Below are 139,493 nucleotides of genomic sequence, written 5' to 3'. Positions count from 1 at the left end.
AAAAATTTTGGTCGCAAACTCCAAGTTGGAGGGTTTGAGCTTCACTCACTTTCTCCAACACAGAGAGACAAGGACGTCTTTGTAAGTAACCCCTTCACTCTGTGCTGGATTATGCAAGCTAATCACACACCCCAAATCCTTGAGAGAGGAACATCACACTTTTAGAGAGAGAGAGAGAGAGAGATAGTGAGAGAAACAGGGTGTTGAGTGAAAGGGAGAGGGGGTTTTGCAATGGTTGCTGGGAAGGTGAGGGTGGCAATGGGGCTACAGAAATCGCCGGCGAATCCCAAACCGGAAACTCCTTCAAAGTCCCCGTCGCCGTCGTTGAGCTCTGGGAAGACACCCCAAAAGGGGGCGGTGTTCTCGCGCTCCTTTGGTGTATACTTCCCACGCTCCTCCGCGCAGGTGCAGCCTAAGCCGCCGGACGTGACGGAGCTGCTCCGACTGGTGGAGGAGCTCCGGGAGCGAGAGTCGAGGCTGAAGACGGAGCTTCTGGAGCACAAGCTCCTGAGAGAGTCGGTCGCCATCATCCCCGTCTTGGAGAACGAGATTATTAGCAAGAATGAAGAGATTGATAGAGCGTCGAAGCGGGTGGAGGTGCTGGCGGCGGAGAACGAGCGGCTGAGGAATCGGGTGGCGGAAGTAACGTCAGCGTTGGAGGAAGAGAGGAGGGGGAAAGAAGAGAAATTGAAGCGATTGGAGGCTGAAATTTCGGAGCTGAAGAAAACGACGTCGGATCGTATGATTAATTCCGAAAGCGACGAGCTTTCGTCGTCACAGAGATTTCAGGGACTGATGGAGATCGCCGGAAGGTCGAATCTGATCAGAAATTTGAAGAGGGGAGTGAAATGCGCGGACATTCCGACGAATCCGGAGAATCAGAAGCTCGACGGCTCCGAGTCGAAGAGGGAAGAGCCGGAATCGGAGAGGCCGAGGCTCTCGCGATGTAACTCGGAGGAGTTCGTCGAGTCGACTCTGGCTACCATCAGATCTCGCATCCCGAGGGTTCCTAAACCGCCGCCGAGACCGTCGACATCCAACGGTCAAAAGACTCAAAACAAGGCCTCAACAGAACAAGGTATTGCATTTCCACCACCGCCTCCGCCGCCACCAAGTCAGACAAAACCCGCACTCTCACCGCCACCTCCGCCTTCTAAGGCGGCTCCACCTCCACCTCCTCCACCACCGAGAGGCATAAGGCCGGCGACGGCGAAGGTGAAGCGAGTGCCGGAGGTTGTCGAATTTTACCACTCTCTGATGCGAAGAGACTCTCGGAAGGAGTCGGGCAGCGGAGTCTCCGACGCAACGGGAACCGCCAATGCCCGCGACATGATCGGCGAGATCGAGAACCGGTCGGCTCACTTGCTCGCTGTAAGTCCCGGTTACTGGTTTTTTTAATCTAAATTACGATTTTGCCACTGGCGTTTTGGTTGTGTCAGTGGCAGGTGGCCCTCGTATTTGTCTTATTATCTAGCTCTACGCTTTTTCCGTTGGATTTTATTGTTTGCTTGACAGAAAAGACAGTTCGCAGATTCCAACTGCTTTTGTTTGGATGCCAAAAAGGTGTAATTTTTGTAAAGTTTAGGGGCAAATCTTCATCTCCTGTGAAATTGTTGTGATTTATGTATTTGCAGATAAAAACGGACGTAGAAATGCAGGGAGATTTCATTAGGTTTTTGATAAAGGAAGTTGAAAACGCAGCGTTTTCTGACATCAACGATGTGGTGCCTTTTGTGAAATGGCTGGATGATGAGCTCTCATACTTGGTAACATTTCATTTTTTCCATTTAAAAAATCTGTTAATAGTTCCTCTTAATCAAAAATCGGGGTTGCGGACGTGGATTAGAGTAGTTAAGAATATTGTTTCGTTAAAAATAAAAATAAACTTTCGAGCTGGGGTCTTGACATTGATTTTGTTTGTTTAGGTGGATGAAAGAGCTGTGCTGAAGCATTTTGAGTGGCCGGAGCAGAAAGCCGATGCCCTGCGCGAAGCGGCATTTGGGTATTGTGACCTCAAGAAGCTTGAATCCGAGGCCTCGTCGTTCCCTGATCATTCCCGCCAGCCCTGCGGTCCAACCCTCAAAAAGATGCAGGCTTTGCTGGAAAAGTGAGTAGATTTCTTCATTTCTTGGTCTTGTCCTTCCAAATTGTAGCCCTTTTTAGCGTGGAGTTCTTATATGGTTGGTGTAATTTGAACAGATTGGAGCATGGTGTTTACAATCTCTCGCGGATGAGAGATTCTGCCACTAAAAGATACAAAGTTTTCCAAATTCCTACAAATTGGATGCTCGATTCTGAATTTGTAAGCCAGGTAATTCATTGTTCCAATCCCTCATGCTTGCAATGTATGCCAATTTTATGAGAACTTACATGCAACGAGGGAGCTAATTACAGAGAAAATTAAAATACATAACGATGCATGATTGACTTGAGATACCGTCACAATAGTAACATCTGACTTCGTGCAAATTTCTCTCTAGTCTCATCTACACTCAATCACCCACTAGGTCATATTTTACTATTGGCTGTGGAGTTTTTTGGTGGTGCTCTTTAATGACTCACATACTTGTAGAACTTGGCGATAATTGACTAATTGAGAAATCTTTTGACACAGTCTACAATGCAATCTGAGCTTAGGACTTAGGGCTTAGGGGTCACAAGATTTAGAAATTTTTCAGTGTGTTGATAACACGGTCTGGTGTACCATGTATAATAATACAAATGATTAGAAACTTTAAAAAAAATAAAAAATCTCAACCAATTGTTTTATTACACTTGATGTACTTAGTCGTGTTCTAGTCACACTGAAAAATTTCTTCACAAGATGAAAGACATTAAAGTATGACCTATATTTTTCCACATTTTCTAGTCCCACGCCTGCCTGCATGGGCACATGTGAACTCCCATAATATGTTTGTCTTCTTCACTTTTTATTTCGGAGTGGTTGGTAGGAGGAAAGAAGCAAGCAAGTAATAAGATTCTCCTCTTTTGACTTTATAGGAGTAAACAAGCAAATTAATTAATTAGGCTCTCTGATTTGTACATTATATTATGTTTTTGTCTCGAGACTGCCCCTCAATGTGATTGAATCCTCACCGTTGAATGGAATTGGATTGGATTTTCTACGTCTTGAAGGAAAATTGATTTCCACACTTTTTGTCTTTTTCTGTGTATTTCGTGGTAATTTCTGTCGTATGATTTTTTTATTTATTCAACTTAAAGAGCCAAAAATAGAGAGAGGTGCGTAGAAAGAGAACAAGCTCCTTCTTCCAATCCCGTAGAGAGGCCCGGAAGAATTGATTGAGTGGTGCGAAAATCATTTTCCCTGCAGAATACGCCACTTAAATGTTAATGTTAGGCAGAAAAATTGAATGTTTCCAGAAGCAGATATAGGAACCCGAAATATGAATGTGATTTATAGTACACCAGCAAATGTTGGTTAGCTTGTTATTGTAGTGACAATGTTGGTACATGTTCACAGATCAAGTTGGCATCGGTAAAATTGGCAATGAAGTACATGAAGAGAGTCTCTGCTGAGCTTGAAATTGTAGGTGGTGTTCCCGAAGAAGAAGAGCTGATAGTTCAAGGCGTTCGATTTGCCTTCCGCGTACATCAGGTGACTAAAAAAACACTCGCTTCAACAGCATCGATCATTTTACTGTGTCCTATGTTTCGCGTTCTTACGATGTGGTTGTGATTTTTCGCTGCAGTTCGCTGGAGGATTCGATGCAGAAACAATGAGAGCGTTCCAGGTGTTGAGAGATAAAGTGAGATCGTGCCATGTACAATGCCAGAACCAACAGCAGCAGAAAATCGTATGCCGATCTACGCCGTGCTAAATCTGTAGCAAGCTCAGCTACAGAAATTGCTCTGAGAGTTTTCTGTTGTAAAGGTAGAACTTATATATGGTATTATTGCTCATCACCTACTCGGCTAGATTGGGTATCGGTTTAATATGTTCCATCCCATTCCGTTATGTGCCATTCTGTCTCGTCTACGTACCAAACAATACCTAAGTTCACTAACATGTATAATAGCTCGTAATACAATGTAGTAATGCTACAACTTCGTCATCCTCTCATTCAATCATAACATCAACTTTATTCTTTTCATTTCAATACTTAGCAGTATATTAATGATTAAGATGCAATTCGGTTCAGTTCGATTTGGGAAGTTTCAATCCAAATGAAACTTAACTCGGCTTGACCTACATGTGTGTGTTGTGTTGGACCGATTTTAAACGGATTTTACTCGTGTTGGATTGAATATGATACGACCCGTTTGTACATGTGTAGTTACAATTTGGTGAACAATGCAACTTTTGGTTTAGATAAGTTGACCAAAGTAGTGTATTTCTCTATACCGAAGTTCGAACCCTGAAAACCTCCCAAAGATAAATTTAATGTTGAGAGAGATTATATTCACACATCTCAAATTACTTCTTCCACATTCTTTTAATTTTTTAATATTTTCTACACACCACTAACACTTGATAGAAAAATATTAAAAAATTAAAAGGACGTAGCAAAAGTAATTTGGGGTGTGTGAATCCTAGGTATAAAAATGAAAAAAAAAATGTGCTCATGTTCCTTCCACCTTTACATTGTTGGATAACCAGTCTTTATTATAGAAAAACAAAAATATAATTGTGATGTTATGGACACTGCAAAAAACTTATTGTGCACGCAATTACGCTTTGTCGCACTGGCGGAAAGCAATGATGCTTATGCACGCTGATGCGATATCCATCCCCATTGATCCCCCTCCCTCTTAACAATTAACAATTTAATTCACTAACGCTATGGTTTATCAAAATAAAAAACTTATAGCACACTCTAAATTTTCTATATTTAAAAAGAAAAATACAGCTGCTCGAGCTTGGGATAAAGACTGATGAATATTCCTCTTTCCTCCAATTCCCCACCATAGTGGCTTTAAGGTTTGGTCCTTTTTTATCTTGTACTGACACCGAACCCTTCGAGGAGGATCATTGCTGGTGCATCAGTGTCTTCATCCATGAGAGGAAGAGCAGGATCCATCTACATATCTTTGATTTTTCTGTACCAAGGGCTGTCTTCCTGTCATTTTTGTGGCTGATGATTATTTGGCGAATCCCCGAATGCTTGGTATTTCATGCTTATTTATATTTGGAATTGAAGATATATGATGCTACCGACGATTGCTTCTAACAAAATCCTAAATTTGTGTTCATATTTGCTTGTCATCTGGTTTTTTTTTTTTATCTCTGATCTCCATTTGGAACACACTGAAGTTTCTTGAAATCGCTTTAGCTTTCGCTTTCGGCTTGATTGCAGATCGAAATACTGTGTTTCTGTTGCTCTTGTACCAGTATAGTATCTTCATACATTCAAGAGCTTAAAGGAAATTATATTGATCACAATGCTGGAAATTTCCACATGTACATTTCTTCAATTAGATCACAGAGCAAATGAACAAGAAAGTTCAAACTAGTCAATAACTCTAAGACTTGAATATTTTTTGCTTTCTGTAAGCACACTTACACCCTCATTTGGATTTCAATCTGTTCTTTGTCTATCTACGAACTCGAAACCATTCTTCTAGTTCAGTAAAACAATAGTTACAACTGATTTTGCCACCTTATTGTCGTTTACCAATCGATGTGAATATGAAAGAAAGGAAAACTAGAGGAAAATGATTTCCGCGCTGTCCTTTTCTCCCTCTTCAGTCCTCTTATTTCTAGCTGTTGGATTAATTAAATTCAAGGAGAATAAATGGGCAACAACAAAGAGAGGATTGCGGAAGGAGAAAATGTGAGCGCGCGAATCATTTCCCAAACTAAAAATGGTTGCTAACTGTTGATCAGTGTTGACCTTCACAATTCACATGATGAGAGCTGCATATAGGAGTTGGTTCCAGGTATCAGGCAACCCGGGCAGGCACCAGTGGCTGCAGTCATTGCCCGAATGATCGCCACTATAAGTTGAGGGATGAGCATCCTTTCTCAACTGCGAGAGCGTTGTAATGTCGAGCAAGTAAACCGGGTTCTTAATCGTGCTTAGCACCTTATACACAACAGCAGCAGATGGAGGTGCCCCTGCTGGGTAGGTTGATCCCGACAACGGACCAAGTTCTCCTGAGCAAGTCTTCTTTGGCGAATTCCATTCTTTTCCCCTGGTAATTCAATACAATAACAACGTTGTTAATTATGATTAAAGTTACATAATCACTGTTAATTATATCTGCTAGTGTGAGTTTTTACTTACTGATAATGTGTTGGAGAAATGCCCTGGAAGAAGACTTTGGTTCTTGAAGTATCAACATTTGAGTCAACCCATCTAGCCCATGTGGAAAGCCCCTTATAATATGCTGTCAAACGATCCATGTCTTTGTACAGTTTTGTCCCATCACGAAAATAATCAAATCTGCACAACACAAGCCATCCAAGACATAAAACATCAGATCAAATACAACATATGGTAAAAACAAAAGTTATGTTAATCTTAGTCGCCCATCCGCAATGGGCTATGAGCCATTGGTGCATCCTTGATCATTCACTTTCATTTTGGGACTTATAGTGCATAAGTGGCTCACATCCATCCACAATCCATAGCTCATTAATTTCAGCAGATATTGTGAGCCGTTCATGCATTGTACGACTCATAGTCATCCCTATATTGCCCACTTGCTCAAGTGTAGTGAGGTGTTGTTGAACTGTGGGAAACCAATGACTAATAATCACTTAAAATTCATGAATGACTAGCAGCCACTCATAATTCACTCATAATTCACTCATCAATTCCCACCATGCATAAACAACTTAATAGTCACTTAGGTTCATCAACGATCAATAGTCACTCGCATTGGCGACTGAAAAAAAGGTAATGGGTTGAAACGTACGGCTGAGACTTGCCGGTGTGGGTCCACCAATGCCAAGAGTTGAAGATCAGGACGTCCATCCCCTTCCATGCATTTCCGGCGTTGATGGAGTTTAGGTTTAGCACACGGCCAACCTTTTCTCTGACAATATCTACAAGGTATGGTGTCCGGAACATAAACAAAGTCACTCCATAGTCCTGCACATAATAACACAATTATAATTGGGATTAAAATTAAAATCTGTATGCCTGGGACTTTGTAATAATTAAACCATTAATTAAATTAATTAAATCATAAAGGTGGTTATAATACTACAAGAAGCTACCCACATGCATGCTTTAATTAAATTTAAATAGTTTTCACGATCATATTATTTCAACAAGGACAAATTATAAATTAAATTTTTGAAACCCCATTGCAGAAAGATTATTGAACAAAGCGGTCCATCACAGGTTGGCTGGTTGTTCATCACAGCCTGTAAACCTTCATGGCTTTTAAAGATCTACGTGGAAATTAAACAATAATGTAGAAGAACATGAACAAAAAAAATACAAGAACATGATGAAAATTGAAGTCCTCATATAATTTTTTTTGTGGTGGGAGGGAGATCCCTCCTCTTTCTGACTTTCAGTTCTTTGCCTAGTTAATTCGAGGGTATGAAATTATGTCCAATGTCTAGCGAGTTATCCAACTCAAACAAAATGTGTCTGGAATTTCATCTGATTGCATTTTCTAGTTCACTTCTATGGTTTTCTATTTGCTTTTTCTCTTTAGATAGTGATTTTCAAACTTTCGTTTTTCCCTTTCCACTCTTTCCTTTGATTCTCTTTTGAGTTGCTTAATTTAAATGTTGGAGAAAAAAACGGAAGGAGTATGTGAAGAGAAATTGTCTGTACGAAAACCGTTTCCCTTTCTTTTTCTTTACCTAGTCATAAACCAAAGGGGAAAAATATAAATTTTATAACTTAGAGGACAATGAAGGGGGGGAAACAAAGGAGGACAAAGTCTGTCTTTTAACTTTTCTTTGTCTTCCCCACCCAACCCCACAACAATCTTTTATTGGTATCACCTATAGTTTGTTACAACAAGAACAACATCTACTAACCCATGTCTTTTCACTCCTTGCACACACTAAACCAACAAAACTTACGACAAATCGTCACTGTAAAAGTAATTTAAATCAATCATGAACCGTCAAAATTTAAAAAAATTACAATAATTCAAATCAATCAATTAAAGTTTTAAATTTTTAACACGGTAGTACGTAATTGGCTTACAAATGTCCAAGTTTCATACTGAGTGCTATACAATTAAACAGATATATATATATATATATATATATATATATATATATATATATATATATGACGGAAAAATAATGAATACAACAGTGGAGAACAGCAGGGTACGGAAAACTAACCTTCCAAAAATATTATAAAATCGTAAAAAAGAGCACAACATATTGGAAAAAGAGACAAAGGGTCCAAGAGAAAAATATAATAATAATAAGGGAAGACAAATAATTACAAAGAGACAAACATGCACAGAGAGAGAGAGAGAGAGAGAGAGAGAGAGAGAGAGAAGTGTGAAAAATCTCTCACCTCAAAGCTCACAGAATAGGCTTTTTTGAAGGTGGTCTTGGCATTTGGCACCGACGCATGTATCATACAAGACAATGATTCCCACATGTTTAGACTCAGTGAGTCGCCCACGAACATTATCTTTTTTCCCCTCCACCTCCTCAGAAAATCCACCCCATCAAACCTGTTTCAACAATAATAATAATTACACAACTAATATTATTGTTTAAGCAAGGCTTGGGTATTGGTTAGGAGGGCTAAAATAACCATCCGTGATTTGGTGGTGGTATTGAAGCGTTAATAACAGATTCCGGTTGTATTAGAGCGATAATTTTACGAAAATGATATCAAAAGGTCGTCATGCATAGAGAATTTCTGATACCCACCAAACGTAGCATCAATGTGTACCTGGGCAAGTTACAGGAGTCAGGCTTCCAGGCATACTTGAGGAACTGCTTGTCAGGTCTGCCATACTTGATGCAATCAAACTCAGGATCTATGAAGGGACAGCTGGCGGAATCATAGAGCGGGTAAGAAGCATCAAAAACCCAATTGCCTTGGAACAAATTGCAGCCGCTCACTTGCTTCCTGTGGACTCTCAAGCTGATGCCATGGCTGTGTTCTGCTGCTTCTGCTTCCTCTGAGAAGAAGACCAGAACTTGAAGAGCTACAAGGCACAGCAGAGCTTGGAGCTTGAAACCCATATGGGATTTTGAGAGAGAATGAAATGTGGGATGTGGGGTTTTATAGTAAAATTTCAGACTTTAGGAAGGAGGGGTTTGGCTTCGGCTGTTCACATGGCTAGAGTTAGAGCCAGAGGATGTCAAATATTGAAGTTGATTGATATTCTTTTATGCAAAAGTATTTTACTTGACTGGCATAGCAGATTCACACAATGTGTCGGTTATAACTTATAATCATATATCAAACTCAATTACTAATATTTTAAGTTATTGTACAATATTGCAAATATTATACATCAATACCATCTATCTATGTAAGTTAACTTGAGACCATAAATAGAAAAATATATCACTAGAGTGTAGGTTGGTAATTTTTGCACGACCCAATGACCCGACATGAGATTTACAAAACTAACAGATTTTGAGTCAATCTCATTAAATGACTCGAGTCGTTATTAGGTCATACGTTAACAATCTGTTAACGAGTGAGGTCGTTATCAAATCACCCATTTAAAACTCCGTTAAGATATCGTTTGTAGATTTAGATATTAAGCATTATAATTTTTTGCATGACTCATCAACCAGACATGACTATTAAAGATCAAGTCGTTATCGAATCACCTGATAATAACATGTTAAGATAACGAATTTGATACGACATCATTAAAATAGGACACGACAAATACGAGTCTATTGCCAAACCTACTAAAATCCAAAAATCTCATTATACACTCCTCAAAAGTGTATTTTTGTTTCAAAATATAAAAAGTTTGAAATGTAGAATAAGATTTTTAAAATGCCAATAACAATTCTTAATTTTTTTATGTTATTTATTTTTATTTCTGAGATGAGTTGGGAAAAAGTTTGGAAGGATTCGAAAATAGTGGGTTTGGAGGGTGGAATGGGTAGAGTATTTTAATAGGGGAATTGTTGGAATAAGAAAAGTATCTTGAACATCCGATCGGTGATTGGTCTGCATGGTCACGGACTCACGGGCATGAAAACCCGTGTAATGTCACTGTGTGCTGTGCGTACTCTGAACATTGCAAAATTGACCATCACATGGTTAAAAATCATTGTAGCTCTATTAAATATGTAATATATTTTTGTCAATTTGCGTGCGTGTTAAGGAGATCCTCGTACATTGAACTGTATAGTTTCAAATGGCTACGGGAGTGTATTTAATTGAGATTTTAAAAGATTTTAATTATTTTAATGAATATAGAGATATTCAATCAGAATTTTAAGTGATTATCTGAAATTTAATGTGTATTCAATCAAGATTTTAAGATAGTTTATTAAAATCCTTATAAATTTTGATGTATTCAATTAGAATTTTAAAGAAGTTTATAACATTTCAGATGTATTCAGTTAGAATTTGATTTTAAAGAATTTCAAAAAGTTGAGGAAATGGAGAGATTTTGTAGTGTATTTTAAACATCCACAAATCTTACATCTTATCATGAGATTTCAAGAGAATTGAATCAAAATTTTACATGGAATCTCTCCAAATCAGTTAAATTTCATAAAAATCAATGGATTTATAAATCTATTAAAATCTCTCGAATTCCTAATTGAATACACCCCCTACGTCTCTCATTACGTGATTAATATTATATTAATTAGTATATTTTCGATTACATTCTATAACTTTTTGCTCTTAAGAGTATTCTTTCTTATACTCTCAATTATACAAGAGAAATGATTTACACATATCTATTTACCCCTTTTGAACATTCTTATTAATTCTTGTTTATTAAAGTAAAAATTACTTAAATCTAAATTAAGATTATAGTTTGCTAAGTATTCGCCACAATTTTTTTTCCCGATATCATGTCAAAGATCATATTGCCAAGATCTTAAAAGCAGCTGTCGACATGCTAAAACAAGGAGGCCAAAATAATGATTATTGCCAGCAGGAAGAGAATTTGATCAAAAGTTAAATTTTAGAATGTGGAATTGATTAGAAGTAATAGGGTGTTTATTTATGATGGTAAAATCAAATGATATAAATTTCAAGTATGGGAGGAAATAAGGGGATTAATCAAATTAACCATACAATAGCATAAACGGCATGATGAAATAATTGAGGATACCTGACAAATAACATGTTGAGGGAGAGAAATGTGGAAATATTTTTTATATTAATTAATTTTATTTTTTTATCAAATATAAGTAAGGGCACAATTGAAAGATTGTTGAAATAGGTTATGTTGGGTCGTTGGTAGCAAACAGAATCCCATTTAATTGAAATAAAACAAATTTATGGCAAGTTAAAATAAATTTATTTCTAATGCAGCTTGATATGGATTTATCTAAGCTTGAGATAATAGTGTGTTTGCTTATACAACGTATTTTTTCTATTAATTTCTCAGTCCTTCTAGTTGGGTGGGCACCGTCAGTCTTTCGACCAGATATCCCCCTAAAAACCGTACATGCAAATCTTCCCGCATGTGGCTCTCAATATTCGAGGGGGCCTAGCCCAGCAATCGTTCACAAATCTCGTAGTGAAATTGATACTGCTCGACCACAAAAGCTAACTCGCGTGTAGACAACGATGTCTGTCGTATCGTTGACTCTATTTATTCATAAAATTTATTTTTTTTACATTTTTTATATAAGCTTACTCCCTCTCTTTCTAAGAATTTGTTAATGCAAAAAGAAAAACCAAATCTAAAAGGAGCCAACTTCTTTACTTGATATTTTAGATTTGGTTTTTCTTTTTGCATGAAAGAATATGTTATATAAGCACTCGACACTATTATCTCACTAAAATATGAACCACAAAGGTTACAATCTTAAGCTTAGATAAATCCAAATTCTACAGCATCAGAAATAAATTTTTTCTAGTCCCTAGTTAGAGAATTTTGTATAAATTCAAAGGTCGATAACTCTTTGCTGGAGAACCTTAAATTCTTCGATGAATTTAAGCACAAGAGGAATATTGGAAAATTGAAACAACCAAAGGGAGTGAAACAAAAGGGTGGGCTCCACTTGCTGGTCTAGTCATATTGCCCTTAGCATTAGGTAATCCATTTCACTACTGGGTTTGATTTAACTGTTTTGGACTTTTCACCAAAAGTTAAGAAAAATATCAGGTAGCTCTTGGTAGCCAGGCCCACCACTACACTTTGGTTCTGAGTTTGTGGCCCAGATTTCAAAACATTCTGTTCTAAAAAAGGTGTTTTAGCCCCATTTCCCAAGTTTGGGCCCACCTTAGGTTGGTCCCATGACCCCACAACTCAATTTCTCATGCCATGACACGCAGTAGGTAAATAGTCCATTGTGGAATCTCTTAGAAGGTGCTTGCAAAAGCTCTCTCTAAAATCCTCCATTAATAAGAGTGCTTCAAAACTAAATTCTTCATCCATGGAATCTCATTACTTAAATAATCAACCTCTAAATTCTTTATTCAGAGGGAATTTTTCCGTGTCTATCTATTTCGTTTTTCCGATTTTATATCATTTTGCGTCTTATTCTGTGGCTCCAGAGATTTCTTTTTGTTATGGATGACAATCTTGTCGTGTTTCAAGTTTATTGGAATCTTCATTTTGAAATGATGTGATGATGATAGACTTGGTCATGGTGATGTCTTGGTCCTTCCAACAATCATTAACGTTATCCTGAGTAGGTGATGAAGAGCAGCACTAACCAATAACAAATGGGAGAAAAGAAATGGCACTCTCACACGATTAGTGGATTAGAATTGGTTGCCATTGGAAGTTGAAAGAGCTCTCTGTGGTGGGTTCCTAGCTTGAGAAAGTTGAAGATGAAATGCAATAAAAGGTCTTGGTATGATTAGAAAATGGATTTTCAGAACCTTCATGGTCATTGCTGGACTAGTACCTTCAATCTCACTCAACAAAAACATGTCTCCAATCACATATTTAATGATGAAAACGGGTATAGGTGGGGGCTTTGTGTCTCTCATCTTTGATTTGTTCTGTGTCTTAAGAATTTAAACCAAGAAATTTCAAATGTTCATCTCAAAATGGTTAACCCCTCAACCGACTTGGCAAGTAGCAATCTTTGCATAATTACATGCCACTTATGATGCAATACCTATGTTTGGTCGTGTATTTTGTGTCTGACATCTGATCGGATACGATACTTTCATGATACTTTCAGGTACTCTTCGGATACGTATGATAGTCAGTGGACACGACTTTGTCTTGATGGATACTTGTGTCGCACGTTTATGATACACGTATCCAGCTTTAAGGATACATTCACTTTCAAAATAAGATAATGAGGAATTGAAAATGAATAGGAGACAAGTATAATTGAAAATTGATGACTACAAAGAGCTTCTCTCTAATTAAAACCATAAATGTGACTCTCACACTTCTTCTATTGAATATAAAGAGGATTAGATTTTCAACTTTGCTTCTCTAACAACTCAAATGAATTTAGAATTATAATTTGAATGATGAATCATTGTTTCAAATAGTATATTTAATTGCTATATATATTTTTATTTGCCGTATCTATGATGTATCGTATCTTAATTTTTAGAGTTTTTTCATATTATCGTGCCGTGTCGTGTCGTGTCGTATTCATATTTGTATCCATACTTCGTAGATACCACTTAAAAAAGAAGATTAATGTTATCATACTCTCTTATAAGAAAGCTCAAGTAAGAGTTGTAGACACCTGAATTTCACTTGAAAATTCTAGAAGTTATCTTCGCACTCTCTATTCTCGTATCGCACTCTTCTTATTGTTTATTTTTTTAAAATTGAATGAATCAAATAGAAAGGAAGGGACGCAAATAAGGAGAGAAATGCATAAGGAGAAATTAGAAGTGTGAAAATCATTACCCTAAAAAAATTTATGTTGTAGCTTGAGTCTGTTTTAAAACAATAAAAAAGAAAGGTTACAGATACTAGGAAGTCTCACTCGATTGAATTTGCTTTTGAGATAATGTAAATAACATTTCTCAAATAGAAGAGTGCAAGACACCCTTTTGAACGGATGTTGTAAAATTGAGAGAGAGAGCTCATGGATTTGTATAGTTGGCTTGCACAACTTGTGCTAGGGGACCCCTACTACCAGCAGCCTTTCATGACCAAGGTATTGCTTGCAAACTCCCACTTTACATTGATTAACAATTTAACACATTCTTTTTGTGCGTTAATTGTGGATAAGAATCATTAATTAGACAAATTGATCCAAGATCCTAAACCCCATAACTGAATCGAAAAAATTGAACCGAAATTGGACTGAACTGAGAAAAATCGAAGAAAACTGAACCAAACAGTAATTTCGGTTTTGACAAAAAATCAAACCGAATGAACCAAATCCACCCTACTATATGCTATTTTGCATAGCTTCATTATCCAAAGATATACGAAGACACATACATAAAACCAACCATTCTTTTTTGTTTGAATAAAACCAACCATTTTTCAAACCATCACATACACTATATTATAATATAAGTGATTAGATAGAACATTGTATGACGATGTTACGGTCACACTTACTTTCACGGCCCGACATAGAAGGTGGTATATGGTGGGTGAGAACCAATGAGCTAGTACAGAAAGGATCAAACTGTGGCCAACGTAGAAGGTGGTTTAGGGTTGGCAACAAGTTAGGCAAACGAACAAATGGAGTCCCACTTGATTTCCTTTTCATATAATTTTGTTTTGCCCGTCCCACATGCGGAACTTGGAGCCTGCATTTGCTTGCCTTCCACTTCAAGTAGTGGAAGACATTGGGAGACCTCTGTGGCAGCTAGAGGGTTTACGTCTCAGTTGGAAGGAATAGTGGATGCCCATATTGCAAAACCACACCCACCATTTTTGTATCAGAATATATGGAATTTTGACATTGACCTCTCTCTCTGAGTCTCTTAAACTAAAGCAAATAATTGAGTATCAAATATCGCATTATGCACCTTAATCTAGTGATTAGGTAAATATATAGCTCATCTAAGTTTTCCTCAAGCAAGAAAGGTCTCCTATCCTTAATTTAGTAGTTTGCCTTATCCACATTTGTTAATTTAGTGGTTAGTACCTACTGATCCTGTTTGTCATATCCCACTCTTTTTGGAAATTTTGTGATGTGATTCATTATTCCACTTTTTCTTTTTGCACTCTTTCTCTTGTTTCTGTCTGGTAATTAGTAAGTTGATTTATTGCAAACTTGTAACTTTACTGCATCCTTCAACCAAATAATTTATAGGGAATAAATTGTGGTTCATATATTGTTTAGTGTCCCCAAGTTTTTATATATATATTTCTCCAGTCTAATGCGCAACATAAAAGTGCCCACCGGTTTGACGTGGCATAAAGCAACATTTATTAGAACATTGTATGTCACAAACAGAATTCACCTTCACTTTTACTTAAGAAATTTTAGGTTTGAATCTCATAACTGACGAATTCAATACTAATTTATTTCTCACTCATTGATGTAAAAATATTATTTGTATAAAAAAGAATCCCCTAACACCTGCTTTAATACATTTTGTAGGCCTAACCCATAAACTTGTGATTTATCCAAAACTTTAAACTTTGAAGCCACAAATACAAATAGGCAGAAAAGAAAAAAAGAAAACCATGGAGATGCAGGGGATCGAACCCTGTACCTCCCGCATGCAAAGCGGGCGCTCTACCATTTGAGCTACATCCCCATTTGATTATTTGAACACAAATAGACTAATAAGTAGATTATGAAATTAGGTAGGCCAGATACAGAAGGGTAATGGGCCGGTCCAGCCCAGTGCATTTGAAGTATGGATAATCCGGTCTGACTCGAAGGGTCCAAACCAAAATCTGCAGACGATGGATTGGATAAGGCGGGGGCACAGAAACCTCATCTTCTTCTTCTTCTTCTTCTTCCTCTTTGGCGATAACAAAACACAGAAAGAAAGAAGAAAGCAGAACTACAACAACTGCAGAAGAAGGCAAAAGGAATAATGGCTTCAGTTTCAGCAATGGCGTGGTCGCCGTACCTTTCCACTCGAGCCTCCACACCCTGTGCTTCTCTCACATTCCTCACCGGCTCCACAACTAGGAAGAGCTCCGTGTCTCTCAGCGGTGGCGCCGCCGCCGCGCGTTCCCCGTTGCTTCACTGCTCGTTCATCTCCTCCTCCTCTATCGCTTCCACTTCCGCCTTCTCAGGTAATTTACCTTCAATTGTTTTACTGTTACTCTGGATAAAAAATGGATGGTCGAAGTATTATTACTGTTTTTTTGGGTGATTTTGGTAAATGGGTTTTTGTTCCTTTTTCCTAAGATGGTGAATTTATGCTTTTTCATTGAAATTTGTCTCTAAGTTGAAATGTAGGGTTTTTTGTGGCTTAAATTTTGGTGGGTTTTATTTTTGTTGATTCATTTGGGTTGAATTTGATAAGCTAATAGGTTGTACATTCACATTCCACTGTTTACTTGAATTCTGTTCAGTATTTTGTTTGGTTAGGTACCCTAGCTTCATGAAAGTAAATTTCTTGCTTACGATTTCCCTAGTTTTAGCAACGTAAGTACTTCGATTGCCAATCACCAGATGCTTTACAGTTTACAGCGTAGTGAATAGGAGATTGAATTGGTTAGCTAGCTACTTGATATGTGTTGTTTAGAGCAATGCGAGTTCTTTGTCGGTCGCAGGATGCCGATACTTCCATGGTAATGAAACAAGTTGGCGTCTTTATTTGGTTTCTGAGAATTAAGCTGAAGGGCTCGTTAAAGGATGTTGATTCAGGCCTTGAATTGATTAGAACTTGGTTTTTTGATTTGAAGGTTTATCTTTGGGTTTGGATTCGAGCTCTAGTGTTGGGGTTGGAAGAAGAAGAGGCTCTGGCTTAGTGGTGAGGGCCGGGAAGGCTGCCCTGTGTCTAACCAAGAGAAGTAGGTCCAGGAAATCCTTGGCTCGAACTCATGGATTCCGTAGGCGCATGAGAACAACCGGCGGGAGAGCAATGATGAAGCGCCGACGTGCTAAGGGGCGGAAGGTCCTCTGCACGAAGAGCAATCCCAGCGGTGGAAAACGTGCCTGATTGTGCCTTTTTCGTATTCAGTTTATTAGGTAAGTGCAGTGGTATGTAATGTAATGTAATGATATCTAACAGCCTATTCTTGTGAACAATGGCAGAATTTCATACTTAATTTCTCATGATACCTTCTGTGTTGTTCAAGAACTCATTGTCGGTTATCCATCTTAGGGGTGGTTTGGGAGTGAGGTGCTTAAAAAAAAAGCACCCATGAAAAAAAGCTGTCAAGGTTTTAGGTGTTTGGTAAACTAAAAAAAAAGGACTTATTTTAGAAGCTGCTGTGAGAATAAGCTGAAATCAAAGGAAAAAGCTGAAGCTGCTATTTGCAGCTTTGGAAAACTGGCTTTTTTTCAAAGCACACGGAGCTACAGTGCTCCTTTAATGAAAATACCCACTATCAGACTACTTTTTTTTTCGAAAATCACTTTTACAAAAAAATTTACCAAACACTCTGCTGATTTATTTCACAGCCGCTTATTCTCACAGCACAGCCGCTTATTCTCACCGCAGCTTTTTTTCAAAGCGCAGCAATACCAAACCAGCCCTTAATAAAACTGGAAGGTTCGTCAGGGAGACACAGCCTTCAAGAGGTCGTTTTCACTGTGGAAGGCACGTTCCATAACCTGTTATCTGGGAAGCATGCTCGTTTTCGATGTTAGAATTGCTACTTGCTCCTCTGTTTCGCTTTTTATATTCAAAGGCATAATTCATCAAATCGCCGTTGCAGCTGGGGTTATGAATTTAGTCAAAAGTAAGTAAGCGGGGTATGAAAATTCGTTCTTTGGATTTGAAATTCCAAGTTAACAATGGTAAGTCAATGCAGTTGCCCTCCAACTAGCAGTCATAGTGGTCTTGGGGTAATTAAGTGTCCTTTTTAAAACTAGTTCTCTTGAGGTTTGCCGATCTTCTAAATTAATTTTATGCTCGACTGCTTGATAAAAAGTGCTCTAATGCATTTCAAGTTTCAACTTCATCAAGTGCAAGAGCTACATGAAATTTCAATTGAAGTCCAGAGAATTGAGGTATTTTGAGATAAAATTCGACATCAAAATTAGTAGAAAATTAGATCTACGCACATAATTATGCTCTATTCGAAAAAATGAACTTAAATCCGTCTTTGGTTATGCCAATTAGATACAAAGTACAAGCACTTTTGGATCGGCACGCTTCATTATACCCTGTATAGGTGTAGCCGAGAAGACCAATCTATACTTGGGTAGGAAGCCATTGTAGCAAGGCCACAAAGACCTCCAGGAGGACCAGCAACTCCTGAGAATTCTCATGTAGCCAACGATGATGACACCGTGGTTTGGGATTGTTAGTATCACATCTTCCCTCTGTAGCCTGGTACAGGATTTCTGCTTCGCTTGCGATTCCTCGGCATCCTAGTATGTGTGTAAAGTCAGACTCCATATAACCACTACGGCAGCCCTTGTTTCCATAAAATCTGCTACAGCCCCCATGTTGCTGTTCGGACAATGAGATCAACTGACCTGTTCTGATTTGGGCAATTCCTTCCAAATCTGCCGCTGCAGAGCATGCCCAGCAAGAGCCTACAGTATATAACACAACATTGATTTCTATACATACTACAAAATTGATAAATCGTGATGCGTTCAAGAAAAAATAATGTAAGTCTATAGTACTTGATACATTGTCAATATTTGATATGATCAAATATCGATTAAATATGGACCAAAAATCGACCGTATGCTAGTTTAGGAATGAATAAAAATATTAAAATAAAGAGGTATTCATCAATTTCCCCCCTGAACTTGTAACTATTGGCCAATTTCCCCCCTCAACTTTAATTTTGGCCAATTTCCCCCCTCAACTCTCATAATTAGTCAATTTGCACCCTACTGTTAATTTTTTAATTTGATCATAATTAAACAAGTGTGTGTAAGAAACTAAATAAGATGTATGTTAATCATTTTCCTATGTCTTTATCCTATTACAAATAGATTAAAATTTAGAATTTTACAATTTATCATAGATAGTATTATTAGTCATAATAAATCAGTATAAAGTAATTTTATTTGATTTTTTACTATACAAAATTGATAACGAAAAGGATTGATGTGTACATTTTTGTATGTGAATACAATTTTCTTTATAAAAGTGAAAGCTAAGTTCAAGTAAATTGTGGAGAATCGAGCTTTAATGCAAAAATGGCTAGTCAATTCATAATTTTCGACTCCTTATTAAGAATAACATATTTTATTGAAATAAGTCTGATCCATGAGTTTAGGATTATTATTTCTTCTTCTACATGCTTTAAACCCGATTCATAACTTTTTCTTATAATCAACCCATATCACATACTAATTGTATTATGTTTTTGTACATTTTACCCTATATTATGCAGGTGATTTTATGTTAAATTTAGTACTTTGTTGGAAGTTATTAGAAATATTGAAAGAAAAAAAAATGAATAGATGGAAAATTAAAAAAAAAATTAACAGTAGAATGCAAATTGACTAATTATGAGAGTTGAGGGGGGAAATTGACCAAAATTAAAGTTGAGGGGGGAAATTGGCCAATGATCACAAGTTCAGGGGGAGAATTGATGAATACCTCTAAAATAAAAGCATTTAATGTTGATCTGTTACCACAGGGTCCTTGATTCTTTACAGGGGTGACAGCTCCATGCATCCTCCAGTCGACGCTACGGGGAACATCGGAACGACTTAGGCTTTCATACTTAAAATATACATCCACGGATGAGGCCGGTTCAGTGGGATTTATGTATCCAGTACATAGTTGGACAAATTCTTCATGGCTCAAATCAACAAATTCATTGAGTCCTAACTTGCAAGTCTTGTTCCTCTATTGAAAGACCTCTGGTTACTTAGGGTTCCTCATGATTAGGGTTTTGTCGGTATTATCTGGGTAATAGGGTTTGTGTCAACCTTATTAGCGTTTTACCTAGTTAATAGCCGTTTATTTTCTTCTTGCTCTTATCAATTTGTACAAGGGTCTTATCTTGTTGTCAACTCCTTAATCCAAGGAGCTTAGTTATGTTCCCTATGTCGGCTGTTTAGCGTGATTCAAGGAAATTTGGGATAGGTAACTTGAGTGTTGAGTGTAGTTTGCAACTCACTCAAACTCTCCTATATATTTGTAACCTGTGTTTGCTCTCATTATGATTTCCATAATTCAAAATCAGAAACTTCAAAAGTCAACATGGTATCAGAGCAGACATCATTTTGAACCTGTCTCTGTATATCTCACTTGTTGTGATTTTCCTTCGGCAAAAATATGGCTGATGAGAATTCAGAGGATGAAAGCACCATTGCTTCTCCTTCTGCTCGCATCTCTGAAATGGATATCAATCCAAATCAACAACTCAGTTCAGTGTTTCTGAATGAATTTAATTATTTGTCGTGGGTAAGAGCTGTTAGTCTTGCGCTTGGTGGAAGATCCAAACTTGGTTTCATCGATGGCAGTCATCCTGCTCCTAAAGTTACTTCTCCAGAATATGGAGGGTGGCTTTGTAAAGATCAATTGGTCATGTCATGGTTGCTTAATTCCAAGGAAAGGAAGATTGCTAAAATCTTCAGCTATTCCGAGTCACCTCTCACTTTTTGGACAACTGTGAAGGAGATGAATGGTAATCAAAACAACTCTGTACGCATCTTTTAACTTAAGAAGGATATCTCCAACATTCAACAAGAAGGTAAAACTTTTGCTCAACATCTTGGTTCTATGAGAAGCATGTGGAATGAGCTGGATGTCTACATACCTCACACAATTGATCCCATGGTGCTTCTTAAAAGAACTGAAGAAGATAAAAAATTTCAATTGCTGTCTAGCTTGAGCTCAGAATATGAGGATTTGAGAAGTCATGCACTCATCAACAAGCAAGAGGCCTCAAAAGTTCAAACCTAGCTTCGAAAAAACAAGCACAGTAAAAAAACGAGGCAGATAAAAAGTAAAAACCCATGAATTTGATCACTTACAAGCCCCAAGGATGGACAAAAGCTAAAACAACGAGAAACCGAATATTCCGTCCACGCCCAGTTGAAATTTAGGCTCAGCAAAGTGCAACAAGGAGGTCCGTTGCCTGCATAATAGAGTTAAAAACTAAGGGGGATGTATTCAATTATGATTTTGGGAGAGTTTCAGGGAATTAATAATTCTAGGGGTATTTAATTGGGAATTTCCCTAAAAGACTTTGTAAAAGTCTTGGTGTATTCAATTAAGATTCTTAAAGACTTCTTACAATTCCCTATAAATTTAGGTGTATTTAATCATAACTTTTTGAAAGTCTTTACAAGTTTAGGTGTATTGACAAAGGAATTGGATTTGAATGGATTTGTGATTTGGTGGATTTTGAAGGATTTCAAGGTGATATGTATAAATACCAAAGAGCTTGGCAAATCTCACCTCAACCCTAGAAACTTTGAGAGATTTTGAACGTGTTGCTTTCTCCTCCAGAGAATGTCTTCTCCTCTCTATAAACATCGGGCTCCAAGGTAAAAAATTTCTCACCTCATGTTATCTTTTTTTTCTCTCCTTCAAGCTTCATGATTTTTCTTGTTTTGATAGTGTTGTTCTAGGGTTAGGGTTTTTCTGGTTACTTTGGAGTTAAGGTTTTTCTTGTTAGGATTAGGGTTTTTCTTGTTAGAGTTAAGGTTTTTCTTGTTAGGGTTAAGATTTTTCTTGACGACGTTTTGTTAATTTCATACCACGAAACTTTAGTTAAGCACATGATTATGTTTATGGCTTGTTGATATTGCAGTTGATGACTTATGTTCAGGGGCCCTGATGTATTGTTCCAGTATGATCTTTAGAGATATAAATTCACATAGATGTGTTTCTGTAAAGCATACTACTAAATGGTAGCTTTGCAATTTGGTTGCTATTGATTCGACCTTTGTATCGAAACCAGTGGACTTTCCCCTCCAAAAGATGTTGAGTTTCTGCTTTCTTCATTCTTTTAAAATGTTTCTTGCTCACTTATATGAATTAGCTGTGAATAAAGAATCCATGTGATCATATACATAGACTAATTAATCATTTTTTATCTTATAGGGAGTTCATTTGGAGTTGCAAGGCATCGATTTCAGAGGTGAGGCATTTTAATTGTATGTTGTATTCTTAATTCCATTGATGTCCAATATTCTTCTAAACTATTGTCCTAATATTCAGAACTTATCTTATTGGAACGATTTATGAGCTTATTTAGTGTCACATCCCGGCCCGGGCCCTCACTACATCCCAGACTCGATTCCGTCGTAGCACGATATTGTCCGTTTTGAGCCCCGACCATGCCCTCACGGTTTTGTTTCTGGGAACTCACACGAGAACTTCCTAGTGGGTCACCCATCATGGGATTGCTCTCGCGCGAACTCGCTTAACTTCGGAGTTCCGATGGAACCCGAAGCCAGTGAGCTCCCAAGATGCCTCGTGCTAGGTAGAGATGAGAATATACATATAAGGCTTACAAGATCCACTCCCCTGGACGATGTGGGATGTTACAATCCAACCCCCTTAGGGGCCCGACATCCTCATCGGCACACTTCCGGCCAGAGATTGGCTCTGATACTAAATTGTCACACTTCCGGCCAGAGATTGGCTTTGATACCAAATTGTCACATCCCGGGCTCGACTCTACCATAGCATGATATTGTTCGCTTTAGGCCCCGACCATGCCCTCACGGTTTTGTTTCTGGGAACTTACACGAGAACTTCACAGTGGGTCACCCATCATGGGATTGCTCTTGCGCGAACTCGCTTAACTTCGGAGTTCTGATGGAACCCAAAGCCAGTGAGCTCCCAAAAGGCCTCATGTTAGGTAGAGATGAGAATATACATATAAGGCTTACATGATCCACTTTCCTGGGCGATATGAGATGTTACATTTAAACTTGTAATCCCTATTATCATGTTATGCTTTTATTGTCATGTCTCATTGTTTTATGATAATGCATCATCTAGTAAGATTATAAATAGGAGATTCACAACAAGAAAAGGCAAAAGGAAACTATAATCAGTGGTCCGTGAGAACAACATGTTGTTACAACTACTTGTTGAGGCTGTAAATAATGGATGGCATGATGCTAATGGTATAATAAGCAAGCAGACCATAGAAGCCAAAATTGTTCATGTGCTCAATGAAAAACTTGGGTGTAAAAAAACTGAAGATCATGTTAAGAATCGTATGAAAACATTGAAGGGTCGATTTCAATCAATTTGCCAGCTTTTTAGACACAGTTCTGGATTTGGATGGGACCCTGTCACAAAGAAGTTCACAGCTAGTGATGAAGTATCAGAAGGTTTCCTTAGGGTGAGTTTTGTTTTGTTTTTTATTTTATTTTATTTTATTTTTTAAGAATATACTATTTACACATGATGATCTTTCATGTTTATACATTTTGTATTTAACAATTTTATTATGTTTTTGTTTTTTTGCTAGTCTCACCCAAAGGGTCAAGATGTTCGCAAAGAGGCATTTGCAGACTATGAAGATTTGCTAAAGGAAATGACTCAATTGGATTGGGCTATGATACTGATGCCACAACATCTAGAGTTGAAGAAAGTAGGCTAGTCAGTGTTAGCTTGTGCAGGGTTGCACAACTTTCTTCGCAAGGAGTGCCGTTCTAATGAACTTCCAATCGAACCAGAAGACGATGAATCTAAAGATGAAGAAAATGATGATGAACTAAGTAATCAAACTCAAGAGCAACAACGACAAATTGCTAATGCATGAAGAGCTGACATAGCTACAAATATGTGGACAAATGTTGTGAGTGATAGCATTCAAAGATGAGAAATAGATAATTAATTATTTTTACGGATTGGAGTGTGCAATTGTGTTTGAAAAAAACTTTGATAGCTAGTTTATTTTGTAAGCCTTAACTTTCAAGATTTTGGATGCCAATGTTAATTTCACTTTGATAGCAACTTGAAAACATTGCGATTTGGGTCCTAAGGCCAATTGTTGAGATTAATAGAATAAAACTGATTTTGACTTATACATATATAAGTGATTATTTCACATGACAATATCCCAGAAAGTCCACAAAAAAAAATAACTCTGCTACAATGTTTATATCAGTGGCAGGCAGACAACCCAACATATTAACAAAAGAACCACTATGTCAACGACTCAACGACTATGAAGTTTGGTGGGATGCTATTTTTGCATTAGCCAAAAACTCTACTTAAATGGGCACATTTGAAATAATTTTGTTTGCATCAATCTGTACTATTAATTTAGAAATAATAAATAGCTTTTTGACAAAAAACATGCAAAGCATCTTTCTTGTATTCTAATTAATGATTGATTTTGTCAAAGAAAACAAATAAACTGAAAATATGGGCTCATTTGAAGGTATTTTTGCACATTTTTAATAACAAATAATCAAAGAACAAGCACAAAAATGCCAAATCATTGCCAATTGTAAGATATCACATCGTTCAGGGGTGTGGATCCTTTAAGCCTTATATGTATATTCACATCTCCATCTAGCACAAGGCTTTTTGGGAGCTCACTGGCTTCGGGTTCCATTGAAACCCCGAAGTTAAGCGAGTTCGCATGAGAGTAATCCCATGATGGGTGACTCACTGGGAAGTTGCTTGTGAGTTCCTAAAAACAAAACCGCGAGAGCGTGGTTGGGGCCCAAAGCGATCAATATCGTGCTACGGTGAAGTCGAGCTCGAGATGTGATGGAGCTCGGGCCGGGATGTGACAATTTGGTATCAGAGCCAATCCCTGGCCGGAAGTGTGCCGACGATGACGTTGGGCCCCTAAGGGGGGTGGATTGTAAGATCTCACATCGTCCAGGGGTGTGGATCTTGTAAGTCTTATATGTATATTTCCATCTCTACCGGGATGTGACAATTTGGTATCAAAGCCAATCCCTGGCCAGAAGTGTGTCGACGAGGACGTCAGACCCCTAAAAGGGGTGGATTGTAAGATCCCACATTGTTCAGGGGTGTGGATCCTGTAAGCCTTATATGTATATTCTCATCTCTACCTAGCACGAGGCATTTTGGAAGCTCATTGGCTTCGGATTCCATCAAAACTCTGAAGTTAAGCGAGTTCGCGCGAGAGCAATCCCATGATGGGTGACCCACTGGGAAGTTGCTCGTGAGTTCTCAGAAACAAAACCGTGAGGGCGTGGTCGGGGCCCAAAGTGAACAATATCGTACTATGACGGAGTCGAGCCCGGGATGTGGTGGGGGCCCGGGTCAGAATGTGACACCAAACCCATAACAACCCAACTAGAAAAACAATAATATGATTCATCACTTGTATGCCAACCTCAAAACAAACAAGGAGAAAACTCATTAATAAAAAAAAAAAAAAAATGAGGAAGTTATCTCCACATAATTTATCATTTCTCAATATTTTAAATATTCATCCAAAATTAATTTAAATATTACAAGTTGTATCTAATTTAGAAGTATCTTAGATAAGTTGAATTTGGGCCAAGAACCAAACAATATATTAAGAGGGGGGGTGATATTCACTCATCCCTTTTTACTTCTCACACATCTCTTATAAATTTTTTGTCCATTTATCTTTTTCAATTCATTTGATCCGACGGCTGAAAATTAAGAAAGGGTATGTGAAGTAAAAAAGGTTATGTAGATAGCACAACCTTATATGAAATAATTTATTTTGTGGCTGTTCCTTGTAATTTTTTTGTCTCTCAAAAATATGAAATGAATGTTTTTATGCCACATATTAAATAATTAATTACTAAAGATGACAAACACTTTTGTGTGACAAAATTCTGATGTGGAAAGTGAGGACCACTTTGGTTGGCAAAATGTGACAAAGCAAGACTTCGATATGCTCTTAAAGAATGAAGTCTTTCCAATAAATTATTGGCATTTTCTCAAGCAAAGTTTTGTTTTTTCTTTTCTGGCGGGAATCTCATGTATGTCGAAGGGAAGGTTGTAGAAGGCAAATCATTTCTATATATTATTGTCTTTAAAGTTTCGATCGACCTTCAAAATTGTACTAATCCCAAACTAAATGCCAAATGAGTTCATCAAAGGGTGGAGCTGGGAATATATTAATGGTGGACTAAGTTATTTTTCTTGTAGTATGGAGTGAATTTAGGTGTTGGGATAGGCTAAATTTTCATTATGTGCAATATTAGACTTAATTTTCCGAAACATACTTATTCTAACACATAAAGTATTCATCTCCTAAACCTTGGGGTGTGCTTGAACCCAAGGCTGCCACTAGCTGGCTCCGTCATTGTACACCTACTTATTGGAAAAAGACTAATGATCAATGAGTTTACTTATTACTTATACTATCTTTTCCTCTCGCTTTAACACTCATACAAATACACTTTTCTTAGCGCGTAAATTGCATTAAGATTAAACCTTATTGAACTACTATTGTTGGAGTGAGAGTTTAATCTAATTAGGGTTGAGAATTACATGAGACAGTATGACTATATATATGAGATAAGGAAAAGATAAGTAATTTTCATTTCATTTTGTTGAATTGACTAACTTCGAATATTTTAAACTTTTCAAAAACAATAATGAGAAACAAAATTCAGATGCGATGTTGTATTTTATGTCTTAACAAAGCATAACCTATTTGACTAAAAAAAGAAACACAAGCAAATATAACTTTTAGAATAATTAAAATTTGCATTTATTTTTTCATTTGCAAACTATTAATTCTCAATTATTTGTTTAAAATATGCATAATTTTTACGTGTGTTTTTCTTTGATGAAGATAAATAGCCCCACGTGTATCAAATCTCTAAACGGCTAGATAGTGTGGTTGTCATGATATTTGCTAGGGCTGGATTTGGTTTGCCAATTTTGCTACCAGCCAGTCACATATACATTGTTATCAAAAATTAGTTATCGATGGCCAACGCGGTTGCCAAAAATCAGTTTAGCCCAAATTATTGGCTAGTTCGGTTGGTTAATGGCACAAACACCAACTGTGAAGATCAATAAACCAGAAAATAAAAATAGAAGCTGTTACAATATTCATTCTAATCATAACTTAAAAGTTAAAATGGGAATCAAATCATAACTTAATAAGCCAACAACAATGTCATCAAACATAATCCAAATAGTTAATAGTTCACAAACTCAAAAGTCTAAATTATATCATTGTCTAAATCCAATGCAGTAACCAATGCAAAAGCAAAAAGAAAGTCAAAAGTTTGGTTCTGATTATAGGATCCTTGATCATGAATTAATTATTCGAAGTACCATTTATATGTATATATGTTGGTACCGTATATTATATGTATACAAAATTCAATACCAAAACCATATCATTAATAGTCGATACATTATAGTGCTAACTGATTATGAAAATATGACAAAACTCTCCCTTACCAATACGAGCCGAAGGGTATGGTTGGGTTGGTACGTCAGTTTATAGCAAAATTTCCCCAGCCCTAATGTTTGCCACATGAAAAAGGTATTTAGCATGCACTCTCGACCAGAATATAAGAAGTATTTGTCCTGGAAATTGCTACAATTTCACCCCAACCAGATTAAGCAAATTTGACAAATGTTCAAAGTATTATCAATTTCATTTAATTATTTTTATCATTTTACACTGAATCTAAAAAAATGTCCCTTTTAAGATACAGTGTATCAACACATAAAGCAATAAAACATATATTGTTAGTAGTTTGAATACTAACATTTAGTCTAACATAATTTAATTCTCAATGTTAGAAGAAGAGATGCTCCAATTTCAATCCTCTTTCTCACGTTGATAAAAAAAAATATTAGTAGTTTTTCTCACATGAAAACTACTAAAAAACGATTCAGATTTTGGCCACTTCACTCCTACGTGTTCAACAAATATATTTATTCGAAAATTGTCTTAATTTACAGCATGTGATTTGCAGGTAGAACTTGGAAGTAGGTATATATTTTGTCATATACATATATTACAACAAATCATATTTCTATACAAAATGACAACAAAATTATTTTATTAAACCAAATTTGGCATTTTTTCATACTATATGCTAAAACTGTTGCTATCAGTGTGATAATATTTTCCTTATGGATTCGTTATTATATATAGGGGTGGGACTTTTGCGACCTTACCATCTCAAACTCCACAAACCATTTGTTCCCATCCTTTCATCTCCTTCCAAAAACACCTTCTTCCAAAGCTCTCCGTGAACCAGTAACCCTTTGACTCTCTGTCTGCCCTTTTCCTTCTCCATCTTCATCGAAAACCTAACAAAAAAGCTTTCACCTTTCACGTTTCTATATCAACCCCACTTCCCAATACTCTCTATATTTTCACTCTGTATATTCGAAATCCTCGACTTTGATGACCATGCGGAGGAAAATGTGGATGTTTTCTCATTGATCGCCGCCTCCAACCCCCCAAAGCTTGTCTTTTGCGTGATGGAAGGTATGAAAAAACCTGCAAGAACTGCCACTGCCACCGCCACAGCCACCATTATCAACGCCTTGCTCATCAACAAAGCCTGTTCACAAAGTTTCCCTCTCTCCAAGCTCTCCTTCTGGTTCGCCCCAACAACTCGCCCTCCCGGTCTGCTCTTCTCCACCTTCGGTTCATAGATTTTTGCAAATACAAAGGGCGTAGAAAAATTAAACAAACAAACTAGAACCAGATGGACTTTTACGGTTTTAACTCCAAATCTTCATTTAATCCGAGCTTATTCGACCCTTTTAAGCATGGCGCAAGTGGGTTCGGCTGGGCTTTGCAGGGCGGTGCTGCGGCGGCTCTGCCTCACTCACTGGTTTTGGACAGTGAGAAAGGCGAGCTCGTTAAGGCTCCTGCGAGAGTGGGGAAAAAAGGGGTGTCTGAGGCTAAGGCTTTGGCGGCTTTGAAGAATCACAGTGAGGCCGAAAGGAGGAGGAGAGAGAGAATCAATGCACATCTGTCTACGCTTCGCGGTCTCGTGCCCTGCACTGAAAAGGTAAAGTAATTTTTATGGAGTTTGTTGATAGTTGTGAGGTACAATATTTGCTATGTGCTTATATGATTTTGGGCTACTCTTTATATTGCCAATTGGTTTTATGGTGGAACCTCAATTTCGTCAGAGTTTGCTGTCAAATTATATATTAGTTAGTCCTAATCAGTTTCATTTATGTTAGTTAATTTTAATTAGTAATACATGGATTTGTTGGATTGTGTTCATAGCTTGTTAATTTTTTTACTGGTTGTTAGTTAGTTGATATTTGTATCTTACTGAGTTTTCGATTCTTTATCCAATAGTTACACAACGTTTTCTTGTTGATTGGGAAGTGGTAATTTATGATCTGAAGTTTAGGTTCCTTTGAACTTTTAGGATGATAAATAGGTAGTAAACAAAAATAGAATTGAACATCTCAATTTATGATTACCTTCGAAAAGACTTGAGCAAAGATTTTGATTTTGTTTGCGCAAAATTGAAGAAACTGTTACGTTGAGTTTTCTTTACGTAGCTTGGCAGAAAGGGGTTTATCAGAATATGTAGCAAATTAAATGGAACAGGCTTACCGGGAAGAGCTGATAGTTTTTAGCTTTTTATAGTCTAATTTTATGCCAAACATCAAACATTTTTAAGCAAAATTTTCGAATGTTAAGAGTTTCCGTTGAAGATTTATCAAATACATTGATTCTGAACTTGAATAAAATTTTCTGTATACTAATATACTTTTATGTATCATGGATACAATGTATTTTTGGTTCATAAGAAGCAAAAGGCGATCGGTATGAAATAGTCCTTCTGATGTCATACATGATTATTATCAAGTTATGAGATCATGTAAAGAGAAGTTCATTTGCTCGTTCGTGCACATCATTCAAATTAACAAAGCTTTTTGTTACATTATTTGCGCCCTTGTAGAGTCAACTTTGTATGTAGAATTTACAAAGTCAACTCAAAGATACGTTATAAAATTTGAAAAGTAAAATCCATAACGTCTTCCATGCTAAGAACTTCAAGAACTATCTGTAAATTGGATCTGCAGTCGCTATCTAGGTTACGTTTTGCATTTTAAATTAAATTAAGAATCTAAGCATAACAGCAGCCATGGTTACTATTTTCATATGCAATGAATCTTCCACCTGTTAGGTACAGCACACTATGCATTATGATGGAAGAAAAATTAGAAATTCTTGTTGTCGGCAGAGAACCTTTAGACTTTATATATTTTATAATCTACGAAGTCAAAGGCGTCTATAATAAAATTATAATTAAATAGGCTGGATATTGTTTCATGCGAACCTCATCTTGCTTAATAATTTTCTAATCCTGTGGTTGTTTAACACTAAGTATATATATGGGATGCTTTGCTGTCAACTGTTACAGTCGATAGCAGACGATTCTATGTGTTTCGGGAAATAATGATGATTCTGATTGGATGATTGGGGTAGAGTGGCTGCTGTGTAGTAGATTGCATCACAAGGTCTGCATCTGGATTTATATTTTATGGCCTTAGATGTATCTTGCTCAACTGTTTAATTATGCAAATTAATTAATCTTAGTTATATCAAATTAGGGGCGCGCGGTAAGCAAGAAACAAATGTCTGGGGCGGTAACCACTAACTTTTTTTTAATTTGAAGCTGAAGAGAGTATACGTATTAATTAAATAAATATTTTTAATTGCTTTTGTCGTCGACCACGCCTTCTTGGCTGAAACAGTCGGAAGACTAGCTCTGTAGTTTCTGGACATAGTCTATGCTATGATAACTTATAAACATGGTTTTGCTGATGCTACTATAATTAGTAATTAATTATATATTGAGTCTACCTAAGCGAGCTTGGAAGTAAGTGGAAAGTTGTATTCGAATCGCTAGCTAGGTGTCTGTTCATGTCTTTGTCAAGATTAAGTAGTTAAGTGGGTTTCTCCAGTTGACAAAGAAGGCGTCTTACTTGCATAAAATGACCGCCAATGGTTACGAATGGACCCTTATATTTGTATTGTACTATTATATATGCATGGATACATCTGCGTATCTAATTTCTTGTGTATGTATGTGTCCATGTATTTTGATCACTGCTTATATTTTCTTTCGGATAGTTATGCAGTTTATGCTGTTGACCAGTACTGCAACATAGCTCTAGTTGCTTGTATGAAAAGTAACAATAAATTTCGGTGTTTAAAAACATGAAAAAAGATTCGATGGCAACAAATTTGTCTTAACCTTGACCTAATTGTTCGTTACAGATGGACAAAGCCGCGTTACTTGCTGCAGTTATCAGCCAAGTGAAGGAACTGAAGAAGGATGCTCTAGAATCCAGTAAGGGGTTTCTCATCCCAGTTGATGACGATGAAGTGAAAGTTGAACCCTATGTCATTGGGGCAGGGGATGGAACCATATCTGTGAAGGCATCCGTCTGCTGTGAATACCGGTCTGAGCATCTCTCTGACCTAAGAGAAGCCCTCGACTCCCTGCACTTAAAAATGGTGAAGGCGGAAATAGCGACTTTGGGAAACCGAGTGAAAAATGTATTCGTTCTCACCAGCTTCAAAAAGGACAGCAACGATGCCAATACTGAAGCATACGAACTTCTTGCAAGTTCGGTTCACCAGGTCCTGAGTTCCGTCCTCGATAAGGCTTCGCCCTCACCAGAATACTCCCCGAGAACAACGCTGCCGAGCAAAAGGCGAAGGCTCTCTTACTTCGATAAAATCGATACCTCGAGCTCATCCTCGTGAGAGCAATATTTGTGTGCGTTGCCACTTGCCGGCGATAATGAAGATGAAGATGTGCGCATATTGTAATTTCAAATATGGAGTTTGTTAAAAAAAAAATTAAAAAACAAAAATCTCTATTTATATTTTCAGACATGGATGCGTGGATATATCAATTATTTGTGATATCGAGGGAAGACAAAGCTGCTTGGATTGTAATTTAAATTGTAATGGCTAGTTTGATATTTTTATGTGTGTAAGGTACTTAAGTATTTGGTAAACTTTAGTTGTAAAAGTGTTTTTAGCCTTTTAAGAATAAAATCAGTGTATGAATGTTTAGTAAAGTTTTATGTGAAAGTGTTATGATTGTGTCAAAATGACTAAAATGGGTAGGTTGATGAATGTGATATTATAATATTTATCTTAATATTTTTTTCATAATCTTGTAACTTCTCAATCTTCACTTAACAATCAAAGAGTTTTCCAAAAAACAAAAACAATCAAATAATCTAATAGAAGATAAACAAAAATTTGATTTATTGAAGAGAAGAAATGAAGAATATTATTGAGAAAAATCGTGATGTAAACAATTGAGATGGAAAAGATAAAAGTTTTGGGTTGCTTGAGTTACCAAACACAAATTAGACTCAACATATATATTTTTTTACCCTTGATTATTAATTAAGGGAGAAATTAGGTTCTCATTCTTATTTAATCCTATTCCATTGATTAAAATGAAAACTAATGAAAATGACTTGAAAACTTTGAGTTTTAATGATAAGGACAAAATAAAGGGTAAAGTGAATAGTACCAGGATTGATTTTTTAATGTAAAAATGTGGTTTTTCGTTAAAGTGAATGGTACTGGAGCTTTTCGTTAAAGTTTCCTTGATTAAAACCTTATTCAATTTCAGCTTTTGATCAAGGTCCTTAGGTTTTAATGAATGTCATTATTTCAATAATAAATTATTTACATGTCAAGATAATTAAATTATAGGGTAAAAGATTGTTTACTACCCTCATGTTTCGTGGTTTTCAACATTTAGTACATCAAGTTTTTTTCGTCTCAGATTCATACCTAAAGTGTAAATTTTGGGACAGTCTCATACATCCGTTAGTCAAACTGTTAAGTCTCCCGTTAACTGTGACGTGACGCCCATGTGGACACTGACTAGGTACCACGTGTCATCCACGTTTTTTTCCCTTCTTCTTTCTTCTTCTTCTTCCGACTGCAACTTTTTTTTTTCTTCCTCCTTCTCCTTCTTCCTTCCTCCTTCTTCCTTCCCCTTTTTCCTTCTTCTTCCTTCTCCTTCTCCTTCTTCTTTTTCTTCCTCCGAATCTAGGGAAGGTTTTTTTTTTTCTTCTTCTTTCTTCTTCTTCCTCCTTCTTTCTCCTTCTTCTTCCTTCTTCTTCCTTCTTCGTCTTCTTCCTTCGACTGCAACTTTTTTTTTTCTTCCCCATTCTCCTTCTTCCTTCCCCTTCTTCCTTCTTCTTCTTCTTCTTCTTCTTCCTTCGAATCTGGGGAAGATGAAGGTATTTTTTTTTTTGAGGAAGGTGAAGAAGAAGGAAGAAGGAAGAAGGGAAAGAAGGGGAATGAAGAAGGAGGAAGGAAGAAGGAGAAGAAGGAGGAAGGAAAAAAAAAGTTGCAGTCGGAGGAAGAAGAATGAGGAAGAAGGAGGAAGAAGGAGGAAGAAGAAAAAAGAAGAAAAAAGAAAAAAAAAAAAAAACTGAATCTGGGCAGATTCGGAGGAAGAAGAAGAAGAGGAAGGAAGAAGGAGGAAGGAGAAGGAAGAAGGAGGAAGAAGAAAAAAAAACTTCCCCAGATTCGAAGGAAGAAGAAGAAGAAGGAGAAGGTGAAGGAAGAAGAAGGAAGGAGGGGAAGAAGAGGAAGGAAGAAGGAGGAAGGAAGAAGGAGAAGGAGGAAGAAAAAAAGAAAGAAAAGTTGCAGTCGGAGGAAGAAGAAGAAAGAAGAAGGAAAAAAAGAAAAAAAAACGTGGATGACACATGAAGCCCAGTCAGTGTCCACATGGCGCCACGTCATAGTTAACGGGAGATTTAACAGTTTGATTAACGGATGTATGAAACTGTCCCAAAATTTACACTTTTAAGTATGAATCTGAGATGAAAAAAACTTGATGTACTAAATGTTGAAAACCACGAAACATGAGGGTAGTAAGCAGTCTTTTACCCTAAAATTTATTACTAAATATATTAATGTAGTAATATATTCATTTAGTGTTAGAAACGTTACATTTGTTATATTTATATTTATGGCTAAACTTTGTATTATATATTTCTATTTTTAGTTTGTACCCATTTTTAATTTGCGACCCTTTTTTTAATTTGTACCAATTTTCTTTACAGTTTTAATTTGTACCCATGTATTAATTTTTTTGTTCCCATATTTTTAAATTTTTTATTAGTACTCATAATTTTTTCCCATTTTATTTGTACCCATAATTTATTTATAATGTACCCATGTATCTTTAAAAATGTACCACTTGTTATATGTGAAATTTCCCATTTTAATATAAATCTATTTATTTATTTTAATCTAAAATCTATCCATTGTTGTTTATATAAAATGTACACATTGTTTTCTATATAAAATGTACTCATTTTTTTAATATAAAACTTTCCCATTTTTTGTATAAAATGAAGGGGTGTGATATCCACTTTCCCATTTTTTGTATAAAATGAAGGGGTGTGATATCCACGTACCCCATTTTACTTCTCACACACCCTTCTAATTTTCGACCGTCGGATCGGATGAATTGAAGAAGATCAACGGATATAAATTAACAAGGGTGTGTGAGAAGTAATTTGGGGTATGTGGATAACACACCCCAAAATGAACCCACATTTTTAAATTTATAATTACGTGCACCATTGTACTTTTGTTGTTAAAATTGAAGGAGAGGGGAAAAGGGTGAGAGAGAGAACGTGGAGAGAGGAGAGAGGGAGATATATATATATTTTTTAAAATTAGAGATGATAAAATCACATGTAGTTGGGGTTTAAAAAATAGTAAAATTTTGTCCTGTAAAATTACGTTGTTGTTCTTAACATTTTTATTGTGATAGAAGACAAAAAAATATTTTTATTCTCCTTTGATAAATGTAATTTTAGATAATTTTGCAAAACTAAAAGTAACAAAATAAAATACTTATTGCCTTGTCCGTCAGAGGGTCCACCATTTGCTGATTTGGCGATTTTTCATTGGCCAGTATGAGAAAAGGAGGGAAATCAAACCGTAGAGAAAACAATCGGCCTGTCACACTCCAGCCGCAACGAGGTATCTTCTTCTTCTTGTTATCTTCGAACTTGAACTCTTCACTCTCTCTGACAAACATTTTTTAATACTTTTACCCTTTTTTACGCTTCAATTTACGAAATCTTACCCCCCCTAAACGGAACAAGTTAAAAAATAAAGAACAATAAGAAGAAGAGGGCAAGCTTGCAAGTTGCAGCTAATCGCAGCAGAAAAATCATGGAGGGAGGCAGTGGTAAATCCATACTCCAATTCGCACCGTTTCAGAGCTCCGTCGACGAGGGTTTCTGGCACAGACTTTGTTCCTTGAAGCTCAACAAGTTCGGCGTCGACGACTCGCCTGTTCCCATCACCGGTTCGTTCTTTTTTTTTCCTTTTTTTTTTTTTGTTTAATTTCAGTAATTAATTGTGCAATTTCTGGGAAATAAAAAAATAGAGAATTTCTGGTTTTTGGATTGTGGGTTTTGGAAATTCTTGTGCTTTTGTTGAAGAATTGTTTTAGTTGTGGATTATGAGGAAAAAAAGTTGAATTGTTGACTTTGTTTTGGATGTGGAATTGTTATTTTTCGTATTTTGCTGAGAAAATTTGGAGGAGGAAAAAGCAGCCAGAGTTGTAAATTGGGTTTCGAATTTTGATTAATTAGGACAACAAAGGTTTGATTTTTGTGAATTGTGATGAATGCTAGCGTTATACGATGTTGTTAAATTCTATGATTAGAATGTGAATTTATGTGTGATTTAAATACAGCGCTTTCGTGTAATCTGAGATATGGACTGACACTGTTGCAGGTTTCTACGCACCGTGCTCACATTCTCAAGTGTCTAATCATTTAACTCTAATGGCCGAGTCTTTGCCTTCGGATTCAAGTGAGGAATCATCGGTACAGGCAGTAAGTCGAGGCAATAGGAACAGATGCTCCGTTCCTGGAATCATTTACAACACCAATACGGTTGAAGGGTTTCATGCACTTGATAAACAGGGCTTGCTTAAGGCAGAAGCACAAAAGGTATTGAACGTATCTAGAATGTTGTACTTTTGTGAGTGACAGTAAAATATATTGTTTTCGGTTGAAATATCATGTAGGCGGATTGATAGGGTTGGATGACAATGAATTTAAATGTTGCTTAACACGTCTGCTTCTTGTTCGTAATCAGATTTGGGAGGATGTTCGTAGTGGAAAAGCATTGGAGGATAGTTCAGTGCTTTCGAGATTCCTCCTCATCTCTTTTGCAGACCTGAAAAAATGGAGCTTTCATTACTGGTTTGCATTCCCTGCTTTGGTGCTTGAACCTCCAGCAACCTTGGTTAATTTGAGGCCAGCTTCCCAATGTTTTAGCTCGGAGGAGGTATGTCGGTTGTGTTTTTTATTCGATGCACAGTAGAAAGGTATTTAGATGTTACTTTTATCAACTCTAACACCATTGTTATATCTTTAGGCAGAATCTGTTTCAGCAGCGTTTAACGAGTGGCGTAACTCATACCTAACAGCAGGTATATATATATATGTCTCATTTGCTATTTTGTCGATTGTCTGCTAAATCTTCTTCCTATGTGTACATATGCTCGGATGTAAAGCTTGAATGTTCCTTCTAACCTATTTTGTCTGATTCAGATGTGCCATTCTTCCTGGTTCATATTGATTCAAATTCACACGCTACTATTAAGCATCTAAAGGATTGGGAAACTTCCCAAAGTGCTGATGATGGTCACAAGGTCTGTTCGCATAACTTTTGATTTTGAACCATTTAGGTGTCAGAAAACGGGAATAATTTTTTAGATTGTAGTATTTCTGGTTCAACTTTCTCATAGTTACTTTGTGTGCCATTGCAGTTACTATTTGGTTTTTATGATCCATGTCATCTTCCAAACCATCCCGGTTGGCCTCTTCGCAACCTCCTTGCACTTGTTGGCTCGAGATGGGATCTAAAGTCTGTTCACTTTTTATGCTATAGAGAGAGTCGTGGTTTTGCAGATCTGGGATTGTCCCTTGTTGGGGAAGCCATGATTACAATTCCGCCAGGTAGTGCTGCAGAAATTGGGTAACAGTTGGGTTTTGCTTTAGTTTCTCTTCTACAATTTGAATATGCTTGCATCTGTAGGTACTCTAACTCGGATTTTTATATGTTTTTAGGATGGAGAAATCATGGTCATGTACTAAATGCAGTCGGGTGGGAACTTAACAAAGGGAGAAAAGTACCCAGGATAATAAGCCTTGCTAAATCTATGGATCCAACTAGGTATGTTGTCTCTATTGGCACTCTATAGTCGATAACATTACTAGTCCATTGTTATCTTAGTGTCTTTTGATAATTTTTACAGGTTGGCCATATCTGCTGCAGATTTGAACTTGAAACTAATGAGGTGGCGTGCTTTGCCTTCTCTGAACTTAAATAGCTTGTCTTCTCTCAAGTGTCTCCTCCTTGGAGCTGGTACACTTGGATGCCAGGTTGCTCGCATGCTTATGGTGAGTGCTCCAAACTCCAAAGTCCAAATAAATTCTGGTTCTTTCTAAGCATCTATTTGGTGACTGAAGGGTACATGTTTTACAGGCTTGGGGTGTCCGGAACATTACGTTGGTTGACAATGGCAGGGTCGCTATGTCTAATCCTCTGAGGCAATCCTTGTATACGTTAGATGACTGCCTAAATGGCGGTGAATATAAAGCAACAGCAGCAGTTAATAGTCTCAAGAGAATCTTTCCAGCTGTGGTAATTAATTTCATCTCTGTCCTCTAAAATACATGGATTAAACCGATAATTTGTTGATTTTCTTATACTGCCTGTCCATCTCTTTGTTCTTTTACCAGGAAGCAGAGGGTGTCATCATGGCTATACCAATGCCTGGACATCCTGTTCCGAGTCAAGAAGAGCAGAGTGTGCTTGATGATTGTAGACGACTAGATGATTTAATTGATTCTCACAATGTAGTTTTCCTGCTGACTGATACAAGAGAAAGTCGGTGGTTACCATCTCTCCTTTGTGCAAATACTAACAAGGTGTGTTGACTTAGTCTTTTAACATCTTGCACTGCGGTGTGGTGTAATGTGGCTATTTGTCAGATATAATTGTAATTCTGAGTCACGAGTCACGTCTAAATTAAGATGATCTGGTTACCTGATTCAAAAATATTGGATATTTGAATTAGCTATCTTACCAAAATGACATTCATATTATCTAATGATAAATCTTTATTATTTACTTGTTTGCAGATTACTATAACTGCAGCTTTAGGGTTTGATAGCTTCTTGGTTATGCGCCATGGAGCAGGTCCTTGTAGCTCTAGCCATGACTCAAAAACTGAAGCTGAAAATTCTTTATCTGCGGATATGAGCAACCTTGGCCTTACCAATGGAAACGGAGGGAAAAGATTGGGCTGTTACTTCTGCAATGATGTCGTTGCGCCTATTGATGTAAGTTTTTAGATTGCAATAGCTATGATATTGAGGTGTTCTTCCATGTATGTCGAGTACATAAATAAGCCTTTTGTTCCCTGCGCAGTCAACTTCAAACCGCACGTTGGACCAGCAATGCACTGTTACACGTCCAGGCCTTGCTCCGATTGCCTCAGCTCTTGCAGTTGAGCTCTTAGTGGGGATCCTGCATCACCCTCATGGGTAAATCCTTGGAAATTTTTGAAATTTGTCACTGTTTATTAGCTTTATAAGTTTTTCATATTTTGACTTGTCACGGTTAAGAGCTAAATAGAAGGTCCACATTGGGTTTTCCAACTGTTGACTTGAAATTTTGATGATAACTGCTTGTTCAGGATATTCGCGGAAGGTGAGGTGGTGAACTCCAGCAATAGTGGAAGCAGTGAGCAGCCTCTTGGTATTTTACCCCATCAAATTCGAGGTTCCCTCGCACAGTTTTCACAGATGACACTTGCGGGCCACTCCTCGGACAGTTGCACAGCTTGTTGCGGCACTGTAAGCTTTCCGGTGCTTGGTGTCTTTTTTGTGGTGGTCATGATATTTTGCTAGATGCCTTGTTACGCACTCCTTTCACCAATGTGCATGGCTAATTTCGAATTATTGACCGCAAATGACTGGTTTCAGGTGGTGTCTGAATATCGGAAAAGAGGAATGGAATTTATACTGCAAGCAATCAACCATCCTACATATCTGGAGGACCTAACTGGACTGACAGAGCTCATGAAATCAGCTAGTAAATTCGAGTTGGACTGGGACGATGGGACAGATGAAGACGATGATGATTTGGTTGAAGTTTGATGGAAGGGGTTCTAAATTATCTATGCTGCAATTCATTCTCAATTGTACATATATGCTCAGGAAAGTAATATTCAATCATGTCATATTCGTAGATGGCCCTTTACCGTAGTGGCGGAAAACAATCATGCCTATGCACTCTGGTGCAGATTCAATCCCCTCCCTCCAAACAACTTACTATTTAACCCACTAACGCTAGCGTTTGTAAAACAAATCATGTAATATTCAATTTGTTTGTTCTTGACGTGATCAATTCTAAATTGTAAGCTGTACTGCTCTGTGAAAGAATATATTTGAAGTTCAACCCAAGTTGTGGTTGTTTGTAACGATTTTTAACCTACCAAGTTGGGAGATTTTGTTCCCCGTAAACACGACATTGTTCGTGCTATCATAAAATAACAGCATCAAGTGTGTGTCTGAGCATTTTGAAACAAGTACGGTAAAAGTATTGCTTATTGAAACCGACGACTAGAGTACGTAGCGTGACCTGAAAATTTTGGTCACACCACAATGCGTGTTGCGTGTTTGAGCATGTAGCACAAGTTTAAACAGCCTAGGATTTGGCTCAGCTGGTCCTAGTCGTTGCAAGGACTTCTGAAAGTTTGAATGGTGCGGCAACAGTAAACCTGATCTGGCTTTTTCTTGTCCTTGAAGCGCGTTGTGCCGGCGCTGCCTCGGATCACAAACATTAAAAATGCAGACCACATTTGAAACAAGAAGTTCAAAGGAGCTTCAAAAGGCAGAAAAAGGCAACAGTTTTTTCTCTCGAAAGAGTAGAGGATGAGGAGAAGTTTCAAAATCAAACTCAAAGTCTACCACTTCAAAGTCTACCTAGACTTTGCCATAAGGTTGAAACTTAGTGGGGTTTGCACTTTTCTTCTTAAAAGCCACTATCAGTTATTTCAATAGCGAATAGGTCGAGAAGAACTTGCTTAAACCTTGATGTAACTGTGGCGATATCTCAAGTAAATCACGTTGTGTTATGTGCAAAAGTTACATATAGCAACGCTTAATTGATTTACGATACTATCACATGGTACGACTAGGGTAAGTTTAACTACAATACGCACTTATTGTGCAGCTGATGTTGGTTATGCATATTGACGTTGTATGACTAATCTTCCACCCGATCTCGTAAGTTAGTGGACTCTCCATTTGGGTTGTTGGCGTGTGTGTATCACGTTTTGAGTTGCTGGCGTTCCACGGGGCAAAAACGAGACGAACTTCGTTGCAACGAGAGAGAATTACATCATCTGGAGACTTCAAACCGTATGGAGTGTCTGCATTTTTGTTATCCTTTCTTTTTTCTGGAACAAGGATATATTATTGTGGTGGTCTCCAAAAATATTGTCACGCATAAAAGCAAAACGCGCAATAGGTTGTGGTTAGCGTGGAATACTGCTATAGTAACATCTTAGTGTAGAGAATTTTTTTTTTTTTTTTTGGATGAAAAGACATTGAAATTATGCCCCTTAACACCTTTCCATTAATGTTTTTGGAAGCAAAGCAACGTTAATCTCGACAAGTTAGGGCATGCATCCAACTCAAAACACGTATAAATTGACGAATATGAAAAGGATTTTAAATATTTAACAAACCCTCTTAAAAGGACTGCACTGAAATGATAGCTGAACAGGAGTGTTAACACATCAAAATGTTTACATGATATAATTAATACAAAGTTTGTTATTGTGAGTCGCTAAACTTTGGCTGTTAACGCATTGTGATTTATGCATGTTGGATGAAGGTAGATCTGTAGTGTATATACTTCAAAATTTGCTCACTGTCTCATAAGATGTAGCACAGGGCCGGCCATGAGAATTTGAAGGCCCTAGGCGAGCCTTCAAAGTAGGGCCCTAAAATTCTCTAATCTCCGGTTATTTGTATATTGATTTGTATAAAAAAGAATTTGCTAAATACATAAAAAATTCTATTTTCACATCAAATATCATTAAAAATTAATATCAAAAGAAGATAAATATACAAACATTATTTAAACATTACACGATTTACGTTTTTAGACACAAATGTATTAAATAATTGCAGTCAAGAGTCTAAGATTGAGAGTGAAGAACAATAAAACTAGATGATCAAAAGAGTAAATAACAATAAAACTTGATTGACGAGTATAATAAATTCAACGCCAATTGTTTTTCTTGTGTTTTTTTTTTCTTGTAAAATCAACATCACACTAACGAATTGAATATTAAAATAATCCATTGAATAAAAAGTTATTGAAAAGAAAAATATAAATTCAAAGTTTTGATTACCTTAAAGTACAATCTTCAAGACCATATGATAGTTGGTTTAAACATTCAATAGAAATGGAGATAATGGGAAGTTGGTTTAAACATTTGATAGAAATGGAGAGAATGAGAAGTTGAAAGAAAAAGGATTGTAAAGAGACTTGAGTTTAATAATTTTATATGTATTTGGACAGATGGATTGGGAGTTGGACAGATGAATTGGCAGTAAATTTGAAAAACAAGAAAAATCTAGTGACTGAAAGGCAGCTTCGTGTTTTGAACTCAACGCCCCAAAAGAAAAATGAAGCCAACATTTCCACTGCACTAACAAATGAATTATGATATTTCTTACTTTTTTTTGTATTTATATGTTAACTACAAGATATAAAATTTTTTTTGAAAGCCCTTCCAAAATGGAGACCATAAGCGGATGCTACTTGGGCTATCCTTAGGACCGGCCCTGATGTAGCAGCAGCTATATAATTCATAAAGGAAGAACTTTGGATGGTGGTGGGTGGTACACATCAGAAAAGCACTAGTTTCTTGTCATATTTTTAGCTAAACACGAACACAAACACCTCATGATACAATAATCGAACTAAAAAACCGTATTGCGCTTGATGTGACTACTGTTTCACACGTTGGAAAATTCAAAGAATTTGTGGTGGAACTTCCACGCCATCATATATATCATATCTGATGTCTATCTGCGTGCTATTGGGGCCGCAATGCAACTCCACCAAAACGAGGATACTTTGAATGAAATGATCAAATGGTCAATACTGGTGATCGATGCGTGTGTCCAAGTGGTGCGCCAAACTCTTAGATATATGCAGATTGTCCCGAATAGTTCTTGACCAAAGGCTAGGGTTTTAAAGGAAAGAAAAACAAAATAGATTGTTTGGCAGAAGTTTTGGTGGCTGTAAAAGGCCACATATCAGAATAAGAGATAAGGAAGAAAATCTGCGTAGTTTTTATACCAAACTCTTTTCTTCTAATTCGGTAAAAGATGCGTTTTTACTTTCTCACATAACAATGCATGATTGATTTAAGATGCTGTCATAAGAGTATGTGTAGTTTTTAATGCCGAACTCTTTTCCTCTAATCCGGTAGAAAATGCATTTTTACTTTCTCATATAACAATGCATGATTGATGTACGGATACAATCACAAGAGTATCTCTTTCTGTAAAAATTGTCAAAGTGGAGACAACTACCATTAAAATATTTGGCGTGAGTCCGAGAAGAAATATCATTTAACCAATACTTGACTGCCATTATAGACGTGCAAATATCTTAAACAAAGAGTTCACCACCTTTGTTCCCGAATTTGGACGCCAATTGGTCTTTCTCTCAATTCATGGTGGTATGGGATAAAACCTAACTAATTATGGAGTTTAGATCATTTGCACTCTGCAGGAAAATGTAGAAAGCCAACGGTGCAAGATGGCCAAATATTTTGGACTAGACCAACCAAATCTGGACCTAATTATTCAAGCATAGAATCCAACTGGAAGAAAAAGGACACAATTTTGAGTAAATTTACATATCAGCATATCATAATTTAATTTTTCTTTTTAAAATAAGTGTCACAATTTTAAGTCCACTACTAAATTTTTATGTAAGCTTATCGTGTAGCGTACTCTTTCCTACTATTTTAGTATAAATATATCCTTAAATGTAGTAGTCTATAAGCAAGTGGGTGAGCAGAATCCCAAGCCAAAATCAACTTCTTTTAACGTAACAAGCTATAGCTTAGCTAGCAAAAGATCAAACATCATTAATTTATGTAACATTGTTATCAAGATTAGATATGAAGATATATTTTTCTTGCTGCAACATACAAATGGGGAGATCAGATCCTTCAAGCAACAGATCCACCAAAACGAAACCATGCATGTGAGAAAATCTCAAACACTGAGATTAAAGAAAAAACAAATGCTAGATCTGATAGGATTAATAGTGCAGCAACCCATTAATTCTCTGCATGAATGGAGGACACCTGTATGAGATCAAAACTTTCTGACCTTGCAGGAAAATCAGTGCAGGTGCCCTCTTTCCCTGATTCCCACATGCCTCAAAGTGTAGCTCTAGCTCACATCTCAGAACAACGATAATTATTAATTAGGATTAGTCTAAAGTTTTAAAGTGCCAACGTGAGTTGAATCAATTTGTTATAATAGTGTATAGTGTATTTGTAATTTTGTATTCGACTTTAAATCTCTTTCTCAGTAAATTAGTGTAACTTAAACCATCATTTTTTCTAAAACTAAAATACGAAGTTATTGATAATAAAAGAAACTTTAGGTCAAAAATAGTCTAAGCCGTCTGAATTTGATCACCTCCAAGTAACTTCCCCACAGTGGAGTAGGTGATGTGTAGGGGACCCTCCTCCCCTCTACACAAGTAACACAACCCCATATAATAAACCCTAATCTAGAAAACAGGTTGGTCCACACATGCAAAAATAATTCATTAGATTAACAAAAAAAAGTTTATATATGCATGTATGTTGAATTATAATTTGTCTATAAATAGAAATAACGTATTCTAAATGAAGAGTCAAATTTTCATTAAAACACTCATAACGCCGCCGTCCAAAATAACATTCTTGTAATTCGAGATATTAGTCAAGGGCCATACGGGAATACGATTGAAATATAATAATACCAATGTTGAAGATCATATATTATACACAAATATTTCATTTAAATATCTGTCACGGTTTGGGAGCCCCAATAGTCAGCTTATACTGTTTCCTGTGCATGTGCTTTGTGCTCCCTTCAGTTTCTTTCATCTTTCTAAAGTCGTCCTTCTTCGTCCCTTCTGATCCCATAAAGCCACCAACACCTCTCTCTCTCGTAAAAGTCTGACTCCCATAGAAATTTGCATAAACAAACCAAAACCCCGCACAGTTTCTCAACCTCTCTCTCTCTCTCACGTAAACATGTCCGATTCTAATTCTACACCTGCTTCTTCTTCTTCTCCTTCTCCTCTATGGGTATATTCTTACATAAAGCTTAGGTTTTTCAACCGAGTCCGACGGTTCCTACGCTCCAAAAGCGCCCGCAAGCGCCCTACGCCGTCCGATCACTTCGACACATCATCAAGACCATCCGAAGTTGTAAGCAATAGTAATGAAGTAACGGTACGACAAGTCGTTATGGAGAAGGAGAGTGGTGGTGATCATGAGGATTCTGTGATGGGATTGCAAAGGGCAGTGAAGAAGCTTCACTTTGGAATTAGTTGGGAAGAGAAGGAGTTGGCGGCTATGGAGATTGGTACGTTGGCTAAAGAAGATGTCAAGGTGAGGAAGCTGGTGGGCGGGCTAGGTATTATACCGGTTTTGGTGTCCATGGCGGCGTCAGAGGTGGTTGCTCGCCGGCGAGTTGCAGTTTGCGCCTTGATTGAGCTTGCTAATGGAACTTACACGTAAGCTTCCATTTTCTTGTCTTATATTTTGTTTAGGAGCATTTAAATTTTCGTCCTTGGATAAGAGTTTATTTTTAATATTCTTCAAAAAAAAAAAGAAAAAAAAGACAGTTTATTTTTAATAATCGAAGTTGAGTTTTATGAATTCATAACTTGAAAAATAATATTAATATATGTGTATTCATCGCATACGAATATAATGCCAATTTTTTTTGCTCATATCTATAAAAGTATAATATTAAGGGAGCGAAGCATCGAATATAGGACTTTAGGCATAGAGGGAATTATTTTAATTTTTTTTAACTATTAGTTTATCACTAAATAAAATTTTGTTTATTAAGTTCCAGTGGCCACATTTGACTTCAATATAAAGTTGAGTGATTGTCTTTAGGGCAATCAAGAATGAATTAATTATAGAAGGAAGAATGACTCCATTTTCCAAAAGTAGGATTAAGTATGTTAATTTTTCATTTGACTCTTGCCCAACTCAAGTGATACTGATCGTGACATAAAAAAGATATCTTGCTAAAAGGCAATGGCATTTTAATGGAACAACAAATTTGAATTGTTGCTATTTCTCAATCAACCCAATCGAGAAGAACTTATGTTATGAGTAAGTCATGATGTTATCGTAGTGTCATGTGCTAGTAATTATATAATATTGTATTATTAATACGAAATGCTACGATACATTGTGTTTGTCATTTACAAGTTTGAGATCCACCGTGTATAGTTCGTAGATATGTCATCTCAGTGACTGCAGTTATTGTCCAATCGACTTGCCCAATAACTTGGCACATTTTTGCATACTGCAACTTAATTAATTAGTTGTTAAAAGGGGTTTATGGGATTGATGCATTATTTGAAAAATATGAAACATAATTAGACAACCTGCCACTGAATCAGAGGAGGCCGGCCGCAGGCTGCGGTGGCTGTCGACCATAAAATACATAGTGGTTGGAAGAGTTGGAAGAGTTGGAGGGGGACACAATAAAATGGAAGCTAACATGACCCTGTTTTTCAAACGAGATGACTTTGTTTAGGGTTTGTAGGATTTTATTGTTAGTTGTTCAGATTCCATTTGATTTTTGGACAATAAAAAGCCCCCATTTTGTTGACCTTCACAACATAAAACTGATCTAAACTTTGGAATCTCATGGACTTGAGATGAGATCACTCTTCTAAAATTCTTTATTTTTTTTATTTTTAATTATGTGGGTCATCTTTGTAGAGGAGAAGTTATTCTGTACAGCCGGTCTCATGGGACTTTTCTCTCAAGCACCAAACAATAGAATATGTTCTTGTGCATAAGCACTTCTAATTTTCTCTGTATCAGTAACGAATGTTTAATTTAATTTATCAACTGGTCAAATTTCAAAACCATTATTTGACTTGAACTATATAGTTATTCTTCTTGTCATCATTAGGCAAGACAGAATAAGTTTGAGATATTTTGAGCTTCTATGTTCTAATTCGCTGCACGTTCTTAATTTTTTCAGGAACAAGGCTCTCATGGTGGATGCAGGAATATTCTCAAAGCTGCAAAACGACATCAACATTCTTGATGGGCCAACAAGGCACCAATTTGCAGAGTTGCTCTTGTTGCTGTCCTCACTTGCAAATACCCAATTCCCTCTGTCCTCATCAGAAATTGTCCCGTTTCTTGTTGGCATTATTGAGTCAAGCACTTCGACCATCGAAACCAAAGAGCCATGTTTGGGAGCTTTGTTCAACCTCTCCACAATGTTGGACAGTGCAGCCAGTTTGGTCTCTAACGGGGTGGTCGAGGATCTCCTGAAGCTATCCACGACCAAAGCGCTTTCTGAAAATGCACTTGCGACGCTTGGGAACTTGGTGGTTACCCTAATGGGGAAAAAGGCCATGGAAAATAGCGCGGCGGTGCCGGGGAGCTTGATAGAGATTTTGACATGGGATGAGAAGCCCAAATGCCAGGAGCTCTCTTGCTACATCCTAATGATTTTAGCTCACCAAAGCTCAGACCAAAGGGAAAAAATGGCCAAGTCAGGAATTGTGCCCATACTTCTAGAGGTGGCATTGCTGGGAAGCTCTCTAGCTCAAAAGAGGGCACTAAAACTATTGCAGTGGTTTAAGGATGAGAGGCAAGCAAAGATGGGCCCACACTCAGGGCCCCAGACAGCTAGGGTTCCAATCGGTTCACCTTTAAATCAAAGGGACGCACAACAAGGGAAGAAAATGATGAACAATTTGGTGAAACAAAGTTTGTACAAGAATATGGAAATGATCACAATGAGGGCTAGTGCTACTGGGGACTCATCGAAGCTCAAGGCTTTGATCATTAGCACAAGCTCTAAGAGCTTGCCTTACTAAACGGAGATATACACACTATTCTTAGCATACTTCCTCCTCGGTTGTTGCCGTCAGAGGCAGAATCTCGTATTTCTTCGAGAAAATTTCTCATTTACTCACTGCTCAGGAACAACTGGGAGATTCTCTCGAGGAGGAATAAGCGAAATCCTTGAAACAAAAACAAAAAAATATTGCATTTGTTGTGCACATAGCTTTTTACAATTGTAGATTTGAACAAATCTTATCCAGATGGGTAAATCCTAAACCCTAAACGCTAATCCGGGTAAAGTTGAACCCTTGCATGGGATCCAAAGGAATGTAGTGACTAGTTTTTTATTCCTTTGTTTCAATGTGCTAAGCTGTGCCATTCTTTGTGTGAAAAAAAATAATAATAATACAATTTTCTCATTTGAATAATAGAATATTTTTCATCCAATATATTATTTTCTTGAAATTTCCACTCTGCCATGAAGCCATTGGCTATAATATATAAGGAAAATTAATGAAAAATGATTGAAAACTTTGAGTTTTAACAATAAGGACAAAATAAAGGGTAAAGTGAATAGTGCCAGAATTGAATTTTTAGTGTAAAACTGTGGTTTTTCGTTAAAGTGAATAATACTGAGAGCTTTTAGTTAAAGTTCCCTAATATATATTGGTCTGAAATTTCCAATTTTTTTTGGGTTAAAAAAGGTTTAGGGGGAGGAGAAGCTACCCAACCCGAGGTCCGAGCATACCTAATTTTCTAACATTTTAAAAAGAAATCAATCTCTTTTTTCAGTAAACTAGAAAAAAAAATCCTAATAATCATAATTAAAGTGTAATGTCATCTAGTGTTTAAAATATCTACGAAATTTTCTAAAAATCAAGGATCGATATGAGGGGGTGAAATGAAAATTTCACCCTATATCAGCGAGATATAGAAAAATCAATTAATATAGATGATATTTACCGATCACTTACATAAATTTTACTGAAACCAATTGTAGATTGCAAACTTTTGATTTTTTTTTTTTTTTTTTTTGAGAAAAATTTTCTCCAATTCTAAATAAATCTGAAAGAGTTGACATAATTTCTATCAAAGTCAAGCGTATCGATATTTCTACCTATATTAATATTTTAAACATTGATGTTATCAAGAATTTACATGTAAAAAGTCGTTTCAATGTTGGATCCAGTTCACCGATTTAATGGTTAAATTACCCATAGGCATACTGGACACCCATAAAGATTATTGGGCCAACTAGATAGCATTCAGTAAGAGGCCCATCATAATTAGGCCGCCAAACGTACTGGGTCAGAATTGGACGACATCATTTATAAAGTCGTACTATTTACCCTACAAATTAGGGATGACAACGATTCGATTTGGAGACGGAAATGCTATATCCATCCTCATAACCACAAAAATTAACAGTATTCATAACTGCAAATTAACCATCGAGAATTATCCATTACCATACCCACCGGATAACGAATTTTCAATCGGTTAATGGTTATATCCATCTTAGTCAAAAACAAAAAATTATATTCATCAAATTGGTGCACAATAATTTAGTAGATACTAATTTCGTCATTAAACAACTACATCTAATAATAAAAAACATAACAATGAATGAATTTTGTATAGTATAAAAATAAGAGTAATAAATAAAACATTGATGATGTGAACTGTTGATTTCTTCCGTAAGCATTATGTTTGTTACATAATAAATATAATATAAGCTTTGATGCATAAGGAATATAGTATAGGGAAATAACGAATATGGTAATAATGGCATAACTTCACTCTGATATATATATATTATTCGGTTTAGATTCGAAGACGGATTCGGATTGGGAACCCCTATAATCATATCCAAAACCATAACCGATTAAATTTCACGGTCTTTCCTCATATCTATTATATATCCAAATTTTTATACCCAAATCCAATTCATTCGGATAATTCTCCACCTTGTACTTGTTCTTGATTGTATCGATTTGGTTCTTGCACTGGTCGTCCGTCCGGTGGGTCTTCTTGGTATGGCAGTGGAAGGCGTTGACTATGTCAGCGACCTCCTGCCAGTCCTTATGGCGGAGGTTCCCGCGGTTGAACTCGAGGTAGTAGCGGCCCCTGTTATGAACTTAGGATTGTGATTATCTTAATCACAAAGTAACAGTCAAGTTAGTTGTGATTGAGGATTTTACTTGTTATTAGAAGTGCGAGCTAGCAGTAGTCACTATTTGTGTATAAGAGCGATGCTCTTTAGTTTGTAATCAAATCAGAATTTTACAAAAGAAGTACAAACAGCAAAAAAATATATTGTAGCTCAGCTCATTTTCTTCTTCCCTCTTTTTCCAGTTTCTTGCGTTTTGGAAAATGTCTGGTTTTGTAGAAATCGCAGTTATGGTACTGCAATCGCCAGCTTCATCAATGACGGTTGGTGGAGTAGTGTAATAAGTTTGAAATTGTTAACGGGCTGGGTTTTGTCTCCGTTAGGGGCAATTTTGGGAACTTAATTTTGAGAGGTTTCGGATTTGTAATCCAGCCCATGTAGAAAAATGCTAGAGGCTTCTGTAAATTCTCGATCAATCAATCAAGATATCCATTCTTGCTCCAAATAGAATTCCTAACATGATGCAAACCCACATTTCAACGTCCTCGCATGCCTTCCGCACAGAAAACGTCGTCATATCCGACACCCCAACCCCCTCGCCACCGGCTGGTGCGACGACAGCATCTCGTGCGATTACGACGATGACTCTACCTTTTCTCTGTGTCTTTATTTCTCGATGCCTCCATCAATTTGTTTGAATAACTTAAGATCACAGGGCTTCTTCTAACATATTTGCTAAATATTAAATAATTTAAATGTTGTTTGAACGGAAAAGTGTTCGTGGTGAGAACAAAATTTACAGACTTTTCATGTGCTAGTGTTCACTAGTGATAGTACTAGTGTTCAATTTTGAGAAATAGTATAGTGCCCATGTTCAGTTTTAGAAATAAAATAGTCAATGTTCAATTTAAGAAGTAGTGATAGTACCAGTGTTTGGTTTAAAAAATAATGATAGTATTCATGTTCAGCTCTAGAAATAGTATAGTACCAACGGTTAGTTTTAAAAAACAATACCTATGTTTAGTTCCAGTAGTGATAACACTCGTGCTTAGTTCTAAAAATAGTGGTAGCAACTTTTTAAACGCACAACAATCTCAAACTGACTCTTTATAAATAGCTTATATGAAATTTATATTAATCTTACTTTGATAAGTTTGATTATATAAATATTTCAATGAGCATTTTCAACACGAGTTTGATTTTGAATCTTCCTCAGTCTAAATCATTGTCAATTCAATTCTTTGCATTTGTAGCGTGTGACACCATGGCGCATGCATGAAAACGTTCTTATAAGTGTACATGGTTGAAATTTGAAAATCCAATCTATTTATAACTTGTAAAGTCTACTCCATGTAGTTTCCAACAATCAATTAATCAATCAAGGGTGCCTCGCAGCCTGCAGACCATGATGATTTGTAGCTACATATAATTTGATACTCAATGGCTTGAAAAATGAAGAAACTCATAGCCTCACAGCCCCACCCCCATCTAATTTTTGCGACCTCCTCTCTTCCTCCTCTCACTTTCAACTCTCAACTCTCAAAGGGTTTTACGTGTTATTAGAAGTGCCAGGTAGTAGTCACTCATTGTGTATAAGAGCGCTTGCTCTTTGGTTCGTAATCAGATCAGAATTTTACAAAAGAAATACAAACACCAAAAAACATATATTGGAGCTCAGTTCCTTTTCTCCTTGCTCTTTGGTTTCATCAATGACAGTTGGTGGAGTACTGTAATTAGTTTGAAATTGTTAACGGGCTGTGTTTTGTCTCCGTTAGGGGCAATTTTGGAAACTTAAATTTGAGAGGTTTTGGCTTCATAATCCAGCCCGTGTAGAATTTTAGGGCATGTACTTATGGTTAATTTTAAGGTATCTTTAGTTAAATAAAATTATAAGGTGGTTTTTGCTTAAAATAGTTTTAGCCCAAGCTCTTTTCTCTGTCCCTCTATTTCTCGGTGCCTCCATCAATTTGTTTGAACAACTTAAGATCACAGGGCTTCTTCTAACATATTTGCTAAATATTAAATAATTTAAATGTTGTTTGAACGGAAGAGTGTATGTGGTGAGAACAAAATTCACTTTTCATGTACTAGTCTTCATTGGTGATAGTATTAGTGTTCAATTTTGAGAAATAGTGTAATATCCATGTTCAGTTTTAGAAATAAAATAGTCAGTATTCAATTTAAGAAGTAGTGATAGTACCAGTTTTTAGTTTATGAAATAGTGATAGTATAGTACCAGTGGTTAGTTTTAAAAAACAGTACCCTTGTTTAGTTCCAGTAGTGATAGCACATGTGCTTAGTTCTAATAATAGTGGTAGCAACTTTTTTAGACGCACATTGACTCTTTATAAATAGCTTATATGATATTTATATTTCAATCTTACTTTGATAAGTTTGATTATAGAAACATTTCAATAAGCATTTTCAACATGAGTTTGATTTTGAATCTTCCTCCGTCTAAATCCTTGTCAATTCAATTCCTTGCATTTGTAGTGCGTGACACCATTGCGCATGCATGGAAACGTTCCTATAAGTGTACATGGTTGAAATTTGAAAATCCAACATATTCATCTTGTAAAGTCTACTCCTTGTAGTTTCAAACAATCAATGAATCAATCAAGGGCGCCTCGCAGCCCGCAGACCATGATGATCTGTAGCTACATATAATTTGATACTCGATTGAAAATTTGGATTGCGAAATCAATGTTTGCTGTCCAATTTTGATAACATGACTCGCTAGGCATGTATGACACTAGACCTCAGAGTAATTACTGGCATCAGTCCCACAGACTCCCACTGATAAAATTCATCCTCGTCTTCTCCGAAGAACCCAAAATGTCGTACTCAGTGCACAAGGCTCCCGCTTTACGCAGGGTCTGAGAGAGGTATATGTCGGCTAGCCTTACCCCCATTTTATGGAGAGGCTGCTCCTAAGTCTCAAACCCAAGTGCGACCTCTTCTCCGAAGAACCCAGAAGCAAAATATTTGGCTTCGTTAATCGTTTGTCTCCCCAAATCTCCAGTGGCCGGCCTCAAACAACAAATTAATCACCATACAACAACAACAACAACAACAAAGCCTTTTCCCACTAAGTGGGGTCGGCTATATGAATCCTAGAACGCCATTGCGCTTGGTTTTGTGTCATGTCCTCCGTTAGATCCAAGTACTCTAAGTCTTTTCTTAGGGTATTTTCCAAAATTTTCCTAGGTTTTCCTCTACCCCTTCGACCCTGAACCTCTGTCCCGTAGTCACATCTTCGAACCGGAGCGTCAGTAGGCCTTCTTTGCACATGTCCAAACCACCGTAACCGATTTTCTCTCATCTTTCCTTCAATTTCGGCTACTCCTACTTTACCTCGGATATCCTCATTCCCAATCTTATCCTTTCTCGTGTGCCCACACATCCCACGAAGCATCCTCATCTCCGCTACACCCATTTTGTGTACGTGTTGATGCTTTACTGCCCAACATTCTGTGCCATACAACATCGCTGGTCTTATTGCCGTCCTATAAAATTTTCCCTTGAGCTTCAGTGGCCTACGACGGTCACACAACACGCCGGATGCACTCTTACACTTCATCCATCCAGCTTGTATTCTATGGTTGAGATCTCCATCTAATTCTCCGTTCTCTTGCAAGATAGATCCTAGGTAGCAAAAACGATCGCTTTTTGTGATCTTCGCTAGATTGCTCCGGTCATTAGTGTGGATAAGTATATAAATGGATAGAGATAGGAAAGCAAACACAAGATGTACGTAGTTCATCCAGATTGGCTACGTCCACGGAATAGAGGAGTTCTCATTAATTGTGAAGGGTTTACACAAGTACATAGGTTCAAACTCTCCTTTAGTGAGTACAAGTGAATGATTTAGTACAAATGACATTAGGAAATATTGTGGGAGAATGATCTCGTAGTCACGAAACTTCTAAGTACCAGAGTGTGGTATCGTCTTGACTTGCCTTATCTGTCTCATAGGTAGATGTGACATCTTCTCTGAAAGTACTCTTCCTCCATCCAGGGGTGGTATCTTTAATTGGTGGAAATGCACAAGGTAATGTATCAATTTCACTTGAAGCTTACTTGTAGTTTCAGGCTTGGTCAAGTGCGATACAAATCATGTAGTAGGAGTCCACCAAGTCGCCGAGCTAGGGGATCTGCTGAAAGAGGTGACATACAAGGTAAGTAATCAGAGCTCCAAGCAATCAGTCCTAGATCAGAACTTTGATTTCGAGTTCCGGCTGATTGTTCATATTCTCCCTATCTTGCAGGCATCATGAAGGATAAAGAGAAGAAAAATGAGAAGATATGATATGGGATACTTTTGCTTTTGAAGAAGTAACTTTCCACAGGCTTATTCTTGAACTGGGCTGGAGGGTTTTCTGGTTTCCTCCAGAGTATAAAGCCGACTGAATAATTTGAGGGTCAAAACAAGTCCATCAAATCTAAAGTACGTTCGACCCTGCTGATATGGGATACTTTTGCTTTTGACAGAGTAGTGGATGTATCGGCTTGTGTGCTGTTACGCTTGTCTCCCCATGCTTCCTTGTATCCTTCTCACTTACCCTATCTGTTTCTCAGGCGGATGCGGTATCTTCCCTGGAAGCATAAGATGTTGAAGATGAGTACTCGAGAGCAATGCCAGGTAAGTAATCAGGTAAGGGGTTCCAGGCAGTCAGTTCCTGACTGGAAGCTTGATTTCAAGTGCTAACTGATTGCTCTCTTTCTCCTTGTCTTACAGGTAAGAACAAGGCCAAAGGAAAATACAGGGAAAAAGCATGATATGGGATACTCTTGCTTTTAACCCTGATGATATGGGATATTCTTGCTCTAGTATAGCTTGTTTGCAGAGGTATTATCGGGGGGAAAGAAAGCTGAATATTTCGAAAGGCTTCGTTGCGAGTGCCCTCTCAGATATGAGGAAGGGTTGAGCATTTTTGCAGGTTTGCCTGTCCGTTGGGGATGGAAGTCGACATATATAGGAGTCTCCCTAACAACAAGTAGTAATGTTATTCCTCTACCATGCTTGGTCATAGCACGGTAGTGGGAGCTGCCAGTTTCACATGTTTTAACTCTGTCAGAGCACTTTGAAAAAGTGGTCTGTGGTATCTGGAAAGCTGATGTTGCGTGTGAAGATTACAGACAAGCTTTATCCAAGGAGATCCGGCTTTTGAAGTTGGGAAAGTGGTGCCTCTTGGGTTTCGAACAAGCAATCCTGTCGATGATCTGGCTCTCGAGATTCGGAGGACGATGCCTCTTCGATTTTTGAGAAAGCAATCTTGCTGGGGGTCTGGCTCTCGAGATTCGGAGAGCGGTGTCTCTTCGATTTTTGAGAAAGTAATCATGTTAGGAGTCTGGCTCTCAAGATTCGGAGGGCGGTGCCTCTTCAATTTTGGAGCAAGCAATCTTGTTGGGAGTTTTCTCGAATGTGAGTAAAGGTTGGGCATGTTTACTAGTCTACCTTGCCACGAAGCACATAGGTTGACACACAGGGACTTTCCAATTATCCAGCAGTGGTACTGTTCCTTTACTCTTGTGGGTAATAATATGGTAGCTAGACCTTCAAAATTTATGTGTCTAAACTTTGTTAGTGCTGTTTCTTTGCTATTCTTTTACCCTTCTTGGTCAGAGCGATGTAGTGGGAGCTGCAAGCTTCACGTGTCTCAACTTTGTCAGAGAACTTTGGCAAAGTTATCTGTAGTACCCATGAGCTAATGTTGCGTGTGGGAAGTGGGTGATTGAACAGTAAGATTCATGTGCTTTCTACTTCACCAGAAATCTTCGACAGGATGCCCATAATTTCCGCAAAGCTGAGTGTGCGTGTGACAGGTGCTGACAAGGCTGGAAAAGTAGGTGCCTCTTCGATTTCTGAGATCGGCCCCAGCTTTTGAGAAAGTAAGCGCCTCTTTGATTTCTGAGATCGGCCTTCGTGGTCTTTGAGCAGCCCAGCTTTTGAGAAAGCAAACGCTTCTTCGATTTCTGAGATCAACCCTCGTGGTCTCTGAGCAGCCCAGCTTTTGAGAAAGCAAACGCCTCTTCGATTTCTGAGCAGGCGCCTCTTCGATTTCTGAAGCTCCGTCGAGTGCAGATTTTTATAGAGGCTGGCATTAAGTTCCAAAGCACACTTGAATCTCCACCAGTAGAAGCTCCATTCTTGCACTTCTAAAATCTTGATTTGTCCGACCTCATCTCTCTTCAACACCTTTGAAAATGTCTGGCCCCTCCGACCGTCGTTTTGACTTGAACCTTGTTGAAGAGGCAGCCACGCCTTCTCCAGACAATATATGGCGCCCATCCTTCGTCTCCCCTACTGGTCCTCTTACCGTCGGGGATTCCGTGATGAAGAATGATATGACCGTTGCGGTGGTGGCCAAGAACCTTCTCACTCCCAAAGATAACAGACTACTTTCCAAACGGTCTGATGAGTTGGCTGTTAAGGATTCTCTGGCTCTCAGTGTTCAGTATGCAGGTTCTGTGTCTAATATGGCCCAACACCTATTTGCTCGAACCCGCCAAGTTGAATCATTGGCGGCTAAAGTGATGAGTCTCAAATAGGAGATTAGAGGGCTCAAGCATGAGAATAAACAGTTGCATTGGCTCGCACATGACTATGCTACAAACATGAAGAGGAAGCTTGACCAGATGAAGGAATCTGATGGTCAGTTTTTACTTGATCATCAGAGATTTGTGGGTTTGTTCCAAAGGCATTTATTGCCTTCGTCTTCTGGGGCTGTACCGCGTAATGAAGCTCCAAATGATCAACCTCTGATGCCTCCTCCTTCTAGGGTTCTGTCCAGTACTGAGGCTCCGAATGATCCCCCTTCGGTGCCTTCTCTTTCTGGGGCTCTACCGACTGCTGAGACTTCTCCTAAGCAACCTTTGTGAAGGCTCCCTAATGTTTGTTTATTTTGACTCATGTATATGTACATATTTGTAACTTATCGGGGATATCAATAAATAAGATTTCCTTCATTTCAACGTATTGTGTTAAATACACCAAAGCCTTCTTCGCTAAGTTCTTTGAATTTTCTTTTGTTAAAGCTTGTATGTTGAAGCTTTGTGAGTGGAGCATGTAGGTTGAGGTAGTGTTCCCTTAATTTCCCGAGGGAGGAAAACTTCTCGGTTGGAGACTTGGAAAATCCAAGTCACTGAGTGGGATCGGCTATATGAATCTTAGAACGCCATTGTGCTCGGTCCTGTGTCATTTCCTCCGTTAGATCCAAGTACTCTAAGTCTTTTCTTAGAGTCTCTTCTAAAGTTTTCCTAGGTCTTCCTCTACCCCTTCGGCCCTGAACCTCAAATAGGTGGGGGGGGATGCAACACGAGGACTTCCCAGGAGGTCACCCATCCTAGTACTACTCTCTCGCCCAAACTCACTTAACTTCGGAGTTTTGATGGGATCCGGTGCATGTGAGTTGGTATGATCGCCCAAACTCGCTTATCAAATTCAATTCCTTGCATTTGTAGCGCATGACACCATTGCGCATGCATGGAAACGTTCCTATAAGTGTACATTAATCACCATGGCCTAAAAAAATCCATATTTGAATATGTCAACGAAAGAATTATCAAAGAATAACAAGGTTGGGAGGGAGGGAGGTGTAAATTCGACATGAGTAGCAAATTAAGTCTATTCTGTTGTTTGGTTGGCCATATGAGGCCTGAAAAAAATGAAACAAAAACAGCAATTCAACAATCCGAAGATCCGCAATAACGGGAGGCAAATGGCAGGCAATGCAACTGAATCAAGAAACCTCCCCCCCCATCAATAAGTAGCTTAGATTTATCCGAGCCCGAACTAGCCTGTGTCAAAACAATGAACAGCCGCGTGTTACTTTGCATTGCAATGGAGTAGGTCAAGCATGACAGTCGGGAAGAAATCTCAAACTCGAGCATTAAAGCTTTTAACAAAACTCACAAGGATGTTTTAAGTTTAACAATAACAACCTCACTAAATTCTGCAACAGAAGAAAATTTCTTACCAAAAACTTGTCAATCTCTTTAATTAGAGGTGTAAAGATAGAGCAAAATTTCTTTATATCACCCATCACATCACCATTGCCTTCGATTGCCTCCATGAACTTTTCTCTGTCCGTAGAAAGCGCCGAGTAGACCTGTCATTATAGTGATTAATAGTTAGATTTCATCACCATAAAAAGTTCCTTTTTGCCATTTCTTTCAGCGAGGAAAAATGTGAGAATAGTAAAACAATCAAGTACTATAATCAAATCATAGAGAACAACCAATGATTAAACCAGTGGATAAGCTAAGCAGACTTTTGCTGCAAGTTTTGACAATTTTCCTCTATCATTCAAAACAGTAACCATATATTAAGGAGGACTTTTCTCTAACATGGGAAAAACACAAATGCTTTCAGATTTAATGAGTGTAATAGCTTCAAGCTTGATCAGATGAGTTCTGTACTTTCTACAGTGCTTAAATTCTTGAACAAGAGAGAAACTTGCATAGAAGAAGTGCTTTCAGTGGATGGAGACATTAAAAATGAGCTCAGCCCCAGTAGTTAAAAAACATATATGCAACTAGGCAGCAGAGGCAACTTGCAGAATATAATTGCCATAGTTGTATTTAACTCGATCGGGCATAGAAATTTGATTCCAGCATAGACATTCAAACGACCAGTTAAGTACGAACAATGTTTGAGCACCAAATATTTTAAGGGTATCAAAGACATTACTTTACTCAATGTATTATTTGGTTCAAACCATTCCTGTCGTTCAAACCATATTTTCAGGGTCTTGCCATAGGCATCTTTACAAGCCTCAATCGTAAACCACTCCGGATGCTCCAGCAAGTTCCGAAACAGTTCTACCACAAAATCCATGTTTCTGATAATGCATCAAGAAATAGTATCATGCATATATCACATTTCAACCAAGTGCAAAGGCATACAACAAAAACAAAACAAAAAAAAACATACGAGTTTATGATTATATTGAGTACCTTGTCAGAATATTAAGAGAAAATGTTTCAATCTCAAATTGCATGAAACCGTACAAGTAGTTGAACTTGGAAGGATCTGATGAGTATCTAGACTGCAATCTCTATGCAAAGCCAAAATTGGATAGAGTGAGAACACTAGCACGCATTCAAACTTAATAAACAAAACATACGACCTGAATTCACATGCATATTAACCATAAGATGTTCTGAGCGTACGGATGCAAAGAGTTTAGATTAGCATTGCCATGTCCAAGTTGAACAATGCAAAGCGTTCTAATTAAGGCAGAATTACAAAAGCAGAAAGTATGAGACTCAAAGCAGAAAATGAAAGGGAAACGGGAAAATACATGAAAATAACATCTTACCGCTACATGAAGACGGATGGTATAATTAACAGAATACACGGCATTTCCAAATTTAGCTGCATCAAGCCCAGAACCAAATCATAAAGCTCATATTGTACAAATAAATAACAAATGGTCATGTAGCTTTATGCTTAACAATCGTTATAAACGCCAAGTGTCAGGTGTGTGCCTTTTTGAAAGCTTAAAAATGGTTCAAAGCTTGGAATCAAACGAATTAAAGCCACTATTCACGGGATGAAATAAATGAGGGAAATGAATGAACCTATAACAGGCAAAATCTTATTGCACGATTCCAAGAAATGCTTCGTCAGAATCTCTTTTGATTTAGACTTCACGCTCTCCAATTCTTCCAAAGCAGGAGCAAACATAGTCTTCCCCATCTTTTCTTTTTTTGGGTATGTACTTGGTACCTTTGCTACAAGGCTAGCACCAGATAACTTCAAATCATCCATTCCAAGACTAGCCTGTCTCAAAAGTGTAAAGTTCATGAGCAAATATTTTAACATTTTACAATAACAAATGATTTAATAATTCATTGCCTCCTTTTTCTATTTTAAACTTCCCTTTTCTTCAGAGAACCTCGACACGGAAGGGAGGATTTATTGGCTCCTACCAGCTGAGAAAGGATTATTAAGAGTAAGGAGCCTAGTAAATTTTGCAACTGAAAAAAAAAAAACTTACCAAAAACTCGTGATTCTGTTTAAGTAGAGGAGTAAAGGAAGTGCAAAATTTCTCCATGTCTCCCATGACATCACCATTGCCTCCGATCACCTTCAACAACAAGTCTTTTTCAGGAGCAAACTTGCGTCCAAGCTATCATTCCAGTGAACAATTAAGTTAAATTTTCTAACCAATAAAATTTCACTTAATCAGTGTAGGAAAACAATAAATCATAGAGTACAGCCAATGATAAGTTGCTGGGAGTTTTCCGAAATTTCCTCTATTGAAGCAGTAAGACTATAATAAGAAGAAGGGCGTCTCTCGAACATGGGAAAACGCAAAAATGCTTTCGTGTTTAATAAATGTAATAGCTTCATGCTTTCATATGAGTTCTGTACAATATACTGAAAAGAGAGAAAACTAGTTTGAGTATATGGAGAACATGGAAATACATTAAAGTGCTGCCAGGCCAAGTAATTAAAAAGCAACTAGGCAAAGCCGGCAACTTGCAGAATATAATTGTCACTAGTGAAGCATAGAAATAGGACATTCAAAGGGAAAGATTAGTACGAATAATCCTAGGTCACCAAATAAATGAAGGGGAATCAAAGTCAGTACAATTTTTTCATCATGCCATTTTATCAGGGTCTTCGCATAGGCGTTATAAACAGCCCGAATTGTAACCCAATCTGGAGGATGCTCCCGTAAGTTCCGAAACAGCTCTACCAAAAAATCCATGTATCTGAAAATAAATCAAGAGTAGTATGAAAAATGTGATGTATCACATTTTGACACAGTGCAAAGGTGATTCTAAAGCCAAAAGAAGATAATGCGAGTTTATGATTCTATCGTGTACCTTGTGAGCCAAACAAGAGAAACGGTACTCGAGCATTGTTCATCAGAATTATTTGTTTCGACATCAAAGTTCACCAAACTGTACAAGTGTTCGAACTTGGAAGGATTGGATTGATATATTCTTTCCATTTTCTACACACAGGAAAAAGTGCAGAGAGTGAGTATAATAATAACATGCATTTAAACTCAAGAAACTATATATATATATATATATATATATATATCATATATATGTAGATTACCCACAAGACAAAGACAAAGACAAAGCATGGAGAGTCAATTTGCATTGCCATGTCCATTCTCTATAATGACAAAAGCAGAAGGTAGCAAAAACTTGCAGCGAAAATTAGGGGTGGGCATGGTTTAGTTCGGTGCGATTTTGAGTGAAACTGCAATCGAAACCAAAACATTTTGCAGTGCGGTATTGAAGCCAAAACCGAAATGAAACCAAACCGATTGGTTCGGTTCGGTGCGGTTTCAAACGATTTCAGTTTGGTTTTTGAGAAAAAATATACAATTTAAAATTTACACCTACGTACGTATAAGACGGTCTCATTTTCCACACAATACATTAATTAATAAACTTGTAGATTGTGTTCGAGCAATTGTCATTATCAAACAATTCCAAACACAGCAAGGGTGAAGGATCTAATCTTACCGAAAACTACGTGCTTATTTCATCCGATCACAAAGTAATTTTCAATGTATACATATTTTAATTCTTTAAATGTTTAGTATAACTTGCAAATATTTCTTGTTCCATGTCATACAAAAGGCTGAGTACATCATTCATTTACATGGTATTTCTTTTTCCATCTTTCAAAATCTGGAGATCAAAATAACAGTGACTATTACATGGATTTTTGTTTTTTTGTTTTTAATCTAGCGAAGATCACAAAAAGCGACCGTTTTCGCTACCTAGGATCTATCTTGCAAGAGAACGGAGAATTAGATGGAGATCTCAACCATAGAATACGAGCTGGATGGATGAAGTGTAAGAGTGCATCCGGCGTGTTGTGTGACCGTCGTAGGCCACTGAAGCTCAAGGGAAAATTTTATAGGACGGCAATAAGGCCAGCGATGTTGTATGGCACAGAATGTTGGACGGTGAAGCATCAACACTTACATAAAATGGGTGTAGCGGAGATGAGGATGCTTCGTGGGATGTGTGGGCACACGAGAAAGGATAAGATTGGGCATGAGGATATCTGAGGTAAAGTAGGAGTAGCCGAAATTGAAGGAAAGATGAGAGAAAATCGGTTCCGGTGATTTGGACATGTGCAAAGAAGGCCGACTGATGCTCCGGTTCGAAGATGTGACTACGGGACAGAGGTTCAGGGCCGAAGGGGTAGAGGAAGACCTAGGAAAACTTTGGAAGAGACACTAAGAAAAGACTTAGAGTACTTGGATCTAACGGAGGACATGACACAAAACCGAGCGCAATGGCGTTCTAGGATTCATATAGCCGACCCCACTTAGTGGGAAAAGGCTTTGTTGTTGTTGTTGTTGTATCTAATGTTGGAGAACGATGGTTTATTCGGAACGAAAGAAGCACCAAAGTTAAAAATTAGGAAACGGATAATATTCTAGTGTGGTTGAGTCCATACTAAATGTATGGACTCTAACAATAACCAATTAAAACATGACATCTAATTGAGGTGCGGCGGTTCGGTTTCAAAATCGCAACCATATCAAAACCGCAAAACCAAACCTTCGGTACGGTCCGATTTGGTTCGTGTTTTGGTTTCGGTTTTTGGTTTCAAGTGGCCACCGCTAGCGAAAATAAAAGGCGAAAATAAATGAAAATAACATCTCACCACTGCACAAGAGAAGATGGACGTCCTAACATGATTCAAAGGGTCTTGAAATTGAACTGGATCAAGGCGAGAACCAAAATCAGGAAGTCGATCGATGTTATACATATAAAAAATCGCATGAATAAAAGCAATGAATAATGAATGTACTTGTAATTGGTGCAGTATGCCTGCACACTACCAAGAAAGGGACGGTCCGAATCTCTCCACTTGGGGACCTGACAAACTCCAACATTTCCAAAACAGGAGCGAAAAGGCACTCCCGATCCGGAGCAGGACCGCCCAACGGCCAGAGAATAGCATAATTTGCCACAATGGATTCCTGTTTCCTTTTCCATGCCGTAAGGGCGTCTGTTTCTTTTACTTTGGTTGTCTGCGAACTCTCTTTTATTGGCCCTGCCGCTTTTCTCTTTGACATTTGGTTGTCTGTAAACCCAAGTGTCGATCTGTGAAGGCGGTCTCTCTATGATGATGATGAGATCTGGCTTTTTTTTCAAGGGAAAATCAAGGAGAAGCAAATTGTGGCTAGGGTTTCAACGAATATGAAGAACCGTGAGACTACGAGAGAGAGAGAGAGCGCGCATCCAATACTATTTTAGGGTATGTATTGAATTGAGATTTTGAGAGATTTTAATTATTTTAATGAATTTATGGATATTCAATTAGAATTTTAAGTGATTATCTGAAATTCAAGGTGTATTCAATTAGAATTTTAAGATAGTTTATTAAAATCCTTAGAAATCCGGGTGTATTCAATTAGAATTTTAAATAAATTTATAACATTACAAGTGTATTCAATTATAAATTGATTTTAAAAATTTTGAGAAAGTTGAGGAATTTGAAGGAATTAGAGAGATTTCCTAGTGTATTTTAAGCATCAACAAATCTCACATCGCCCTATGAGATTTCAAGGGAATTGAATCAAAATTTTATACCGATGTGTATAAAATATTTGTATCAAAATTTAAAAAATCCACAAATCTCACATCTCCCCATTAAATTATGAGCTCATCCACCCTGAAGCCACCAAATGGAAAAATATTTGTACCGATGTGTATTTACTTGAGATTTTTGAAAATTTTGTTAAATTTTCGAAATTTATGGATTTTGATCGAGTTTAATTATTTTGTAGAAACTCCATCTAAAATTTTGATTCAATTTTCTCCAATTCTTCAACTTTTAAAAATTGATAAATTACAGTTTACAGCCCCAATTTTCGGTGCAATTGCAACCTTATACAACATCTTTAAAACATTTCAATCTCATACACAAAATTATGTTTAGTTCAATATCATACATCTGTTAGTCAAATCTGTTAAAATGACCATTAAGTGACGACATTGCAAATATAGGCTCCACATGTTTGCTGACCTATATGCCACATATGTGCCACGTGGAAACAAAATAAATATAAATTTTAAATTCTTTAAAATTCTAAAATAATTTTCGAAATGCTATCTTCTTAATATTAAAAAAAACAAAAAAAAAATCTCTAAAATATCTTCTTTTAAAACATTTCAATCTCATGCACAAAATTATGTTTAGTTGCAATATCATACATCTGTTAGTCAAATCCGTTAAAATGATCGTTAAGTGACGACATTGCAAATATAGGCTCCACATGTTTGCTGACCTATATGCCACATATGTGCTGCGTGGAAACAAAATAAATATAAAATTTAAATTCTTTAAAATTCTAAAATAATTTTCGAAATGCTATCTTCTTAAAATTAAAAAAACAAAACAAAAGAAAAATATCTTCTTCTAAAACAAATTAGATTACCCCAAAAAAATGAAGAAACTCATTGCCTCACAGCCCCACTCCCATCTAATTTTTGCGACCTCCACCATCTCTTTCTCTTCCTCCTCTCACTTTCAACTCTTAAATCTCAAAGGGTTTTACTTGTTATTAGAAGTACCAGGTAGTAGTCACTTTTCGTGTATAAGTGCGCTTGCTCTTTGGTTCGTAATCAGATCAGAATTTTACAAAAGAAATACAAACACCAAAAAACATATATTGGAGCTCAACGCCTTTTCTCCTTGCTCTTTGATTTCATCAATGACGGTTGGTGTAGTGTAATTAGTTTGAAATTGTTAACAGGCTGGGTTTTGTCCCTGTTAGGGGCAATTTTGGAAACTTAATTTTGAGCGGTTTCGACTTCATAATCCAGCCCATTTAGAATTTTGGGACTTGTACTTATGGTTAATTTTGAGGTGTCTTTACTTAAATAAAACTATAGGGTGATTTTTGGTTAAAATAGTATTAGCCCAAGCCTTTTTTATTAAAACTTCCAGAAAAACGTTGGAGGCTTCTGTAAATTCTCGATCAATCAATCAAGATGCCAATTCTTGCTCCAAATAGCACTCCTAACATGATGCAACTTTACACTTCAATCAATCAAGAACGTCTTCCTATCCGACACCTCCGACCCCCTCGCACGACTGCATCTCGTGCATCTACTACGATGACTCTACCTTTTCTCGGTGCCTCCATCAATTTGTTTGAACAACTTAAGGTCACAGGGCTTCTTCCAACATATTTGCAAAATATTAAATAATTTAAATCTTGTTTGAACGGAAGAGTGTTTTCGGTTTCAGTGGCCCATGTCTCTTTGCATCCAACCCAATGTCCAATGCCGGTCCACATTTTAACACCAGGTGCATTCTTTTCTTTTCTTTCTTTATTTATTTATTTGTTTTGTTTTCTTTCCTTTTGTTTTTGATGTTTTATTTTTCTCTTGTGTTTTTTTTTATTTGATATGCTTCAATTAGGTTTCGTTTTAGTATTTCCTTTTATTTTTGTTATCTTTTATATTTTATTTACTTTCCACCCCTTGAGGACAAAGTGTGACATAAGTTTGGGGATGGGAGAGTAAAATTTTAGGATTTTAATTTTTGGGTTAGTTTAAAAAAAATTCATTCTTTTTAAGTTAATATCCATAGTTTATTTTAAACTTAGAACAAATGGACATGTTGAAGATTAATCTCACAATAAAGTCTTTTATATTTATCATTTCTTAGACGCTACTTCATGAGTTATACTTTGAAGATTTGCACATTCACATCAACATGGTTTGTGGGGAGTGAAATTGAAACACTTACTTTTAGTCTGAGTTAATTTTTAATTTTTGTTATAAAGTAAAGTTTAGTTCTTGTTACAAATAAAGTAATAATTGTTCCACTCAAGGCTTTGCTTAGTAACCGAATCAGTCCTGCCTAATTAGTAATGATTATCGCGTCACACGGGGCCTGAAGGGATATTTTCCTCTGATTGTTCGCTCAGTGGCGGGGAGCTGGCATAGGGCCTGGAGGAGGGATATTGGACATTCACTAGTGATTATTATATATAAGTTATGATTTGAGACATTGCACGACATGCTAGGTTTCAGAAAACCTATGTTTATCATTATATATGTGTTTTCATAAAACATGGGGTTAGTATGTTGATAATTGTTTTACTATATATATCAACTTAGTCCACTCCCTCTTCAGGATTTAGAATCGAGACATACAATTTCAGCGTCAAGGCACTTCTGCATCGGCATCTTCGAGTCCTCCCAGTGTAGGACCCATTCTTTTATTCATTCAATTTTATATTAATTCTTTTAGTGTTCTAGATTAGATGTGTGCTCTGAACACATTCCTTAAATACATATTCATTATCTTTACATTTAAGTCTTATTTATCCCTTATTTCTAACATTTGCACTCAATAAATGGATTTCGTTATCCTCGGGTGTCGGCCAGCACGTGTTTATCTTGGTATTTGGGAAATATCGGGATCGAGGTGTGTCACAACTTATTGACTTTGACTTTGACCGATCAACGGTCAACGTTGACTTTTTGACCCTTTTTTTTTTTGTTTTCATCCGGGATCCCTCCTAGGCTAATTTCGACGTCATGAACCCATTTATGACGTTCGTTTTTTAAAATTCAATCATTTGAGTATAGCTCTGTTAATTGTACTCTTTATGTGCTTGGATGCAATTAATAACGGCGTTTCCGTTATTCCTATTTTGTACGGCTTTGGACCAACAATGTAAGGTGAATAGACTCATTCTAAAATGCATGTTTTAATAGTATAAATGTATACATGAAAAGTATGATTGAATACTTACGTTTTATGAGATAACATGCTTACTGAGGCTAGTTTGAATTATACTATTTTTCTATATAACCCATGTTCTTTATAGGATATCTGATGAATGACGATATAATATTTAGTACATGTTTTTTAACACTTCTTTATAGTATAGATGATAGATGACTGTATACTATGAAATTGATTTTGAGATATATATTCAATAGTTTTGTACTTAACTAATGGTCCCTATTCCGCCTGTTGGCGAGGTTATGTTGTTGGCATAAAGCCGAGAGAATTAATCTCTAGTTGCGGTGTAAGATCTCACATCGCCTGGGGGGAGGAGGTGATGTGCCTTATATGTACATGTCCACTTTCTATAGTAAGACGCGTTTTGGGTGGAAGCCCAAGAACAAATCTGTGAAGGCGTTGCCCAAAGCAAACAATATCTTACTTTGCAGATTGGGTTTGGGATGTGACAATTTGGTATCAGAGCCACTCCCTGGCCATAAGTGTGCCGACGAGGGGGGTGGATTGTAAGATTCCACATCGCTCGGGGGAGAGGAGGTGATGTTCTTTATATGTACATGCCCACCTCCCTATAGTAAAACGCATTTTGGGTGGAAGCCCAAGAACAAATTCGTGAGGGCGTAGCCCAAAGCGGACAATATCTTACTTTGCGGACTGGGTCTGGGATGTGATATACGAGCTGATAGACACATAATGGCATATGGCCTGAAGAGATTTCCTCTGGCTACATCGCATGGATGGGAAGCTAGCGTAAGGCCTGGAGTGAGACTGGACACTCACTAGTGATTACGATATATACGAGATATGTTTTGAGATGTTGCATGGCACGTTAGGGTTTTCGAAAAACCTACCACATATTATGCTATTAGTTTTCATAAAATTTTGGGGGTTAGTATGTTGATAACTGTTTTATTATATATATAGGGTCGAGGTAAAATGGAGAGGAATGGTCGAGGTGTTGAATGGTGGTGGTGAGTGGTCGTAATTCGCCGGAAAAATGGGCCAAAATCGCATCGGAAAACGAAGAGGAAACCAGACTGAAGTCGGGTCAATAATGGGGTCAGGGTTGGGTGGATTTCTCTCCCTCATTTTCCCTTCTTTCTTCCTTTCCTTATTGGCCTAATCCTTCCTCTCTCCTTCCCTTAATGGTTCCCTCTCTTTTTCCCCCCTCTTCTCTAGTTCGTCCCCCTTCCACCTCCTAGCCACTCACGTGGCTTCCTTTCACCAAAACAAGGCTCCCACAAATCTGGATCCTTCTAGATTTATAGCAAAATGACCATTTTACCCCTAACTTCGTTCGTTTTTATTTCATTCCTTATAACTCCGTTTGGCGAACGATTTTCACCTACACGCTCGTGGAATTGTCTTCTATCTAATTATGTCAAGAAAATATGATAAAATATATGAGGAGAAAATACGTCCTTGTATAATCACGTTGAGCCACCTAGGGGCATTTTCGTTTTTTCCACTTATCGATAAATTTTACGACATAAATATAATAAATTTCGGTAATCAAATCTTAAAATGTCTCTATTAAATTTTCATATCCATAAATCGATGTATTTTCGATTTCCTCCATATAATCATAATTAGGAATATCAAATTCATATAATTAAATTTCCGGGATATTACATAAACATTGATGTGCAATAATAGGTAAGTAGCTAGCCATGCATGAACATTTTTCTTAGATCCAATTGATCGATGTTGAGAGAGTACCATATCAGGAGGATGTAATTCATAGTATTAGAGCAAACCTATATTTTGGTATGGAGGCTCTACATGTACATATATATCTTATTTAATTTTTTGCTGAACGTATTAACACAGTTTTATGTCAATGAGAAAGTAAACGTAATAGACCAAAAAAATTAGGGGCAAATTATACATTTCTTGTCACAGTGTCAGTCATGCGCGCGAGAAAAGAGATAGAAAGGAGGATACTCACCATGATAAAAAAAGTTATTCTCCTAAATCACGTGAGGATTGAGTTATTGGAAGAAAAGACTATGATCCGTGACATGAAAGTTTTTCACCAAAAATATGATGAAATCAGCCAACAATAACGGTCCTCCCTTGTTTATTTTGGGATATTATGATTAGAAGTCTTAATATATTCTCATAGAGTTTAATCGTTCTTCATAGGTACTCTTGTACATTTTAATTCAGTTCATTATATATCCTGATAGGTACTCTTGATGGATGTATGTTAACTTCACATTTCACAATGACAATGGTTTCAAGAAACTTGTACATGCATTAAGATGTGAAATTTCTGTGATTAAATTTGATGTCATTGATCATGTTTATCTACTTACTAATTCGTTTTGAAATTTAACGATTTTTTAACATAATTTTAGAAATGCTTTCTTCTTAATATTTAAAAAAAAAAAAAAAACAAGAGAAAAATATCTTCTTCTAAAACAAATCAGATTACCCAGAAAAAAAGAAGAAGAAACCCATTGCCTCACAGCCCCAAATCTAATTTCTGCGACCTCCTCCATCTCTTTCTCTTCCTCCTTCTCTCACTTTCAACTCTCAACTCTCAAAGTGATGTTGATCAAAATCCGGTGGCGCAACCAGCAACGAAATCAAAGGTTAGTGATCTCAAATCCGGTTTTGACTGGTCACTTATTACAATCATAGAGAAATAGAGAGACAGAGAAAAGGTAGAGTCATCGTGAGATGTTGTCGCCACACGAGCTGTGGCGAGGGGGCCAGGGTTATATGTGTATTAAAAAGTTTATAACTTAAATATTAAAGTTTTCTACCATTTATATAAAAACACATGGTAAACCACTTATGTTTCGGTCACAATGAAAAATTTCTCTTTGAACAGGACGACATCAGTGCGGAAGGCATGAGAGGACGCTTAAATTTAGGGTTTGCATCATGTTAGGAATGGTATTTGGAGCAAGAATGGGTATCTTGATTGAGTGATCGATAATTTACAAAAGCCTTCAGCGTTTTTCTAGGAGTTTTAATAAAAAAAACTTGAGCTAAGATTATTTTAACAAAAAATCATCCTATAATTTTATTTAACTAAAGACATCTCAAAATTAACCATAATTGGTTAGGTGCGTACAATTTGAAAGTATATATTAAACCATCATCTTAAGGTCATATATATATATATATATAAAACTCATGTTAATATATGTATTTACATACATACCTAACCATCAAAATGATAATTGTAATCATCGTCTGACCATCAAAAACATTAAAACATAATTGGTTGACCTAATTTTTGTCATTTAATTTTACTCATTCCTCAGGGAAAACAAACATTCTTATACAAATTCTCAAAACATTTTATTAGGGTTTTAGACTCTAAAATTCCGGGAAGAAAAAGAAAAATAAAAAGAAAAATAAAAACTCTCTCGGTATAAATTGGCTGACGAAACACTGAGAGCCTCCACCACCGCCTCAATCGCCGACCCCAAAACATGCCCGTCTGCAGCAATTGCCGCGGCAAAACCTTCGTCCGCGATGACGTCACCGAAAACCTCTCCTGCTCCACCTGCGGCAAGCTCCAAGAGTACGACAACTACGTCCACCAATACGGCGGCGTCTCCGGCCCCACCGGCACCTTCGTCTCCGTCGGCACCACCGGCTCGGGCAACGTTTACAGCTACAAAGAGACGAAAGTTTACGAAGCCCTAAAATTTATCGAATCCATGTCGCTCCGCCTCGGCCTCTCCACCGCCGAGGCCGACGCCGTCAAAGCCATGGCTAGGGAAGTCACGGTAGGTGAGTACGGCCAAGGTAATTGGTTCAATATTTTCGTTGGTGCTTGCGCGTATGTTGCCATGAGAAGGGACAATAAGTCCTTGCCGATCGCCGAGGTCGTTTCGGTGATCGGCGGCACGGATGTTTATGAATTGGGTAGGATGATAATGCGTATAGTTAATTTTTTGGATTTGAAAAAACCCGAGTTTCCGGAATTCGATATTGTCAATTTGTTCGAGCGGACGCTGAGGAATTCGTATAGTTTCGAGGGAATTGAAGGAGATAAGAGGGAGAGAATGAGAAAACAGGGGATATTTCTGCTAAATTGTGCAAAGAAGTGGTTTTTGACAACCGGGCGTAGGCCGCTTCCGATGGTGGCGGCGGTGTTGGCTCTTGTGGCGGAGTTGAATGGTGTTGGGGTTAGGATTGAGGACTTGGCTAAGGAGATTCATGCTGTTGTCCATACTTGTAAATTGCGGTACAGGGAGCTTTTAGAGGCGCTTGTGAAGGTTGCACAGGCCTTGCCTTGGGGGAAGGATGTTACGGTTAAGAATGTAATTAAGAATGCGCCGTTTGTCATTCAGTATATGGAGAGGAAGTTGATGTCGGAGCCGAGTGGGAAAAAGGATTTGGTGGGCGGCATTTGTTTGGATTTGGGAGATGTTAGAGAATATTTGAGGAATGATAGTGGATACGCAAGTGATTTCTGTTTTGAAGATGATTTTGATACAGAAATGGATAAGTTAAAGCTTTCACATGAGTCTCGGTACTTTGAGGTGGAAGATGGTGGGTGCAAATTGGGGGTTGAGGAAATGGATGCGCTGAAGCTTTCACATGAATGCTTATCAATGATTTACTCAAAGTTTTCGGATGAGGTTGACAATGTTAAGTCCTCTAAGGGGTTTGAAGAAGTTCGTGGAACAAAAAAGAGGCGAGGTTTTGCGCTCCATGCTTGTGCTGAGTGGTGGAATGGACAGTCGGAAATGAGCAAGAGGCTTCTGCTTAAGGAGATATTGGAGAAAGATGTAGGATTGGATGCTATACCTCCGTCTTTTGTTAATGGTTGTGTAGCAGTTAAGAGGAGGAAAGAAAAGATAAATGCTGCCAAGCAGCGAATTGATAGAATTATGTGTCCATCAAATGCTCGTTCAGGTGACAGCAGCGACATTTGCATTTCTGAAGAGGTACATACTAGGAAGAAGAGAAAGAGAGGACGAGGCATTGATTGGGAAGATTTAATTATTGAAACCCTCCTCCTTCATAAAGTAAAAGAGGAGGAAATCGAGAAGGGGTGGTACAGTGTACTACTGGAATTATATGTATTTAACTCTGGGGTTGTGTGAGAGCTTCTGCACTTTGGAACTGAAATGTGAGGAATGTGCCTGCATGCCCTTGCAACTCCATGATCGAAGTGACTTTTTTTTAACTGAATTTGCTAGATTTTGTAGATCTTACAACTGATACAATCATACGAGTTACGAAAGTTTTGTTTCCTCTTTTTGAACAGAAGATTGGCAATTATATTGATATACATTTGGCCTAATTCTTTGTCTCAATTATTACTTAGTAAGTAAGGAAATTGTCTCAAAAGGTTTATCTTTTCTATACATGTAGTGGTTTTTATGTTGCCTGGCTCATAGACTAGCGTTTTTCAGTCGTAAAGGATAGAATCGATACCTCATGGGCCATTCTTTAGAGAATGAAAGTAGTGTATACCATCTGGAGTGATAGATATAAAACTGTTTCCTTTTTTCTGGACAATTTAACGCTGCTTGCTTTATCCTTGTATTTTGTTTTTGGCTGCAGTGAAGTGTATTAGTTTCTGCATTTCCGGTATGAGTAGGCTAAACAGCTGAGAAAACTAAAGATGGTTGAATGAAACCATTGAAGCAACAGCTGAGAAAACTAAAGATGGTTGAATGAAACCATGGAAGTAGTGGAATGCAGGTTCCTCTGTACGAGTAAGGCTGATCGTTTAAGTAATTCATTATGCTTTAACTCTTAAATAAACACGGTAAAATCTGTATTTCTTCCAGTCCCCTATTTGTTACTTTTTCTGCTTTAAACTGTTTTTTATGACTTGTTTGATGATTGAAGCTCATTTTATTGCTTACATATCTTGCTTACCAGAGAACAGGAAAAGAAATTGTCTGTTTCGAAATTTAGTATTTTGAAAATTCTGTACTGCCATCTTCATTTTTTATGGTGTGAAACTGGCATTAAGATAAAGCATGAAATTCTTAATCCACTTCGTATAGTATTGACTATCATTGTCTAAATTTTTATTTTTGTAGCAGGATACCACAATCTGAAACGTTATCAAAATAAAGCCATTCTTGGACAGCAATGGAGAGAAAATAAAGAAAGATCGGCTTCCCCAAATAGGAACCGAAGTTGTAAGCTGATGAAATCTAGGCACCTACTGGATCTTGTCCTGCTTGGTGGTCAACATGAGCTTACTGCCCAGCAGCAAATGCCTCAACGGGGAAAGTCTTGGTGATACCAGCAAGACTCTTGAAGTTGATTTTTCCGGCAGGCTGATCAACGATTATTTCACTAACCGGAGGCCAGAGCATAAGCTCCTTAGCCTTCACTCCCTTGAGCTTCTTAATCTTTTGCTTCTCAACATAGCCTTTGATTTCAGTGTCATAACTCACAAGCTTACTGATCAACTTGAAGCTGTGTTCGACCTTCTTCTTCTGGACGATCCACATGTAGCCGGTGGCTCTCACAAAGCCAACTTCGATCACATCAGCAAGAGGCAAAAGCCCTAGCGGAAGTTCAAACTCTTGGAGCAAGGCGGTAGCCAATCTCAGTCCCTCCTCGTGGCCTTTCTTCACGATTCCTCCTTCCTTCTCCGCCATGGTAAACTATTATATATCTTTATTAAAGTTCCAAAGTAGTTTTGTGAAGTTGTAGGCACTTTGGGGTAAATGGGTTTAATTTATATCAAGTTACTACATGCATAGGACAAACAGAATGGAGAAACCAAGGTGTTTTTCTTTGTAGTAATCACCAAAATTTCTCTCTAATCCGGCGTAAAATTTATCCTTATTCTACGAACAACTGTCAAAACCGCCGAAGCTACTATGTGTGTTGTGGTCATCACCCATTTTGCTGCTCTTGTTGTGTCCTATTCTTCTTGTTCGTTGAAGACAGTTGCAACTTACCATTGAGTATTATGTGCAGCTTGGAAAGTACAATTCCACCTGTTTATGTTAGTGAGCTTTGTACTTAAACCAAAACAACGATTACGATATTGTATATCGATTAAAACTAGGAGTCTAATGGCCTTCTTACTTGGATAAATCAACCCTCTTTACCCCAAAGTACTTATAACTTCACTGCTTCATTCGAAAACTTTTAAGGAAATAATTTTTTTTATCATGGCAGAGAAGGAAGGAGGAATCGTGAAGAAGGGCCATGAAGAGGGGCTGGCATTGGCGACCGCCTTGCTCCAAGAGTTCGGACTTCCGCTAGGGCTTTTGCCTCTTGCTGATGTGATCGAAGTTGGCTTTGTGAGAGCCACCGGCTACATGTGGATCGTCCAGAAGAAGAAGGTCGAACACAACTTCAAGTTGATTAGTAAGCTTGTGAGTTATGACACCGAAATCAAGGGCTATATTGAGAAGCAGAAGATTAAGAAGCTCAAGGGAGTGAAGGCTAAGGAGCTCATGCTGTGGCCTCCGGTTAGTGAAATAAACGTTGATCAGCCTGCGGGAAAAATCAACTTCAAGAGCCTTGCCGGTATCACTAAGACTTTCCCGGTCGAGGCATTTTCTGCCGGGCAGTAATGCATGGACTACTAAGGTTCAGTAGGTGCCTCCATTTCATCATTTCACTATTTTGATATGGCTTCTGATTGTGGTCTCCTACTAGAGAAATAAAAATTCACTTCATGATATTTAAAATTTAGAGACTTTCAGAAAAGTTATGTAATATTATTGAAACGAAAAGAATTATTATGCTCAAGCAATACAACTTAGAAAAGCAAGAGGTTTTGGACCAAAAAAAGAAAAGCGAAAGGTTCTCCAACCCAATCGTTAGAGAAATTGCAGTGAAGAGCAAACATGGCGTAAGGGTACATATTCTCTAGTGATCAATTAGAACATAATCTTTGAGATGAATCCTAATGCAAAGCTAACATGATTTGAAAAGAATCGCGCAGAACAAGTGAAGGTATATATTTTTATTTAGCCAATAAAATTATACATGCCACCAATACGGCATAACATTTAGAGACTTCGACATCATTTGATGTTTATGCTAGACTTGACTTGGATAACTCGTAGATTTAATTAATGTTGCATGAAGAGATGAATGTTGTTTGGTTGCATTAAAATGAAGGTAGAAGATCGATTAGCTACAGATAAGGGTTGGACTGGGAAGGGATAAGTTTTATTTAGACTAATTCATCTAATATGTTCAATTAGACAATATACAACTTTTTTATTTAATTTTTATTATTATTAAAGGGAGAGAGAAAGTTCAAAACTATTAAAATAATTTAGGGGTGTGATATTCATACATCCATTTTTACGTCTTCCACACCTTTTTAGTTTTCAGCCATCGGATCGGATGAATTGAAAAATATCAACGGACATAAATTAACAAGGGGTGTGTGAGAAGTAAAAAGAGGTGTGTGGATAGCACACCCCATAATTTAAAGAATGTGGGAGTTTCGAACTCATAACGCATACATGAATAAAAACTCAACATCCTATTCAATAGTACAAGTTGACGTATATTTCTCCAATCGTCATTCATCAAATGTAGTGAGTTATATATGCAAACCAATACTAAACTCCAAACAAGACCTTAAATAATCTCTCTTTCTTGTTCAAAACTTGCTTGCAACCTATGTATCATTGTGTAACTTTCACATGTAGGACGTTATTATCTTCACCAATTAAATACAAAAGTCGTCTACTTGAAAGTCCCCGAATCATATAGAGATCACGGTGCACATGAATTTGGAATCACCTATGGTCCTGCAGGAAGCAACTAGGCCAACTATATTAATATCTCCCTGCATCTTTTCTGGGAGAAGAAACCTTGATGTATGAATCGGGAGACCAAATCAATTCCATCCCCCTTTTTCCTTTTCGAATCCGAGTACGCCAATTGTGATATGATATGATATGATTTCAGTTCTTTTCTTTTGGTAGTTAGAAAGTGATGTTTACACTTTCTGCATTGGAGAATCATTTACATGACGCGAATATATTGTTTTAATGACTTTATGTGCTAATGTATTGTCGTAAAGTACCGTGGAAAAACAAAAATGGAATATCTGATAGATGTAATCAACAGTTGTCAGAATTATGCTAGCATAATACTCCAATGTGTGACATTGGTGATTGTTATATTTTGTGAAATGCATATGCATCGATGGCTGACAGTCACACATATTTATATTCCATGTAGCTTGGGTGTTCATTCGCATATACCTCCGATACAGTTGGATGAACCTTAACTAGTAGACCAACTTGCACATAAGTTATACAGAAGGTGATCTATTATGGTATATCCATGCATACAACGACTATATATACGGATGATGACGATAGTTCAAGAACATTTCAGTGCTGATGACGACGGTAAATGTCGTTGACAACTATTCAGACGACCAAAAGGCTCAATAATTGCAATGAAAATTTAATAAAACTGTTGTTACTTCGTTTCCACACTTAACTACACGTTTGAGTCCTTGATAAATAATAGATAATTAAGAGATTAATATAGAAATTACAAAGATCAGCAGACGAGCCAGGCTGCAATTCAACTTCTGTGCATTTGCTGTGCACTATCAATCAAAGCAACAAGATTAAGAAAACGAAGGATAAAAAAGAAAAGATGGTTGTGGGGACTACTCACTTTTTAAAAATATTCTCACTTATCTTGCCATGGCAGCGTTGAAGAACTCATCAAATATCTATATGACTTCTCTGCAATCTTTTGCTATATATATTGAGTGCAATTGCAGTTTAGTTTCTCATTCCAAAAGAGTTCGAGAGAGAGAGAGAGGTTCACAGATCTATATATCTCAATATTCTAACATGACGGTGAGAAAACCACATAGCTTAGCCTTACCCTCACTCTTTCATTTCTGTTTGCACGTCTAAGTTATTATCATGCATGGTGACATATGTAGCTATAGCCTTTTTTTTTCTTTAGTAAAATAGAAGCCTAGGTGATCTTAGCTCCTTGGAGTTTAACGATGCAGAACGCAAAACGTTCACTCTCATCCCTCTGTTGCCCTATTAGAATGTGTGTGTGTGTGTGCATGTGCCTGTTTTTGAAGTTTCACATATAGTTAACAGCATCCACATATTATAGGGAATGCTAATATGCATGCCATGTATTTTTTTTCAAGTGAATGCTTCAACATATGCAATCTTCTCCACCGATCGATCGCGCATTTTAATTAGCCAAAGCAACATATATGTGTTTCACTCTGGTCTTGTGTCCGTGCATGAACTGTAATTTTTAAAGTTATCTATTGATTTTGTGCAGATAGTAGAGATGATAGTGACCATGGATTGTGCTGGCTGCGAGAATAAGATTAGGAGTTCTCTAAAAAAGCTGAAGGGTATGGTGCAAGTTATTGATCCTTTTACTTTTTTTTTGCGTTCTAAATATCCCTTTTGATTGAAACTTTTTCTAATAAATATCTAGATTGTAAGGATGTGATGAAATGTTTCACATCGGAAGTTTAATTATCTAACTGTAGCTCGATTATAAACCGAGTACTGCAGTTGTTGTTTAAAATTAACTAAAACTAATTACAAAAGACCAAGACCAGGGCTTTTTTCCCATAGTTAAGGTCCCAGATAGCCAGACTGCCAGTATGGTTAATTATAAATAAAATAATTAACAATATTAATTTTGATTACTATTGTGATTCTGACATTATTTTATATATGTACCAGGAGTAGATGCTGTAGATGTGGACTTCAACATGCAAAAGGTAACTGTAACGGGATGGGCTGATCAAGAGAAAGTTCTGAGGGCAGTGAGGAAGACTGGAAAGAGAGCTGAGCTTTGGCCTTACCCTTACAACCCTGAGTACCACAACTTTGGCCTTGACTACTATCAACAACATCAGCCGCTTGATCTGAATCATCATCATAAGCATCATCATAACCGTCAGATTACCACCCACCATCTGCCCATCACTACCTACATTTCAGTACCTAAATCCTCCTCCTCATCATATTCCTACAACTACTATGAACATGGCTCCACTAATCAGGACACTGGCTACTATCAACCCCCTCCTTATTCCACCATGTTTAATGAGCAGGACACTGCTGTGTTCAGTGATGACAATCCTCATGCTTGTTCCATAATGTGAATCAATGTGACGGTGTACCTTAAAATATGTACAATTCTGGTTGTCCCGTGACCCTTTTTTGCGGCACATTTAGTTTGAAGAATATATATGTATGCGCTAATGTTAGTAGCTTATGCACTCGTTCACTTTACAGAGTCATCATTGCGTAGGTTTCGTATGTGTGATGCAACCATGGTATAAAATATCGATGATATCGGAAATATCGGTAGTTCAAAAACATGGAAATTTCGATGAAAATATCGGGATATTATCGATATCGATAAAAATTGAATAAAAACCACGGAAATTGTAAGAAAAACTTGGAAATTTTTATTGAAACTTTGGATAATGTTTATTTAATCAATTATCTATTTGTTTATAAAAAAAAATTAGAAAGAAATGCATTACACGATGGATTTAACTGATTTAAGTTGATTATACAGCGAGCTGACAAACACTGTGAGTGTAGAAAATATGTAGTAATTAATGAAAAAAAGATTAAACACACCATAATCATTTATATATAATGATTTACTATAATATTTTACACTTTATACATTACATGTTAAGATACATGAGTGATTTAGTACCACATAAAGTTCATATGAGGTTCAAAATTTTCACTATCTTCATCATCTCTATATGTAGAGTAAGTTTATTGTGAAGAGTATTCATCAAATGATAAATTCCCAAAATAGTTTTGCATGTAATTGTTAACATGTCACTCATATAAATATAAATATTTTAGCATATTATCACTAAAACATAAGTGATCTATGGTGTTACGGTGTTGGAGGAGTAAAATGGGAGGGGTTCAAATCCTCTTTGTTCCGATATTTTGACAAAATATTGCTGAAGTGTGAGCGAAATTATCGACATCGATATTTTCCGATATTATCGTCGATATTGTCGATATTTGTACGATATGTTCCGAAATATCCGTGATTCGAAAAAATCGAAATATCTTCGATATTTTGTCGATATTATCGATGTTTCAGACTATGGATGCAACCCATCTTATTCTACCGTTCATGACGTGGGCAATGATGTTTGGATTTAATGGATTTAATTTGAAAGTTTTCTTCACTGCCTTTGTAAATAGTATAGAATCATGTATATCATATTAGCGTTGTGTATTATTCGGTTCCTGGCTTTCTTATATGATTTACATGTTATAATATAAAAAGGCTAGTGGTTCTAACTAACACCACTCTTTTAGCCTCATGTGCTGTATTTGTGAGCGCAGAAAATACCTTTAACATAGTCAGTTTACAGTGCTAAATTAAATGGTTATTATAAGACAAGTGTCAAATTCATTGTGCTATATTATATATAATAAAAATTTAGGTATACCAAGCGTATAATCGGTCTCCGATTTGTAAACATAGGGCTTATTTGGCATGCCGGACTACCGGATAGAACCACTTAATATATGAATTCTCTAAATAAAAGAGAAATTGTTGAAGCATAAATTGGTTGGCTCAGAACAAGTAAAACACTTTTCCTCATAAAATTTATTCTTTAAAACAATATCTAACCACGTTTATTAGAAGCACTACAAAATTCTTATCAAAACTAATTTATAAGAAGAAAAAAAACTTGAAATAAAAACAAAAAATTAACATGATCGACTATGAAAGCATCAGGGTAAACCCTAACCCTATCTTTACCTTCTCCTTGAAGGAAAAGATATCTGGGAAAAAGTCTCATATTAGGAAAAAGTTGTTAACATTTTTTCTCATTTATTTATTGTCTCTCAAATGATCATACACACTCCTTTCATCTATTTTTGTTTATTTTGGACGTTGAGTTCAACTAATTAAAGAAGAAATAAGAGACAAAAATAAATAAAGCGGTGCACATGGAAAAAAAAGTGAGAAAATCTTATTCTAAAAACAAATAAAACTTCTATTTTTCAAAGTAAATTGTAGCAATGGTTCTTTAACTTTAACTCAATTGGAAGAATGATCTCTCAACTAAAAATTCATTATTATTGATCCATCAACTCATCAAAATGTGCAGCTTTGGTCCCTCAACTAAAAATTTATTACCATTGGTCCCTCAACTTTAATCCAACTAGAGAAATGATCCCTCAACTTTATTCTAATTGGAGCAAGGATCCCTCAACTTTAACTCAATTGTAGCAATGGTCATTCCAACATAACTCATTTTGACAAAATTATGACGAAGTTGACGAATAGGACCATGGCTACATGTTTTGATGAGTTAAGGGACCCTAATTGTAATAATGGTCCTTTCAACATAACTTATTTTGACAAAATTCTAACGAAGTTGACGAAAAGTACTATAGCTACACATTTTGATGAGTTGATGGACCAATGGTAATGGATTTTTAGTTGAAGGACTATTTTTCAATTTGATTAAAGATGAGGGACTATTGCTACAATTTACTCTATTTTTCAAGTCATTCTTTAAAAACCATATCCCTAAAGTTGTAGTTTTGCAAAAATAATGACTTGAAAAATTGGTGAGATAATTCTATCTTGAAAAAAGACTCAGCCTGATCTTGGAGTTCTCGGAGCCAAAGGTTCTTCGACTTAAACTCTAGTTTAATTTTACAGTGCAACATTGCAGTATCGAAAGAAAAACCAAAAAGAAAGAACTGAGAAGGTTTAAATGATAACTTTGCTAATGACTACAAGTCTACAATCCTCAAAATAGGCATATTGTTAGTGGAGAAACCAAGGAGCAAAATGGTTAGCCATCATCGAGAGATTTTTCAGTGTGACCGGTATACGAGGTGGTACATAACGTGTCACTATACAAATGATGAGATATGTGTACTAAAAAGTTAATTCTTAAAAAATAAAAAATTTCACCGTTTACATAAAAACACGTGATGTACCATATGTATTCCCATTACAATCAAATATTTCTCGCAATCATCAAGGATGGGCATTGCATGTGAGTATCCACGTAGCAGTTGGCCACTACCACGCTCAGTCGCTCACCTCCCAAATAATTGCCTCCGTTTGGCGCCATTCGACATTGAGCAGCTCACCAGATTTGACATCATCTCCCAATTCCTGCCGTTTAATACATGTCTTCATCTCGTCCGTTAGCATATTATTGTGTGTGTTTATTTATCATGTTTATTTATCATTACAGACGGGAGGATAAGATTTGAACACAGAACAGTAACCTTACGCATTTCAGACACAAAATTATACAACTATTGTAATTAAAGTATTTTACATCCCTTTTTATCTTTTTTTTTTCTCGGATAACAAAAGGTTTAGGAAGAGATTGATTACTCTAACTATCAGAGACAAGATCTATCTACAACCTTGAGTTAGAATAATTTACGCATGATATCTAACTGCTAACTATAGCCAGTATGAACTTACATAAGAATTTACAAATTACATACAAATGAGACTTGCTGATAGCGAAACTCAAACTTTGATGGGACGACATACAAAGTAAAGAACTTGCCAACCGAACCAATGTTGAACCTTGCACATTTCAAATACAAAGTTATACACTCATTGCAATCGTCTACTCGGCAGGACCACTAGCTGCTCGGGTCAATGAATCTCCCAAAATCACTGACCAAGAAAAGCTATTTGTAATAAAATAACACGATTTTCTCAGATTATGTTTAGCAATAATACCAATATTTTGTTTAGACCAGATTATTCTACTTCTTTACCACTTATTTTCTTTTCGTTAAGAAACAACACAAAGTGTCAATTACAGTTTTCTATATTTTACGTAAAAAAGAAATGTGATTTTCCTATTAATAGGCCACATTGCAAATAATAATCTTGTATTTTCATTTTTCTTTCCTTTGGTGTTTTTACTTGCATTTAATCAATATGCTTTCAATTTGTTTTTGCGTTCATTTATTTTGTCAATTGAGTTGATTTTCCCGTTTATGTTTTTGCGCACATCTTCCCATTAAAAAAAAAACGTATATTGACAGAAATTTTGCGTCACATAATTTTATTTTAACGGACTAACTAACAGAATGAAAATACAAAGACGAAAATGCAAGGGTTAAAAATACTACAAGGTCAAATGATAAACTGTAAATTACTGGAACAATTAGCGTAAAGTGTTAAAGTGGGTATTAATCCTTAAACAAAAGTATGTTTAGTTTAGTAGTTAATTAATTAATTAATTAAAGTTGGTAATTATTACCTATAAAATAAAGATCGAAGTTAGTATTTATCAAATATAGCCAAATATTAGCCTCTAGTCTAGTTTCAAAAATGTCAGTTTTTATAAAACCTTTAAATATATTCAAAATATCACTTAAATAGACACAAATACCCTTAACTTATACAAATAACTAGTTGTTAATTAAAAAATTCTTGCGATAATCAAGTGTCCCTTTCACTAATTTTTCTAATATGCACCCGAATAATTTCTATTCCGTAAACCTTAAAATTATGTTTTTTGCACTTTCTAAGAACACAACAAATCTCTCGATTCACTACCACAATCAATGATAACCTTCAAAACAGAATCCTGACACGACAACACCCTTAATAATGCAAAGGTTTGAAAAATTAAATACGAAGCACATATAATCCAAAGGAAATTTCAGATAAATAACGTTACAAAAATTGACAGTTCATTATTCGATAAATATTCAATCGAAGGAATAAACTATAAAAGCAAAGAGAAAACGTAGATGAGGAAAAATGTAAAAAATTAACCATCTACACTCATCTTTGTTTAGGGGTGCACAATTCTCCACCCAGAGTCAATGCCTTCAATTGCTCTCCATCCATTTGTAAGTTTAGCCGTGAGAACTCTTCATCTAATAGGGTTTTGGTTTTTAATTTATTAGGTTTAGTTTAAGAATATTTACGTCTAGTTAAGTGATATTTTGGATATATTTGAAAGTTTCATACAAACTGACATTTTTGAAATTAGATGCTAATATTTGGCTATATTTGATAAATACTCGATGGAAGCGCCGGAGAGAGGAAGAAAGAGACATGGGTGCATCGTATTTGGCAGAACAACGCTCAGAAGGATAACAAGAAACATCACTGCATTATTGCGTCGATGCCGATTCCATCCCTTTGATTCAACCGAGAAATTAGGATCCCTCTCTCTCTCTCTCTCTCTATATATATATACACATACATGGCGTCCGCTTCTCTGATTCACGCGCGCTTTGGGTACTTACCGAGTTTCAGCGGCAATCGGCGGAACGACTCCCAGGGACCTCTCGGCTCTTCGTCCTCCTCCTCTTCGTCTTTCAGCTTCGGTTCTGGTAATCAATTCTCTCTCCGTCTCATCCAATTTTCCCGGGAAAATTTTGAGATTTTTGGCTCAAAGGTGTAATATTTGCTTAATTTTCGTCAAATTAACGGCATTCGATGATATTTGAATTACTTTCTAGTCGACATTTTTTGTTGCAGGCATATATAGTAGTTGGAGAAATCAAGGTCTTAGAGCTCAAGCTATGACTAGTCAGGGAAATTTCGGATCCTCCAGGGGTATTGCAAATGCAGAGGAGAAACCCGATCATCTTCTCGTCCTTGTTCATGGCATCATGGCAAGGTATATCTTGTTCCTAGTCTCATGGAGCTCTGCCTGTGATTGTAATTTGCTCTTGTTTCTATAAAGTTTACGCCTTTACAGAAATTTTTTACTTTTGAAGCAAATGTAAATGGTAAAGGAAAATCAGGTAGAGGGTTATGTAATGTGCTTGATTTTGTTTATTTGGCGCAAAACTGAGCGTTCTAGGATTCATACAGCCGACCCTGGACCCCACTTGGTGGAGTAAGGCTTGGGTGGTGTTGTTGGATATCTTTGAGTCTTTTTAGTGGTACTTACTACAATTTTCAGGTTCCACATGTTTGACGCTTGTACTAGCGCTTTCTGTGGTTCATTGCCTTCGAACTTTTGTCTCTGTGGTGCATATCTTTGGCTACGTTTTTCCCCAAATTGATATCAAGTTGACTGATTCTTAGTAATGCAGCCCAAGTGACTGGACATACGTGGAAGCGGAGTTAAAAAGGCGTCTAGGAAGAAATTTCTTAATCTATGGTAAATTTATCTTATTTACTTTCAGGCTTTCAGCTTACTTTGTTGACGGCTTTTAGACTAGGAAGGACAATCAGAAACCTCAACTGAAATGACCTAAATCTTATGCATCTACTGGGAAGAACAGATATTACGGTCATTAAGATGTGACAGATGGTGACTCAACATCAAATTTCTTTTTGCAGTTTCCATGTCTTTGAAATGCATGAATTTGATATTAGGCTGTTGGTCTGTGAGTGTTAACATTGTGGTTAATGAATTTGCAGCAAGTTCATGTAACACGTACACCAAAACGTTTTCTGGTATTGATGGAGCCGGGAAACGATTAGCAGATGAAGTGAGTTCTGACGTTTATGAGCCACTGTTTAAAAGTTTTATGCTTTAAGTTTTGTTCCGAAATAGCAGATTGTAGTTGCATAACCTTGGCATTCATGATAAACAGGTTATGCAACTTGTACAAAAGACAGAGAGCCTGAAGAAGATCTCATTTTTAGCCCATTCTCTTGGGGGCTTATTTGCAAGATATGCAATTTCTGTCCTTTACACACCCAATGATAGTGCCAGTTCAACTACTGCAAATTCACAAACGGCGCACTCTTTGAGAGGAGGAAAGATTGCTGGTTTAGAGCCTATCAATTTTGTAACATTGGCAACTCCACATCTTGGGGTGCGAGGGAAAAATCAGGTCTGTATATCAACTTGATTTCATTGTATCTGTGATTTGATGCCATTTTGGACTCTTACTTCTTTACAAAGTCAAGGTTTACTGTAAAGATAGTCCTAATACTGATACTTTGAATGCGAGAATGGTAAATTGTAACAATGACCGAAGTGAATTGTTGACCATGTGTCTTTGACTCATTGTTGTTGTATGATGAATTAAGATGGCTGTAACAGACTGATATCCAGTATATGGATGTACTTGAACTTTACCTTGAATTAGAAAATTTGAATTCCTTTAATTTTCTTTTTCTCCAGCTTCCATTTTTATTGGGAGTACCTTTTTTAGAAAAGCTGGCTGCGCCAATTGCTCCTATTATTGTTGGTCGAACTGGTAGTCAGCTGTTTCTCACTGATGGTAAGCCCGAAAGACCACCACTTCTTTTGAGAATGGCATCTGATTGCGAAGATGGAAAATTTATGTACGTGGAGCCTTTATATTACTTTGGGCAATTTATTTTTTTTGGCAAGTTGTTTGGTGGTTCTAACATGTTTTATTCTGCAGATCTTCTTTGGGCTCCTTCAAATCTCGGATTATTTATGCCAATGTATCATATGATCGTATCCTACTTTGTTAATCCATTTTGTTCCGCAGTTAGATGACTTTATTAACTTTTAATTCATTTGTCCTCTCTCCAACACATCGATTTTCTTAACAATAAACAGATATGGTTGGCTGGCGTACATCATCCATTAGGAGGGAGACGGAAATATTTAAGGTGACAGATCATTCTCTGCTTAATGCATGCCATAATTAATTATTTTACCGTCGAGCAATTTAAAAAGTTGTTTGAGTTTGCAATTTAAATCTCATAAAACTTGTAAGCGGCTGCTGTTAGTAATATGCCATACGCAATATGCATATGCAATTCTCTTTCAAAAGATGCCAAATAATGTTGTTACTATTTGACTGGGCTTAAAGTGGCAGAGCGTTTTTCTAGCCAAGGCAAAGTCAGTTTTTTACGACTGAATGCTCTTTTTCTCATAACTGCAACTATATATTGGTGATAATTAGTCATAAGTTGACAGGGCCAAGGAAATTATGATCAGTTATGATGATGCTTGGAAGTGTCAATATCATGTTGTGGGCAGCCTCCTCGCCGGTGATAATTAGTCATATTGTGATGTAAAATTGTTCACTAATCAGTGGTTATATGTAACTTTATTGGCAGCCTCCTCGCCGGTCTTTGGACGGGTACAAGCATGTTGTAGACGTGGAGTACTGTCCTCCAGTTTCCTCTGATGGTCCCCATTTTCCTCCCAAAGCAGCTAAAGCAAAAGAAGCAGCACAAAGCGAACCTAACATACAGAACACATTAGAATATCACGAAATTGTTGAAGGTACAAAAACGATAATTGCTAACAGAAATCTAGGACAGGATGATTGCTGATGAAGCCTAACCTTTTCCCGTGAACAGATGAAATGATACGGGGATTACAGCAGTTAGGATGGAGAAAAGTTGATGTCAGCTTTCACTCGGCGTTTTTGCCCTTCTTTGCCCACAATAACATCCATGTACCCCATCAATCGATCTTTCTTTTAACGAGATTTTCCTTCTCTGTTGTCTGGTTTTCTAAATCGATTGCTATTTGTGAATCCAGGTGAAGAATGAATGGCTTCACAATGCTGGCGTCGGGGTGGTTGCCCACGTTGCCGACAGCCTGAAGCAACAAGAATCCTCCTCCTCATTCATCACTGCCAGCTTATAGCTTCAAATCTGTACGTAATATTACGTGCAGTGTAGCTGAAAACATGTAGAATAAGTTAACCTCACCATTTATTGGTCAATTAGTGTAGATCCCTTTCGCCTCTTTGTTGCCTCGTAGAAGCTTTGACATGTCCAAAGATGTATGGGATGTACATTTCACATTTGTACATGTAATCTGCAATGTGATCGATAAATGTAGTCAGCTAAGCTTCGCTCTCGCGAAAAAAGAGATTTATATAAAGTGACTTGCAATGAAAAGTAGCAGCAAATTACACACAGGACCTCAGTTGCAATTTACACTGGATACTATTTTTTTTCTTTCTTTAATTAGGCTCTTTAGCCAAAACGGTTCTTGAGATTAGCTGAATTCCTTATTTTGGTTTCTAAGATTTAAAATCAATAAAACTGATCCCTAAGTTTGTTTACCGTCAAACATTTTGGTGCTTTTGTGAAAATCTTGGTAAATTAAGATAAAATAACAAAAATATCCTTAATTTTTGTCAAATCATTTTGGCCTATTGTTTATTAAATTGAGAGTATTTTTGTCGTTTTGGTCTTTGTTTAATAGAGATTTTTTACGGAATAATTGGCGCTGGACAAATTTCACGAGCATTTCTATCAATTTCAAGTTTCAGGGACCAAAATAAAGAATTATGTCAATTTCAAATACTATTCTTGCTAAAATGCCTATTAAATAACCAACACCGTTGTTATGTTTGGATCTGTCTTGGCTTCCTCCCGAATCATTATGTTTTTATTTTGTGCATATATGTCTAGTCATCATGCCCCTTATGCCCTGGATGACACACGTGCTACAATGATCGGGACGCATGCAAATACAAATTATTATTTATTTTTTTGCACGAGTATCAAACTATGATCGACGGGAAAGAAGAAATGTGACTTTTTGAAAAGAAAGAATTTAAGATGCGACTATCCAGTGTTTATCAGTCTTAAATATATTTAGAGGACGTCAAAAGAAAATTAGAAAATTGGAAAAAAGGTGCATCGTTCAGCTTGCATCCCACGTTCAACTGCTTTCCCCCGCCACAATTATTTTCCCAAGCCCGTCTAATCCACGCGCCCTGCCTAAACCGCAACTTGATATTCTCACGCGAAGCCAACAGCCAAGCGGTGCGTGCGCCCAACGTTTCGATCAGCGCGTGGGTATTGTATGTCGGATTTTGAGCCGGCCCAATCCGGGGGCGTATCCGGGCCCCACCCCGAACCGGTCCTCACCCACCCAACCACACCAAATGATGCCGATGCCTTTTTCATAAAACAGTCATTCTAGAGAGAGAAAGAAGAGAGAACTTGAGAGTTCACAGAGACCAGAGAGAGAGAGAGGAAGTGAGAGAGTGAGATCGGCCATGGCTTCCCCCAAGGAGAGAGAGAACTACGTCTACACTGCTAAGCTCGCCGAGCAAGCCGAGCGTTACGACGGTATCATCTTATTTCCCTCACTCTCTCACTATTTTTTTTTTTTGGATGATTTTTTCGCTTCAGATTTCGTGAAATCAAAGCCTTATAATCTGTTTGGCTACTCAGAAAATCAAAGAGACCAGAAAAGATAATTCACTTTCAATTGTCTTTCCCTCTCTTTTTTATTTATTTTTTTATTTTTTTTTTGTGTAATTTTATTTATTTCTGAGAATCTGAAGTTCTTAACTTGGACACTGTCAGGAAGAACTTCTCGCAGAATTGATTTTGATTTAGTAAAAAGAATGAGATCTGAGCGTTGATTTCTTTATTTTTCATGGAATTAGGGTTTTGACTTGCATTTACTTTATCTTCTGCACTTTTTTTCTTTGCAGAAATGGTGGAGGCGATGGCGAAAGTAGCGAAGCTTGACGTGGAGCTCACCGTAGAGGAGCGGAATCTGCTTTCGGTTGGGTACAAGAACGTGATCGGAGCTCGCAGGGCTTCGTGGAGAATTCTGTCCTCGATTGAGCAGAAGGAGGAGGGGAAAGGGAACGATCAGAATGTGAGCCGTATCAAGGAGTACAGGCACAAGGTTGAGTCCGAGCTCTCCAGCATTTGCAGCGACATCATGAGGGTTATCGATGAGCATCTCATTCCCTCGTGCACCGCTTTTGAGTCCACTGTGTTTTTCTACAAAATGTGAGTGGTTTTATGCTTTTGATTGAGTGTTTCGGAGTGGATTAAAGTGTTTGGCTTTTGAATGGTTTATTCTGTGTAATTGCAGGAAAGGAGATTACTATCGCTACTTGGCGGAGTTTAAGACTGGTGATGATAGGAAAGAGGTTGCTGATCAGTCAATGAAAGCTTATCAGGTATAGTAAGAGATGGTCTTTAATTTAGAACTCTTATCAATCAATGAAAGCTTTTGGCGCGTTTGTTTGCTAAGTATGGGGGACTCGAAGAGAAAAGAAATCGGCTTTATGAATTTTTTGTTACTCAAACAAGCAAAAAGTAAACCTTTTATCTGCTGTTAATATTGGTACTAACTAAACTGGTATCTTCTTGTGTTGAAAACGACTAGTAATGGTATGATTCATTTGCATTAGCTGGAATTGTGTTTCAGACATGGCAGCAATGCTGATCCTTGCATTGAACTACGTGATTTAATGGTGTGGCCGGCTATATCTAAGTATTAGGTTAAGTTCCTTTTCGTTAGATTAACGAGATGTACGCTTATCGTACTTGTTCACATTTTGAAGCTACTCCTTTTTTTTTCTGAACAGCCTATTATTGAAATGAGGCGGCTATGTCCATTTTCTCTCTTTAAACTATTGCTTCTGGCTGTTCTAATTAGGATTTTATATCTGACACTTAACATTAATATGTGTGATCTCATCTATAAGTAATGAGGATTGCGCAGAGGACACTTGAAATGGTTATACTGATTTTGTTCTCCGGGCTCCTGTAATAAACTGTTATTACTGTTCTGTAGAATATTAAGATGATTGTATACGTGTACAAATAATTGATTTGTCACTTTGGGTGGTTTGTTATGTTTTTCAAATTTGCAGGCAGCTTCTAGTAAGGCAGAGAGTGACTTACCCCCCACACACCCCATCAGACTCGGTTTGGCCTTGAACTTCTCTGTCTTTTACTATGAAATATTGAACTCTCCGGAAAGGTATGCGTGCTTATGTGACCAAGATTCATGATATCACTTTTTTTCTTCGTTGGCAAAAGCAAAATTTGAAGGAAATAAATCTTATTAATTGCACATTGGTGCCTTGCTCCAGGGCTTGTCACCTTGCAAAGCAAGCTTTTGATGAAGCTATCTCAGAATTAGATACTTTGAGCGAGGAATCGTACAAGGATAGCACCTTGATCATGCAGCTTTTAAGGGACAACCTTACTTTGTGGACCTCTGACATTCCAGAGGATGGAGGTAATGATTTTATCTTTGTTTCCTTGTGGATTGTGGCTTTCTGGATAATGTTAGTATATGCGGTTTAATTGTTCCTGACTTGTTATGTAGTTTCATCAAAGTCATGCGATGCTTGTTCTTGACTATTTAACTTTTGGGTTGTCTTTTGAGGAATCAGTATATGTCATTGTGAGATGATTGTCTCGCTATTAGTATATTACAATCATCAACACAATGAGAAATATTATAAGTAAAAGTAGAACAGACTTGTGAAAGTAGTTTGATGTTATGTGTCAATGATGTAAACTATGTGCATGTTTCCCTTTTGTTTCCCATCTCGAGTCTGGTTAGATGTTCAATCGCCATTCCGTTTTAAATTGCATTTTGTGAACAATCCAGAAATATCGGGTATTAATATAATTCTTTGCTACAGCCGAGGATATCCAGAAGGTGGATGGCACTGCTAAACCTGGAGGTGAAGATGCAGAGGTATAGCTTATTTGGTCATCCCACTCCCACCCATCATTTTGTTCTTTCATTTTTCGGCCATATCTAGCACGCGTTATAATTATTTGGTTTCCGGGTCTTCAACATCCTTCTTTTCCTTTTCGTAGTGAATGGAAGCGGCCTATGGCTGGCCAGGGCTTGTGTAATTTTACGGATGGAGAAAGTCGATGCAGGGTCTCTTTTCTTATGGTGTTGTTAATTTTTCTCCGGTGAGATTCTAGTTAAATGTTGTTGTTCTGTTATTGTTGCGGTTGTAGTTCCCGCGACCCCGAAACGCAGAATTCATCTCTCAGTGACTTAATGTAAAAGCTTTCTTCTACATATCTAAATTTCAATCCTCTGTTTGTGGAGAATGTGATTTATTTGCTGAATGTTTAATTTGTTTTCTTCCTAAAATTAGAAACGTTGTGGATATGTTTTTACCAACGGAACTTTGTTTAGCTTACGTATGGGTCAATAAATGGGAGTAGGATTCTCTCCCCTATGTTTTTCCCTCCCCTTCCCTTCCCTTTTATTTGAATAATTACGGTTAAGGTATGTCAACATCTTATATTAATTTTTTATAAAAAAAGAAAGACAAAATAGAGAATGAGAGAGGAGGTCCTTACTCCCAATAAATGATAAAGACCGTTTCTAAGTTACTTCTAATACTTCTTTTATTATTGAACTAATAAAAGATTTTACGAAAACTAAACAAGTGCATTTTCTCACATAAAAAAAGAAGAGACTTATCTCCACTGCTTTTAGTTGGTTTCGTGAAATGGTACAAAAATTATCATAAAATCTATTTTCATGTAACGTTCGCTACATCATAAGCCTTGCGTAAAGTTATTTAAAAATGCTCAAGATGACGGAATTTGCTCTGGCTATTATCTCTTTTATTGGTAAGTAGTAACTAGACGGAGAGAGTTTCAAGGAGCTAAGAGCGAGTCAAAATAATTGTCTTAACCACAAGTAAAGAAGGTAAGAAATGACAACCTCAGAAAAATAACTGCTAACAAGAAAATCAAATAAATCCCGTCCTATTTTCTGCATAAAAAAAAAAAAAAAAGCCATCCCCCTCTAATCTGCACATATATAGTCCTCCTCTGATATCCAAGCAAGCAAAAAAAAAAAAAAGCACGAAATTTAACCTGACGATGGCTAATTCCAATAGTATCGTTCTTGTCTCTGCCCTTTGCTTCTTGTCGCTCGCCGGCGTTGCATACTGCGGCGAGACCCTCAATGTGCACGGCATTGTTTACTGCGACAACTGCCGCATCCAGTTCGTAACCAGAATCAGCGAGACCCTCAAAGGTACGTATGTTCAACCTACTGTACCTGATGCATTGTCTGTATATAGTTAAAACTTAAAAGTTAATATAAAACAAACTAGATTGATACTCGATATCAGACAATTTCTTTTCTCTTCCCTTACATTGCATTGCATGCATGGAATGGTACGTATGTGCAGGTGCAAAGGTGAGATTGGAATGCAGAGAGAATGAAGGGGGAAAAATAACTCTAAGCAAAGAGGCAGACACCGACGACTTAGGAACTTACTCCATTCCGGTGGAAGGAGACCATGAAGAGGAGGTTTGCGAGGTGATCTTGGTGAAGAGTCCCAAGGAGGACTGCAGCGAGATCAGCAACGAGCTTCATGTGAAGCTCAGCGCGAGGATCAGCCTCACGAATCACAACGGCATCACCGGGCCTCATCGCATGGCGAACCCTCTCGGTTTCATGAAGAAGGAGGTTGATCCTAAGTGCGCTGAGGTCCTCAAGGAGCTCGGACTCACCCCCGATGGCGACATTGATGATAGCAGTGCTGAATAAGCCATCAATAATTTTACGTACTTAAACAGTAGGAATCGATATCCCGGCCTTCATTTTTCGATCATGTGTAATCAATAAATGGGTTTTTATTAATTTCCCCTACTAATCCAACGTGATGTATGAGAGATGTAAAGTATACATCGATCGGTCTATCGATCTGCGGTAGTAGTACTTAATTAGGGGTATATTTTTGTTAGGGTTAGCTGCAATATTCTTCAAATCTTGATTAATTAAGTGGCTTGTGATCAGCTGCTACTCCTTTTTTCTACATACACATACACACACACACACACACACACACACACACACTTGGTCTGGTTTGGATCATTTGCTTGAATTATTGGTTTCAGTACATATTCATTTTTTTTCCTTTTAATCACGACAAGGTTTCACGCAATCTCCTTTATTAATTATCTGCTTTAGTTTTTCTTCTTGACATAATAGAGGTTAAACCCTTTGATCAAGGACCTTAATGAATCTTGTTTATGTTCTTTGCAAGGCCTAACCATAAAAATTGAGTTTGTGATATATATTACCCAAGTTTCTCCTCCTCAATTGGTAGCTTATACAAAAAGAGTTTGTGATCATAAAGTGCGTATAAACAATAAAGCAAATTCTATTAATCTATGGTTTCTGGCCATGAAAAAAAGTATATGATTCCTTGGCCATTCACAGCAATGTTATTCTCTTTCTTTGTATATGAATCAGAATATGATACTATGTGCATCGAACTTAAGATGACGGAGGAAAAAGTTTGTGTTATTTTAGACGTGGGAGAGTTAAAAGAAGGAATGATTATTTAATTAAGAAAAGTGATTGGAGAATTGGTAATTCAGGAGTTAAAAGATTATTTACTGTGGTTATGTCCAGAAAGTGGATGTTTTGCACTTTTCAGGTTGTCCATATGAACACCACTTTCATCATTTGACATGTCAGTTTGGGCCCGTAATTATATAAATTCGAAGAAAATGCAACTTTTGCATAAAAATGCTCTCCCTTCTCCCACAAAAGTGATTTGAGCCATTTTTCATAGAAATCTGCAATTTACTAATAAATGAGGGTTCTTTATTTTTTGTCTTTTGGGGTTTGAAGGGGTTTTATTGCTTGTCTTTTAGTTTTCTCTAGCGAGCTTTTATAATATGTTCTTAGGCCTCGTATTGGGCATCTTTCATTCAATAAAAATTCAGAAAACGAGAATTTCTCTCACAACTTATAGTATTCCAGAAATTCTTTCCAAGGGTAACTGAGATTTGTAATCCCTAAACCTAAACTTCCGCCAAGTCATAATGGGTGGAGGAATAAATTGTTTTTAAACTCGTCATCTTTATTAGTTACAATTACAAGTGAAGAACAGGAAAAATAGATATGTATAAAGACCGCATGCTAGTCAAACATAAAGGTAATATGGTAACTAAATAACCATTTGCCATAAACTTTATCTATCACAACCAATCTACTTTCTCCCCCAACTTAATTGAATAATAAGTGAACAATGTTGCAAATCAGCTAACCAAATGAAGCTACAATCTAGACCTTGAATTGTGTTCTTTTCAATTTCCTCCCCAATAACTTATGCAACATCTAACGGATGATATTGTAGGTGCCCTTATAGGCCACTCTGTTGTTATTAATGATATGTATTAGTTCGTTTGAAATATAAAGGTAATATATAGTAACTGAACAATCATTTGCTATCACAACCATTTTACTTTTCCTCACTCTATTATAATTTGAAGTAACTTTCAACACATCAGAACTTTTGTAGGTATACAAAGCTTGAATACTCTTGCATACGGTTTAATATCTTAGCCAATAAAATATTGGGTATCTACTCATGCTTTTCAAGTTCGAAACTTCTCATTTTTCTAAATTGTTGTAATAGTTTCGAACCATCCCTATCTCCTTAAAAATAATAACAATGTATATATATGTATAAAAACTTGAAAACTCTTCATCACAAAGGCTGTGTTCTATTAATATGATTACATTTTTCCTCATTACATCACAAACCCAAAGAATTTGAGAAGTTGTGAGTGACCATAATATTCTCATGTAAGGTCGATGTCTTAGTTTTAGAGGATATTAATTAAATATAAAAACAAAAACACATTTGTTATAATTTAAGTAAAATAATAACACCACCTAATGTTCTAAGTAAATTCAAAATTCTTCGATCATATAGTTGATATGCTATAATCTAAAGTATAATATTAATAAAAATGTACAAATGTATAAATAAATTAATATCATGTGACAGCGTGACTGTCGTCTAATATATAAAGTGTATACTTCGTGAAGTGGACAGTCCACTAAATGACCCATAAACGAAAAATAACCCGATTAATCTAAGAAACCGGGTGCCCGCTTCCCAAATTATATCACCCGCATACGAGAGAAGAAGCCAAACCCGCTTGTGTCATTTCCTTCAATTAGCCGCCGCAACTCGCCGTCAGTGTGGTTCTCTTTGCCTTCCACCGCTCACTGCTAACAAGTACGTTCCTTTTCTGCTATTCAATTTTCCTTTAGTTTTCTTGTTCGTCAAAATTTAAACTATTGCAAAAGTTTCATTTTTTTGGTTTGATTTCTTTGAGTTTTTAATTTCATCATTGAAGGCCATGGCGGCAAGGGCTTCCAGAAAATTGCTGAGAGACTTTTTGTTCAAAAGGGCATGCGCAGCTCCTGTTGCATGTGCCAGACATTGTTCTTCTGCTGCTCAAACTGCCCCAAAGATTCCTCATTTTTCGAAGAAAGTACGCTCTCTCTCTCTCTCGTTGCAAATAATCACAGTGGAAGAACTGTGAAACTTAGTGTTAATTTTTTTCCAGTAAATTTGCAAACCCATCTTGCCAAATTGCTGTTTTTCACTTTTCCTTGCTTACAGTTTTAATTTTGGTCGATTTTTGTTCAACGTCTTGCATGTTTTAATAGATTTTTGTTTGATTTTCTGAAGTGGTGTGTGTACTTGTTTTGAACCTGTAGGGGAGGTTGTTGACGGCAGCCACCTTAGGCTTAGTTATCGGTGGCGGAGCTTATGTGAGCACTGTGGATGAAGCAACTTTCTGGTACCGAATTTCATTTTTCGAGTCGAAGTTTTGCTCTGTTTGCATTTGAACTTTCTTTCGGTTTACCAGTTGCGGTGTTTACGTTTATTTCCAATGACTGTTATCTTAACCAAGCATTCTATCAATGAGAAGATTATATTCGTAACAGACGTAGAACTCTTTCAAGGCAATCTTGGATGCTTGGATTTTGTATATTCTGGTGCTGCATTATTTGAACCTGTGTGAGTTTTGTTTTGGAGGAGGGCGAATTTCTGTAGATTTCTCGTAGTCACCTAAAAACTTTGGAATTAATACTCTTTTAACTGTGAAATCATAAATTTCTCTTGCTAAGTTTATAGGCGTCTTGAGGCATTAAAGAATAAACCTTCTGTTTCCTGTGATGCACATTACTTATTGGTCAGAGTGTAAGGGTGAAGCCTTTCACTAGATACTTGTATCTGTTTCTTTACGGGTTTAACTAGGCACCTAAAGGATCAGTTAAAAGCATGAGCACTTAATTCTTAATTCAGTTATCTTCGTATTTTCTTTTGCCAAGATGGTATTCGACCCCATCATGATGTCTGGGTCTTGGTGGATGCAATAAAGACTGAAATTGGAATTTCTTAACTCATTTGTAATTTGATGGTACTCATTAGGTAATAAATTATGAATTGCCATCTCGTTATGTTCTGCATCATTCTTGTCATGACAGTATGTTTTTTCTAGTTTGTACTTATTTCTGTGTATGAAGCAGAAACCACATAAGCCAATTCATTTATCAGTTTATTGAATGGCTTAAGTTTTTGTCAAATATTGAACTTAAAATTTAGTTACATTTATTGCTAATTTTTGGATATCAACTTTTTGAAGTGGCTGGCTATTCTCAGCTACAAAAATTGTGAATCCATTCTTCGCTCTTCTTGATGCTGAGGCTGCTCACAGATTGGCTGTCTCAGCCGCAGCACGTGGTTGGGTTCCTAGAGAGAAGAGATCAGATCCATCAAATTTAGGGCTAGAAGTTTGGGGAAGGAAGTTCTCCAACCCTATAGGTCTTGCTGCTGGCTTTGATAAAAATGCTGAGGCAGTTGATGGTTTGCTTAGTTTAGGGTTTGGATTTGTAGAGATTGGCTCTGTAACCCCTGTTCCGCAAGAGGGCAATCCAAAGCCTCGTATCTTCAGATTGCGTGAGGAAGGGTAAGAGTATATTTTATGTTCTTATTATGTTGTACTGATTAAGGCCTGAGTTTCCTCAAGTATGTTGTGTTGAGTCACTTTTAAAGGTGGTGTAGGTACTTTGGCTCCTGAAAGTTTTCTTTCTGATAAGTTGGCTTGGTTCCATTTATTTTTCTAACTTATGTGTTATCAATCTACCTGATTATGTGTTCAGAGCTATCATCAATCGATGTGGCTTTAATAGTGAAGGAATTGTTGCTGTTGCAAAGCGATTGGGTGCTCAACACGGTAAGAGGAAGTTGGATGAAACTACAAGTTCATCTTCTTCAGGTGAAGAGGTCAAACCTGGAGGCAAAGCTGGCCCTGGCATATTAGGTGTGAATCTTGGGAAGAATAAGACAAGTGAAGATGCTTCTGCTGATTATAGACAAGGGGTTCATACATTGTCGCAGTATGCTGATTACTTGGTAGGTTTTTCTCTACCAACCCAACTTGTATAACAAGAATTCACTTTTTTCCTTGGTACCCACAAATGTATCAACTTCATTGTGATGCCTGTATTAGTTTAGTGGCCAACATCTAATAAGATATGTTGTTATTGAGTTGGTTATCCATGCAGAAAAGCAAGGAGAGATGAATTTTGAATAGGCCTCCTTCTTGTGGTCTTTAAGTTGATTCATTCATTTGAAAGTTGCATACTTTCATACCATCTTTAGGCTAGCCTTTCAGATCTCACAAATTGTACAACAGAATTGGTCAGGTGGCCAGCAATATTCAGGAAGTCCAATTTTATTTACTTGAATAGGATATGAACAATTGAACTTGTATCTGGAAATGATTCAGATTAAATGTTATAAAAAAGTAAAAGTTGTTCAACTTCAGCAGTGAAAGCTGAATTCGTAGTCGGTTGGAATCTGTGATTGCTGAACATCCAATTCCATATCATCATGCATAATCGTCCATGATTCTTTATATTAATCCTCAGAAGTTAAGTTGTCGGTAATAATTTCCAAACTAAAAGCAATCAGGTTTTAGTTTCTGTGTATATGTGTTGAGTTCAATTCCTGTTGTATTAATTCGACCAAACTTATGCTTATCTGCCTGCAGGTGATAAATGTTTCATCACCAAACACCCCTGGGTTGCGTATGCTTCAGGGAAGAAAGCAGTTAAAGGACCTTGTGAAGCAGGTATGGAGCTCAAAGCATGAATTTTCTATTTTTAGTAATCACAATGTCTGCAAACGTTAGCTCCTGTAACACTTTCTTCCTATCAAGGTTCAAGGCGCTCGTGACGAAATGCAATGGGGTGAGGAGGGTCCTCCTCCATTGCTTGTGAAAATTGCTCCAGATTTGTCTAAAGAAGACCTTGAAGATATTGCTGCAGTATGTATCCGTGCTCGTAATTGATTTTCTTATTCACCCCATTAACATGGTTTTCTCATGGTTCTTTGTTTATGGATATAGGTTGCCCTTGCCCTTCGCTTGGATGGATTGGTATGTTTTCTTCCAATCACAAACTTACCTATTATACTAGATTAGCATTTCATATTTCTTAATAAGAAGAACCTCTACTTAGTCCCTTTCGTTCCTAAAGAAAATGGAGAAAGTTAACCTTAGTCAGTTCATGCTGGTTGTGGTGTTCTGCATGTTGATATGTTGATGAGGTTATGATTATACCTAACATATATATCTTTCAGTATATTCTATACTTAAATTGACTGCAATTTCTTCTACTCTTTATGATGTTTATTTACCTTTTCTTCTAGATTATATCAAATACAACTGTTTCAAGACCAGAATCTGTTCGTAAACACCCGGTGGCTTCTGAAGCTGGTGGCTTGAGTGGGAAGCCACTTTTCGATATGTCTACCAATGTCTTAAAGGAGATGTACATTTTGACGAGGGTATGTTGTCTCTTCGTAACTCATGTAACCTGTTATCCACAATATTTACAGATTGCACTTCTTTATGATGTTTGATTACTTAAATGTTTGAAGGTGCATGAAGAATTTTGGCCGGATATGTCATTTCTGTACTGATCTTTCATCCTGCTGTGGCTTGACTACAAGAAAAGTTGGACTATTGATAATTCTTCTCTCTTACATTACAAAGAATAGAATTATGAAAGTAAATGACTTAAAATGGATCGTATCCTAGTTTCATGTAGAGTAGCTTGTCATTGTTTTCGGGTCTGATGACTATGTGACATGCACTGTAATTCAACTGATGCCAAATTGATTTTCTTTTATTTACTTGCTATGGAAGGAAGTTTGTTGGCTTGAAACATGTAGTCCTCTTTCGGATCTATGTGAACTATTTGTTTACAGTCAATGTTCTTCCCTTTTGGTTCCATTTATACGTTATATATCAGAGCTTGACCGTGTTAATGTAATATCATTCAGGGAAAGATTCCTTTAATTGGGTGTGGAGGCGTTAGCAGGTAAGATCAGAATCGTCCCTTGATCTTGTCTTCGTTGACATCTATTTATTCAGAAATAGAGATTCTCATATTTTCAAATCTTGATCATTATTTTGTCAAACCTGATCTTGTTTATGCCATTAAATTAGTGGTGAGGATGCTTACAAGAAAGTACGAGCTGGTGCGACTCTTGTTCAGCTTTATACAGCATTTGCTTACGGGGGACCTGCTCTCATCCCCCAGATAAAGGTATTTTCTGATGCGTTCGTTCTGCATAAACCTTTTTTTTTTCGCCTAACGTCAAAGACGTGCAGATAATACTTTTATTATTCTTCCTAGGCTGAATTGTCCGAGTGCTTAGAAAGGGATGGTTACAAGTCCATCAGTGAAGCAGTTGGTGCAGATTGCAGATGAGTTTTGCCCCAGGTATGGCAACGCCGAAAGTATAACAAAATATATATGCAGTGCACTTATTTGCGGAGCAAATTTCTACGTTGCATGGTGTAAATTTTGGTTTTTTTAACCGATTTTATTTATTTTTCGAGAGGGCGGTCGGAGAGGACCCTAAAAAGTGCGAGAAATTTTGGAAAGATGCATTATTTGCAGTTTGTACCGTAACCTTTGAACTGTGAATGCTAAATTTAATTGTAGCAAAATGGAAAAGAAAAATCTGTTGCCTTAGAATTTTTATGTACAAATTCAAAACCTGTGTGTTTTTATTATTAAGTTATTGCAAGGTTATTTTATTTAAATTTTTTTTTTTTGAACAAAAGAATGAGAAGTTTTTGAACTCAAAACTTTGGATGCATGGATAAATGCTCTTAACGAACTGACCTATAAAACGCTCTTTCAATTCTTATATTTCTGTGTGCTCCTACCTTGAATAAGCAGCCTCATTTTAATCTTAAGAGAAAATGCTAAGGAGGGTCTCTTAAAGTGAGATTTAATGGACTCTCACAGTTTCTCGTCAAATTTCGTAGTAACATTGTAAAATATTTTGCTAAAAACATGAGGTGACGTTCATGGAGAGTTTCATTTTTAGGAGCTTACTCAGCATTTCTCTAATTTTAGACAAAATGGTTGTACGATGTACATGGTGTAACGGAAAAAGACTTGCAATCATTTGAATGTCCTTGGACCACAGTTTATTTATTTATTTACTTATTCTTTACCGAACGATAAACCTTTGTTTACATTAAGTGAGACTAGTATGACATCATATCAAACTAAGTTTTATTAAGTCTCATATTTTTGCGAGTAGTGCCCTATGAATCAGATGGTTCATAGTCATAAACTGATTGAGTTTTCGTCCATGGCCGTTGGATTCGATCGTGCGGTTGAAAATGAATGACCGGATGACTTGCTAGGGACTATTATATTGGCAAGTAATTAAAATTTGAGAAGTTAGGATTTTGGTGCACAAAAATGGTGACAAGTAGGGTGTTTTCCAATAAGACAAAACACCCAACTTGTGAACAGTAATATATATTGCCAAATCTTATGAAAATTAAAATTGTCTTTCAATTTCAAAGATTGAAATTCTCGTGTTTTTTTTAATCAATGACGATTTGATCCGTTTAAAAGAAGAATTCAGTAGAAGAGGGGGAAGAAGAAACCAACCTTCCTGTGTTTGAGTTGTCATTCATAGTTTCTCACTTTCTCTCCTACGTCCTTCTTGATGAGAGATTTTTTAGTGTACCGAATCATATGCTTGACAAATTGAAAAATTTATCCTCTTTAATTTAGGTTTTGTGCTCACTCAGCCAATCTAACCGTCCACTTGGTACATGGTCAACTATTTCAGGCCGCATAAAATATTTATTTATGTGCTCATTTGCATGATTGAGTTCGATTCCACATTAATTTCTGTGATTTTTTTTCTTTTCCGACCGATATTAATACCATCCACACATTAATTATATAGGGATGAAAGATTGCAATACCAATTTGTATACACACACACCAATAATTACCATTAGGCTAATTCACAATACACATATTTTTTCAATTTCTTTAAGTTACTAATATATATGGAATATTGTGGAAGAATAAATTAGGACAATATGATGATTCAGCTGCATGGTTGACCACCTGAGCCGCTCCTCCGCCTCTTCAGCACCGGGAAAACTTGGTGAAAACCGCCTTGTTCTGCCGCCACATGCCACTCTTCCACCACCCCATCCAACTCAAACTGGTGCACCACATCTGAACCCTCATATATACAACCCTCCGGGAACCCGGCCATCCCCTGACAAGGCGGCTTGGTTTTCCGTCGCCCGGCCCCCACAGGCACGTTCCGTAGGGCCCCGCCTGCCGTCCAGTACCTCTGGCAGCCCTTGCAGAAGTGTCTAGGCTGCTTAACATTGTAGTTATTGAAGTAACAAAATTTAGTCTCCATACTTTTGCATCTTGGGCATGGTATGATCCTATCTGGCCGCTTCTCCACCATTTGATCATCTTTTATGGGTTCTTCTTTTACTTGTGATGATCTGTTCTGCAGTGTAATCGTTTTCCCGAAAAGCTTAATTCCATGAACATCTTGGCCGTTTTGGACCTGAGCCATGGGATTTTTCTTTCTTTTTTTTTTTTTTTTTGTTGAGAGAGAGAGAGAGAGAGAGATGGTTTATGTTTTGAGAGACATACACTTTGTATGGTTTAAGGAAAGGTGGTGTGCTGCTGCGAATGCTTATGTATTTATAGGGGAAGTGAGAGGATAAAAGTGCTTAAATTAAAAGCAGGATTGTATGTGTAAAATCCATGTGACAGCCGCCAAGAGCTAGGGCAGGTGGTTTGCAAAAGTTGACGGTGAGCTTTTTGTCCACATCATTACTCCACGTCATCATCATGGAGTCTAAAAGTGGATCCCAGTCCAGGTAGGTCGCGTACAAAGTGTTAGTGGTTGATGGATGGGAAGCATAAAGAGACCGATTAAAGCATGTTTTGCTAATGAAAGTTGTCGTTGTGTACATATTATACCCTAAAATCAAAAGTTGTGGAAAAATAAAAAGCAATAAAGTAAAAGTGCTTCTTGTTCTTGCTTTGAGAAATCTCGATGCATTCGGGTTTTTGCTTTTGGTTGATTAAACAAAAGCAATGCTATATCTAATTAGCGACTTTAAACAGTATTGGTGAAACAGAAGCCAGAAGCTCTGTATCTGGAAAAACTTTATATATACTTTCTAAGAAAAGAGAAAAAGAAAATATTTTAGTTAGGTGGTCTTAAAGCTAGAGCTTTTTTTACAAAGAAATTTTAACGAAAAGCTCCCGGTACTGTTTACTTTAACGAAAAACCACATTTTTATACTAAAAAGTCAATTTTGGTACTATTCACTTTACCCTTTATTTTGTCCTTATCGTTAAAACTCAAAGTTTTCAAACATTTTTCATTAGTTTTCCTAAAAAAGCATGGATGGAGAACAAAGGGGTTTCGATATGGTGCTAGCATGATTTCAAAGGTGCCAATTACAGTATGTTTCATCCAGATATCAGTAATCACTTTAAAGATCTATAATGGGATTATTTAATGGATAAAGAATTGATAGTAAAGATCCAATAAACGAGAAAACATTTTTGTATGGTTATTCAATCACGCTATTCGCATGTATATTTATCTTTTACAAAAGCATCAGATTCTTTGTATTTTAGTCTCATTTGTTTTAGCGCTTGTCTTATTTAGTGTGAGAGTTGCTCTAATTAAACGAAATTACTGAAATTTCTATTTAGTTGAGCAAGGCAAGATTATTCAATCTAAAAAAGAAAGGTGAAAAGAGAAAAACTATACGCATCTATACATGCCTTAAATGATTTTTGTTGTCCTATCAGATTCTGCCAGCAGTGAGCCAGCATACATGCCTCCTAGGAGGGGATGCATGTCTTACATATATATTACTTTAACTATGTTTTATAGCAATTAGGCGATGTTTAAGGCATGTTATTGGGTCATTCAAGTGGGATATCACTTGTGCTACTAATATAATGTTATTGCTAAACACTTTGTTTCAAAGCCATCTTTTCAGGTTCCAATAGATTTGATGATTAACTTTGTTGCTTCCTTTTGATCACACTTTGACGCTTGACATTGTAGGGTTTGTGGTCCTGGGCACCTTTCAGTTTGCAATAATAATAATAAAAAGCAATGTGAAAATAATGGGATTTCTTTCTAAAAAATGTTAACGAGACTTTCTCAAAAGTGAAGTGACAGATCGAGAGTCCCTTAGCATGCCCTTTTTCTTTAATAAAGGAATCTTTATTCAATTTAAATTATGCAAAAAAGGAACCTCATTTCCAACACTTTTCCTAACCTGCATAATGCAGACAGACAAAGTAGCACAATTCAAAAGTCCCTTTTAGTCAAAAGATTAAAGGATATGTAAAGAACAAACTGATTTAATTGGGGGCATCTTTTTGATGGTTTGGGGTACCTCTTTTTACCTCTTTCTAGGGGTGAAAATGCCTTTCTAGTGTGCCTGTGAAGAGAATAAAAAAAGCATCACAAGAATAATATTGGCATTTCCTTTCTTATAGCCAATTTTGAAGTTGAAATGTTCAAATTATTCCCTTAATTAGTCCATAATTTTCATTTGACAGGCATTTACTTAGGAACTAAACAAGGTTGGAAGGTTAATCCTGGGTGGCAGATGAATGTATATAACTTGCTTCCCCCCGGCCATCTGAGAAAAACTTAGATAGAATTGATTGACCATGTCATACGTAGAACACTTCTCACAAAAGTATAAAATATTAAGTGTGTTTTGTGTCCAACGCAATTTAAAAGAAGTTCTCCCAATTTAAGAGATGCCTTAATCAAGCAATTCTACTCGAGTTTCTGTTCTACACTTCCCATCAAATCACGTTTACTGTTGTTAATTTGTAATATCATATCTCCCACTTTTTAAGAGAAGAGATGTGATATGTCCTCTAATATCTAATCGCATATCCCTTCTTGTTATATCTTTTTTAAATAAAGCCAATCTAGGGTGAGTTGGAAAGATTAGTATTAAGCATTGCTCGTTGCTTTGCTGTTAGGGTTTTTTAATCCGTGGCCAAGTTGCGTTAATCAAATGAAAAAGAAAGTCTTCTTTTCTTGTTTCACTTATAATATACTAAATATTGAATTCAGTGTGCCAGTTGGCTGCAGTGCCAGCCCAACACCAGATTAATTAACAAATCGTGTTCTACAGATATTTTATATAACACACACACATATATATATATATATATATATATATATATATATATATTAAGGAAACTGTAGAGATATTATACAGATACGTTTTAGAAGAAAAGAAAGAAGGTAAAAAGAAAAAGGGAAAAGAAGTCGTCTTTTAAAAGTCTGATGAATTGTATAAAATACTCGTACTTTTCACGTTTCTGTTTCTGTTTCATTTTTATTAGTCTGGTTGGTAGTAGTTTAGCTGCACACGTAGCATTAGTTTGGTATTTCTATGCTTTTACTGTAGAAATAATCAATTGTGAAATAATACGTCTGAAAAATCAGGGCTTTGGGTTTTTGGCCGAATATATTGGACATTCTTTGTTCATACGATGTGATCATCAGTTGAGTGACAAGTCTTTTGCGATGTCATGTTAATTTGTGTTCAAGATGGATCGTTAAGAGAAAAACAGTTGCGTCAACCTAAAACATGACAAGTCTTTTGCGATGTCATGTTAATGAGGTATTTTTTCCCAAACCCTAACACGTACAATACGATTATTAAACATAATACATGGTAAGGACACGATTTACCAGTTTAACAAGCATAGGTATAAATTTTACATCAACATGTCATTTCGTTTTCAATTTAAATAGGTTTTATCATATTATACAGTTTCTATGGATCAAATACGGATTAGCAGGTTACACGATTACATAAACAGTTTATTAATCGTGCTAAACAGGTCAAAATTTATGACGCAAACACAATTATGGCCAATGTCGTTTTAAAGTTTCTAAATTTGGCACTCACAAGAAAAAATGGTTTACTTAAACCTGATTAGCATTTACCTACACACTTTGTGTGTATGAACACATTTTTTTAGAAAATGAGAAGGAGAGGGAGGGAGAGAGAGGGAGGTTTTTGTTTTTTTAAAACAAAAATATAAATATTAGAGATATTTTAACATCACATGTGGGTAAGGCTTCAATAAAAAATAGTAAAATTACAATATTGCCCATCATTTTTTTTGTGTGATAGAAGACTAAATTATCTTTGCACTTTCTTTTGGTTGACAAAGAGGATTTCATTAATTAGTAGAAATTAAGAAAGCAATTTCTCGAAATATAATCAAACAGCAACAATTTATATATTTAGGCATTTTATATAGGGTGGTGCTATCCACGCACCTTTTTTACCTTCTACACACTTTTCTCAATTTTCGATTGTCAGATCAAATGACAAAAATTAATATGAAGTGTGTGAAAGGTAAAAAGGCGTGTGTGGATAGGACCACCCTTTACATAAATGGTTGCCTCAAATATGTAAAGGGATCAATCAAAATTACTGCACTGGATGGATACAAGATTAGCACCTACACTTAATTACAAAAGAAACTCAAGTTATTCACATATATATAACACAGCCTCGGCCAAGTTTGTGAACTCCAACCAACAAGCGGATTGTTTTTCCCGGGATGGAATAGCCACGATCGAATCAAGTGTCACTCCAGGTATCGTCATCGTCACCTTCATCGCTCCCAACAGCCTGATAAGTTTTGATAAATTGTCAATTTGGTTGCTGTGATGCAAATAATGAGAATGGACAAAAGGCAACGGAAAGTAAAGAAACAGCGGGAAATGGGGAACCTGGCGAATGGCGTTTGCTTTCTCTAAAATTGCAGTGACTTTGAAATTGGTGGTGGGTACTGGTGTGTCGGCTGCCTTAGCTGGTACTGTGCGTCTCAGGTTGAATGACTGGAAGGACGTAAGAAGAAACGAGCACAAAGTTAGCAATAGTTTTGTGGGAGTTTTAACGAAAAGCCCACGGTACTATTCACTTTAACGAAAAACCATATTTTTACACTAAAAAGTCAAACTTGGTACTATTCACTTTACCCTTTATTTTGTCCTTATCATTAAAACTCAAAGTTTTCAAGCCTTTTCATTGGTTTTCCTTAGTTTGTTTCTTTGTTAGTTAGTCTACTCTAATGTGGTTTGCAAGGTCACAAAGTTAGCAAAGCTTTACTACAAGATAAAATCAATCTATCAAGATTTAGTACAACCAGGCCTGCTCTAAGTAATAGAGCTTATATGGATCCGCGGCAGTAGAAGAGATGAGAAAAACCTCGATTTGGCATGTTTCACATACGAGTATGAAACGCTCCAGTACAAACACAAAGTGACTTATACTTGGAAAGCAGCCAAATGACAAGAAAAAAAGGTGACTCACCTTTGTTCTGATTTGTTGTAGGAAATCTTCTTTTTCGTCTATCCCTTTGCCATTAAGAGCCTGATCAGCTTCTTTCTGCCCATTCAAGTGCTGGTCCTGCTGTAGTTAGAAGAATTTGATAATCTGTCCTTTAGCAGTTTTCACTCCCCACTATTTCTATTTGAATACCTTTCATGCCTTAAAATAATAGGATTTAATTAAACAAAATGATACCTTGCGTTTCGGTTTAATGAAATCCTCATTCATTTGTTGTTGCTGTACTGGTGGCTTAGGTTGCTGGAGGGTGATAGAGCCCAATAGTTCTGCATTTAATGCATGTCGAAAACCTTCGAATGCATCTTGTTTTTCTTCTGTAACGTTCGAGGGAGGTTTTGAAGCACGCCATTCCACTGGAGGGAGAGGTGGTGGTCCTGGTGTATAATCCACTGAACATCTCAAACCGGGGAGATCCTTTGGATCTGAATCATCTTTTGTTTCTTGCTGAAGTACAGGTCCCAAAGCATCGAAACTTGGAAGATCAAGTACAGGATCAGAGAGAGAATGTTCCAGACCATTCTCGGTGTGCACACTTTTACTTCCACCATCATCATAAGTGGCATTATGGGATATTCCGCCCAGTTCCGGGGAGGTGGATATAAGTTCCTCTGATGAGATTCCACATAAACCATCATACAGTCCATGGTTATTTCTTTCTAGAGTTTCACTAGATTCCCATTGTTCAGAATTCGACTCCGAGAGTTGACTATGACAATCATCTGATATATATGGAGATGATCTACAGAATGTGTCATCATCGGAATCAGAACCAAATTCATGCAAGGGAATAGCAGGTTCTGGGATCAACTGAAATGACTGAAACATGTCTCTTACGCTTTCATGGCCTTGATTGCCATCAGATAATTTCAGTTTGAGTATGGAAGTTTCAATGCCATCTACGGGATGGAAAGATATTTTCATATGTTCAAGTGGTGGTGACGAAGGAGATGAATCAATACCAGTTCCATGCTCAAACTGATCTCTGAAGGATGTCTCCGGAAATGCTTGGTACTCAAGTCTGTGCTGCTCATTTTTCTGGTCCAGTACACCAGCATTTGAATAACTAGCTGGCTCAGATCCGTCATCGTGAGCCTGTGCAGCTTTTCTACCAAAACCATTCACAAGTAACATACGACCAAGCCCAAAAACCCGAGAAGAGCTTTCCTCATTTCCCTGATTCGCTTCATTGGAAGTGGATTTTCCATATGGAACAACTGGCAACACAGTCCCAGGTTCCATTGTATCACCAAGATTACGAAGCTTTGGATACAACTCAGTGGGTGAAAATCCGTTAGGTATTTTCTTGAAAGTGATGCCATCATCTTGATTCTCCGAGCATGATATGGAGCATTTAGAACTCAAATCCTTATCATTACAGCCAGCATTCTCAACTAATGGACTATGTTCGCATTCGTGCTCATCAACTATAAGCTTGTAAGCATGATTTGAGAGACCAACTGTCTCAGTGTGACTTCTGTTAGCAGAATCTTGACTTATAGGACTTGGCATGGTGAAATCAGGAGGTTTTGATGGCTCAAGTCCTAATAGGCCACCATTAGTCCAGAAATTTATGGAATTATTCCTGGAAATATCAGCAGGGGATTCTTGAGACTCACATAAACGGCTCGTGATCTCATCCTTCACATTCTTAGTTCCAGAGCCAGAGGGTGTTGAATTATTCCTGGAAATTTCAGCAGGGGTTTCTTGAGACTCACATAAACGGCTTGTGATCTCATCCTTCACATTCATAGTTCCAGAGCCAGAGGGTGTTGAATTATTCCTGGAAATATCAGTAGGGGATTCTTGAGACTCACATAAATGGCTTGTGATCTCATCCTTCACATTTGTAGTTCCAGAGCCAGAGGGTGTTGAATTATTCCTGGAAATGTCAGCAGGGGATTCTTGAGACTCACATAAACGGCTTGTGATCTCATCCTTCACATTCGTAGTTCCAGAGCCAGAGGGTGTTGAATCATTCCTGGAAATGTCAGCAGGGGATTCTTTAGACTCACATAAACGGCTTGTGATCTCATCCTTCACATTCGTAGTTCCAGAGCCAGAGGGTGTTGAATTATTCCTGGAAATGTCAGCGGGGGATTCTTGAGACTCACATAAATGGCTTGTGATCTCATCCTTCACATTCGTAGTTCCAAAGCCAGATGGTGTTGAATTATTCTTGGAAATGTCAGCAGGGGATTCTTGAGCCTCACATAAACGGCTTGTGATCTCATCCTTCACATTCGTAGTTCCAGAGCCAGAGGGTGTTGAATTATTCCTGGAAATGTCAGCAGGGGATTCTTGAGACTCACATAAACGGCTTGTGATCTCATCCTTCACATTCGTAGTTCCAGAGCCAGAGGGTGTTGAATTATTCCTGGAAATGTCAGCAGGGGATTCTTGAGCCTCACATAAACTGCTTATGGTCTTGTCCTGCTCGTTAGTAGCTCCAGAGGAAGGAGATGTTGAATTGCTCCTGGAAATGTCAGCAGGAGATTCTTGAGGAATATATAAACTGCTTATGGTCTTATCCTCCAAGTTAGTAGTTCCGGAGCCAGAGGATGTTGAATCACCACTAACAGATTCTAACCTTGAACCAAAAAAAATTTCAGCACTATTGGTGCCTACAGTGTGGTTTGGATTAGAAGGTTCCATGTCTATCTGAGGCATCTGCTTATGTGTAGGACTCTCTGACAAGGCTGAGTTTGGCAGATCTGTCGGCACTTCTGCTTCGAAGGAAATGTAAGATGTTGAAGTATGAAATTCAAAAGTTGGAGTTTGAAGGCCTGAACAATCGAGGCTAATGTCATGCACCCCGTATGATTCTTTGTTGCTGACAACAGAGGCGAAATGTTCAACTTCTCGTTTTGTTTGACAATCTAAATCGGTTTCAGATTCTGATTCAATGGTGTTAAGAGCATCCATGAAATTGTCGGGTTCACTTTCAATTTCATCAGTCTGATTCCTGATTGAAATTGATTCCACAATGTTTTCATCAACAAAGAGGGCATCCATTCGCTCAACAATTCTAAAGTTACCTGCTCCGGCTTCATGTGCATCCAAGTCATCTTTTGTTGGATGTATCTCTGTATTTTCATCTATACCATTTTGTTGACATTTTGGATCCACTATCTCTGTTTTCTCATCCCAGTTAACACAAGATGAACCAGAGGTAACTTGATCCTGTAATGAACTTCCAGGAAAGTTATCACCTACAAATCCAGTTTGATCAGCAGGCGAAACAGAATCAATAGTATCATCATGTTGCACCAACTTAGAAGTAGGTGATTCCTTGGATTCATGTTCTTCAGCTTGCATGGAGGAAGTTGGATGGGCAGCATACTCAATATATCCCAACTCAGTTCTTGAATCAAAAGAAATGGAATTGTCTCCCAGGTCAGATTTTAATGCCATGTCTGCTGTAGAGGCAGTTTGAGAAGATGAGCTTCGCCCATTTACAATGGGAGAAATATGTTGCATTCTGCATAGTCAGACATCCAAGTATTTTAATTCCAATCGGTCAAAGATGAGAGCCATAAGTCACTTATACATTATGAATTAACTAGAGAATTCCTTTAAGTATGTGTGTGTGTCTGTGTGTCTGTATAAACATATAGGATACCTGCTACTGCGATTAGATGCTGATGCACCACGCAATACATCTCCATTACGTTGTGATCCTCTTTTCTTCTGTCCATTTCAACATTTTAATTAGACAAATCCCAAGTGGCAGAACCATTGAGGTACTTAAGAGATAGAATAATCCATTGCATACAGATAGCAGAAAAACAAGCTCTCTCAAGTAGAAATTGTTAACAATGATAAACTATGCCTGCATCTATCTCCCTTAAGAAAACTTTGGAGTCCTACTCATCCACAATATTGCATATGAAAGCATAAGCAAAGTACGTTGAAATATGAAATACAGATCGTCTAAGAGTGGGCAAAGATTTGGGATGGTTTAGCTCTTCAGTCAGAACTGACCAGGTTGAGGCTTTTCAAACCCAAAAGCAAACCTAAGATGGGTTGGTAATAACTAGGTTGCAACTTATGCTTATTTGGGCATTCTTTGATTCACTATCAAATAGCCACTCCTGATAACGGTTAACAGTTGCTCATTGTGTTTCCTCAAAACGTAGGTGCATACCTTGCTTCTTTGAGCTTTCCTAGATCTTCGGACTTTTTCAACATTTTCTTCATCAGGGATAGCTGATGCTTTTTTGAAAAAGGTTGGATCTGAATATCTCTTCAAACAAGATCCTGGGCCACCAGTATCATATCTGAACGGTAAAGGAAAGGATTCCATCATGTGACAGTTACTTACACTACTTGTACGCTAATTAAGCTAAATAAAAAAAAATTATCCATGAAATGTAAGCCAATTAAGGTAAAGATAGGTAAATAAAAGATTTCAATCATACTTGTCCAGTAAATCCAAACGTGGAGGATCCCGACATTCTTCGTATGAATCCATAATAAAACGCGGCAAGTCATTGTAGATCAAATGATTTTTCTCATTTCGAATACGAGGATGCCACTCTATACCTGCAAAGCAACTGCTTTCTATTAATGATCAAATTATCAGGATAATGACGTCACACCCATGGAATAAGGACTATAGAGTAAGTATATAACAAAACTATATCCACAATAAAGAATAGATGAAACAACGTCAATCACGAAAGGTTTGTACAGAAGTAATCCCCTCAAAATTATATCCACAATAAATTTGCCGCTATGGTCAGTAAGTAGTGTTCTCCAAGGTTTCCAAGATAATTTAAATGCAACATTGTGTACGGAAAAAATAACCCACTTCTAAGAAAATTGCAGTTCTCTTGTTTACAAAACCATAAAAGAATACTTGCACTAAATATGACTCAACATATAATTCTATCTTCCTAGACTTTCCTTTAAGACCGATTTCGGGCTTCAATAACTGGTTCTTTAATGATTGCCAAAACAAACTTATAATAAAATATGTAATGAAAGAAACCGGTAGCTAAAACTAACCATAGATAATTCCTTTTTCAATCATAAATTAAATTTTAACATCACCAGTATAGAACTGTATGAGAACCTGAAGCTTATTAAACAAATAGCAGTTTGCACAAGAGAGAACAACATCTGTTGATACAAGTAGTTAATATCTGGCATATGATATACAGACATAAAGGTAAGAAACAAAAGCCATACCACCGGTGTAAGCAAAATGTATGTGGCTTGTTTGAGCAAGTACAGCCTTCTCGAGGGAAGGAAGTGCAGCTTCAATGTGTTGCACACGAACAATCAGTTTATGGCTTCTAGAAGCTGTAGTCATCACTTGCTCTTGCAAGCCATGAAAGACCTCTGCTGCAAACCTACATGTTTTAAGTTACTTTAGTACTGTTAACAACAGTTGTTATAAAACAATAATCACTATCTTCAACCTATTGCGTTCTACATTTCGGACTTGATCGCCTATATCAAAGATCCAAAATTTTTGCTTCACAGGAACTGAGTACGGGTCCACTACTCTTAAAAATATGAAACTCACAGCATCTAAATGTCCCCAAACAGGCACAAAATAAAGTTCATTGGCAACTGGCAACTAAGTTTCTTTGACCATGATAAATTGTTACATTTTACCAACAGGAGCTACCACGAAATCTAGTAGCACCCCAAAATGACATTATGCTGAAAGTAGCTGCAACACAAAGCTACCATATTTTGCAATGATTTAAACACCATAACCCCAGAAAACTACAAAGATTCAGGATCCAGAGCTTTTTCAGAAACCGTCAAGTGCCTTGGGAAAGTGATAACTCATGCACCCCAATCCCCATATAGTGCAGTGAGGCATCATACTTAAACAGCAAGGAAAAAACACCTAACATTCAACTTATAATCCCACAACGTTTAATCCAAAAGAAAATGCAATTACCAATGATTTGTCAGCTAATTTCAAAAAATAATAACCACTAAGCAAAACCCAATTTGCCAAATTACAAAGGTTACCAAATTGCATTCACTTCAACCCCAAAAGATGTAAACTTTAGTGTGAATGAGCTGAACCCAGATGGAGAAACAGGCAGAAAACGGAAGAAAATGCAAAAGGGTAGCAAGAAATGAACTGCCTGAGTAAAATTGGAAGGCACACTTACTCGGCAAGATCCCCCAATTGGCGTAAGATCCCAACGAGGCCAGAGACGGCGACGCCGTCGAGCACAGCTTTGGGATCTTCTCTGTTTACCTCCTTGTATAACTGAGGCTGCCCCAAGCTGTACTCGTTCCGCACCTGAAACCTCACCAGCGGCATCTTTTACTTCTTTCTGAGCTGATTTTCTCTTTCTCCTCAGAAAATCAGAGCAAATGGTTTCATAGCAACAAAACAAGCTTCAAGCTTTACAAAGAACAACTTGCAATGAATGAAGGAATGTAATGGAGAGAGAGAGAGTAGGTGGAGAGATTGGAGCAGCTTAACTGCCGAGAGAGAGAGAGAGAGAGACTGATTTGTGAGTGTGCGAGTGTTTTTGTGTCGTTTGGAAATGAGAAAGGGAGAGGCGACATTGCCAACCCTGCAAGCCATTCTTTGGGCACAGTAGACAAATCATTGTGTTCGCAGAGGGTCGAACTACCTGAACTGCCCTTATATCTTGATATAATTACGCGCTGGCTTGACCTTTGAGAACCAGGATGCGTTTCAAAACAATAAGGGTAAAAGTGGAATTTCGATTGGGTTTTTCTGGTTTTGCATCTTTTTCAATTCTGGCTACAAAAAAAATGTGTGATGGGAGGGTGGCTAGGGATATGAACGTGATATTTCCAAATGTGGATTGAATGGGCGGCAAATTAGGATTAAATGCTAATTATCTAAAAAAATGAATTATAAGTTGTACTGTCCACAAAATTAATGATGAAATGGACCGCTGCACTTTTGCCATATTCACCCTATTGAGTCATTAATATGAACCACAGAGTTGTCAAATTCTAGGTTTGTATTTCACACATTATTTTTTTAGTTCGATTTCTTATACTGGTAAATCACGTGATGGTGATTAAAAGAATGAGGCTGAAATGCCTCTGTTATTCTTTTCGACCTCCAAAAAAATGGAATGTCGTGATGAAGTCATCAACTAATCTTTTTTTTAGAAAAGAAACATTGTGTTTCAAGGGATTCAAATTCACTCGTTAAAAAAGATTATTGCAAATTTGGTGGTTAAATTCAATAATGTATGTGATGAGGCGATTTTATATTATATTTTTTACCCTATTCTTAGTTATAATTTATTAGTTTATTTTGATGAATTTTGATACTTTGTTATGTATTTTCAATGCAAGACATTCGACTTCCTCTTGTGCATAAATATTCAAACGGATGAATTTTGGAGTGATTCCAATTGGGAATGTTCGTGAGTCTTTCAAGATGATTGTATCAAAATTGCAAATTTTTCTATCAAGCCGTTTGACCATGGCGATGAAATAAAGACCCAGAGCGCAGCTTTCCCAAATTGACATTTTTGTACGTTTTGGGTATTTTGAATGTCAAGATGGTACATTTTGAGGAAGATTCCTTCTAAGGATTTGTAGGAGACATCTTCAGCTTTCAAAAGAGATATTTTGGGACCAAATCGGAGTTTATTTGGTGGTCAAAAGACTAAATTTCTGAGAACTCCCGAATTTTAGTTCAAATAGAAAACCTTTTATTTTCTGTTTTATTAATTTAATTTGTTTTCTAATTTTATTCTAAGACCTTTTCTAGGTAGGGTTTTATTTTGTAATGGTATAAATAAGGCTTTTTAGCCATTAAGGTTCTCTAGGCAACATAGGAGAGAACACACACACTAATTTAGAGAGCCTTTGAAGTTTATTTTCAAGATGTTTTCTATCCTTGTTTTTAATAATGTTTTGTTTATGGTTGTTCATAACTAATTTCCGTTTGCTAGGGTGAAGCCTTGAGCCTTAGCATAAATATGTAGTCTTTATTCAATTGCTTATGATATCATGCATGTTTACTTTGAATTATTAATCACTGTGCTTGAACTGTCTCTATGTCTTAATGCTTAGCTACCATTAGGATATTTAGATAAGTAATCGGATGCAATTCGGTCGGAATATCACCGGATGTTTGAGTATTGCTTTTTGTGGTTAATAATTGTAATTTCACCTAAGGCGAATATCACGCTCTTAAGGGTTACATGGTTTTTCAAAAGGTTTTCATAAAATTTAATGAGTCTTGCATGTTCATATTTGATCTGAATATCACAGATAGATTGCATGTTAGATATACGTTCTTGCTTGAATATCACGAGGAGAATATGCATAAGGAAAACCTAACCTTTAAAGTTGCATATGTAATTTATAAGTAATTCATAAAACTACATAGGATTGTTAAGAGGACGGCGGAACCCTAGGCTTTTAACTTTATTTTCAAAACTATTTTCTTTAGTTTTTCTTTGTCAATTTATTTAATCATTTTAAGTAAATTCGTTCTCATTATTTTTAAATTCAAATCAACTTTTTTCCAATCTTTGTTTTTAAATAATTAACCAAGACTTTGGTTTTGCATAAATTGTTTTAATATTCCATGTGGAAACGACATTGCTTAAACCGTTTATGCTACAACTACCTTATTTTCTTGCAAGTATTTTTAAGCATTTTTATCCCTACTTTTATAGGTGATAAAAATTCATATCAGTATGTCTTGCATTGATGTACTCTAGAACCTTCTCACTAATTTTCGAGTTTGTTAGCAACAACAGTCGCCGAATCACCCTAAGGCAGTTCTGCATGTGACAACTGCCAATCTGTCACCGGACACTCTCTTTGCAACTTTACAGTGGCTAAAAAACATAGGGTATAATTTTTCATTCAGTGATATTCTAATCCAATCTATTACAATTAGTAGGATTCAAAACTTCTATACAAAGAGAAAAACACACTAACTGAATCAAAGTGAGTACGTTCAATCCTCCAATCACATCCATTCATTGTACATCGTGCGGTCAGAAATCATTGTAAATTGTTTTATTTAAAATTGAATATAAACAGTACCTGACAAAAACTGACCGTACAATGTACGATGAATGAATGTGATTAAAGGATTCCTAGAATCCTCACAAAGAGAATCCGACGAGAATCTTCTCTCCAAGTACACTACACAACTAGATTGGTTGTTTCTCCTTGTTTTTATGCTGATAATCGACCTAACTCTTTGTCCTTGGTACCCTAGAAATCAATTGTGTCTTTAATAATTGCTGATCAAAGATTATATTTTCTTTTTTTTTCATGTTCCTTTTAACAAGTGATGAGATGACCTAAGATTCTCATCCAAATAATATATGAACAAACATTTAGGTCCCCATCTACTGTCAGTCAGTGGGGTTGACTCGCCTCCTCTCAAATTTGGTGTGGTATTGACCTTCAGTCAGCAACCCAAGAATCTTAGTTAGCTTCCACTCCACCTCCAAAATAATGTAACAAATTGAAGACTTTTGTAGGCTTATTTAACCGAAGAATTATAAAGAGAGGGATGCGGCAAGCAAAGGAGAATTTGGTGTAATCTATATTATCTCATCACCTAAAATTTGATGTGGGATTGACCTCCAAACAGCAACCCAGAATCTTAGTTAGCTTCCACTCCACCCCACAAAAAAAAAATGTAACAAATTGCAGATTTTATATTTCAAAAATCATTATATATATTTTTTTTTTATGAGTATTTTAGTATGAAGTTATGATACCGAGTCATAGTACAATGCAGGTCATACCTAACCCAAAATATAAATGAGATCACGAGAGTTATATTATAATTGAAGTGAAATAAATACATATTACTACTACGGCACTGTCATCAAAGATAGTAGTGGCTTCGTGGTGGGGCTTCCACGGCACCGCCATGAATATACCACCATCAACATCGGTCGCCGTTTCAGTGCAATGCTTGTAGGATGAGCAGCGTGGCAGACCGAGTAGATCATTGATTCCAAAACATGCTTGCTATGATGTAGTACTTTAGGCAAGTATTTGCATAATAATTAATTAGGAATAAAAAAAGAGAAAGTAAAGCCGGATATACTGCATGATTAGAGCCGTTGCTAAGAGAGAATTATTTTCTTATTACAAATGATAAAATAAGGTTGATAATTCAATTATATTAAAGAGAAAATTGTAATAATGATTATTTAATTTTAATTTAATTGGAGCAATGATTTATTGACTAAAAATTCGTGACTATGTTCTGTTAACTCATCAATACATGCACCTATGATTATTTTCGTCAACTCTGTCAAAATGAGTCATGTTGGAAAAATCATTGTTACAATTGTGTTAAAGTTGTAGGATCATTGCTCAAATTAGGTTAAAGTTGAGGGACCATTTCTCTAATTGGGTTAAAGTTGAGAGACCACTGCTACAAATTTCTTATTTGGTTTTCTATATTTGCCTCTCAATTCAGCCTCACATGCGTGATAGATGACTCATTTTGACATTAATTCTAACAGAGTTATGGAAAAGAATCATAGCTGTATGTTTTGATGGGTTAAAAAATCAATAATCACAAATTTTTAATTGAAACACAATTTACACAATTTCCTCGGGATGCCCAAAAACAATTTATGGTGATTTGCAGGTGATTCCTTTTACAAAAAGGAAAAACAGAGGAAGGAAGTGGACTGTTTTGTTTGTATACAATGACCATATGGGACTACAAGCAGGACTGTATGAGGTCTGCTGCAGACCAAAGGGAGTGAAATTTTAAATTTGATGGTCCATACTTCATATGGACCTAGAACTTGCCAACCCCACCATGAATCAAAGAGATTTTTCAATGTATTCGAAACACAGAGTAGTTTTGAGCTAGCAAGCAAATTTTGTCTTTCAACGAGTGCAAATTGTTCTTGTTGACATGTCGATAACAATATCCTTCTAATTTTTAGCTCGTGAACTCTTCTAATAGTTACTCCCGTCTTTCAATTTAACTTCGAATTATAGGGTGCGTTTGGTACGCGGACGGGACGGAACGGAACGGGACGGGACGGGACGGGACGGGACGGGACGGAACCGGATGGGACGGGACGGAACGAAGGTGTAATTTTTGAAAAAGACATGGGGTATATTTGTCTTAAAATGGTAAAACATTGTGTTCCACAGACGTGGAACAAACCCGTTCCAGGGGGGAGAGGTGGAACGCAAAAACACCCAAAATCTGTCCCGTGGAACAACCCGTTCCACCCATTTTTAGCGCACCAAACGCGGGACGGAACGCCTCGTTCCGTTCCGTCCCGTCCCGTCCCACGTACCAAACGCACCCATAGTATTGATCTTTCCTAATCGTTTAAAAAATTGCAACTCAAGGTACAATTCAAGAACGGATCCAGTAGTGTTTGTAATATATTGAGGTAGGTAGCAAAGGTTTGTACTTTGTACTGGGACAGCCTGGTGCCGATCCCATCTTTGTTTCAATAAGTTAATCTTGTCAGCATTCAGCTTTGTATGGACTGCAGATTGCAGAGTTGGTGGTATAAATATTTGCAATTAAGGGTTCTGGGTCCTCTATCCGTCACACGTGTATGTACACACGTTTATGACCAGTCTAAAGATGCCCTGCTCACATGCATGAATCATGGTCATCGTCAATAAACAAGTTTTTTGCTCTAAAGTTCTAAACTCAAAGTTTCAAAATTGTTTAATTTTTTTAACAATCGATACATGTATATGAAAAGATATGGAATAAATTATTATCAAATTTTTCAAATACGAAATTCGAACTTTTGGGACCAGGATCGTTCGGAGGTCGAGAAACAAGCATGTGAAGGTCCTCCAAGGACCCTCTGAATGTATGCTAAGCATATACGGGAAGCACTCAGCAGGTTGCATTGACAACGCTCGATAAATGCTCTCGATAGCACTCATCAAATTGATTTGCCAAATGTCGATATTTGTTGACATATGCGCAACACGGTTAGACTGATGACAACAAGCCTACTCAGTATTTGTTGAAATCCTTCCGTGAATAAACTAAAATTTGTTTGCGCACTTCGCTATGTTTCTAAAAAAAAACTTGGACCTTAACATTGGGACCCCCAAAGTTCAAATCTTGGGTTTAGAGAAAAGAAATTTGTATGCCTCTCACTTACAAGTAAAGATGAATATCACTACACCGCAATACTAATTGACATTTTTCTCTTATATGTTGAGAAAAGCTAGAATATATATATTCTTTTAAATAAAGAGTAATATTAACAAGGTAAAGCCCAAAGAAAACATGCAACAAAAAGCAGGTAGAGAGAAACACTCAAAGCACCCACAAACAAAAGGGAAAAGAAACCCAAAACAAAGCCTAACCCACGCACGAGAAGACAACAAGAAAGCTTAAGGAGCAGCAACATTCTAGTTATGGAGAACCATCATGTTAATGGCGGAGGGCTAAGGGCTTAACATGCAAAGTACACAACCAACACCGGATCATATTAGTGATCGACTGAAGAAGAGCAGCAAGAGTTTTTCTACAATTATTGAACATGCGGTTATTTCAGTCACACCATATGCAATAGATAGTTACTACAAGAGAGAGCTTTCTAATCACCACGATAAGGGATTTCCCCCGCCAATGGACTGCCACACGGTCTACAAAAGAAGGCCATGGAGGATGAAGCCAAGGAGCCCCACACCTCATCAACACATGCTTCCCTAGACCTTCGGTAAAGGGGCATTCAAAGAAGAGGTGGGAATGACTATATTTTGAAATTTATTGGGTGCGACAAATTTATAGGATGCAAATAGAATTAACTTTGAACGAGATATGTGTGGGCACACACAGTACTATGTGTGGGCACACACAGTACTATGTGTGGCTATCCGTTTCATAATTGGGCCGGCAATTACTCTCCTTCCTTTGTTTTACGATCAATTTAGGAAGTTTGGTGGCTCCATATTTATCGGGGACACAAAGCCATATTGCCTCTTTTACTGCGAAACTTAACTAAAACCGAGCCAAACCGTGTTAATGTGATAAGTTTCCGGTTTGACAAAATCATTACCGCCATGATTGATTTAGGCCTCAATTTAAGCTCTAAAACCGACTCCAATAGAGTCATTTCTAATGGAAAATTCTTGCCTACGATCGTTGTGTCACATTACTTATCTACTTAAGACATAAAAAAATCTAAATTTGAGCCACCAAAATGGACCCAATGTGAGATTAGAGCTGAGTTTGGTTCCATTCAATTCAGTTTTTAGCCAAAACCGAAAACCAAATCAAAATTACCATTCGGTTTAGTTTTTAAAATTTACTAAGAGAAACCGAATTATTCGGTTTGATTTTTTTGGTTAGTTCGTTTCCTTTTTTTTTCTTCAGTTTTTATTTTCTTTATTTTGTTAACGTGGAAATTGGAGAGAATGAAGAAAAAAATATAGGGAATAATGTTTTCAACATATTTGGACCTGAAGTTGGGTTTACCTTATCTTTGGTTGAGTTACCCAAATGTTTGACTTGGAATTGGGCTTGAAAATTGTTAAATCTCATTCAGTTCAATTTGGTTTATGAACCACCAAAACCAAAAACTGAACCAATAATTTTCGATTCAGTTTGGGTTATTTAGTTTCATTTTGATTTTCGGTTGGTTCGGGAATTTTTGGGACGGTGCTATCTCTACACTCCTTTTCATCTCCTAAACATCCCTCTCAATTTTCGGTTGTCGGATCGAATGAATTGAAAAAGATCAAAAGATAAAAATTAACAAAGTGTGTCGATTTTTTTCAATTTTTTTATTTTTCGAGCCCAGCCCTATGTGAGATCCTTGCAGAGAGCCTCCTCATGTGTCCTGTGCCTCCTTGGGATTGAGTGACCAACAAGTGTGACTAAGAAAACAAGGTTATTAATGGGCCTCTAATACCGAGCCTGCTCTCAATCTTAGGGTCGGCCTAAAATCTTTTGGATCGGGTGGCAAGCAATCGGGTAAATAAATTGACAGGTTAAAGTCAAACTTAAATTTTTAGGGTTTTGACCAGGAAGTACAATCATAGAGAAATTGGACAAGGAAATGGGGCCAATCACGTGTCCATGCTTTGAGGAAATTAAAAGCAAAAAAACGGTAATAATTTGTTTGGTCACAACCAAAAGTCACTCTTTTTTACAGGTACATTTTTGCTCATCATACTATTTATTACTTTTAAATGAGTTTAAATTTTGAAATTTGTGTATACTTATTATATAAATTTCGAAATTTAAACTTATTTAACAGTAATAAATTAGATTGTGAGCATTACAATGACTTTTAACTAGTAATATAAGCATTTGAAAAAAAAAAAACTGGTAATATAAGCAAGCAAGCATCTACCTACCCCTAAGTTGATTTTGTTTGTCTTATAAAGCAACCGAGATTCAGTGCAAATGCAATACGAGCATAACCCACTTTCCTTCTTTCCATTTAAAGTGACCCTCCTGCGCTGCAATTCACTATGCATCACACAAGTTTGATTATACCACTAATTCTGAAAAAATAGAGAAGAAACATAGCAAGGTTTGATTCTACCAAATGTAAGGTAAGGTAAAGGGTTGTTCTCATTTTGACATTCCCTCCCAATACTAATATGCTTATCATTACAGGACATGTGAGTGAGATTTGCAAATGACTATCTAAAAAGTGTCATGTACACATCCCTTTTATATACATTTGAATGCTCATGTAGATGCATTTCTATTCTTTCCTATCTAACTAATTGCGATCCATTTCTTCATCACTTTGTCTAAATCCGTTGGAATTTGGAAGTTCCTCAACCAAACATACGCTTGTGGTGTGTTCAGAATCTTCATATAAGGGACTTTAATGTTTCACGGAATTTGGACTAATTTGCTGACAATGCACAACACATATTAGATAGAGAAGTTTGAAAACAAAACACATTATATATTTTTAGAGAATCTATTATTTAAAAGTTATTTGTTTAGTGCATTAGTAGTGTTTAGTAGTAACTTTGTAATGCTTGAGTATTTACTGCATTTTTAACAATTGAAAGTTCCTTGGTACTTTGAAGTTCTTCATCCAAACTTTGTATTAAGCTCGTCAAATTTACTTTGTATCAAGTCGATCAAGACTCGAAAGTTGAAAGTGTGTTAAAAGGCGAGCATTCAACTCAAAACTAAATAATAGTGGGTGGAGAGGTGCAAAATTGTTTAAACTATTAGGCAAGCAGGCTTTAGTTATTCGATGTAAAATTCACACTCTTAGTCGAGAGGGACTTACTATAATGGTTAATAGCGTGGCCTTAATTAGTGTAACCAATCCTTCATATTAGAGGGAGAAGTACTGTACCAAGCATAAGTTAACTTAGGGTTCGTTTTTTACCGATCTCATTTTTAGTTTTTAGTTTTCATTTTTTAGCTAGCTAAAGTAAAAACATTTTGAAGAAATGAGAGAGAAAAAACTAAAAGAAGAGAATGGAGGATAGACAAATCCGGAAGATGCATGAAACAAAAACTTAAAGTAAAATCATTTCAAGTTGCTTTTAGTTTTTAATTGAGATAGAGCTTGATAGATCTGAGAGAGAGAACACGCGTCTACCTTCACCATCACGCGTTCACCATCACCAACACGCGTACACCAAGGGTGAAATTGTAAATCCACTATGTAACACAAAAAAGAAGTTGGGCATGGCCAGTAATTGAAGGGCAATTCCGTCAAAAATACTGTTCACCAACAATGTTTTTTAATAGTTTATAATTTTCATTATGTATAACATTTCATTACAATAGCTTTTTACTCCATTATCTTTCCTCTTATTATTTTCTCTCTGTAATTTTATCTCATATTTAGTTAAAAGACCGAATCTTAAAAATAAAATGGTTGCTAAACGAAATTTAATTATTTTGTGGTGACTATATTGAAATTTACAGTAGTGGTGATATAATTCATTGATAAGCAAACACTTGGTCCCATTGTCCACGTTGGGTGACGGAATAATATACCACAAAGTTAGACTACGCTGTCCCACACAAAGATCTTCTCATATCTCAGATATCATAGCTAGATAGTTTGTGTGTAATGTCTTTCATTCAATTATTTCAGAAGAACTTAAATAATATCTGTAATGGTTTTTAAGTCAAAATGGTATTTGGATTTGGCATGACACTTCATTTTGGTCATTCGGAATGGAAATTGATATAAGTGGTCCCTAAGTTAGTCCATTATAAATTATTTTGGTAAACCCATGAAAAATCTGTCAATATTCTTATTAAATTGTCACGTGAACGACCACATAACTACCTTTTAATGGTACTTTTGTCATACCAACCACCTCCATTTAATGACGATATTGACAAATTTTTCATGGAATGATCAAAATGATTTACGGTAAACAAACTTAGAGACCATGTCTATCGATTTTCAATGTCAGAGACCAAAATAAAGAATTAAGTTAATCTCAAAAACCATTTTAGCTAAAAAGCCTTTAAAATATAGTTATAGCTTGTTTGGAAGTGGGGAACACACACATATATACATATTTATAAAATGAGCCTCTGCATCAGATTATAAGAATTATGTGTTTTTATTTTTCATGTGTTACTTTTGAATTGATAATCCATGTGAGGATGTGGATCGTCCGACTGAAAATAATTTCAATAATCTTATAAAAAGTTGGATACCTCGCTACATTGATTGTTAGTTGGTTTGTGAATAAAAACCTTTATTAACAACGTTCTTTGTATTAATACAGTAGCTTCACTCACGTGTGTGAAACCATCACTCGGTACCACGTCACTTGATATATATTATTCAGGTATCTACCATGCTTATCACCAATGAAGGTGCATGTTAGGATGTTGAGAGTTACACATGAGAGATTTAAGAGATCTTGTGACTACTTATTGCCAATCTATTGGTAAGGTACCTTAACACCCTTCACTTTCCATATATAATGTTACTAAAGTGATTTTTTCAAAAGTGAAATACCCTATGGACTTTCTACCACTTAATGTTTGTGGCACAATATTTTATTATATTGGCATATGAATTGACATTAAACTATGATAAAAATTAACATTAAACTATAAAATGACAAAAAATCTATAAAAATCTCGCTTTGAGAGAAAGTCCCCATAGCATTTCTCCGTTGCTAAAAGCCTACAAACTTGACTATTCAACCTTTATATGTTTGGTCACTGGTCAGACTATATATGACAAAACTTGTTTTGTTTGGTTCAATCTACAAGAGAGAGATGCAATAAAATCTTCATTTTCAGAGAAATTACTTTGGCCAGACAAGACAAAAGTGCGAACAATTATTCATTAAAGAAAAAATGAAGATTTGCATGAAAGAATCAAATTTGATGTTTTTACAGCAGATCATCTGTAAATAAAGTTATGTTGGACACAACCTTTCCTCATCTTTGGGTGCCTAAGTATTCATCGTAAGTCTTTTCTCATTTAAAACTTGTCCTTAACTTTATTAAGATTATGCCATCCCTTAAGGTGCTACTAAATGAAAGGATCTTATGAACGTCCATGAATAATAAACTAAAAAAAGAAATGAAAGGATCTTATGAGCGTCCATGAATAATTAACTTAAAAAAAAAAATGATAGATTGTCCAGTTTCTCCCTCAAATTTAAAAGAAAAACTTTACCAACTGCACCAATTAGCAACTTCTTAATTAGTATCATAGGATATATATTATATAGAATGATTGTCTCAGTGGATCTCTGTAAAGCGCATTGCTGAAGTAGTCACCGGATATTTTTGTTAGAAAAATATAGGAAGATCGAGTATGTAACCTGTCAAGTGTCAAGGAGACCAGCAAAGGGTACACCAAAATCCCTAAAGATATAAATCCAAAGGATAAACAGTATTTGCATGTACACGTAAAATTTTGGTTGCCGATAAAGTTTTGTTTGCCTTTAGTACATCATCATCTTTGGCAGAAAAAAGTTGAAAGCAGCGTAAAGGTTTTGATCAATAAGTCACACAGGCTCCCAAATGTTGTTTGATCGAATAGAATATATCCACAGGCTCCCAAATTTGTTCTTCGTAGTCACCAGAAAATAATTTTTTACGTCAATCGATTGATAAGTGTCACAAATTTTTTTTAGGTCTGGAGTCCATCCTCGATTGATGGTTTTGATATTCCATCACGGGTTTATATGCCTGTTGTAACTTGGTCACTTTTAACAACGGATCAAAGTTTGATTGTTTAATGCTATTTACCACGAGTTAAACTGGACCATGGTAATTGAATAGTTTTTACCATGAGCTTTACATGCTCATGATACAATTGATGTGGTAAATATGTTGTTATGTCATAGGTAGCCGATGATAACATAAATGAAGAGTTGCAGAAAATGAACCAATGTTGTACAGAAAACAAGAAAGAAGAACAATTCTTAGAGAGAGAAAGAAGAGAGAAGGAAGAGAATTCTCAATTGTATTTTCTGTATTGTATTTCCATTATTTGTTTGATGCTATTACATTTGCTTATATAGCCACCCATGGCTTACACTCTAAGCAATTTGTTTTTAACAGAACCAACTACCTAACAACCCTTCTGTTAACCGTTTTAACAACTACTAACAGTACTAACTGCTACTAACAGCTTTCCTATCAGCCTACATTATTCATCATCCCCTTTCAATCTCAACTCGGCTTCCAAGTTTGAGATTGAATCAATGCTTAACAAAGGTAGGAATATGAAGACCCTTAGTAAGCACATAAGCTGGAACATATGCAACCTCCAAATCTTCTTGTTGTAATCTTTCTCGAATGAAATGATAATCTGTGTCAAGATGTTTAATTCTGGAATGGAACACTGGATTTGCACTTAGTGCAATAGCTGACATATTGTCACAGAAGATCACAGGTGGATTGGGTAGAAAAACATCCAAGTATTTCAAAACATTCTTGACCCAAGCAATATCAGTGGCAGTGTGAGCAAAAGCTTTGTACTCAGCTTCAGTTGAGCTTCTGGAAACTGAGCTTTGCTTCTTAGACTGCCAAGAAATAGGATTGTTTCCAAGGAATACAACATAACCAGTCACTGACCTCTTTGTATTTTAAGTCAGCAGCCCAATCAGAATCAGAGAATGCACTGAGACATGGTTCAGCAATAGCTGAGTAAACAACTCCAGCTTGTATTGTACCCTGAAGATACCTTATAATTCGTTTGACAACTCCAAGATGTATATCAGTAGGCATTGTCATGTATTGACAAACATAATTCACTGCAAAAGCAATATCTGGCCTAGTAAAGGTTAGATATTGCAATGATCCAACCAAGCTTATGTAAACACTAAGATCTGCAAGTGATGTTCCTTCTGTCACTAACATCGAATTATGTGGTTTGCAAGGAGTTGGAGCTGGCTTACATGAATCCATTCCTGCTATGTGAATGAGATTTGTGATATACTTGGCCTGATTTACAAATATGTCCCCATTGGTCTTTTATTGAATTTGCAGCCCTAGGAAATATGTTAGCTTCCCGAGATCTTTCAAGTCAAATACCTCAGAAAGTTCATTCATTACTGATTGAATTACTGCATGATTAGATCCAGTCAAAATAATGTCATCCACATAAAGTAAAAAAATGACAATATCTAAGTGATCTTTCTTTGTAAACAGACTTGTATCAGATGATGAGGCAGTGAATCCCATAGCAAGAAGATAGCTTGTGAATTTTGAATTCCAAGCCCTTAGTGCTTGCTTGAGATCATATAAGGGTTTCAAAAGTTTGCACACATGTGTTGGATGTTGTGGATCAACAAATCCCTGAGGTTGTTTCATATAAACCTCTTCATGCAATTCTCTATGCAAAAATGCATTCTTAATGTCCAGTTGTTTTAAATCCCAATGATTCATTGCAACCAATGTTAAGATAATTCTGACAGTTGTATGTCTCACCACATGGCTGAAAGTTTCAAAATAATCTACTCCATGCTCTTGAGAAAACTCCTGAACAACTAGCCTAGCTTTATATCGAGACATATTGCCATTTGGATTCATTTTCACTTTGTATTAATGGTGGGCACTTAGAACCGAAAACCGAAATCGAAACACGAACCAAATCGAACCGCACCAAATGGTTTGGTTTTGTGGTTTTGGAACGGTTTTGGTTTTGAAACCGAACCGCAACATAGAAAACGGTTTGGTTTCAGTTTTGGCTTTTGAAAACCGCACCGAAACCGAACCGCACCGCAAATATTAATAAACATTTAATTAAATGTCCATATTAAATTTCATGTTTTAATTGGTTGTTTGTTAGAATCCATGCACTTAGTATGAACACAACCACACTAGAATATCATCATTCATCACTTTCTTTCGTTCATTAACTTGAAGGACCTTTGTTATTTTATACCATCACACACACACACACACACATATGTACAAGGGTGGACTAATCTTGTTATCAAGAGTCGAACAATGATCTAATGAAGTCCACTCATTTGAAGCATGGTATCACATATTCTAGTATGAAAGTTTCGCTCATGTTTAATGAATTCAAAGTTATTCAACTTGTTTTATGTTATACCTTATACGGGACACCCTTTTGTTGTACAAACATATTTTAACATCAACATGCTAATTGTTTATATAACAAATGTCTTTTTCCTATTGCTACGGGGAAATGCTTATTAATATGTTAAATTGCAAATTGTACATTTTTTTCTTAAAAACCAAACCGAAACCATTTGAAACCGCACCGAACAGAACCAAACGGTTTGGTTTCATTTTGATTTTGGCTTCAAAACTGCACCGAACCAAACCGCAAAAAAAATTGGTTTCGGTTTTGATTTCACTCAAAACCGCACCAAACCAAACCGTGCTCATCCCTACTTTGTATACCCATTTACTGCCCACAATTGATCTATTTGGAGGTGATGGAACAAGACTCCATGTTCCCTGAGCTCGAAGAGAATCATACTCTTCTTGCATGGCTTGTTGCCACTGAGGTATACTATATGCTTTTCTGAATAAAGAAGGTTCTGTGCAAGTATTCACTTCAGTAATAAAAGAGAAACCTCTAGAAAATGGCTCATCTTCAGTAACTTGTAAGGACTGCAATTCTAGAAATGTTGCTAAATAAGCCGCATAATTTTTCTTCATAATAGTTCCACTCTTTAATCTTGTTATCATAAGATGCTGAGTATTTACTCTTGACATTGAAGAATTGGCATTTATATCTGTGGAATTTGAAGATATAGGAAGAATTACCTCAAGTTGTGACTCATGATGGATAGGCAACAAGGGTGATATATCTTCTGTTGTTGTAGAGTAATGGTGATGGGGATGAATATCTAACATAGCCGATGTCTCAGATAGTTCTGTAGTACCAATGCTGCTATGACTAGGTTGCAATGCATCTTTTGATATAGACATTACACCAAATTGCTGACTGTGAACATATTGTGACTGTTGTACTTGTGGAATTGGCATTTGAATCATCACAGGAACTGACTTATCTTGAACTGAAGTACATCTATCACTTTGTCGTGGTTTTACTACAGACTTAAATGGAAAGACATCTTTATCATGTATAACATGCCGTGACACTATTAATCTGCCAATGTGTGGATCAAAGTAAATCACTCCTTTATAACCAATAGAGAATCCCAAAAATACGCATTGACTTGATCTCGGTTGTAACTTGTTACTATTGAATGGTCTCAAGAAAGGATACATTGCAGTTCCAAAAATTTTGAAATGTTGAATTTCAGGATTATGACCAAACACCAATTGATATGGACATTTCATCTGTAGCACTTTACATGGCATTCTATTGATTAACAACACAACATATGCACATGCATGGTACCATAATTTTGAAGAAAGATTAGCTTGAGACATTAGTGTGATTGCAGTTTCTACTAAATGCCTATGTTTCTTCTCAGCAAGTCCATTTTGCTGAAGAGTGTAAGGACAAGAAACCATATGAGTGATACCCTTACTTGCCAAGAAATCCACAAATGCTTTGCTCATGTATTCCCCTCCACCATCAGTTTGCAAGCATTCTATAGTAACATTGAATTGATTGAACACAAAAACTTGAAATTTGACAAAAATTGAGAAAGCTTCTGATTTATTTGTCATGGGAAATATCCACATGAACCTTGAATATTCATCTACAAAGTTTATGTAATATCTATAACCTTGTACAGATTGACTTGGAGTTGGACCCCATTTATCACTGTGTATTTTCTCAAACAGATAACTAGCTCTGCGTTCTCTACTAGGAAATGGTTGCCTATTCATTTTCCCTTGATTACAAGAAGAACATACATTAGGAGTTGTATTTATACTAGGAGATATATTTGCAGATTTTAACATAACTTGTAAAACTTCCTCTGAAGGGTGTCCAAAATGTTGATGCCAAACTGAAACAGTGACTTTCTTGCCAATGAAAGCAGCACATCTACTCAATCTTGCAGCAAATGAATATGAAAATGCATTAACTGGAATTCTGAACAAATTCCCACCATCACTTATTCCTTAATATAAAATCACCCTTGTGGCCTTGTCCTGTATAAAAAACATCACATCATCACATATGAACCAACAACTAGTATCCTTACCCAGTTTCTTGACATATAATAGATTGACATTTATCATTGGAACATGTAAAACATTTTTCAATATAAGAGATTTATCGGAGGAAGTAGTAATGGCTGAGGAACCAATATTTTTTACTATCAAACCTTCCCCATTGCCGATGATAATCCTTTCATTTCCATTGTATGGTGCAGCTTGATTAATGTTGGTAGCATTGGCCGTCATGTGGTGTGTTGCACCGATGTCCAAAATCCAAGTTTCAGCAGCATCGAATCCATTGTCATTGACATCATTTGTATTTGGTTGCCTCTTATTGGTTTGTGCAGACAAAGCAGTGAAGGAAGGTGGTGGTGGATTACCTTGGTATGAGAAATTGTTCATGTGATAGCATTCAAGGGCAATGTGACATTTCTTTCCATAGATTTGGCACACAACAAAATTTGAAGGTTGTCCATTGTTATCAGCTCGATAATAACAATTTGGTGCAATGTGTCCTCTCCTTGAACATATTTGACACTCAGGTGAGATAGCATTCTTATAGTTGATATTGCTATTCCAAGATCTTTCTTTGCCCGAATTGTTTCCAAAGAATTGAAAACTTTTTCCATTCCCAGAATATGAATTATTTCCACTGTTCCCAGTACTAGACATTGAGTTATTCCCAAATCTATTTGAGAAATTTCTAGAGAAAGACTTTGAGGTATTGCTTCCAGAGAAATTGCCTCCATTGCCTCCATTACTCCCATTAAATTTTCTATTATTCCCTAAGAAATTGCCCATTTGTTGGAATCTATTCCCATTACTCACAAATCCTGACCCTCCTTGAAAGTTTGAGCTAGTGTCATCCCCTTGTGAATTTGAACTTTCTCCCTGCTCATAATTCTGGTTTCCTCCTAGAAATCTGCTAGAACTTGCCCTATCGCCTTGTACATACATTGCAGACATGGAGTTGGAAAGAACCTGCATCCGAGCCTCAATACTAGCTTCTGCACCTAACAATTATGCTCGAAAATCTTTAAGTGACATTATGGAATCCCTTGCAAGAATCACTGTCTTGATTACTTTAAAATCAGCAAGCAGTCCAGATAAAACAACAATGATATAATCATTATCTGATATCTTTTCACTAGCAGAAATTAATTAATCTCGAATCCCCTTGAGTCTAAGCATGAATTTGTCCACAGAGTCTCCTCATTTTTGTGTAGCATGAAATTCCATCTTCAGTTGGTTCACATGAACCATTGATTCAGATGCAAACCTTTCTTGTAGACAGTTCCAAGCTTCTTGTGAAGTTTTGCACCCAATGACATGTTCCATGGCATCATCGGAAAGGGTGTCAATGAGCAGACTTAGCAATGCAAAATCCTTCTTCACCCAATCTTTATATGCCGTAGTAATTTCTGTAGTAACTCCAGTGTCTGTATTGATTACATACTTTGGTGGACATGCCGAATCTTCAGTGAAGAAATCAAACATATCATAACCTCTCAAAACATACTGAAATTGAAAGCTTCATTTCACAAAATTATCATCTTGAAGCCTAACTGTAAGCATTCCCAACAACCCCTCAATCTTCACGGACTCAGACATGATGATATTTCAAGAAACTTGTAATGAAAGAACACAGATCATATGCAGTATCCAACAATACACTTCGGCTGTCGGCCTTACAGAAGTGCAAGAATCAAGAAATGGCTATCGGCCTTGTTGAAATTCCCTAGAAATGGCTATTAGCCTTATCAACAACACAATCTTTGGCTATCAACCTTAACAATTCTCTACTGCAAAGACTCAATTTATGGCTATTGGCCTTGAATTTTCAAGTAAAACACCATGCGAAACAATGTTCACTGACGCATTGAAACAAACAGCTGATGTGCATTTCAGAAACCAGGAAAAGAACAAGCTTGATGATAGTCGAAATCGTTACCCAAATCACAGAAAAGCACCATAAATCCTCAATAATGCCAGTGGAAGAACAGCACCAAGAATCGTCTGGCGATTGATACCATAATAACAGAAATGAAGAGTTGCAGAAAATGAACCAATGTTGTAGAGAAAACAATTCTTAGAGAGAGAAAGAAGAGAGAAGGAAGAGAATTCTCAATTGTATTTTCTGTATTGTATTTCCATTATTTGTTTGATGCTATTACATTTGCTTATATAGCCACACATGGCTTACACTCTAAGCAATATGTTTTTAATAGAACCAACTACCTAACAACCTTTCTGTTAACCATTTTAACAGCTACTAATAGTACTAACTGCTACTAACAGTTTTCCTATCAGCCTACATTATTCATCAGCCAATCGATCAAAGGTAACCATAGATCGAGGGTAGCTGATCGATTAAATTAATATTCAATTAGATACTTTTTACACGAGCTTAGATTAATACTCAAGCTAAAATGAGATGAGTAGAGGCAGACATAGATCGAGGTAGCTGATGATCATATGTATTCTTGAGTCGTCTAATAAACAACTTAAACCCTAGCTCACTCTGATCCTAACTCACTCCCTTCACCAAACCAATCAGCCCATCTAAAAATAGAAGAGAAATTATATGAAACAGCTTAACTCTAGCTCTCACTCCAACCCTAACTTAAGTGGCTCGTCCCCTAGCTAGGGCCTATGATCTATAATAAGGAATGTAAAATAACGTTTTTAAAATGTCAATAGCAGCTTCTGTGTATAAAACCTAGAATGCCAAACAAGTTGTATCTAGAAAGCCGGTGTCCATACTCCAAGCAGCATTATTTATTTGGAACATAAACTTAGGGTTGGACCCATCTCTCAAAGTTGTCTTTGCTTCATCCCCTCTTTTTAGTGTCTCGTATTCTTTACTCTTAATATGCATATAATCATTGTAAAAGAATTCTCCCTTTCTCTTTCTCATAATTTTCCCAAAAGAATTAACTTAGATTTAAGGTATACATTTTTTTCTAAATTTTTTTAATATAAAGGAGGGTTTTGAATAATCGACCTCTAATTTACTCATATCCATTACCTTACCCATCTCTCAAAGATGTCTCCAAAATCTAGAGTTTCAAACCCTAGATTTAAGTATACCAAGTCCACACTTCCTTTGTATATTCTTCATATACGTAATCCATTTACTGTGATTTATTTAATCATCTTCTCCATATCCACAAACACTTATCTCAACTCTAATATAGAAAACAACATAATTCACTTTTAGGTAATTAGACATAGGGGTGCAAGTAGAAATAGTGTTTCCGACTCTCATAGTACAATTTTCAAATCCAAACCTAAAAATTCCGAATTCGAATATTTTTCAAAAAACTGGAATGCATTTATAGATTTCAAGAATTCCAAATTTCCAATCTTATTTTTTCTGAAGTGTTCCGTACTTATTTTGATAAAAAAAACTTCCGATATATTCCGAATTTTTATAGTTATTTACTCCAATTATATATTTTAACTTTTGTATTTTATTGTTAGTTTTGGATATATTTTTTTCATGATTTTTATATTAAACATAGATTTATATATTTAAAAGGATAAGTATACTAGTAACCACAAAATTAATTGAATTTACACATAACAATATACCAAATACTAAAAAAGAAAAAAAGTTAGAGAATATTAAAAAACTTATAAAATATATGAATTTTTCTTTTTTCTTTTTTCTTTTCTTAAAAAAAAAAGGACAACTGGTGGCAAGCCACGGTTATCCACCCCTTTCGGGGGCTGGAAAGATTCTCAGATGCATTTCAGCCTCCCATTGGCCACAATCAAGCAGACTCACCAGGTTGGAGCCTCGAACCCAAATATGCTAAAACTTCTGAATATGAAAATTGTGATCCAATCCAATCTGAATCCAAAACTTTAGAACAAAAATTGAGAACGTTGTTACCAATCCGATCCTTTCGAAAAACACCCTAATTAGACGCATTACTTATGAGCTAAACAGTTTAATCGCGCTCTTTATCCACCCTATTCTTGCTAGGTTAATTTCAAAATTATGGGCATAAGACTCATGATTTGTAATATGAAAAGTACCCGTATTTAGTATTAGGTTGGGATCAAGTACTACACGGGTTTAGTTAGAAGTTAGTGAGTAAAACTTTGGAGCCATGCATGTTCTTAACTGCAGCGAAAGCAGAAAGTCGTAGTGTTCTCTGGTATTTACCTTCAGTCTTGAGAGAGGATTGAGACAACCATTTTTCAAACAGAACCGGTAAAAAAAAAAAAGTTATCTTAATTTACTTTCCGAGCGTGTATGCATGATCGTCAGGACAATTTGTCATTACTCAAGCACCCGATATGCAATGCTTAATTTTGCAACGCAGGATTTGAGCATGTCTCTGATTTCCATTGGCCATTTTATTATGCCCATTCGAGTAAAATCTTGAAAAAAGAAGCAAAGCTAGAGACACCTGAAACTAAATTGCCGAGAAATTTTTTATTGTGACAGGAATATGAGTGGTACACCACGTGTTTTTATGTAAGTGATGAAAAATTTTACCTTTTTAAGTTATTAATCTTTTAACACACATATATCACAATTTGTATAGTAACACGTTGTATAACGGTCACATTAAAAAATCTCTCAACGTTGCCAAGCAACGATGTCAAAAGGACACAAATTTCAAGGTAAAAAAAACAGTGTCCAAAATAAAATAAGGATACGTACGTACATTATTGGTCACAATAGGATAACTTTATTAGTGGGGGTGAACATATAAATCATGGACCACGTTGGTAATAATTTTCACAATGCTAAACTATCTCTATCTCTAGCTCTTTAATAATTCTATAAACTTTTACTTGTGTTTGCTTAGTGCATTTACTGCTCATTAAAGATGGTAAATCTAGTCATATTATGTCATATCGTGTCTAAATCATGTTATCTAGTGTTTGTGTCGAATATTACTCAATTCTAATTAGTATTAACTATATGTGATATGACGGTAACTAATTTTCATCTTTTGGTAAGTATGGGTGCCTAATGGATTGGAGGGACATTCTATTGCCCAAAGTGAGGGAAGGGTAGATTGTTGTAGCATTTAAATGATTTAGTTCTTATGTGTAGTTCTACTTGCCTGATTTTTTTTATCATTACTGTGCTAGATTATACAAAATGAAAAAAGAGCAAATTATATCTACAGTACTAGCATGAATGATTATTATATGTAATTAACCGGAGTCCATAAATATGCTATGTGATTAGTGATTACAATGTGAATTCATATAACAATTAAATATTTTGTGTTTGCGTTAGCATTACTATAGGATGATACTATTCACACATCCATTTTTACCTTCAACAGATTCTTGTTAAATTTTTGTCATTGATCTTCTTTAATTTATTCGATCCGACAACCGAAATTAAAAGAGGTGTATGAGAAGTAAAAATAAGTGTGTGAAGCATTATCCTTACTATATTTAATTCTTTTGGATGAGTAGTACCCTATGTCACTACAGGTTACATTAGCATAAATAAAATATAGTTAGTGCTAATAGTGTCAAAATCAACCTGAGAGAGAGAGAGAGTCATGGAGAAGGGGAGAGAAAAAGAGGAACACAAAGCACCTTCATAGGGCCCATGACAAGTCCTCTCTATAGACTTCATCAAGATGTAATTTTCATCTTTCTTTCATTGCACTATAACCTATTCATTCTTTCTTCCACACACCTCTCTCTCTCTCTCTCTCTATTTGCTTCCTTCTTTTTCCCCTTGTCATTTCTCCATTTCTTGCAAAAAATACACAGGAATTCCTCCACATCCACCACCACGATAATATTATGTCTGCACCTCATCATGATCACAGTCATCGAAGAAAAGACTCCACTCCCATCGAGGGCTCCTCCTCCTCCTCATCACGATCCACTTCTCAACAACAGCAAGCACCTCAACCCCTCAGCCGATACGAGTCCCAGAAACGCCGCGACTGGAACACTTTCGGACAGTACTTGAAGAACCAATCACCCCCAGTGTCGCTCTCTCATTGCAACTGCAACCACGTCCTCGATTTTCTCCGCTACTTGGATCAGTTCGGAAAGACTAAGGTTCACTTACACGGTTGCGTCTTCTTTGGGCAGCCTGACCCGCCTGCCCCGTGCACCTGCCCTCTCAGGCAGGCATGGGGTAGTCTGGACGCGCTGATCGGACGCCTCCGTGCTGCCTACGAGGAGCATGGAGGGTCCCCGGAGACAAACCCTTTTGGGAATGGAGCTATTCGGGTTTACTTACGTGAAGTGAAGGAGTGTCAGGCTAAAGCAAGAGGGATTCCGTACAAGAAGAAGAAGAAGAGGAACGGTCAGCTTAAGGCAATTAACGAGGGTACTCTGAAGCAGATCACGTCTTGAATCAGTTCCTTTGGCATTCTGATGGAGATTATTAAACGGTAATTTTTCCTTTTCTTTTAATTTGTTACCCAATCATCAAGTACTATGTATACATATGGTAGCTACCCCGTGCTGCTGTAGCTTGTAGATATTTACCTAGTTATAGTAATTCATGATCAGCTTCATGTTAAAAGGGTTTTCATCAATTCCTGAAAAGGGAGTTTAAACTGAAAGGAGGAGGAGGTAGGTTAATTAATTTGAAATTTATAAGATTCAAAATTCTGACTAAAATTTTAGTCTGAGATCTCAATTTCATCATAAAACCCTAATCCCAAAAAACCCTAATTTGCAAGATCTAGATTTAGTTACTGCAAGCTACAGCCTATACATAATAGTGCACTGAGTGATATCGATGAAGAACTTAATTAAATTGGTAGAGGTGGGTAATTTTTACTTGACCACACCTATGATCCCTCTCTATATATTAATTACTTTCTCTCTCTTTCTCTCAATCAATCAGACATAACTCTGTTTCTGTTTTGTCCTAAATATTAAATATGTGTCTTGCTTGTGTGTGTGTGTGTATACTCTCTTTTTTCATTTGTTTTGGGGTCTTTTATGATTCTGTGCGATTTAGTGCTCCCCATGGTGCACCACATATATGTGATAATACCATACAAACATACGTCCTTGCATGAGTCGTATACTTTGGACGTAAGAACTAACGTTCTTATATTGCTGACAGTGATATATGCATATATGTATATATTCATTATATAAAAGAGTATATATGATTATCTCCAATCAAATCGTTATATATATATATATATATATATATATGCATGTATGTATGGATGCATGCAACAATATATTATTTCTTGTGGTGGATCCAAAACCATAGATATATATATATACATACACACACAGATATATTTATACACACATATATATATATATATATGTATGTATATTTGTTGACATACGATTTGTTTAGTTGTTAACTAAAGATCTTGGTGTGCTGTGCATCGATTTGTATGTCTATACATGAGATCTTCGCGTATTTTGTATTATCTTAATTCCACAGAACTAGGATTCTATGCCACTATAAACTCAAGTAATTAATCCACTTTGTTGCCTATGCATTATAACTTATGAATGTTCCAAGCAATTATCCAGTTTTGTTTCTTATCTTCCTAAATAATTGACTGATCTTGAGACAATGAGAATTGAAAAATGGAATTTGGAGTCGACAAAAATGATGAACTCCAATTTTCCAAGCTTTGGTTGTACGGCCAGTTGAAGTTCATATGAATAGCTAAATGACATCGATTGGCAAGGTTAAATTAGCTTGCTAGTAGCTAAAATTAAACATTCTTTAAGTGGCAAAAAGTGTTCACTAACCAGACTAACGACTTGTTGTGTTAAACAGGAAACTCAGCCAACGTCTAACACTAGTTTGTTATCTAGATATTTAAATTCAAGTGATAATAGTCTTATGAATTTAAAGGCATTGAGATGTGTTTAGGTCTCTTATCTTGGTTGAATTTATAAGTTTCTACCTTTGAGAAGTTAAACATTGATGTGCACTAATAGGTAAGTAGCTAGCCATGAATGAACATTTTTCTTAGATCCAATTGATCGATGTTGAGAGAGTAGTATTAGAGCAACCTCTATTTTGGTATGGAGGCTCTACATGTACACACACACACATATATATATATATATATATATATCTTATTTCATTTCTTGCTGAACATATTAACACAGTTTTATGTCAACGAGAAAGTAAACGCAATAGACCAAAAAAATTAAGGACAAATAATACATTTCCTGTCACGGTCTTAGTCATGCGAGAAAAGAGATAGAAAGAGGGATACTCACCATGACAAAAAAAGTTAATTATCCTATATCATGTGATCGGAGAGAGTTATTGAGAGAAAAGACTCTATAATACCATGACATGAGAGTTTTTCACCAAAAATACGATGAAATCCGCTGACAATAACGATCCTCCCTTGTTTATTTTGGGATATTATGATTAGGAGTCTTAATATATGATCAGATATGGGACGGTTCATACGACTACATGATTTGATGGGTATAATATATTCTCATAGAGTTTAATCGTTCTTCATAGGTACTCTTGTACATTTTAATTCAGTTCATTATATATCCTGATATTTGACCTCTTTCTCCGTCTGTTTACTTGATGGATGCATGTTAGCTTCACAATGACAATGGTTTCAAGAAATTTGTACATGCATATGTATAATACGTTATACGTACTTGTTGGAAGCAAAAGTTACAGAAGTAGTAACAACAATTTATCTTTGATTAAGATGAGAAATTTCTGTAATTAAATTTGATGTCATTGATCATGTTTAACTACTAACTAATTCGTTTTGAAATTTAACGATTGTTTCATTAGTTTTCTCTGCAGGATCACTAGAAGAGCTCAATTGGATGCATATATATGGACGATGGATATCGAAATGGTGCAATATTTATAGAAGACTCATCTCTTCATCATATAAAATGTATTAATTCTCCCTCTCTGAAAAATATAGTTCTAGCTAGCTAGTTTATGTTAAATAATGTTCATTGCGTACGTAAAGCTAGCTCAATGGTTTGTATTTTAAGTTCGACACCTTAATTTCTAAATTCTAGTTATCCCGGACATTTTCATATCAAGTACGTCGTTACAGCTCCCATAAAATAAACAGGTACAAGAGTATTTTGCTGATCTTCTGGTGGCAAATATCACATTAGTCATTAATTTCTAATGATTAGTGATTTCTTTTTAATTAGCCTAGGGTTAATTATCTAGTCCGAATTTTTCAATTTATAATCTGCCTGAGAATTCCTCCAAGTGTCCAATTATAAATAATGGCTTGTGATTTGTAGTTGAAATATTCTGTAATATATAGAACATTCAGAAATGTCTTGTGATTATTTTATAAGTCAGTTATAGAGCCGAATTAATTTATCAGACTAGATTATTTAAGAACATTCAGAAATGGCTTGTGATAATTTTATAATTCGATTGCCTTATAAAATAATCACATCGATCCCAATGAATATAGAACATTCAGAGCATGACAAATCAATTAATTAACATGTTCAGTATAGAACCTTAAACATATGCAAACCAAATTCTTCTGTATATTGATATTTAGTGCAGATCAGATCAATTGCCGAAAGCAGCAGATAGCATACATATATAGGTGGTAAGTTGTTATTATTCAAGGTTTGTCTTGATTTCCAATATTTGATGAAAAAGAAGGTAGATATAGTTTACTTGCTCAACACAAACTATATGATAACATTATCATTTTCTTTTCTTTTTTTTATGTTACGTTAAAGGAGCATACCCTTACCCATCACTTTACCCACCCTCGCCACTGGAGCTAACCCATGTGGCCTCATCCTTTTCCATCAAGATAAGAAGCCTCAATATAGCAATGCCACAGAATCCTTCCTTTGGCATGAATTCCCTAGCATCCACTTTCTCCCCATTTTGTGCCCCTAGGGGCAAGAATTAGACAAATACTTAGTCCATCACTATTAGTCTTGTATCCAACTGCGGTAACACCTGATAAACTTTGATGCAAGTCCACCACCAACATTACCAATATTGCTTCAACTTAACCAACTATTGTTAGGTGTTGAGTTTTATTGCAATAGTTATTGTTGATATTAAGGATGAAAACTATCATATATTAATTATATATTACTTTGTCATATATATGACCAACGTGAAATTCTATTTTCTAACAAAACACACTACTCGAATAAAAATGCAGATCCTCTCTCATCAATGGCTACATAAATTGGCTGGCTCGCAATGGCCTACAGTTGCAACAAAGCATTTTCGTTGTTTTAGGCACATACGTACCCGTTTATGGAAACTGTTTGGAAATCACTGTCCAATTAGACCTTCACAGGCATAATTTTCACCTGCTGTGTCACAATCCACAAACTCTTGCTCCCTCTGCCCAACGATTCATGTACCACTGAAACAACATAGGTCATCAATGGCGCCTTCTTCTCTTATAAGTCCCATTTTGTTGATTTTCCTTGGTCCTTGATTGGTGTCACCGTGCCTTTTTCTCTCCAATCCACAGAAGGTACATGGCAGATCAGTCACACTTTCATATCTAAAACCTGAACCTTTGGACACGATCTCTTTGTGGAGGATTTTTTCTTTGTAACCATTACAAATGTTTCGAAATTCCTCATTGGTTACGTACTGTTGGAGTGAGATTTCCTACAAGAAGAAATACCTCCACAGATTTGTTGATCGCAATCCTCACGTTCGCCGAATCCTTCTTCGAGATGTCCCAAAATAATCTTTCTCTGTAGCTTGCCAAGGCGGGGTACCTGCAAAAGATACTCCGACGCTTAAGTCACTTGATTCGTTCCTATTTTCTGAATTCCCTTGGGTATTTCTCACGTCCTTGGTTATTTGGATCCTATCCCTATTTATAGGACCGCATGCTTGAGGATCAAGTCCCACCACCAGTCCTCCTTCCCACTTCCTTAATGGTCATCCGTCATGTAACTGCATGCTCTAGGAACAACTACCACGACCCGTCTCCCTCTCCCACTTCTCCTCCGTAGTGGGGAATTATCTAGGCACGTTCCCTTGCTTATACTTCTTGTGGGCTTTTGTCTTGCACACCTCTTTCTCCTCAGATGATTGGTATTGGCCCATGAGTCGAAGCCGGATTTTATCCTCCCACACGTACGTATGCAAATTCTTGTATGCTTAGTGTGTAGTTTTGATTCAAGAGTCTGTAAAATCCTCACTGAACTCCACATGTATCTTTGAATATCACGTATCGCCCTTCCTACTTTTCTGCATCCTTATAAACGTGTCGGAATCGGGCCACCCAGTTCTGGTGTCTCTTCAGCATGGTTGGTCTTCAAGTTGGCGGGAAAATGTTTGGGTGGAGCAAATGGCATGGCCGATGTTAAAAGAAAGGCTGAGAAGAGGTAGGTTTTGAGAGCCATGGAATAATGGGAACGAATAGTTAATGGTACATATATCTTTTGCTGATTGGATGCAAAACTTCAATGTGAATTTGGAATTTTATAGACTTTTAAGCTTGTCCTTTTCATGATGGTGCTAGATCTACGTACGTGCCTGGAATGATTTTCTGACTTAAACCCAAAATTGCGGAAGGAAAAAATATGGCAGTAAAAATTTGTTGAGTAATGTTTGGCTACTTAAAGATGAGTAGAAGCTCATACTCAAAATTTTTTATGTCTGATTTAAAGAATTTTGTGTTTATAATCGGAACCATTCACAATATAAATAACATCATCTCTG

The 139,493-nt window shown here is 36.7% G+C and overlaps 18 protein-coding genes and 2 non-coding genes across 25 annotated transcripts; 13 read left to right on the top strand and 7 right to left on the bottom strand.

Annotated features, from left to right (window-relative positions):
* The first annotated feature begins 18 nt into the window (after nt 1-18).
* On the top strand, nt 19-4,112 carry LOC126624480 (protein CHUP1, chloroplastic-like). The gene is made up of 6 exons (XM_050293544.1): nt 19-1,371; nt 1,635-1,766; nt 1,926-2,107; nt 2,200-2,311; nt 3,482-3,616; nt 3,711-4,112. The coding sequence occupies exons 1-6, from the start codon at nt 232-234 to the stop codon at nt 3,837-3,839; spliced, it is 1,830 nt and encodes a 609-aa protein (XP_050149501.1). The 5' UTR covers nt 19-231; the 3' UTR covers nt 3,840-4,112.
* A 1,261-nt stretch (nt 4,113-5,373) lies between these two features.
* On the bottom strand, nt 5,374-9,256 carry LOC126624487 (protein trichome birefringence-like 38). The gene is made up of 5 exons (XM_050293551.1): nt 8,847-9,256; nt 8,460-8,622; nt 6,880-7,055; nt 6,246-6,404; nt 5,374-6,153 (listed from the first exon to the last, which is right to left on the bottom strand). Exons 1-5 carry the CDS (start codon nt 9,140-9,142, stop codon nt 5,862-5,864), a joined length of 1,086 nt encoding a protein of 361 aa, XP_050149508.1. The 5' UTR covers nt 9,143-9,256; the 3' UTR covers nt 5,374-5,861.
* A 6,432-nt stretch (nt 9,257-15,688) lies between these two features.
* On the bottom strand, nt 15,689-15,761 carry TRNAA-UGC (transfer RNA alanine (anticodon UGC)). The gene has a single exon. It is a non-coding gene; the product is annotated as a tRNA-Ala (tRNA).
* Nucleotides 15,762-15,899: 138 nt separating this feature from the next.
* LOC126624490 (50S ribosomal protein L34, chloroplastic-like) lies at nt 15,900-17,244 on the top strand. Its single transcript, XM_050293554.1, has 2 exons — nt 15,900-16,251; nt 16,867-17,244. The coding sequence occupies exons 1-2, from the start codon at nt 16,047-16,049 to the stop codon at nt 17,121-17,123; spliced, it is 462 nt and encodes a 153-aa protein (XP_050149511.1). The 5' UTR covers nt 15,900-16,046; the 3' UTR covers nt 17,124-17,244.
* A 10,941-nt stretch (nt 17,245-28,185) lies between these two features.
* On the top strand, nt 28,186-32,111 carry LOC126624488 (transcription factor bHLH30-like). Its single transcript, XM_050293552.1, has 2 exons — nt 28,186-29,029; nt 31,267-32,111. The coding sequence occupies exons 1-2, from the start codon at nt 28,721-28,723 to the stop codon at nt 31,756-31,758; spliced, it is 801 nt and encodes a 266-aa protein (XP_050149509.1). The 5' UTR covers nt 28,186-28,720; the 3' UTR covers nt 31,759-32,111.
* A 2,938-nt stretch (nt 32,112-35,049) lies between these two features.
* LOC126624478 (ubiquitin-like modifier-activating enzyme atg7) lies at nt 35,050-39,556 on the top strand. Of its 2 annotated transcripts, none has more exons than XM_050293542.1 (14): nt 35,050-35,359; nt 35,794-36,011; nt 36,160-36,351; nt 36,442-36,496; nt 36,618-36,718; nt 36,836-37,025; nt 37,137-37,242; nt 37,325-37,469; nt 37,555-37,713; nt 37,812-38,000; nt 38,214-38,414; nt 38,503-38,618; nt 38,771-38,928; nt 39,122-39,385. In XM_050293542.1, the coding sequence occupies exons 1-14, from the start codon at nt 35,224-35,226 to the stop codon at nt 39,136-39,138; spliced, it is 1,983 nt and encodes a 660-aa protein (XP_050149499.1). In that variant the 5' UTR covers nt 35,050-35,223; the 3' UTR covers nt 39,139-39,385. The 2 variants fall into 2 exon arrangements, with proteins under 2 accessions (XP_050149499.1, XP_050149498.1); XM_050293541.1 differs by having other exon boundaries at nt 35,051-35,359; nt 38,771-38,930; nt 39,060-39,556.
* Nucleotides 39,557-44,186: 4,630 nt separating this feature from the next.
* Nucleotides 44,187-47,657, top strand: LOC126624484 (U-box domain-containing protein 7-like). The gene is made up of 2 exons (XM_050293547.1): nt 44,187-44,907; nt 46,407-47,657. The coding sequence occupies exons 1-2, from the start codon at nt 44,423-44,425 to the stop codon at nt 47,254-47,256; spliced, it is 1,335 nt and encodes a 444-aa protein (XP_050149504.1). The 5' UTR covers nt 44,187-44,422; the 3' UTR covers nt 47,257-47,657.
* An 8,985-nt stretch (nt 47,658-56,642) lies between these two features.
* Nucleotides 56,643-56,763, bottom strand: LOC126624844 (5S ribosomal RNA). The gene has a single exon (XR_007624236.1). It is a non-coding gene; the product is annotated as a 5S ribosomal RNA (ribosomal RNA).
* A 92-nt stretch (nt 56,764-56,855) lies between these two features.
* On the bottom strand, nt 56,856-62,567 carry LOC126624095 (glycolipid transfer protein 1-like). Of its 2 annotated transcripts, XM_050293113.1 has the most exons (11): nt 62,137-62,567; nt 61,990-62,045; nt 60,174-60,304; nt 59,936-60,059; nt 59,339-59,470; nt 58,920-59,121; nt 58,658-58,713; nt 58,293-58,393; nt 58,027-58,177; nt 57,314-57,445; nt 56,856-57,134 (listed from the first exon to the last, which is right to left on the bottom strand). In XM_050293113.1, the coding sequence occupies exons 1-11, from the start codon at nt 62,402-62,404 to the stop codon at nt 57,021-57,023; spliced, it is 1,467 nt and encodes a 488-aa protein (XP_050149070.1). In that variant the 5' UTR covers nt 62,405-62,567; the 3' UTR covers nt 56,856-57,020. The 2 variants fall into 2 exon arrangements, with proteins under 2 accessions (XP_050149070.1, XP_050149071.1); XM_050293114.1 differs by lacking the exon at nt 61,990-62,045 and having other exon boundaries at nt 62,137-62,223.
* A 6,816-nt stretch (nt 62,568-69,383) lies between these two features.
* LOC126624094 (plant-specific TFIIB-related protein PTF2) lies at nt 69,384-71,371 on the top strand. The gene has a single exon (XM_050293111.1). The coding sequence runs from the start codon at nt 69,546-69,548 to the stop codon at nt 71,169-71,171; it is 1,626 nt and encodes a 541-aa protein (XP_050149068.1). The 5' UTR covers nt 69,384-69,545; the 3' UTR covers nt 71,172-71,371.
* Nucleotides 71,372-72,284: 913 nt separating this feature from the next.
* LOC126624106 (uncharacterized) lies at nt 72,285-72,709 on the bottom strand. Its single transcript, XM_050293128.1, has one exon. The coding sequence runs from the start codon at nt 72,690-72,692 to the stop codon at nt 72,285-72,287; it is 408 nt and encodes a 135-aa protein (XP_050149085.1). The 5' UTR covers nt 72,693-72,709.
* Nucleotides 72,309-73,880, top strand: LOC126624105 (uncharacterized). Its single transcript, XM_050293126.1, has one exon. It carries the CDS (start codon nt 73,215-73,217, stop codon nt 73,620-73,622), a length of 408 nt encoding a protein of 135 aa, XP_050149083.1. The 5' UTR covers nt 72,309-73,214; the 3' UTR covers nt 73,623-73,880.
* Nucleotides 73,881-75,795: 1,915 nt separating this feature from the next.
* LOC126624103 (heavy metal-associated isoprenylated plant protein 28-like) lies at nt 75,796-77,298 on the top strand. Its single transcript, XM_050293124.1, has 3 exons — nt 75,796-75,893; nt 76,345-76,420; nt 76,761-77,298. Exons 1-3 carry the CDS (start codon nt 75,888-75,890, stop codon nt 77,183-77,185), a joined length of 507 nt encoding a protein of 168 aa, XP_050149081.1. The 5' UTR covers nt 75,796-75,887; the 3' UTR covers nt 77,186-77,298.
* A 4,671-nt stretch (nt 77,299-81,969) lies between these two features.
* On the top strand, nt 81,970-85,898 carry LOC126624098 (uncharacterized). Its single transcript, XM_050293117.1, has 11 exons — nt 81,970-82,415; nt 82,564-82,705; nt 83,127-83,194; nt 83,458-83,528; nt 83,634-83,876; nt 84,170-84,333; nt 84,417-84,472; nt 84,578-84,630; nt 85,084-85,252; nt 85,330-85,427; nt 85,514-85,898. The coding sequence occupies exons 1-11, from the start codon at nt 82,286-82,288 to the stop codon at nt 85,619-85,621; spliced, it is 1,302 nt and encodes a 433-aa protein (XP_050149074.1). The 5' UTR covers nt 81,970-82,285; the 3' UTR covers nt 85,622-85,898.
* Nucleotides 85,899-86,892: 994 nt separating this feature from the next.
* On the top strand, nt 86,893-89,823 carry LOC126624100 (14-3-3-like protein D). 2 transcript variants are annotated; one of them, XM_050293120.1, is made up of 7 exons: nt 86,893-87,063; nt 87,435-87,741; nt 87,827-87,914; nt 88,614-88,723; nt 88,836-88,984; nt 89,397-89,452; nt 89,578-89,823. In XM_050293120.1, exons 1-7 carry the CDS (start codon nt 86,991-86,993, stop codon nt 89,578-89,580), a joined length of 786 nt encoding a protein of 261 aa, XP_050149077.1. In that variant the 5' UTR covers nt 86,893-86,990; the 3' UTR covers nt 89,581-89,823. The 2 variants fall into 2 exon arrangements, with proteins under 2 accessions (XP_050149077.1, XP_050149076.1); XM_050293119.1 differs by lacking the exon at nt 89,578-89,823 and having other exon boundaries at nt 89,397-89,458.
* Nucleotides 89,824-90,530: 707 nt separating this feature from the next.
* Nucleotides 90,531-91,533, top strand: LOC126624102 (olee1-like protein). The gene is made up of 2 exons (XM_050293123.1): nt 90,531-90,766; nt 90,924-91,533. The coding sequence occupies exons 1-2, from the start codon at nt 90,610-90,612 to the stop codon at nt 91,283-91,285; spliced, it is 519 nt and encodes a 172-aa protein (XP_050149080.1). The 5' UTR covers nt 90,531-90,609; the 3' UTR covers nt 91,286-91,533.
* Nucleotides 91,534-93,628: 2,095 nt separating this feature from the next.
* LOC126624096 (dihydroorotate dehydrogenase (quinone), mitochondrial-like) lies at nt 93,629-98,602 on the top strand. Its single transcript, XM_050293115.1, has 12 exons — nt 93,629-93,776; nt 93,898-94,035; nt 94,265-94,347; nt 95,197-95,520; nt 95,714-95,966; nt 96,607-96,687; nt 96,775-96,882; nt 96,964-96,993; nt 97,266-97,403; nt 97,902-97,939; nt 98,068-98,167; nt 98,258-98,602. The coding sequence occupies exons 2-12, from the start codon at nt 93,901-93,903 to the stop codon at nt 98,330-98,332; spliced, it is 1,365 nt and encodes a 454-aa protein (XP_050149072.1). The 5' UTR covers nt 93,629-93,776; nt 93,898-93,900; the 3' UTR covers nt 98,333-98,602.
* A 1,262-nt stretch (nt 98,603-99,864) lies between these two features.
* Nucleotides 99,865-100,598, bottom strand: LOC126624104 (dof zinc finger protein DOF1.5-like). The gene has a single exon (XM_050293125.1). It carries the CDS (start codon nt 100,479-100,481, stop codon nt 99,990-99,992), a length of 492 nt encoding a protein of 163 aa, XP_050149082.1. The 5' UTR covers nt 100,482-100,598; the 3' UTR covers nt 99,865-99,989.
* A 3,535-nt stretch (nt 100,599-104,133) lies between these two features.
* LOC126624093 (protein SCAR1-like) lies at nt 104,134-112,011 on the bottom strand. 2 transcript variants are annotated; one of them, XM_050293110.1, is made up of 9 exons: nt 111,477-112,011; nt 110,530-110,693; nt 109,758-109,881; nt 109,484-109,616; nt 108,959-109,026; nt 105,517-108,817; nt 105,304-105,399; nt 104,721-104,828; nt 104,134-104,619 (listed from the first exon to the last, which is right to left on the bottom strand). In XM_050293110.1, exons 1-9 carry the CDS (start codon nt 111,629-111,631, stop codon nt 104,569-104,571), a joined length of 4,200 nt encoding a protein of 1,399 aa, XP_050149067.1. In that variant the 5' UTR covers nt 111,632-112,011; the 3' UTR covers nt 104,134-104,568. The 2 variants fall into 2 exon arrangements, with proteins under 2 accessions (XP_050149067.1, XP_050149066.1); XM_050293109.1 differs by having other exon boundaries at nt 105,304-105,402; nt 111,477-112,008.
* Nucleotides 112,012-133,458: 21,447 nt separating this feature from the next.
* On the top strand, nt 133,459-136,904 carry LOC126624101 (protein LIGHT-DEPENDENT SHORT HYPOCOTYLS 10-like). 2 transcript variants are annotated; one of them, XM_050293122.1, is made up of 2 exons: nt 133,459-134,220; nt 136,590-136,904. In XM_050293122.1, exon 1 carries the CDS (start codon nt 133,619-133,621, stop codon nt 134,180-134,182), a length of 564 nt encoding a protein of 187 aa, XP_050149079.1. In that variant the 5' UTR covers nt 133,459-133,618; the 3' UTR covers nt 134,183-134,220; nt 136,590-136,904. The 2 variants fall into 2 exon arrangements, with proteins under 2 accessions (XP_050149079.1, XP_050149078.1); XM_050293121.1 differs by having other exon boundaries at nt 133,460-134,220; nt 136,602-136,904.
* The last annotated feature ends 2,589 nt before the right edge of the window (nt 136,905-139,493 follow it).

This window comes from Malus sylvestris, chromosome 5 (genome assembly GCF_916048215.2).
Source record: "Malus sylvestris chromosome 5, drMalSylv7.2, whole genome shotgun sequence".
NCBI classification, from domain to species: domain Eukaryota; kingdom Viridiplantae; phylum Streptophyta; class Magnoliopsida; order Rosales; family Rosaceae; genus Malus; species Malus sylvestris.
Note: the sequence above shows the minus strand (reverse complement) of the source record. Positions and strands in the feature narration are given on the sequence as shown.

What these genes read in the sequence shown, in the direction of transcription:
- LOC126624487 (XM_050293551.1), bottom strand. Translation starts at nt 9,142, where the DNA reads ATGGGTTTCAAGCTCCAAGCTCTGCTGTGCCTTGTAGCTCTTCAAGTT. An exon ending in CCTATTCTGTGAGCTTTGAG is followed by an intron (nt 7,056 to 8,459) that starts GTGAGAGATTTT and finishes TATTATGTGCAG; the next exon opens with GACTATGGAGTGACTTTGTT. An exon ending in CACACCGGCAAGTCTCAGCC is followed by an intron (nt 6,405 to 6,879) that starts GTACGTTTCAAC and finishes TGTGTTGTGCAG; the next exon opens with ATTTGATTATTTTCGTGATG.
- LOC126624480 (XM_050293544.1), top strand. Translation starts at nt 232, where the DNA reads ATGGTTGCTGGGAAGGTGAGGGTGGCAATGGGGCTACAGAAATCGCCG. An exon ending in GGTCGGCTCACTTGCTCGCT is followed by an intron (nt 1,372 to 1,634) that starts GTAAGTCCCGGT and finishes ATGTATTTGCAG; the next exon opens with ATAAAAACGGACGTAGAAAT. An exon ending in ATGATGAGCTCTCATACTTG is followed by an intron (nt 1,767 to 1,925) that starts GTAACATTTCAT and finishes TTGTTTGTTTAG; the next exon opens with GTGGATGAAAGAGCTGTGCT.
- LOC126624105 (XM_050293126.1), top strand. Translation starts at nt 73,215, where the DNA reads ATGGCAGAGAAGGAAGGAGGAATCGTGAAGAAGGGCCATGAAGAGGGG.
- LOC126624490 (XM_050293554.1), top strand. Translation starts at nt 16,047, where the DNA reads ATGGCTTCAGTTTCAGCAATGGCGTGGTCGCCGTACCTTTCCACTCGA. An exon ending in TTCCACTTCCGCCTTCTCAG is followed by an intron (nt 16,252 to 16,866) that starts GTAATTTACCTT and finishes TTTGATTTGAAG; the next exon opens with GTTTATCTTTGGGTTTGGAT.
- LOC126624096 (XM_050293115.1), top strand. Translation starts at nt 93,901, where the DNA reads ATGGCGGCAAGGGCTTCCAGAAAATTGCTGAGAGACTTTTTGTTCAAA. An exon ending in TTCCTCATTTTTCGAAGAAA is followed by an intron (nt 94,036 to 94,264) that starts GTACGCTCTCTC and finishes TTGAACCTGTAG; the next exon opens with GGGAGGTTGTTGACGGCAGC. An exon ending in CGCAGTATGCTGATTACTTG is followed by an intron (nt 95,967 to 96,606) that starts GTAGGTTTTTCT and finishes ATCTGCCTGCAG; the next exon opens with GTGATAAATGTTTCATCACC.
- LOC126624100 (XM_050293119.1), top strand. Translation starts at nt 86,991, where the DNA reads ATGGCTTCCCCCAAGGAGAGAGAGAACTACGTCTACACTGCTAAGCTC. An exon ending in AGTCAATGAAAGCTTATCAG is followed by an intron (nt 87,915 to 88,613) that starts GTATAGTAAGAG and finishes TCAAATTTGCAG; the next exon opens with GCAGCTTCTAGTAAGGCAGA. An exon ending in ATATTGAACTCTCCGGAAAG is followed by an intron (nt 88,724 to 88,835) that starts GTATGCGTGCTT and finishes GCCTTGCTCCAG; the next exon opens with GGCTTGTCACCTTGCAAAGC.
- LOC126624101 (XM_050293122.1), top strand. Translation starts at nt 133,619, where the DNA reads ATGTCTGCACCTCATCATGATCACAGTCATCGAAGAAAAGACTCCACT.
- LOC126624478 (XM_050293541.1), top strand. Translation starts at nt 35,224, where the DNA reads ATGGAGGGAGGCAGTGGTAAATCCATACTCCAATTCGCACCGTTTCAG. An exon ending in ATCCTGCATCACCCTCATGG is followed by an intron (nt 38,619 to 38,770) that starts GTAAATCCTTGG and finishes CTGCTTGTTCAG; the next exon opens with GATATTCGCGGAAGGTGAGG. An exon ending in GCACAGCTTGTTGCGGCACT is followed by an intron (nt 38,931 to 39,059) that starts GTAAGCTTTCCG and finishes GACTGGTTTCAG; the next exon opens with GTGGTGTCTGAATATCGGAA.
- LOC126624104 (XM_050293125.1), bottom strand. Translation starts at nt 100,481, where the DNA reads ATGGCTCAGGTCCAAAACGGCCAAGATGTTCATGGAATTAAGCTTTTC.
- LOC126624484 (XM_050293547.1), top strand. Translation starts at nt 44,423, where the DNA reads ATGTCCGATTCTAATTCTACACCTGCTTCTTCTTCTTCTCCTTCTCCT. An exon ending in CTTGCTAATGGAACTTACAC is followed by an intron (nt 44,908 to 46,406) that starts GTAAGCTTCCAT and finishes TAATTTTTTCAG; the next exon opens with GAACAAGGCTCTCATGGTGG.
- LOC126624093 (XM_050293109.1), bottom strand. Translation starts at nt 111,631, where the DNA reads ATGCCGCTGGTGAGGTTTCAGGTGCGGAACGAGTACAGCTTGGGGCAG. An exon ending in CAATTGGGGGATCTTGCCGA is followed by an intron (nt 110,694 to 111,476) that starts GTAAGTGTGCCT and finishes TAAAACATGTAG; the next exon opens with GTTTGCAGCAGAGGTCTTTC. An exon ending in TACAACAAATCAGAACAAAG is followed by an intron (nt 104,829 to 105,303) that starts GTGAGTCACCTT and finishes ACGTCCTTCCAG; the next exon opens with TCATTCAACCTGAGACGCAC.
- LOC126624095 (XM_050293113.1), bottom strand. Translation starts at nt 62,404, where the DNA reads ATGTCAAAGAGAAAAGCGGCAGGGCCAATAAAAGAGAGTTCGCAGACA. An exon ending in GCATACTGCACCAATTACAA is followed by an intron (nt 62,046 to 62,136) that starts GTACATTCATTA and finishes GCCTTGATCCAG; the next exon opens with TTCAATTTCAAGACCCTTTG. An exon ending in TCTCTTAATATTCTGACAAG is followed by an intron (nt 58,178 to 58,292) that starts GTACTCAATATA and finishes ATGCATTATCAG; the next exon opens with AAACATGGATTTTGTGGTAG.
- LOC126624103 (XM_050293124.1), top strand. An exon ending in TTCTCTAAAAAAGCTGAAGG is followed by an intron (nt 76,421 to 76,760) that starts GTATGGTGCAAG and finishes TATATGTACCAG; the next exon opens with GAGTAGATGCTGTAGATGTG.
- LOC126624098 (XM_050293117.1), top strand. Translation starts at nt 82,286, where the DNA reads ATGGCGTCCGCTTCTCTGATTCACGCGCGCTTTGGGTACTTACCGAGT. An exon ending in GTCTTTCAGCTTCGGTTCTG is followed by an intron (nt 82,416 to 82,563) that starts GTAATCAATTCT and finishes TTTTTGTTGCAG; the next exon opens with GCATATATAGTAGTTGGAGA. An exon ending in GGAAACGATTAGCAGATGAA is followed by an intron (nt 83,529 to 83,633) that starts GTGAGTTCTGAC and finishes CATGATAAACAG; the next exon opens with GTTATGCAACTTGTACAAAA.
- LOC126624094 (XM_050293111.1), top strand. Translation starts at nt 69,546, where the DNA reads ATGCCCGTCTGCAGCAATTGCCGCGGCAAAACCTTCGTCCGCGATGAC.
- LOC126624102 (XM_050293123.1), top strand. Translation starts at nt 90,610, where the DNA reads ATGGCTAATTCCAATAGTATCGTTCTTGTCTCTGCCCTTTGCTTCTTG. An exon ending in AATCAGCGAGACCCTCAAAG is followed by an intron (nt 90,767 to 90,923) that starts GTACGTATGTTC and finishes ACGTATGTGCAG; the next exon opens with GTGCAAAGGTGAGATTGGAA.
- LOC126624106 (XM_050293128.1), bottom strand. Translation starts at nt 72,692, where the DNA reads ATGGCGGAGAAGGAAGGAGGAATCGTGAAGAAAGGCCACGAGGAGGGA.
- LOC126624488 (XM_050293552.1), top strand. Translation starts at nt 28,721, where the DNA reads ATGGACTTTTACGGTTTTAACTCCAAATCTTCATTTAATCCGAGCTTA. An exon ending in TCGTGCCCTGCACTGAAAAG is followed by an intron (nt 29,030 to 31,266) that starts GTAAAGTAATTT and finishes TGTTCGTTACAG; the next exon opens with ATGGACAAAGCCGCGTTACT.